Below are 133,584 nucleotides of genomic sequence, written 5' to 3' on the forward strand. Positions count from 1 at the left end.
TTGTAGGTCGAAAGGGCTAAAGGAGCAAAAAGATGCATTTTGGAGACTTTTGGAGCACTTTTGGGCTAAGGATGGAAAGCTTATGCTTGGAGCCAAAGTGTTGGACGAAATTGAAAACCTAATTGAAGACCAAAGTGTTGGAACCTTGTTCCCTTTAGTTTTAGGATATTTAAACCTTTCCTATATCCTTAGTCGTGCATAACATTCCAACATTCCACTCCTTCATTCACCACTTATCATATCATCACCACATATCATTCATTTATTACTTATCATATCATTCATTCATCTACATATCAATAACCACTTATCATTCATTTATTACTTATCATATCATTCATTCATCTACATATCAATAACCACTTATCTTATCACTCAACATATCATTCATTTATCACTCAACATATCACTCAACATATCATACACTTATCACTCATCACACTTCATCATTATACCACCATTCATTCTTTAAAACACATGCACATTCACACACACTTCACACAAACAACATTCACATGCAAACACAAGCTTTAACCAACAAACAAAACAGCCAACACATGCACCAAAACACCTTTGCCGTGGCCTTCACTCCCCTTTGCATTTTCAGCCATTCCACTTCATCATTACACCACCTTCTCCATCTTTAATCACATGCACCACCAATTCAACACATGCACTTGTTCCTCCATTAAATCAACACACATGCATCCTGAAATTCTTTGCCATGCAATCACATGCATTTCCCTTGACATTTTCAGCCATCACACTTCATCATTACACCACCATTCACTCTTTAACCCACACACACTTCACACAAACAACATTCACATGCATTCACATGCATTTCCAACACAAAACACACTCAAAACCGTGGCCACCTTTGCATTTCAGGATTCCCATTTGCATTTTCAGATTTCCAGCATCATTCCCTTCTATTTCCACCACTTCCCAACCCTCCAAACCACTCCTCTACCATTTCCATAATCCCCCAAACCTCACCTTAGACCTTGTGCTACAATAACGAGGAAGATAAGAGGGCCTAAACGTTCATACAATTCAAGTTTGAGTTGTTGGAATGTTTAGGTGTTTCTTTGATTTCGAAGTTTAAATTCAATTCTCTTTGTTTTGTACGTATGAGGAATGGAAGAGAAGAGTGCCTAAACGTTCATACAATTCAAGTTTGAGTTGTTGGAATGTTTAGGTGTTTCTTTAATTTCAAAGTTATGAGGAACTAAACCCCCCTTTAGCTAGGGGGTGATTCGAAACTATGTTTATATTTGCATTTTGAATTGATTACGTTTGGTTGGAATTTCATAAGTTGTGGATTCAATTCGTTTAACTGTTTGATTGATAACTTATTTATGTATGTTCATTGAGATTTCAAGCTTAATTTTCATGCATAAATATGACGCTAGAATATAAGTGAATTTCACCTAATCGTTATGAACTTATATTCACAAGTAGTAGAGGTTGCTTATAAACAATCTCGTTAAACGAATTCTTGGCATAAGTTTCATGCGTATTCCATAGTAACGAATGCCTCGTCGATGTTTATGATTTCCGTTGAACTTAATGATCTTGGTTAAATGTCTCTATCATGCGTATTCCATAGTTAGGGACTTTGATTAAGAATAATTTGGTTGTAATGCGTATTCCATTCAATCCAACGAATTTAGGGAAATCTGAAAGTTAATCTAAGCGGATCTAATTAACTTGGAGCATTGAGTTTCACAACTTATCGAAAGACCAACTGAGAATCAATTTTGTTTGCAAGTGTAACATGTGTGGAGAAGAACCCCTTGGCTATTCCATCATCCATATTTTCATCACATTCATATTTACATTTTGCCTTTAATTATATTCTGTCTTTTTAATTTAATATCGTCCAAACACAATTCCCCCCCCTCTATTTTGTTAAGTTTTAATCATTCGTATTTGTTTTATTTTTGTAACTTTAAGCTTTTGGAGTCATAAACATTTGCAAATTCGTCTAAATCAAGTTCTAGCTTCTATTTGAGTCAATTTGATTGTTTTAGACAATTTGAGTTTTTCAAAGCCATTCTGAGTCATAATAGTCTTGTTAAGAGTATTTTAATTTAGTTTTTATGTTTTTAAGTCAATTTAGAAGGTTTTAGCAAGCCCTCCTAATCCCCGGTCTAGAACGATCCCTCACTTATCCATTCTACTACAATTGTCAAACGAGGGTTTAATTTGAGTGTCAAGTAAATCTCGCATCAATATTCCGTCAAAGTTGACGGAATATTCCTGACGCCGTTAACGGCATCTGGTTAGATTTAACGGAATATTCCGTTAGTTGACGGAATATTCCTGACGGCGTCTGTTGACACCGTCAGTGTGCAGTGCACGTGGCCGCGCGTGGGGGGCGCGTAGGTCCGTGCCTGTTCAGGCGCGTGGGGGCGCGTGCGTGGTCCAAAAATTATTTTAAAAATATGGGTGTGATCCTGAGGTTGTGTAGATCACGTTGGTATATTCATTTGTCCAATTTGAGCAATGTATGAGAAGTTATTACGAGAAGTTGCTTAGGTGCTTTTAAATTAACGTTTTCGTAACTTTGTCGCGTTTAGGTGATTCGTATTCCGAGGACGAGCGTTCACACTCGAGGCAGGGGGGCTACGACCCTTCCAATTATCAGTGAGTGGGCTTTTGTTTTCCGTATATACCTATATACATATTAATTCCCAGAAATTAAATAGAAAAGGTTATATGTTTTATGCCATGCATCATATGAATATTATTTACGCATCATCGCATGTATTAGTAGTGGCATACATATATATATGTGTATTTGGTGCTGTGGACGTACAGGTAAGTGCCAGGTAAGCGGTATTCATGTTGTTATGCAATGGTAATTTGAGATGTTTAGAGAGCTCATAATCTGCACCCCCGGTGTTAGTGCTCCCGCCCAGGGCCAGGGCACAGCCTTCACGTGTATGTTCACCAGCACCGCATGCTCGCCTTGGATCCAAGATAGGTGCAAGCCTGTCGTACAGACCACAATAGGTGGTTCCGACTTGTAGGTGACCCGCGATTTATCGCACAGCTTCACGTGATCGTAGCACTAGAGCATACATATATATATTACACCCAGCCTGTCGTACAGACCACGTTAGGTGGTTCCGACTTGTGTGCAGATTCAGTTATTGAGTTGAGAGTGGAGCTCTAGATGCAACCGTACAGGTCACGTTAGGTGACTCCCGGCTGCTAGATTATATGTTGTTGATGTGATTTACGCTTGAGTATTTATATTTGATTATGAGATTCTGTTGTGGCATATTCTCAAGCATGAATGGCATATTGTGAGCATGAATGGCATATCATGGAGCATGATTGACATATCTATACATACGTATATATGTTCATTTTCTGGGAAGTATACAGGTTTTACGGCGAGGGGTTAGAATGTATTTTGCTAAAGAGTTTTCAAAGAACTTTGTTTTTGCCCACTCACGCTTTTGTTTTTGCGCCCCTCCAGGTTCTAGTGGTCTAGCAAGTTCGGTGGTTTATCCCAGAGGGCGTCCCGGCATTTCTGACAGACACTCACCATTGTAGGGTCACCTTCGGGTGTATATATGTCGTATCTTTTCCTTTTGGACTGTGTAGACTTGCTCTGAATTGTGTCTCACATACACTAGTACTTTGTATGCTATTAGGTTTTTAATTATTAGTACTTTTATATTACCTTCTTAATAGCTTCCGCACGCGCACATGGCTACGTCACCTTCGTGTGACGGCCAGCACGCCCTGATCTCGGTCGGGGTGTGTCAATTCATTTATTCCATCCTTAAAATTAGATTTTTGGACTAATTACATTTTACACTCTTAATGAATTTCTACTTTGTTAAATTTTATGGATCAGGGATTAGTTGCATGTTATAAGTACTTGAACTTGTGTACGTAGTGTCTGTATATGTGACTAAATCTAGAATTGGATACTTGCCTCTAAGATTTGAGTATGAAGCTTGGTGGTGGCATATGAAACCCTAGTGCTTATTGCTTATCTTTCCTTGTTTATTTAGTTTCGATTTTGTTCTTGTTGCCTTGTTAATTTTCAAAATTCATTTGCTAACTTTTCCATGTTCGTCACTCGACTATGTTGATGATTCTTACCGTCTATTGTCATGTTATTAATTTCTTACGTTTTATTTATTTATTTATTTATCTTTGTGTCTTTAATCGATTAGTATTAAGTTGTAATCATGATGTAGAATAAAATTGGTGCTTTAGATGAGGAAAAATTAAAAGAAGGAAGCAACTTTTAATCAAGAAAAGTGATTGGAGAATTGGTAATTTATGGGTTAAAAAGTTATTTGCTGCTAGCATATTCGGAAGTAAGTGTTTTGAACTTTTCAGGTTGTTCAGATTAACGTACCTTTTGTTTGGCTTGTCAGTTTTGGTACCATTATATATGGATTCGAAGAAAACGACGAGATCTACAAGTCTTGTGTTAGACAACAAGCCTAGTCAGAATTTGGTTGAATTTCAGTTTGACTAGCCTAAAACAAGATTTTAATATTTTAACATCTTTTTGGATATCTTGTTATTTGTTTATTTATTTTTTCTATCTGGTGCTAGGGTTTGTTAAGATTATTAAACAACTTTTAGAGTTGTATTTTGTTCATCTTATCATATTATTAATCAAAATTTGAAAGTTTTTCTCGATTCTATGGTGTTTGAAAAATCTATTCAAAGATAACCATTCGTACTTTCTTTTATCTATAACTTCCGTAGCGTTGCATCAATCCCTGAAGTAACAACCTATATTTACATAAACTATAATATAATGTGATTCATGCAGTTACAAGCTATTCAATTTAAATTTTAGTTAGCCTATTTAGGGTGTCCTAAAGCGACACAAGATTACCCAAGAAAATATAAAACTTAGATCTACCATATGTCAATATACTTACTATTAATGAGATGTCTCTCGATCCTATGAATGCATGCTAACATATAATAAACCTGATTTTGTGGTCATTTCTGATTAATCAAAGGTGTTGGTTGGGAACAGAAAATGACAAGGAAACATCCAACCTGACGAACAACCCAGGTAAGGTTAAGTTGCTAATGGTAAGGTTAAGTTGCTAATCATGATTAGCATAGAAAACAAACTAGTGAATGAAATGATCAAGTTGTCTTATGTCGAAAGTCAACAGATCCGTATCAACCAATGAACTTGTTTTTCTGATAAAGAAAAGAAGAAATAATACTAATTCTAATAATGTGACACGGAGCTATGCAATGTTTGCTTCAAGAACTTAGTGATCGTTTGATAACCATTTTATTTTCAATTTTTACTTTTTTGAAAGCTTAGTATTGAAATATTGTTTGGTAACTATTTTTTTTTTTAAAAAAAAACTAAAACCAAAATATGAAAAATTAGTGCCAAATTTTAAAAACTCGGTGCCAAAGTTGTTGTTACTAAATAAGATTTTAGTTTTCAAAAAAAGTGAAAAGATCCCTACTAATACTCATTTTAATCTGAGATCATTTAGTCATGTAAATGTATCAATTGAATCAACGTTGTATGTACCAAATAGCTATTAATAATGAGCAGTTGATTTATCTGATACATTTGGATGACTAAACAATCTCGATCTCGAAAGATTTTTTGTAAGGACGATCTTTAAATGAAGATTAAAAAGTTGAGCGGCTTCCAATTATAAATTTTCTAGGATGAAGTTACATTATTTTCAAGTGGGAAAATGAGCCCATACCCCAAAGGGGAAATTCAAGCATTATCCATACAAAAACATTAAAAGAGAAATTTACATACGTCCTTGTATTACTAGCACGGAAAGTTATTGTAGAGGTGTACCCATGCAATACAAATTATTTTTACACAACACTAGTACACCGTTAATATAGCGCCTAATAGTAATAAAATAAAGACGCGTGAATTTTTAACTACGTAACCTTATTTTACTAACATATGAAGTCACGTGACCGTCTATTTGTGACATTTGAGTTTTCGTTAATAATAAGCCAAGACAACATAAGCACAACCACACAAAGCACAGAGTGTCACACGTGCCCTAAATGCTGCACACTTTCCAATGAAACCAACATAGTTGGGATCGAATCAGCATAGGGAACTGAACTATTATGGGAAGTGCTGGCCAATAGGATGACGACGCGTGCGAATGTTGTTAGATTCCACGAATTGCAGTTGAGGACGTCTGCAGCAAACTGGCAATGAAGCCACCAGAAAACGCTCAATTAGATCTCATTCGTTTAACCAAATCGAGGGACAATTTTGTCAAAATACATTTACAGAGTGGAACCTATGGACGATTGTTGTGATTAGAATTAAAGTATTTGTGTGATTAGCCACTCAGTACTACAGTTTGATGATTCTTTTTTTTCACTTAGAAATAAAAGGTCTTATGTTCAAATCTCTGGATGACGAATTTGATATCAAGCTAGGCTGTCCATTTTGTGACATTTAGTGTAAAAATGTCAATGTACTAAAAAAAGTATTTGTGTGATTATATAAATTCAAATATACTGTATTTAAGTTTTTTATATAATCGATAAGATATTAGACTTTCTTACTTGTATGAGAAGTAAGTTCATTATGTTTACGATAAAGTATTTCCCCTATAACTCTCTTTTCTCTCTATGCCATAACACTCCACTCTCTCATTAGATTATTTTGTTACAAACTCGTTCACAATTTTCATCATTGCAATTGATGTCACTTCTAAGACATGAATTCAAGTTTTGATTTGTTTTCAGACTTGATTGCATGAAACATTTACCACGAGGCATGCCGCCAAGCTGAGCCAAGAAGCCAAGCCGCTCCAGTCCAAATCCTAAGTTGAAATGATGCCGCGTCATTCCTTCCGCAAACCTGGACTACTGCCTGAGCTTGCCTCCTATTGATCTAGCCGTCACCTTCACCATTAAGTCACACACTCCCATAATCCATTATATTTTTGTAAAATTTGCTCTTTTCATTTATATTATGATACTTACTGTAGTATTATACACTAGACGAAAAAAATCTCTCCAACTTTAGTAGGAACAGCGACATGGTTTTGCCCAAAACTACTGGCGAAAAGCCACACTACTTGGTTGTGGGCGAGGGGCGAGGGCAATGTTGACTTTTCAGGAGCCCTCGTTTTCAAGGAAAAGTATATGGGTCGTCCCAATCGGGCAATTAGGAAGCGCCACGCTCCCGAGTCCCGACGGTTGTGACCCTAAAGGCTATTTCTGGTATTTCACCAAGTAAATAAAATTACAAAATAAATTAAAATATAGGAAATGAAGAAAAATACAGAACTGGAGAGCCGTCTGAATAAATAAATAAATAAAATAAAATAATAGTGCCGACACTATTTGAAAATACCTAATTGCAATTGGCACTCTGGTTGTTTCATATTTTATTTTTTTAGTTGGAAGAAAAATTGGGATGCATCTTCTCCCGCAGCTGCCCAGATGCGCCATTTCTCTCCAAATTTCCTTTGAATTTGTCACCAAGGTAATTACATCTGCCTCCTACTGCTGAATTGCTCATGTATTTCTTCATCTCCCTGCGTTTCTTTCAATTTTTTTCACTGTAGAAAATTGGGTTTTGGTTTTGAGTAATTGATGGATGATCATATAGTTACCATCTGTTTTGTTTATTTGATGGTTTGGGAGATTATGGAGTTAATTTCTGTGTGTTTGACTTAATGGGTATTTTTCTAAATTAATTTTTGTTGTAGATCTTTTAATTTGTGTTAAGGATTTGCTAGTTTGTACATCTAGTTTTGTGAAGGAAGGAGAGTAATAAATCTGAATTAGGTAAGATATTTGGATGTTGAAATTATATTATGGATGTTGACTAAGATATTGAATGGAAGTGATTTCAAACAAGTAACAACTAGAGCCGGGAATTCAATTTAAAGAATTCAACTCGATCGGAATAGAGCCTGGAAAGTTTGAATGAAATGTACTAAAAGAAATATATTGCATCTAGAATTGATACTCGCTAGGCATAGTATTTGGAGCTAAAGGATGACTTGGCCCAAAACCAAATGCAGTAGCGTTCTAGGATTCATACAACCGAACTCACTTAGTGGGATAAGGCTTTGTTGTTGTTATCGTTGTTTGTTGCTGTTGCTGGAATTGGTGCTCGCTAACATGAGAAATTGGAGAAATACCAACGATTAATATGATACCAAATAAGTATCAGTTAAGAGTTATTAGAATTGAATTGAAGTCAATGTTTAGTTGTTCCAAAGGATGAATTCATAGTACAGATAAAAATTGAATAGAACTTGTATCCGTATGAAAATTTAATTATGTTTGAGGTTGCGTAACCACTGAGTATGGGGATTGTGTCTCTGGAGTGACAACGAGTAGGTACTGAGAAGATGCTCTGATTTTGTCGAAATCCTATGGTTGCCAGGGAACTCTAGAAAAACCTTGATCTGCTACTTGTTTAGTTTAAACTTTGGTGTTTTGGGTTTAAGATTATTGACATTGAGTTATTTTTCTGTTCTTTTTTGAAGGTTGCTGTCTTTCCTTAGGCAAATCAAAACAAACCCGATACAGTTGTCAGGGCTTGGAAGTGCTTTGTTCTTGTCAAACTCTGTTGCATCATGGCGAAAAATTTAACAACAGTTAACTCATCTATGCTTTATAAGTATTGGGTTATAAATGTCAAATTTATGTTATTGAGTTGTGCGATCTCCTGTTGCTGCTGCACCTTTGGATCATGGGTTCAGGGTTACAAGTTGTGAGTTTATATCGGGAATTTAGTTTCTTATTTTTTGGAAAATTTATTTGTATTGGCATTTTAGATTGGATGTTTCCAAATTTTTTATACTTAGTTTGCTGGTTTGCAGAAAACTTTTGTCGTTCAAATTCTTTCCAAGCTCAATGCATTTTCCAATTTTGAGTTTCTCCAAATTTTTCATTCTTTTGGCTAATACATGGAAAACTAGATACTGTTTGTCAAATTCTGCACTTCAGTTAGATTCATATTCTCTTGCTTCTACTTATTATCCTGTCACATATTATCAGAGTGTGTCATATTGGATTTTCTGAAAACTTTGTTTCTTCCTCTTGAATTGACGTTGGCCATAACCTATAATATTTTCCTTTGTTTTTTTTTTTCTTTTAGAACTAAATTCCTGCAGTGGATTTGCATGACATTGTTTTATCTTTCCAGTTTATATCATTACCATCAGTTGGGTTTATTCATTAATTCAGTTGTGTTTTCTGTTTCCTCTTACTTCAGGGTTAATGAAGCTAAATGATTTTACAGCAGGGAGCACAACAAGCTCCAACGATCTCTGCACGCCAATATTAACTATTCTTATAAAGGGGTTCTATCCAAGGAACGTAGTCAGATTTTTTCAAAGTGAGATTTTATTGATTGGGGTGCTGGGGGTTGCGCATTAGCTTCTACTTCATTTATTTCCATTGTGTCGACTTGGTAATTGTATGTGGTAAAGAGTGATCTGTTACTCGTGTCTCTTAGCGCCCAGTTTTGAGAAAATGGATTTGAACAAGAAGAGTATACTATTTTCTCATGATGGTCAGTTCACAAAAAATGACCACTTTGGTGATACTGCTCTATGCTTGAATAGCCCTGGCTCCGGTGGAAGCAACACACCCAGGTATAGGTGTAGACAAAGCAATTTTAGGGTCAACTGTTCCAGTGCTCCCGATGACGGCTGTAAGTTGGTACTTGGATTGGGCCCAACACCGAGTGCATACTGCGATGATTATTACAATTTTGGACCCCCAAAGAATGGAGGATCAACCACTGCATTATCTCAGGGATTTGCTTCTGACGGTGATTCAATCCTTCAACTTGGTCTTTCTGGTGGGACTCTTGAAGCTTCAACCGTGCTTGATTTTTCAATTTCGGGAGAGACTGATGTTAATATTACTCGTGTATCTTCTGAAGATAATCAACTGCCAATTCCACTTGTTGATGAGGGTTCTACGTCGTCCAGGAAATCAGGTGGTTATATGCCATCACTTCTTTTTGCTCCTAGGAGTGACAGTGTCAATCTTTCTCTGCACAGTAAAGAACTTTTAAACCTCAGGGACAAATGCCAGCTAACTGAGCTAAGGCATGAACCTTCTGTTACAACAGATTACTCAACAGAATCAATATCCGAGCAGACAACTACAGGGACATCTTCAGACAACCGAATTAGCAGTCTAAAAAAATGCAAATTTTTTGGCTGTAGAAAGGGAGCACGAGGGGCATCAGGTCTTTGTATTGGTCATGGGGGCGGACAGAGATGCCAAAAACCTGGGTGCAAGAACGGTGCTGAGAGCCGAACGGCGTACTGCAAGGCACATGGTGGAGGGAAGAGGTGTCAACACTTGGGGTGCACTAAAAGTGCTGAGGGGAAAACAGAGTACTGCATAGCTCATGGTGGTGGCAAAAGATGTGGCTATCCAGGTGGATGTACCAAGGCTGCACGAGGAAAATCAGGGCTTTGTATCAGACATGGGGGAGGGAAAAGGTGTAAGGTGGATGGCTGCCCTCGTAGTGCTGAAGGACAGGCTGGTTTGTGCATCTCGCATGGAGGTGGTCGCCGTTGCCAGCACGAGGCATGTGCAAAGGGGGCACAAGGGAGCACTATGTACTGCAAGGCACATGGTGGTGGAAAGCGTTGCATATTTCAAGGGTGCACCAAGGGTGCCGAAGGAAGCACACCACTCTGCAAGGGACATGGTGGGGGGAAGCGCTGTCTCTTTGATGGTGGTGGGATTTGCCCTAAGAGTGTACATGGAGGCACTAATTTCTGTGTTGCTCATGGCGGCGGAAAGAGGTGTTCTGTGCCAGGCTGCACAAGAAGTGCCCGTGGCCGCACTGATTGTTGTGTTAGGCATGGTGGAGGTAAGCGTTGTAAGTTTGATAACTGTGGAAAAAGTGCTCAAGGGAGCACAGACTTCTGCAAGGCCCATGGTGGGGGAAAGCGATGCACTTGGGGAGAGGGTAAATGTGAAAAATTCGCCAGGGGCAAGAGTGGTTTATGTGCCGCTCATAGCAGTATGGTTCAGGACGGGGGGATAGATAAGGCAGGTCTCATTGGACCAGGACTTTTCCATGGGCTTGTATCTGCGGCTTCAACTGCAGGGAGCAGCTTTGACAACAATCATTCTTCTTCAGGAACCAGTGCCATTTCTGACAGCATGGATTCGCTGGAAAAGCCTGAAAAAACACATCTCATACCATCACAGGTATTGGTTCCTCTATCGATGAAGTCTTCATCATCCTATTCACATTTCTCGAGTTCTGAGAAGCCTGAGGAGGGGAGAGATGGGTATGGTGTTGGTGTTGGCAGTTGTAGCGGGATAAAGAGCTTGGAGTTCAAAATCCCGGAAGGGAGAGTCCATGGAGGACCTCTCATGTCTCTATTTGGTGGAGATCTGAAAAATGCTATCGATGGTGTTTGAGTGGTAATTTTGTGTCTTAATGTCTAGATTTATTGGGACATTTTGGTGGATTTGTATATAGCTTTGCCTCCTGTTCAAAGACTTGTATATAATTTGTGTGTTTTACTGTAATGCTATGGATATTTGTTCTGGTTTGTTGTTATTCTGATGAGTGTTTAGATTAGTGTGGTGCATGTTTTAAATCTGTAGGCTTAAAACTCAGCTCAGTTTCTTTTCTTTCTTTATCCCGAGCTGACATACAATAACTGAAAGTCTTGTTTGGTGTCGAAGATTGAATTGGATTGGATTGAAGGAAAGAAGTAGATGCAATGTGATGTTGAAGGAAATAAGTTGATGCAACTTTCAATTTTGTATGGATTAGTTGCAAGGGAAGCTTTTTGGTTCCAATTTTGCCTGTTTTGTGGGGATTGAGAGGGAGGAGTCTTCTATTTATGACTAATTCATCTTTTAATTTCAACTTCACAAAATTTGAAAGTTGAAATTAATATCTTCATCTAGCTATACGTCAATCTAGTGAGTTATCTAATCCAATCCATTTCTAGACACCAAACGAGATATGTTGGAACCAAATTCGTGCACAACCGTTGGTATACGAACAATTGCTGGAATCCCATTAACATCAAAGAATAGGGGGATATTTTGGGTGGTGTGCTTGGATCCCGGGAATGATTGCCTACATATCTCCACGTTGAAGAGGAAGAATCAAATCACGTGTGGTTCCATGTATGAGCATGTAGAGATGCGTTGAATATGACGTGTGTTATCTCGATATATGAGATTTGTGTTAGATTAGCTATTTGATCCCCCTTTTGAGCCCTAGAGCGACGTATTTATAGTGTTCAATGAGAGTCCTTACAATGATGGAAATCCGCAACTCCATGCACTTCCCCGCAACTCCTTGCATTCGTCCTACAAGTAGCACAATTGAATTCCACAATACTCTTATGGACAGAAATTTCTGATCAAAATTATTATTACCACAGCAACAAACCGATCTGTGTATTTCCAGAATTGCGAATGACAAAATATTTATAGCTCAAATGTTGGTCACGACGAAAAGTTAACAGTATGCAATATCCAGACGAGCCTGGATGTTGCTAACAAACAATTACCTTCAAGTTGTAAAGGTTACGGAGAATTTGTTAGACGAAGCCTGGCGTCATTTTTCACTCTCGCAAAAGTCTCCGGTAGCTTGCTTTCGGAGTTTTCAGGCTGCTTCAAGAACTCCCCCACTAAACTCCTCCTTAAGTAGACAAGCTTCATATTCTCGGGAACTATGGATGCAAAACAACTTCTCTGGACGCGAGGACTCGCTTCCTTTTCAATAGACGCGATACCTGAGCTCACTTTTCGCTTCTTGCTTGCTGTCATTGTATCTTTCTTCTTGTCTTCCAGTTCACTATCATTTTCATCCGACATAACCAAGTTCTCGGTCATATGTTCCTCCGAAAGACCATAGATTTTTATCCTAATCAAATATGATCGTCTCCACATCAAACTGCGACAATTTTTTCGTTGTATCTGTACCAATTGATTGGAGGAACTCGATGAGAGCTTTGGATGCCCATCCGATATATTCTTGTGCCCTTCTTTCTCCCATCGGTCTCTGAAATTCTGTGTCCGAAGTGTCACTGTTAGATATAAGGTCACTAGCTTCTTCAGTCTCGCCAACTCTTGCTGAATCAAACCTGCATGTTTTATTTTCTCCCCTCTTTAACAGTAAATCTGCAGAATCTTTGAAGTCTATATTTTCCTTTACGATTTCCCAATGTTCTTTAAGTAGGCATTCAAATGTATCTCGATCCTCCAAGTTTATTTTTCTTGAAATTCAACAACCATACAACCGAAAAACAAAACATAGATAATTAAACCATGATGAACATGTATAATCAAGAGACTGAAACTGAAATAATAGATGAATTTTATGTTTTCTGTGGCTTTTAGTTCAAGGCTTTTGTCATTAATTTTATACAGAACATACACCAAGTACAACAAATCGTAAGGATTTCCTATTTGCATTAACAACTAAACAATCACAGATCTTAATCATAAGAAATTTTCCAAATGATGCTAAGGAAAAAAAAAAAATTTCAGATCAGGCGAAAATTTATACCTTTGGTTATTAAAAACTATGACGCGAGAAATTCTTCCAAATGAATTGTACACAAGCCTACACTCCCCTCTCACTCTCCAGGAACATTTCTGATGAAAGAAAATATACAATGCATTCAGATTGCACAAGAAAATGACAAAGGTTTTTGGGAGTCCTGAGAAGGTTTACTTTATGTATTATAACGCATGCACATCACTTTTATTGTCTGACTTCATTCCACATGTATTATATGTCATATAATTTGTGTTCTGCTCAATAGATACATATCAAAATGTGATTAACTCAATAATGCTTTCCCTTTTCATGTTTCTTTATTTTTAAATATTTACCAAGTATAAATCATGTATTGTGACATCCCACATCGCCCAGGGGAGTGATCCTTAAATGTATATTCCCATCCCTACCTAGCACGAGGCCTTTTGGGAGCTCACTGGCTTCGGGTTCCGTAGGAACTCCGAAGTTAAGCGAGAAGGGGGCTAGAGCAATCCCATGATGGGTGACCCACTGGGAAGTTGCTCGTGAGTTCCCAAAAACAAAACCGTGAGGGAATGGTAAGCCTAAAGCGGACAATATCGTGCTATGGTGGTGGAGCGGGCCCGGGAAGTGATTCACCCCGGGCCGGGATGTGACAATTTGGTATCAGAGCCTAACCCTGGTCGCGTGTGTGCTGACGAGGACGTCAGGCCCCTAAGGGGGGTGGATTGTGACATCCCACATCGCCCAGGGGAGTGATCCTTAAATGTATATTCCCATCCCTACCTAGCACGAGGCCTTTTGGGAGCTCACTGGCTTCGGGTTCCGTAGGAACTCCGAAGTTAAGCGAGAAGGGGCTAGAGCAATCCCATGATGGGTGACCCACTGGGAAGTTGCTCGTGAGTTCCCAAAAACAAAATCGTGAGGGAATGGTAAGCCCAAAGCGGACAATATCGTGCTATGGTGGTGGAGCGGGCCCGGGAAATGATCCTCCCCGGGCCGGGATGTGACATGTATGGTATACGATTTAAACTTGGTAAATAATAAAACAAGAAAAGGAAAAGTGAAAGCAGTATAAATAGAGTTAATCACATTTGGCATGTATCTATTAATCAGAACGCAAATTTTACAACATACAACACATGTGGGATGAAGTTAGACAATAAATGTGATGTGCACGCATTACAATATTAAAAGTAAACCTTCTCGGAACTCCAAAAACCTCTATCGTTTTCTTGTGCAAACTGAAAGCATTGTATATTTATCTAAAGTTGTTCCCGAAGAGTGGGAGGGGAGTATAGGCTTGTCTGCAATTCATCTGGAAGAATTTCTCTCATTGTAGCTTTTACCTAAGGTATAAATTTTTGCCTGATCTGGACATTTTTTCTTTCACACATTTGAAAATTTTCTTATGACATTTAGATATATGTGACAGTTCTGTTGTTAATGCAGATAGATGGAAAAGGAATTTCAAGAAAGCATCTATCCAGAACGAGCTCCAAACACTCCTTGGAAAATCCTTTGTTCCCTCTCCTCTAACCTGTGTAAACTTAGAACCGCTTACGCAATGTCGACATACTGAATTCGGAAAACAGAAGCAGTAAAACTTTGGGGTACCAAGGCACAATGCACAAGAATGCTTCCCTGAAACATACAACTGCATCATCTTTCGAACTTCAAGACATAAATTCTCCAGTTTTCTGCAAATATGAAGATAAAAGTCTTTTTTTGGAGGTGCTTAATCGTGTGCATTTCTGTGACGGGAAATTTTCCGACAAAAAAAATGAGTTTATACCTTTCAAAATGTTAAGAACTCTTTCAAGGATAAGGGACCAAATCAACCAACCATGATCAGATATCCGAATGAAGTAGATGAACAGCTAGAACATTCAAATTAAAAGACACTACAAGAATTTCTACCATACGGAGCCTCCTTATAGGGGATTTGGAAGATGAATGAAGAAAATTGAGGTTTCACCCTAAAACCAATTGGCAATATAGAGAGTAGCTCAATTACTTCTAGTACATGCAATGTCTCTTCCTTCCTCGAGGTGGGATTAAGACTCCCAACAACAAGCACTAATGAGTGCTCCGAATGGTGGCCGTTTGGCTAGTTAATTATGTTATTGCATGAAGTAAAGGCCACACAATTCCTTAGTTCTATTTATATTTGGGACATTAAATTCTTACAACGTTAACATGCTATGGCAATATTAAACCATGATGAACATGTATAATCAAGAGACTGAAGCTGAAATAAACCACATGAATTTTATGTTTTCTGTGGCTTTTAGCTCAAGGCCTATCATTAATTTTAAGGAAAACTAGTGAAAATGGCTTGAAAACTTTGAGTTTTAACAAAATAAAGAGTAAAGTAAATAGTATCAGGTTTGACTTTTTAATGTAAAAATGTGGTTTTTCGTTAAAGTGAACAGTATCACGAGCTTTTCGTTAAAACTCCCTTAATTTTATACAGAACATATATCAAGTACAACTAATCGTAAGGATTTCCTATTTGCATGAGTACAACAGAAACACTCACAGATCTTAATCATAAGAAAATTTTCAAATGATGAGAAGAAAATAAAAATTTCAGATTATACCATTGGTTTATTAAAAACTACATGGGCTAAATTCTTCCAGATGAATTGCAAACAAGCCTATACTCCCCTTTCACTCTTCGGGAAAACTCCGATGAAAGAAAAAATACAATGCATTCAAACTGCATAAGAAAATGACAGAGGTTTTTGGAGTTCTGAGAAAGTTAATGTTAGGTACGCCAAATTTTTAGACCAAAATCATGTCATCTGTGTCACAACCCGTCCCGGAATTTTAATTCCGAGGACGTGAAGTTATGAAAATGCCCTTAAACGGGACTAAGGGCCGTAAAATATGTTGTAACTTGATGATTTGGGGATTGGGTAGGATCCCACCTCCCTCAAATCTCTCCCTCATTCCCGCATCTTGTCTCTCTCTCTCCTCCCTCACAAACCTCTCATTCTCTCTGTAAGTTCTCTCTCTCTCCTTCGAACTCACACGGACCACCCACAAAACCACCCTAAAACTATACCAACGAAGGATCTAAGACCACCATCGTTCTCCTGAAGACCACACGAACACGATGGTACCAATTTCAGGTGAGTTTCACTTCGGAAAACATGGATTTCAATTTCACTGTGCGTGTGCACTGTTCATGCACACGTAAAACTTGATGTTTTCTGGGATTTTGAAGCTTGTAGGAAGCTTGGTGAGGTCCTAAGGAAGCTCGGAGTGCTTCGTTTGAAGGATTTGGACGTCGGGATCACGAACTGTAAGTTTGGCCGAATTTTCGTATTTTTGGAAAAGTTTGATTCCGTTGTTTTTAGGCCATAAAACTAGTCCAACGTGGTAGATTATGATTAGGGCTTCATTTTGGTATAGATTACGTGAAAAATGGACGTAGGAACAAGGAGAATGATAAGTTCAAAGTTTGGCCGGAGCTTTCGGGGCCTTTTCCGGCGAATCCACGGCGAGTTAGGGGTCAATGCAGGTATGGATCTGTTCATCTCGTCAATACCTTCATTTTGATATATAGTACGTCGAAAATGGTTAAGAAATGAAGAAGTTATGACACTTTGAAGTTTACCCAGATATTCCGGCAAAACACCCACCGCCGGCGAAACCAGTCCGGCGACGCGAGGAAGAAGACGCGCGCGTGGGCAGCGCGTGAACATGGCGCGTGGGGGCGCGTGAGAGCTCCAAATTGAGTTCTGAAAATTGTCACGCGTTCGTGACGTCGTGTAGATCACCGTGGTATATTCATACACCCAAATTGAGCAACGTATGAGAAAGTTATGGACGAATGTTTGGTGTATGTGCGTTAAATAACGTCAATTTGGTTACTTTTTGTATAGGTGAAAATTATACAGAGGAAGAATGTAACCAAGCTAGGGGAGGTTCAGGGACCTATGAGACGTCGATGTGATCAGTGAGTGGGCAGTTATTTTTCAGTATATATATATATACGTATGCTTGACGTATTTTAAAAGAAATACGAATTAAATATCCTATCATATATGCATCATATTTTAATATGTGCATTACCATAATTATGCATACTGTTGCATGGTGCTGAGGAGGCCCAGGTAAGCTACATTTCAAATACATTTGATATACGTATGAAATACGTTTGGGATACGATTGAAATACTATCATCACATGCATTGGTAGTGGCATACATTTATATATGTGTATTTGGTGCTGTGGACGCACAGGTAAGTGCCAGGTAAGTGGTATTCATGTTTGTATTTCAGTAGTAGTTTGAGATGCTTAGAGAGCTCATAATCTGCACCCCCGGTGTTAGTGCTCCCGCCTAGAGAGGGGCAGAGTCCTTCACGTGATGTTCACCCGCACCACACGCTCGCCTTGGATCCAAGTTAGGTGCAAGCCTTGTCGTGCAGACCACATTAGGTGGTTCCGACTCGTAGGTGACCCGCGATTATTCGCACAGTCTTCACGTGATCGTAGCACTAGAGCGTATATATTACACCCAGTCCTGTCGTACAGACCACGTTAGGTGGTTCCGACTCGTGTGCAGATTCAGATATTGAGTTGAGATTGGAGCTCTATCTGCAGCCGTACAGGTCACGTTAGGTGACTCCCGGCTGCCAGATTATATGTTATTGATGTGAATTATGCTTGAGCATTTACATTTATTATGAGATTCTAATGTGGCATATTCTCAAGCATGAATGGCATATTCTCAAGCATGAATGGCATATTTTGGAGCATGTTTGGCATATTTGTACATACGTATATATGTTTATTTTCTGGGAAATTATACTTGTTTTACGGCGAGGGGTTACAAAGTTTTGAGAAGTGTTTGGATTTGGAAAAGAATTGTTTTGCTGACCCACTCAACCTTGTTTTGCGCCCCTCCAGGTTCAAGAATTGCAAAGGTGTGGTGACTACGAGGAAATTCAACGGAGTTCTGACAGAATGGACCAAATGAGGACTCACCTTCGGGTGTTTCATTTTAGAAGTAGTATATTTTTAAAGCTTCCAAACTGTGCAAATGGTTACGTCACTCTCACGTGACGGCCAGCATGCCCTCCTTCGGGACGGGGTGTGTCAATCTGTCCCAATAAAAAATAAATACTTTAATCAACACTTAAGTTATTCAATCATCAACAACCACATTATATGATTTATAAAATATGATTTAAATAGATGGTTATTAAAAACTATAATGCGAGAAATTCTTCCAAATGAATTGTACACAAGCCTACACTCAAAGGTATAATTTTATAAAATATGATTTATAAAATATGATTTAAATATATGAGTTATAAAATATGATTTAAATATATGATCTCTTTAACATTATCAACGAATGCACATCATATTTATTGTCTTTCATTCCACATGTATTACAAGCTGTATAAATCATGTTCTGATTAATAGATACACACCAAAATGTGTTTTACTTTGTACTGCTTTCCCTTATCCTTTTTCTTTTGTTTTAATATATACCAAATATAAATCGTGTATCCTTATGAGCTACTCTGTTTCTTCTCCTAAAAAGGTACACGATTTAAACTTGGTAAATAATAAAACAAGAAAAATGAAAAGTGAAAGCAGTATACATAATGTTAATCACATTTTAACATGCATCTATTAATCAGATTGCAAATTTTATGGCATGTAATGTAATACACGTGGAATGAAGTCAAACAATAAATGTGATGTGCATGCATTACAATATGGAAAGTAAACCTTCTCATAACTCCAAAAATCTCTGTCATTTTCTTGTGCAATCTGAAAGCTTTGTATATTTTCTCTCATTTGTTTATGGACAATGAAAGAGGAGTATAGGGTTTCCTGCAGTTCATCTGAAAGAATTTCTCTCATCGTAGTTTTTAACTCTTTATAAACCAAAGTATAAATTTTCGCCTAATCTGAACTTTTTTTTTCTTCACATCATTTGAAAATTTTCTTATGGTATAAGATGTGTGACTGCTCTGTTGTTAATGCAAAACAAGGAGAAAGAAATGTTGGGAGATGTGGATGGATGATTGACTATCTATGCTTGTTATACTTTCTTTTAAGGCATATTCTTTGATAGTGACATTCAAGTCAACTGGATGGTACAACACAAAACCATCATCTTGTTTTGTTAGAATTTTTATTTATTTATTTACTTTTGTGTCTAATGGAACAATTTTAAACTATTCTAATTCTCAAACCTAGAGAATTTGAATTTGGATGGCCTAACCAACATCTAAATGCACGCGAACACATACGCATACGTATATATGTATTAAAATTACTCTGATTTTCAAACGAGGAAAATTTAAACTTGAGTGATCTAAGCTCATGTACACATGCGCGCGCACCTTAACTACACTAAAACATTTCTGATTTTTAAGCGAGAGAAATTTAAACTTAGATGGCCTAACCAAGCGTGCGAAAATACACACATATACTGAAACGCAATCAGGAAAAGTGAAAGGGAAGGGAGAGTGAGGAACTGACATGTAGTCGCATAACATGAGGTATCCACCATCTTTGCAGGCGCAGCACCAATCCTCGACTGCATCTTCCTCCTCGTTTATTATCTTCTCTTCTTCTTCTTCTTCGTCCTTGATCTTCTGCCTCTTCATCCTTGCCCTTCTATCTCTCTAGATCTCTAGTCTCTACACGCAAAATCCCCCAAAAAACACCATCAACACCAAATAAATAAACAAATTACTGCTTATAAAAGCTCACATATACAAAATCCAATCCTTCCTTTTACTTTAACATAAATAAAAAGCTCACACACACACACACACACACACATATATATATATAGATAGATAGATAGATAGATATATGCAGAAACAAAAAAGTGAGGACTGACAGGAAAATACCAAATTGTAGTAACTTTACCACTACCATGCATGTTCCAGAATCCCCAGTGAAGAAAGGAAGGAATCAACAAATAATAACACAGCTTGGGATTCTTTTTTTTTTTTTTTTGAAAAGAATTACAGCCTAGTTTCTTATGTGTTATCCACACACTCCTTTTACTTCTCACACACCTCTTGTTAATTTTTGTCCATTGAACTTCTTCATTTCTTCCGATCTAACGGTCAAAAATTAGAAAAGTGTGTGAGAAGTAAAAAATAGTACGTGGATATCACACCCCTTATTTTATTTTATTACCTAATGTCTCCCCTGCTTATTCGGATTGTCTTGTCCAGTCCTATCCAATCGATATTTCCTTTTCAATCCACCCACTAGGAAAATTTAGAGACATTTTTTTCTCAACATCCTATTTAGTATTTACCATCATTAAGTGAGTTTAAATTTTAAAATTTATGTAATGTATAAATACAAATTTCAAAATTTAAACTCATCTAACAATAATAAATAAGATAATAAGCATTACCACACATATATTGAATAAAATAACAAAGAAGAAAGAACCTGCTTAGTGAGTCAGTAATTTGCAACGCATGCATGTATTGGAATCCAGATATATATCCGGCCGTTTTGTTTGGCAATTCGAGGCTGCAGTTACATTCAAACTCTCTATGCGGTGGCACCAGCACACCCCCAGGGCATATCATTGTAGCTTTATGATGATTTCATTGAAGCAATATTGGATCTGATAACATCACAAAACTCTTATATTGTTATCATTTTTCAGCTTAGATAACACCAATGCATATACACTTGTCATATAAGATTTACCTAATCACTTTTAACATTCAAATAAAATAGTTGTTGCTACTTAGTACTACAGTCTAGTGGTATTCCTCTTCATTTGTAAGTGAGAGGTCTTAAGTTCGATTTTCGCCAAAGACGAATTTGAACCATATTATTGCTAGTTCATTGTGAGGCTAAACGCATCCCCTCCTTTAGTGTAGACTCACTTGATTTTAGGGTTTTCGTGTGATCACACTTCTCTAATTCCCTCCTCCCTCTTTTCTTACTTCCATTCTACAGTTGACTTACCTAAGCGCACTCCCTCTCCTTTAGTGTAGACTCATACTCGATTTTAGGGTTTTTGTGCGATCACGCTTTTCTAATTCCCTCCTCACTCTTTTCTTACTTCCATTCTACAGTTGACTTACCTAACAGTCTTGTTCCTTCTTAAACTCTTCTAGTTACCACGTTAGGTTGGGGTGTTACAAGGCGACTACCTTCTAGTGTGAGTCTAGTAAGTTGACGCTGCATCGATCCCTCTTTTGCATTTGTTCGACTCATACACAGTGGATTGTTTTCTAACTGAGAAAGAATACTTAACACTTCACACAATCGTCTCTGGCAGAAAGGAACCACAGATTTGATCTTTGTTTTAGCTTCTTGACAAGAAATTGAGAAACATAAAATACAAACATATCAATACGGTACCGACAGTCGATTTGCTGGCCATGTCTTAAACTGCAATGAAAGCAGTTTTATTCCAAGCTTAAAAGGACAAACGACATGCAGACTAGAAAACTAACAACGCACATTGCAGCCCCTTTAACACAGCAGTCTCATTTCAATATGCTGGTCGAGCCTAGTGAGGAAACACTTCATCGATTATCAGCTTTTACGGCATCCACAGGACCGGATTCAGCCTCTAAAACCTCCGCAGTGACCTTTGGCACCTCCTTTAGTAGACCAACTTGAACAGAGGGTTGCTTTAGCATCTCTCTCTTCTCCATAAGTTCCCACAGCGTTGAACATAAAGCAGGTTAAGGTCCTCCGTCGTTCAATGAGACAAAGTGGCACAACACAAATGTAGGTTGACAGATGCTCAAGCACTTGTGCGTGTTTGTGCTTGTGTTTGTGTGTGCATGGAGTAAAAGTGATGCATGAAGAACCAAAACCAGACATTTCCAAGAAAATATTATCAATATACTAGAAAATTTGGCATCTCGTTCGACCACTGCTTTTGACTAGATGCCATTCATGGTTGAAAACTGGGCTCTGAGGTGTAACTTTCCTTGACAGTAAAAAGTAAAAAACAAAAAATTGCAAACCAATGGAAGGACTTTCACCTATTAAAAAACAAACTTGGATTAATGCACTCAAAGCTACGAAAATTTAACTACGGAAGTTTTGTATAGACTATGGAAGGATATTCTCTTCTCCGTCCTTTCTCGTTTGCTCGATCAATGCAGTTCTGTAATCTGACCAACTCTCTCTCAATCCACTGATAACGATACATCAATTTAAATCAGAAAAATGACGAGCAAGCAATTTGCCTCCATGGCAGTGTACTAGTCCTATTCAGATAAACTCGATATGACAAAAGCCTTCACATTTTGTTATAGAGTGGGGGCATAGGGGGAATAGGAAACAGATATAAGAAATTAATGCCATAAAGTAGAACTACTTACATGCTTAGTTATATCCTCATGCAGAAGTCTTGCCTTCTGTTCAAGCTCGGCCTGTCGAACAATAAATTATGGTTAAAGGTTGAAAAACCATCGTTCACAAAAGATAGATATACATATGTATATAATGCACTAAACGAACTTTCATGACATTCGATTTTTAAATATATATAGTTGTCCATATGAATACAGATCTTCATGGTGAGCCACACAAACCTATTGCCACAAACCAGAAAGAATATAATTAAACTGAAAAACAAAGAAAACTTGTTATCCTAACTAGACAGATTCAAGAAGGGAACTTAAACTTACAACTGTAGGTTTCCTTAGCAGGCCATTTGCCACATCTTCCCGCAACTCCTTACATTCGTCCTGCAAGTAGCACATATTATTATCAAAGCAACAACCGATCTGTGTATTTACAGAATAACAATGTGGACAAGACAAAAAGTTTAGTTTCTCAGTTATCAAATGTGCATATGAAGTACCAAATGTTCAACACATTGATGCTTGAAATCTTAAATCTCTATATAACTGAAAGGGATTGATAGAAATTGGTCTTTGTATCCAAGTCGTACTCCTCCCCCTCAAAACATGTAAGGTTGAGGATTTGATTAATAGGAGTGGAGAGCTCTCCAATTACTAAACCTTCTGAGGAAATTATGTTATGTATACGGAAAACTGAATAGTTGTTATACTGGTCAATTACCTCAGTGAAGTCTGAATCTGCCAGCCTACAAATGGGAATATCTCTATTGGAAACTTGCAGGAGAATTTCACCATCCATTCCATCAGCCGTTGAGCCTTTCTTTATGCCTGTGAGGATATAAAAGAAAAAAAACTTGAATAAATCAAGGAATTTCAGCACCTTAAAAGCCTGTGGAGAAAATAAGAGCATTCCCGTCAACATAGCACCACCGTAACGTTTGAAGATCAATCGTACATTGTATGCCAAGGAGGGGCATATCCAATCATTGATGCATCAGCATGTTACATATATATTGAATTGAAACAAATCAGACTACAAGGCTAACATTTTTTCCAATCTGACATTATTAACACAATAACAGATTATATATTTCCAACAAACAATACCTTCAACTTGTAAAAGTTGGTGAGAATTTGTCAGACGAAGCCTGGCATCATTTTTAACTCTCACAAAACTTCCCAGTAGCTTGCTTTCAGAGTTTTCAGGCTGCTTCAAGAACTCCTCCACTAAACTCCTCCTTAAGTAGACAAGCTTGATATTTTCAGGAACTATGGATGCAAAACAACTTTTCTGGATGCTAGGACTCGCTTCCTTTTCAATAGATGCTACACCTGAGCTCTCTCTTCGCTTCTTGCTTGCTATCACTGTATCTTTCTTCTTGTCTTCCAGCTCACTATCATCTTCATCCGATATAACCAAGTTCTCGGTCATATGTTCCCCCAGAAGACCATATATTTTTATCCTATCCAGGGACTTCTTTCGAAAAATAGAATAAAGCTTCTCATCACATATAACCTTTTTCTTCTTTATTGGATCAAAAAGGTTTCTCTCTTTGATATAATCATAGATGATTGAATCCACATCATACTGCGATAACTTGTTGGTTGTATCTATACCAATAGATCGCAGGAACTCAATAAGAGCTTTGGATGCCCATCCGATATACTCTTGCGCCTTCCTTTTTCCCATTGGTCTCTGAAATTCCGTGTCTGAAGTGTCACTATCAGATATCAGGTCAAAAGCTTCTTCAGTCTCACCAGCTTTTACAGAACCAAACCTGCATGTTTTATTTTCTCCCCTCTTTAACAGTAAATCTGCGGAATAGACATCATCTAAAGTCAAACCTTCGTTTTCCTTTATGATTTCCCAATATTCTTTAAATAGGCACTCAAATGTATCTCGATCCTTGAAGTCTATTTTTTCCTGAAATTCAACAACCATACAACCAAAAACGGAAGCATTGATAATTAACTATATGATAGATGGACATATAATCAAGAGACTGAAACTTAAATAAAGGAGATGAATATATGTTTTCTGCGGTTTTTAGGCTTTTAGCTCAATGCCTGCCATTACTTCATACAGAACGTATATCATGTTCAAGTACAACAAATCATAAGGATCTACCATTTGAATTAACTACAGAACAGTCACAGATCGGAAGAAAAAATTCTAATGATGTGAAAGAAAAGTTCAGATCAGACAAAATCTATACCTTTGATGTGAAACAAGAAGTTCCGATCAGGCGAAATTGTACCTTGGTTTACAAAGAGGTAAAAACTCGATGAGCCTTCCAGATGAATTGCAGAGAAGCGTTCTCCCCTCTCACTCTGTGAACTCAGATAAGAGAAAAAAAATATACCATCCCTTCAGATTCCACAAGAAAAAGACAGGTTTTTGTAGTTCCGAGAATTTACCTTCATTATTGTAACGCATGAACATCACATTTATTGCCTGACTTCATGCCACATGTATTACATGCCGTATAGATACACGCCAAAATGTGATTAACTCTATACTGCTTTCCCTTTTCCTTTTTTAAATATTTACCAAGTGTAAACTGTGTATCAGAGCTTCAGATAAGAACAGCGAAAATAAAATCAATTCATATTCTGTTTCTTCCCCTTTTAGTTTAGCTGTTCTTATCTGAAGCTCATAAGGATACACAATGTATACTTGGTAAATAATAAAACAAGAAACAGGAAAAGTGAAAGCTATTAATCAGAATGTGAATTATACAGCAAGTAATACATGTGGAATGAGTTCGGACAATAAACATGATGTCCATGCGTTACAAATTATGATACTGAAAGTAAACCTTAGTGAGAGACCAAAAACCTCTATCATTTTCTTGTGCAATCTGAAACTGTTGTAAATTTTTTTCCCATCAGAGGTGTTCCCAGAGAGCGAGAGGAGAGTATTGGCTTGTCTGCAATTTCAAGAAAGCATCTATCTCGGTGGTAAATGACAATAATGTAATTTCTAAAACAATATAACCTTCCACATAAATCTTGACATAACCCAAACAAAGATGCAACATTATAGAACTGCATGCTAGAATTTCCTACAAATATAATAATTAATAACAGACAGAAACATAAACTTGGAGATTTTTGAACTAGTTAATTAACAAAGTGAGATTAATTATCTTACTCCATTTAAACCATATTCTGAGTTTTGCTCTGCCAGTAGAATAAGCTCCAAACACTCCTTGCAAAACCCTTTCTTCCCTCTAACCTGTGTAAACTTAGAACCGCTTATGCAATGTCGACATGCTGAATTCGGACAACAGAAGCAGTAAAACTTTGGGGTGCCAAGGCACAATGCACAAGAATGCATCCCTGAAACATAAAATTGCATCATCTTTCAAACTTCAAGACACAAATTCTCCCAAGTATTGCACAGATGAAGATAAAAATATTTTTATGGAAGTGCTTAATCATGTTCATATCTGTGACGAGAAATTTTCAGACATAAAAAATGCATTTATACCATTCTAAATGTTAGGAACTCTTTCAAAGATATAGTACCATGTATACCGATCATGATCAGATATCCAAATGAAAAGATCGTAAATACTATGGATATGTACACTTGTGAAGTAGATGAACAGCTAGAACATTCAAATTAAAAGATCCACAAGAATTTCTTGCATACAGGAGCCTTCTAATGGGGGACTTAGGAAGACAAGCACTAATGAGTGTATGGTGGCCGTTTGGCTAGTTAATTATGCTATTGTATGTTAATTACAGGCCACACAGAGGGCCTGAAATTTCAACTCTGAACACTAGTTTGAAGTTGGCGTCAGTGCCATTTTACTCTGCTTCAAGAAGCTTCTGTTCAATTCTACGGATTTGGGTAGGAATGACAAAATTTGGTTGATGAAGCCCTTTATGTGGTTCAAGTTCAACACTTGAACAGAAAAGCTTCATGGTTCTGCTTAATGAAGAGCATCCTAAAGAATTGAGTGCGCAATCGAATTCCTTTAGTTCTATCTATACATGTTACATCAAAATATGTCTTTTACCCACATCCCACTCTGCACCCCAAAACTGATAAGAGACAAAGAAAGGGACTCATGAATTTTATGAGTTGGTTTGGAATGAAACAAAATGAAAGACAAAACAGTCAGAAGCATCACACGAGCATTTTTTAACATGAAACCAGTGATGGTTCATCAGCCTTCATGCATGCATAATACTCCATGTGCAATGATTTCAATTGAAACACTCATGTATCCTCATAGATAAATGTGAAGTTTCTTACTACAAATCCAGCGCTTTCCAGCCCCAGCGAAGGATTTCTTTTTGCCCACGCATCGAGCATGATATACTTTTGAGCAGCCCCTGAAATGAGTCAGGTTGTTAATAATATAGAAGTGGAGAGACATCCTACGTCTAGGCAAAGAAATAAATCATTGAAGAAATGCGAGAAGGAACCAAAATGTACAGGTTGAGGATCGATAGAGGATGAAATGTCTTTTCTTTAGATAAACATAAAACTCAAGAAAAATGAAGAGAGTTTGTGAATTGACTTGTCATGAGAACATTCTGGTATCGAAAATCACACACACACAAGCAAATGCTCTATTCTTTCTTGATTATTGACACGTTATCAAATAATCAGCAAGACAATCGATTAAGTTAAAGCATGTTTGAATATAGTTTTTAATTCAAATTCTGACAACAATAAATGCTATGGAAACAGTATCTTCATCTCTCTGTGATGATCGTTTGCCAAATATTTGGCACGTAAATATCAGAACCGCACATTTGGACTTGATTTCACCTATCGATGTTTCATATTTGACAGTTTGGGACCAGAAAGAGAACATTTCCATACAAAAATACAAGTTTATTTTCCCTCATAAAGAACTCCGTTACATATGAAGAGGTTGTTGCTTAGGTCGTTTGGATGATCCTCTCTCAATATCTTCTTGAAAGGGAATGTTGTACTGTTAAGTTGAAAGTGATATTCAAGTCAATAGGATGGTACAACACAAACCCATCACTATGTTTTGTTGGATTTTTTTATCTATTTATTTATTTATTGTGTCTAACGGAACAATATTCTAAACTACTCTAATTCTCAAACGGGGAGAATTCGAATTGGATGGCCTAACCAACATCTACACGGTGTGCAAAGACCTATATATATATATATATGTATATATATATATATATATTGAAATTACTCTGATTTTCAAGCGAGGGATATTCAAACTTGGGTGGCCTAAGTACGTCTACACGCGGGCACGAAGGCACCTTTATCTAAATTGAAATGTCTCTGATTTTTAAGCGAGGGAAATTCAAATTGGGGTGGCCTAACCAAACGTGCGCGCAAACACACACACACACACACACACACATATATATATATATACACATTTTTGAAACTCAATGAGGAAAAGTAAAAGGGAAAGGAGAGTGAAGAACTAACGGGTAGTCGCATAACATGAGGTCTCCACCATCTTTGCAGACGAAGCACCAATCTTCTTCTGCATCTTCCTCCTCCTCCTCCTCCTCCTCCTCCTCCTCCTCCTTGTTTGTTATCTTCTCTTCTTCTTCCTCCTTGCTCTTCTGCCTCTTCATCCTTCCCTTCTATCTCTCTAATTCTCTAGTCTCTACACACAAAATCCCCCCAAAAAACACCATCAAAACCAAATAAATTAAGTAAATTACTGCTTAAAAAGCTCGCATAAATAAAATCCAATCCTACCTTTTGCTTTCAACGTTTGAAACCGAAAAATTAAAAGGCATATACATACATACATACAGCGAGAGATACATAGATACATGCAGAAACACAAAAGTGAGGAGAGAGAAACTGTATACCAGTACCATGCATTGAATCTATGTTCCTGCAGAATCCCCAGTGAAGGAAGTAATCAACAACAACACAGAGAGCTGCTTGGAGTTTTTTTTGGAAAAAAATCTGGGTACAACTCAAACTAGTTTTTATTTATTTTTTTAATTTTACTACCTATTATATCCCCATCTTACCAATAAAACAAACAAAAAAAGAAAAAGGAAAAAATTGATGCACTCTTGCTGGACACGAAACGGAGGTTGCGTATTCCAACAAAACGAAAAAAAGAAGAAATGGATATTGTTGAGAATCCCAAATAGTACCCTTGGTCTTTGGTTGGAGAAATTTTTCCAAAGTACTCGAGGTAGAAGTTGATTCTTTACATGGAAAATGGAAAAGGAATTTAAAATTTAAAATTAAATATAAATAGTATCTAATGAAAACTGATCGCACGATGTATGGAGAACGATTACCACGAAGAATCTCAGGAATTCTTAGAAAAAAAATTCGGCGATGATACTCTTTCGCTTTAAATGTCATAACATAAGTGTAAAGATGTACCAACTTGTATCAGATTAAACGAAAAATATCTCTTGTTGACTGAGATACAGGGTTTAATTTTTGTTTATTAATTTTCTCTAATTTAATCTGACGATTGAAAATTCAGAGTAATATATGAGATGTAAAAATAAGTATGTAGATAGCATCATCTTAATTACTATTTTGAGAGTTTGTGATTTGACATTGTTTGCTCTTCCCAAAGTGCATGTCTCTTCAATCTTCAACCTATTTTTTCTAAATCCAATCTCATTCGGATTGTCTGTCTTGTCCAGTCCCCTATCCATTCAATATTTCCTTTCCAATGCGCCCACTACACTACTACATCTGAGGACGTCTTTGATTTTGTCGGAAATGAGATATTCTGAGTGTTTTATATTTTAAATATTTTGATTATTATACTTCAGAAATCCGTATTTCGATTATAACTACAAAACGGAATTAATTTGCTCTTCAATGGTTGAGAAGGAATTCCTCTCCATTTCACTTTGAGGTTAATTTATGAAACTTCGAGTTTATGATTAGAAACATTGATATTATAAATCATTTTATCTTGATCATTTATACAAAAAAATCAATTTTAATTGTCAAACCACACAAAATCATATAAACATAATCGGTAAAAGCATTATGAACGGTCAATTTGTTTGCTATCGTTAATTAACTAAACAATATTTGTTTTAATTAATTTTTTATAAAAAATAATCTTACTATGTAATTTATAATATATATATATATATACACACACGATTCCTATTATAAATACAAAATTTTGTAAATTGAACACGAAATAAATTAAGAAATGAAGAGGATTCTCTTTGGATTCACTTAGTGGGAATCTTAGGAATCTTTATATCCTAACCGTTCATTATACATCGTGTGACCAGTTTTCATTAGATATTATTTATGTTTAATTTTAAATTAAAAAATCAAATAATTTTTTACCGTATAATACATGATGAATGATTAAAATATGCAAACACTAAGGATCCCCACAAAATGAATTCCCATGAAATTCAATTCCATTAAGAAAGAAATACTATAGTTATGACGCATGCATGTATTAGGAATCCAGTTGTCAGGGTCGTTTTCGAATTAAATTGTCTTTTTCCAGAGCATTAAATTATAAGTCTAAAAGGTTATAATTTTTCTTTCGGTAAAAGTAGGGATAGAATTTTTTGCCAAATTACTATACCAATCAAATTATCAACCCTACCATACTAAAGTTATGTTAAAAAATTTGTATCATATATTTTTGGTACGGTAATGGTATTCAAAATCATTACGAGTTGGATACTGTACCGTACCACTACTATTAATATTATATTATTTATTTATTCATTTATATATAATTAGATATTATTATCATTATATATGCACTTTATATTTTCTTCCTAGTCATTTATCCAATCATCTCACCCTCTAACCTCTACTTTTCCAATAAAAAAAATAAACATTTTTGCGCTACGACTCTTCATCTTTTCACTCATCTAGCCACCGACTTCATCTATTTTGCTCCAGTTCTGACGACTCTCTCTCTCCGGAGTCCATATCAACTTCTCCTTCATCAAAGTGGATGTTTTTCTCCTTGGCTACGTCTATCAAGCTAATTTTTTTACAATTTTAAAGAATGTAAAGATGGAATTTAGGAATATTTGTACTATTTTTTTAGGGATATTGGTTCTTTCAGCAATTCTTCCATCTATTTACTTCTTGCTTCTTAAATGAATCTTTATAAATTCTCATAATTAAATAAAAGAGTTTTAGAAATCCAAATGGAGTGGCCAAAACACGTTTGGGCTTTGAATTGGGTTGGAAAAAAAAATCAAATTTTGGCCCAAAACAAAATGGTAATTACCATTACCAAACCATAGCAACCAAACTATTTGGCATGTCAAAATTCGGTATACCAAAAGTTTGGCATGGTAATGGTAATAGATTTTGTTATACCAAAAGTTTAGTATGGTAATTGGTATATGGGTTTTGGTACGGTAATCGTACCAATACCACCCTTAAGTAAAAGTGTACAATTTTGGTTTCAAAGGATATAAAGCCTAATTTACTACAAAAAAGAGATATTAAGAATAAGTACCCCTATAAGTATTAACTGGAGTTGAAATTATTTTTCAGCATATTTAGGGATCATTTTTTTTTCTGAAATAGCTCAATGGGGACTTTACATAATTTAACACATCAACCAAATTTTGTCACTAATGCATGCACTGGTCACGTGAGTAAATTTTTTAACGAAACATAAATAATAGGATTAAGTACTTAAAACTTTCTAAAATTTTGGTGTGATTTCAAATTAGTCTCAACATTTCAAACATTTCAAAAGAGTATCCAACGTATAGGAAATATCACTTCCGTCAAGTTCCAAGTTAGGAGAACCGTTAGGTGCTTACGTGACATTTCAATCATTTTTTTTTTTGTCTTGAAATAGTTTTGTATATAGCTAAATTGATATTGTTTAACAAGGCATGGAGATGATGCCACCATAACATTAGACTAAAATTTGACAAGAATTTTCTCTTGTTTGGGAGAAAAGGGAAGGAGAGAGAGGAAATTTTGAATGTTGAGACTAATTTGACTAGGGCTGGGCACGGGCTGGGCCGTCCAAAATTTTGGAGGGACCAGACCGAACCGAATCCGGGTCGGGCCGGACCAGGGATAGCAGATTCTAATATAGGAACCAAACTTAACCCGGCCTGGTTGAAACAGGTCGGGTCCACGGGTCCTTGGTTTTTTTTTTTTTTTTGTTATATATATATAAACTAACATTTGCATATATTCAAATTCATTCCCAGAAGTTCACATTTGCACAAGATTCACAGTTCACTTCACTATCAGATATCAGTGCAGTGTAGATTTTGCACTACTCCCTACACAGATCACATCCAATCCAAATACAAAGTCCAACATCCAAGTTCATAGATTAACAACATTACATCGTCCAACATCGTTCGATAAATTAAATCCGAAACATTCAAAATAACATTCATATCCATTTGCCCCCTGAAAAGTCAAAAGAATGGAGTGAATACCTTGAACTCACAGCAACATCAAGAAACTTTTGTATTTCATCAATATCATTTGCTGTTAAGGTTGTGGCAAACTGAAAAAACCTAGAATAAGAAGAACGGTCAGAATCTCAATGTAATCAATATAGACTTATGGTACTATTAAGTAAGATGACACCTTGTTTTGTCTTTCTTGCACCTTTTTTTTTTTTTCTCATTAAAGTTGCAAACTTGTCTATGAAATAATATTGTTGATGCCCTAAGGCATCATCAACCAAGACTAATAAACTACCAGAAAAAAGGATGAAAAGAAACAACAGAGTTGGATTAATTAGTTTCATGTGTCTAATACAAAGACACATGAAACTAATACAAAGGCATTAAATAACAAGAAACAACACAACTTACATTTCTAACAAGAAGTTGAATAACAATGGTAACAGCTTACATTTCTAACAGCTTACATTCCTATTAAAACTTGTAATCAAGAATTCCACATATCCATCCACATTTCGCATGAACAAATACAGGTTTAATTCAATTGATTTTAAAACAAGATTTGATAAAGCAGAGAAGAAAATAGGGGTTTGGTTTTTACCTCTGAGACTGAGTATCAGATTCAGATCCTTAAAATGATGGCACTAATCACATAAAATTGACCTAATCTGGTAATTAGTTAGCACAATAAACACAATAAGTGATTCAGATTACAACGAAATGCCGACAAACAACTAAATCAAACTCGACCCACATAATATTTATGAATTTAATACTCGAAATAAAGCAGAGAACTCGAAATGCAAATCAATTATATACACAGAGGTTGGTTCTTACCTGTGAGACTGAGAGAGAGGTGACAAATCGAGAAAATGAGTGGTGGGGTGATTGGGTTCTGTAAGTCTAGGATGTTGTCAAAGTTGATGGGCTGTCATGATGTCAGGGTGGTGGAGGGGAAGGGACAATGCACTCGAGACGGTGAGAGAGAGGTTACAAATTGAGAAGATGGGTGATGGGGTGACTGGGTTCTGTAAGTTTGGGATGTCAAATCGAGATGGCGAGAGAGAGGTGACAAATCGAGAAGATGGTAGTTGCCAGGGCAGTCATGATGTCGGGGTGGTGGAGGGAAGGGGACGATGCACTTGAGACGGCGAGAGAGTCTTAAGTGACAGAGTTGAATTTGATGGGTTGAGGACGAGGAAACCTAAAATCAACAATTAAGATTGGATGGAGATCAATCTCGTCTGTCTATTCTAATTACAAACGGGCTGATCCGGGTACCCACGATTCCTATACTTCAGGAACCGGCTCGAACCAAAAATTTCAAAGGCCCGCCCCGCCCCGCCCTGTTTCTGTTTTTACAAAATTAGGAATTAGCCCATACCCGCCCTAAACCTTGATTACCAGCCTTGACCCGCAGTTCCTATACTTGTTTGCCCACCCCTAAATTTGACCATGAATGCCACGTCACGTCATAAAAAAAGGGGAAAACTAATAAAAAGGGCTTGAAAACTTTGAGTTTTAATGGTAATGACAAAATAAAGAGTAAAGTGAATAGTACCAGGATTGACTTTTTAGTGTAAAAATGTGGTTTTTCGTTAAACTAAACAGTACCGGGAGCTTTTCGTAAAAATTCCCTAAAAAAAATGATCAAGAATACCACGTAAACACTTAACGGTTCTCCTAACTTGGAATTTAACATACATGATATTTCCTATACGTTGGATACTCTTTTGGAATGTTTGAAAATGTTGGGACTAATTTGAAATCACCAAAAAATGTTGGAGGTTTTACATATTTAATCCTAAATAATATAATTAATTAAAATATTATAACGTATATAAAACTTTGAAAAATATAAAAGATTTTTTTTTTTTTGAAAAAGGGAGACAACTGGTGGTAAGTTACATTATCCACCCGTTCCGGATTCAGAGAGGCTATAGAGAATTTTACCTTGCATATGACCATATTCAAACAAACTCACCAACTAAGTATTTTTTTTTTAATAAAAAATATTTTAGTAGGTAAATTTAGTGCTCAAATGTCAAAGTGTCTCCTAAACGTTGACGCTAGGTGTTATTAGAGCATCTCCGGCAGTTTTCAATTGCCCTTGTAATTGAGTGAAATTGCTTTTTTGTCCAAAAAAATTTGCTCCATCGGTGAAAAAATGAGAGGGCAATTGTATAAAAGGCATATGCTCATCTAGCCAGTCACCTTACCAATTATTGAGGGTGCTTGCGCCCGAGTGGAGCAGCATATATCGTTGATCTTTAATTATTAGGAAACTAATGAAAAGAGTTTAAAAAGTTTACATTTTAACAAAAAACCAGGCCATAAATTTATTTAATAGTTAGTACAAAGTCCAACATTTAATGAGTCAAATCAACATGGCCCAACATAAACAACCTTGTTGTTTTTCCAAATTTACCCCTAACGACTTTTTATTTTATGTTTGTATTTTTCCGTTAGTGTTTTCAGTTTAAACAATATACGTCATTCTGTTTAAACTAGCTCAATTTAAAAAGAATGAAGAATGGTAAACTAGCTCAATTTACTTATAGTGGTGTATTCGTCGATACTTCTATTACTGCAGAGTCTACGTTCAACCAAATAAACTCTCGAGGTCGAATTTGCCCATTTTTGTTGTCTTCAATGATAGTGTATAAAAACAAAAGCTTGAAAAACCGATTTACATCAGTGTCAATGATCATATACCTTTGATAGGTGGCTTGTATTTTTGATCAGCCTCAAGATAAGGCTTGAAACACTGATTTATACACTACCGTCCATATAAAGCTTTATGAGACTTCAAAATGGAGTTGTTGCCGACTGTTGGCATATATCTTGGCGTTATTCAAGCATCGGCTTGTACAACTGCATCGAATCTGCAAAACAAGTCATGCTGCAGTGATATTGGAGATATACGATTGGCGCTCATTTCTTCTTGTTCTTGACTGGAATCCTGATACATTATGACCTGTAAATATTGTATAGATATGCTAACATATGTGTGGATTTAGAACAAGAAGCAGGTCTTAGTGATTACATACCTCTAAAAATATGTGATTCAAATCTTGTTAGATCATCCAGTTAGAAGAACCTAGCAGAGATCATTCTCCTCTTCATCGCCATGCTGTAATTTTGCTATCTTAGCCTGTGTTCTCTCCATAATCTGCCTCTTCTGCAGTTCCAAGTCCCTGCGGAAATCCATCCTCATCTTCTCCAAAACAAAATTAATCGATTTTGTAGCGTTTTTTTGAAGTAAAATTCATAGATTTATGGAATCACAAACATTCAAATATATACCTCTTCGTCGACAGTGTGCTCGGATGAAAATTCTGGCTTTTGTTCGACTTTTAGAGGTATTCAACTTGATTTTGTTCTTCCGATTACTGAATGTTGCTGGATTTCGAGCTTCAAATTTCAAATTTTACGGTTTTTGGTTGGTTTACAGTGGAAGAATAACCGTTTTCAAAATTTAGGTATTTTTAAGGGTTGAGTTTGGTGGGAATTGATTGTGCGAATTTAGAGAATGATAGTATTGTAAACATATGAAACTTTTAGCTGGCTCTGTAATTTTCCGTTAAGGATGTTTTTGTAAATTGACTTTTTAATGTTTTGGGCTTAGAGAATTCAGCCCGTGCTCAAATTTTAGGGTTTATCCTTATTGTTAATATTTAAGCCCTTTTGATTAAAGAAAATTTTAAAACGATTTTATAGTTATAATAAATTTATGCCAAATTCTTTTCATTAAAGTTTCGTAACGTTATTATTTAATTAATATGGTACGTGGCCAAAACCTCATAGATTTTACTGTCATTTATAAGGGAAGGGTAAAATCGCCTTTTCAGGTCCAAAAAACCCTTCAAAACCGTTTTATTTCTCCTGAAATTGCATCCCGGTCCTTTTTTTTGAACGAACGTATAAAGGGCGGGTAAGAGTCTAGGGTTTCACCAAGAAATAGAAAAGATGAGAACTTTAGTACGACTACTTGTTCGCCGGAGAAGACGAGCCAATTGAGAACGACGGCGATGCATTTCCAGCTCAAACCCTAACCCTAAGAATCGAACGAACGAAGCCCTAGCGCTGTTCAGCCTCTTCTATTCTCCGCCATTGCCACCTCTCTTCTCCATCTTCTTCCTCTGCGATTTTACGTCCATAACCCTAATTTTCCGATTGCAATTGGTGAGAATCGGAAACGATTTAGCGATTTTTATTACTTTAATTTCTTGCAATTTATCTTTCTTTTTTTCTTTCAAGATAATCGGAGATTTGGGGGGAATGGAAATTCGTATGAACTGCGTTGAATCTAATGTGTTGAGTGTGTGATTGTTTTTGCACAGAGTGTGAATTCGATGGAAAACCTTCACAACAGCTCGAAAATGGCGAAATTGGACACAAGATTGCTCAGAGGGAACTTGGAGAATGTGGACGTCAACACGCCGTTGTTCAGGTACTTGTGCGCTCAGTCTCACTCTCCGTCACTTTCTCCGACGGATACCTTGAAGCAACGTCGCCGCCACCACTCACCGCTTTTGCCTCTGGAGAATCTGATGCAGAGGTCGCCGCTCTCGCCTCTGGAGAATCTGATGCAGAGGCCGCCACCTCTGACAGTTTACAGAACGCCGATAGGAGCGGTGGAGAGGGAGGAGGTTTTGGTGATGGACGGTGTTTTGGTCACCGGAGGAGGAGGGAGGAGTTCGAGGTCCGCATCATCTTCGGATTATTTGGGGAAGACTCCGTGCAAGACTGATCTTTACAGGTCCTGGGAGGATTCTCGAAGTTACACTTCCAAATACCAGGTCTCTCTCTCTCTCTTCTTGTTCATCGATTCTTTCTTAATATTTAATTGCTTATTTGCTAATGAGGAATGTTTAATGCCTGGATTATTGTTTTAGCAGCATTATGATTGTTTCCTTAGAAGATTGGTGTGAAATTATTACTTTTTTTTTGGTTGTTTTTTCTTTGTTTTCGAGTAAAAGATTTCTGTTTTTGGAATTGAAATTCGACAAATCTTGTATGCTCGTACTGTATCCATGCCACACCTCTTTCTTCTTCGCGTATTGATTTCGGTAGTTTCCTCAAACTCTCGCCTCCATTTTTGTGCGTGTACTTATTAACTGGCAGAATAAATCTAAGGCCTCATTCGGTCTCTAGGATTGGATTAGATTGAGAAACTCTAAATTCTTACAAAAGCGATATTCGCTTGATTAATATGTTAGGACTAAAGCAAAAATGTTGTTACTTGCTTCCTCGAAATAGGTAAACATACACGAAAAATATCGTCCAACATTAACAATGCTTTGAGATTTCAGATAATGCTATGGTTAATCAAAATGATGGTCCATGCATTAAGAACTTCCGTTGATGCTGAAAGATGTGTACAAAAAAAGAACTTAAATTTTACCATCTGTTATAAATATTGAAGTAGCAGATGGTTCCAAAGTGGAGGTTAAAGTCTGAGACTTGATCGAAGATTTGTAATTGTCAAACTTAGCCGGTTTACTGTTCCACATTGACTGTTTGGGTGAATTTAAACTCTAAAGTTTACGTCTTTCTCGTTGGATTATGCAAATGAACAAAGGTTCAGTTGGGGTTGAGTTGCAGTCTCGTTAAATGAGGAAGTACTGTAAGTTTTGCATTCTTGGTTCTGCCTTTATAGGCCATAGTCAATTCTAGTGTTCAAATGTTTTCCTTGTACTCATATGAATGTTGCAGTAAAATTATATTTCATTAAGTAGAGCTGTGTCGGTTGCTGTCGACATGACTACCTTTTTTCATCATACAGTCTTGGAATTAACTAATCGAGCAAGTTTTTCGATAGTGAAAGGAAGCTGGTATCTTTGGCAGAAAAATGAAAGCTGTTAATTTCTACTTGGTTTGTTTTGATTTGTTGGCTGGTGCTTTATTTGAGATGTTGGTTTTTCGTACTTTGAGTTAATGTTACAAATTTGGGTTTGTGTTGCGGTACTTTTGGTGATTTGTGTGTTTTAATATGTTGGCTCCTGCTGCTTGTATGTTTTATGATAATGGCATTTGGTGTTTCAAGATGATTTGTGCAGAAATTTCTTTCCCGATGGTGAGTATGTAACCAGAATACAATTTGCTGCAGATTTGTATTGATAAATTACCATTTTTATCTTTCAGTATGCTCATGGAAAAGAAAAGCAGCGTCCAACTCGTTGCCCTGTCAAGAACAAACCTGAGGTGAACAGCTGTGCAGTGCATTTTTAGCTGTTGGCTATTGATATAGCTCACCTACTGAAAATGCCATTGTTTCTTGTGTGTTGGTTTGTCCAGGCACATATGTGCAAGTCATACACTGCCACAAGTTATCCATGCCCACCCAGCCCCAAGTCCCGATTTGTCCATCCTGTCATGCCATCTGCAGTTACAGAAGCAGCAGGAGCCACAACACAAGCGGCCTCATCGACTACCCCCAAAAACACCATATCAATCCCTGCTAGCCCCACCGTCTGCCTGGACTGGTCACCCCAAGATGATGGCATTGAGGTTGTATTGCCGCATTCATCAACTGGAACACCTCCATCAAGGGAAGATATAGATTCCTACATCAGCGGCGTTCTTTGTGGTCCCACTAAAGGAAGGAGATTACGAGTGTTTGCTGAGATTTATGCAGTGCAGTGAACTGATTTGTACGGAGAAGCTTCCACTTAAGACCAAAGGTATAACAATGTACATTCTTCCGATTTCTTCCTCAAACAAACTCGGTTCCTTTCAGTCCCAACTTTTTTTCGACTCGCTGCTCATATTGCAGTACGGAACAGTATTAGATTGAGCACGAATTCTTGTCAACGAAATACTTGTTGACGGGGCATTATCGATGCTGTTACCACAGTACACTGTACAACATTGGATGATATATTAGCTATAAAAACTTCAAATTCCCAGTGTAATTACGCTTTGTGAAAACTAATTGGTTTTCTAGGCCATATTCGTTAAATGAGGTCTTCTGCCTGTATCTTCTTCGTGACTCTTGCCTTATTTTTTGGCACTGGTGGTAGGAAAATATTTCTGCTCATCGCGGTTTGAGATACGGTGACTGGTGAGCATTACTGCAACATTGATTGCCATTGGATGGAATTAAATTTGATATTTTATGCCGCAATAAATTAATTGACACTTATCTAATTGCACTTAATGTGGTCATGCTCACCACCATACTACGATGGCGAGTCAAATCTCTACCGTCTACTTGCCAATTTGATGAGGAATACCAAGTATAATATTGTGCAGTCCAACTAAATGGACTCCACAACTTTGGCTCAAATCACCAAAGTTAACCTTGTCTAAAAATTCGAACGATAGTCACTAAAATGATCATATTTTATTGTAGGAATATCAGATTGACATGATTCCAACGCCACTGAAATTAAGACTTCTTTAGCTTTCCAGCCATATATGGTGTTCGATCTGGTTCCTCTAGATGAATAAATGACAGCCCACTAGTAATCATAAACTCTCACATTTCAGAGTATCTAAATCGCCAGGTTTAGGCATCGTTTTAATATCTTGGGATCTTACTTTGAATGTACACGGACCATCTTTAAGATCTCAAAACTCCACCTTGATGCATTAATAGTATATTAGTACTTTCATATCAATTTTTGGTTATAATTATCATAAACTTAAAAAGTTTGTTATAATTCTATATAAGCTCCAAATTTCCCCTTGAAAATCCTTTGTTTGCATTTAGTCCTACAAAATAAGAAAATTACAAATAAACTACTAGTAATGGATGAAAAATATACATAATCGGTAATAAAAATACTAGTTCGAACACTATAATTTAATGATATAATTTCTTCAAGAAATATCAAAGAGACTTTTTTAAAATGAAACTCTCTATAAACTTTTCGACCTCTTATATTTTTTATACTTAATATTTTATAATATTAACACGAAAATTATGCTAAAAATATAAAACAAAAAGTAGTCGATACTTGAGAGACAGAAACAAGACAAAAACAAAATCATTTCGAGTAGAAAGAGATAACGTTTGAAACGTCGACTCCGAGTTTCCATCTGAATAACCGTACGTACACTATCGACTGGCCTACGCCACTTCACTCTACCAGTAACAGAAGCAGCGGCGCAGCAATGTCGAGGGAGGAGGAGGAGCAGTGCCGTCTGTACGAAGCCTACAACGAACTCCACGGCCTTGCGCAGGCCTTCGACACTCCATTCGACGCGCCAGCGGTGCTTGTGGTGGGCCACCAGACCGACGGCAAGAGCGCCTTGGTGGAAGCACTCATGGGGTTCCAGTTTAACCACGTCGGCGGCGGCACCAAGACCCGCCGCCCCATCACCCTTCACATGAAGTACGATCCCCACGCCCACTCCCCCGTCTGCCGCCTCCTCCTCCCCTCGGATTCCAGTTCCGATTACGAAAAGCCTCTCTCGCTCCAAGAAATTCAAGACTACATTGAAGCTGAGAACATGAGGTTGGAGAAGGAGCCTTGTCTTTTCTCCTCCAAGGAGATCATAATTCGAGTGGAGTACAAGAATTGCCCAAATCTTACCATTATCGACACTCCTGGACTAATCGCTCCTGCTCCTGGTCCAAAGAATCGAGCTTTACAGGTTTCCCATTGTCAATAATGTTTGAATTTCGAGTCGAAAACGTGATGGTTTCATTGGTGACCGTATTCCACATTTCGATAGTGTTGCATCGTAAATTTGTAATTGATGATGATGACAGGGCCAAGCTCGTGCTGTCGAAGCACTTGTACGAGCGAAAATGCAGCATAAAGAGTTTATAATTTTGTGTCTTGAAGATTGCAGTGACTGGAGTAATGCAACTACAAGAAGGGTTGTAATGCAGGTATTGCTTCTTTTGTTCTGTTTATGCGGTATGTTGTGTTGTGTTGTATTTTACTCTTTCCGGTCAAGCTTTACCTTGGTCATTGTGTGCAGATTGATCCCGAGCTCTCAAGGACTGTGATTGTCTCAACAAAACTTGATACCAAAATACCCCAGTTTTCTCGTGCCTCGGATGTGGAAGTATTTCTCTCACCTCCCACTTGTATGCTCGATGGGTGTATCTTGGGAGACTCTCCCTTTTTCACTTCTGTGCCCTCTGGAAGAGTTGGTGTTGGCCAAGATTCGGTTTACAGATCTAATGACGAGTTCAAAAAGGTATTCATGCTCACCCTCTATTCATTTTCGGAGAGTTAAAAAAAAGAGAGGAAGGGTTGTGATGTTCATTCGGCAACCTAATTGATGGTTGCCAATATTCCGCTGCAGATTATTGTTTTTATCATTTAATGATATAAGCTTTAAAGTAGATCAGTATTCTTTAGTAACTATATTTCATTGAGCATGATAATTTAATCCACTGATCCTCAGAGCAACTTTTGAAGTCAGAGTTTGCTTCTTTATGGCTCTAAATGATGGCCGGTTTGCACCATTTTCTTATACAGGCAATATCATTAAGAGAGATGGAAGATGTTGCAGGCTTGGAGGAGAGAATGGGCCGGTCACTGTCAATGCAAGAAAGAAGTCGAATAGGTGTAAGCAAACTTAGATCATTTTTGGAAGAATTGTTACAGAAAAGGTTATTAATACTTCGGTCCTTCCTATTCTGATAATAATAATGACAACTTGCTAAGTTCCATGGCTAAAAGTTTGGGAATCAAATTTTGCAAGGTATATGGATAATGTGCCACTAATCATTCCACTTCTTGAGAAGGAGTTCCGCAGTGCAACAAGAAAGATGAATGAAATAAATCAAGAACTCAGGTCCACAGTTTTAACTTACAAAGCACATTCCTTTAGGGCAATATACAGACTGGATGAAATTTATGGCACTTTATTTGCTTAAACTTTGATCAGACCATTGACCAGGAAGGTTAAGCAAATTTTGTTTTCTCATTGATTTCTTTTATATTGGTTGGTTATATTGCGTTATTTTTTTTTATGCAGCACTTTGGATGAACTGAAACTAAAGGAGAAAGGAAGAATATTTCATGATCTGTTCTTGACAAAGGTTACTGTAGTTTAGACGTTGTCATTTTCGAGTAGTCATTTGTTATTGTTATTCATATCTTAGTATCTGAATCTTCTGTGGCTGGTGTTTTGTACTTTATCTATGGGCAGTAGAATAGCCTCACGCAATAGTTCTAAAGGTTAGGACCACATTGAGATCTCCCTCTAAGGACATCGGTCAAAAGTAGATTAGGGTCTTCCTTTTATTTCCCTTCAAATTGTTGGGGCGGAAAAATTCATGCGACTATTCTTAATGCTCAGCTGTGTTTGGTTTGTGCTTACAATAGAAGTCTCATAATTTTATGAAACTTTTTATGTTATCGTTTATTTTTTTTCATTAGTTTGGCTGTTTTAGATTTTAGTTTTTCATTTGAAATTTTATGTTTTAAAAACTATTGTTTGGTTTTATGTGTGTTTTTACTGACAAAAGTTTGCTTTGTTCCTCAGTTATCATTGCTACTAAAAGGAACTGTTGTTGCACCTCCAGATAAATTTGGTAAATAATGTTAATCACAAACTATTTAAGCATATGGTTACTAAAGGTGAAACAGTACAGGATGAGAGGACTGGTGATGGGAATTTATTTCATGTTGTGTTGCTGGAGTCTTTGCTATTTTACTTTCATTTACATACCGTTCCTTTCTCAAGGTGAAACGCTACAAGACGAGAGGACTAATGGAGGGGCATTTGTTAGCAGTGATGGCCTTCAGTTCCCTCACAAGCTTATACCGGTAAGTTATAGAATTCTCAGAGAGTAAATTTTCTTTTGCGTTTGCATGGCTTGTGGGAGAAACATTGTAAATTTTCTTTTGCGTTTGCATGGCTTGTGGGAGAAACATTGTCACACTGAAATCTCTCTCTCTCTCTCTCTTTCTCTCTCTCTCTCTCTCCCTCTTTTGTGGCTTGTTTTGTTTTTCTTTCTAAATGTAGGAGTCAGCCTGGCTTCTTGCTGTCCTTTCCAATATGAACACCAAACCGTGATATGCTACCTTTTCTGTCTCTCTCGTAAACATCTAGGTTAAGGTTTCTACTAGGCTGAAAACTGTAGACTTGTTTCTTGTCTTCTGGACCCAAACTGACTTGATTTTTATAGAGTTTCATATACATGCATGTAAGCACTGTTTATCCATTTGTGCAGAATGCAGGAATGCGTCTATATGGGGGTGCACAATACCATCGTGCCATGGCTGAGTTCCGTTTTGTAGTTGGAGGTATAAAATGCCCTCCAATTACGAGGGAAGAAATTGTAAATGCATGTGGAGTGGAAGATTTACATGATGGAACAAACTACTCAAGGTATCTATGATTTTATTATTTGTCATACTTTTGATTCTGATTTTTAAGCTGCAATATTTGTGGTCCAAATTTTTTCTTGAAGTTTTTGTTTTCCTTTCTATTACTAATCCCTTTTCCATTTCAAATTTACTTTTGATAAATCAGGACAGCTTGTGTAATAGCTGTTGCAAAGGCACGTGATACGTTTGAGCCTTTCCTTCATCAGGTGATGAATAATTTCTCTCAGTAATTTACTAATATCCCATTTTTCATTCCTTCCATATACACGAGGTTGTGTGTGCGATGTGCTGCTTCAAATTATATTTTTTTGTGGTGAATCAGACTACATATTATTTCGCAAGTAAATATCTTGTTATGACCATCATGTTCTTAGCCATCTATGGGAAAATTAATATTTCTACTCATGCAGTTAGGTTGTAGGCTCTTGCACATTCTGAAGAGATTACTTCCTATATCAGTCTATCTTCTTCAGGTATGGACTACACCGTTGTGTAGGTTAGTGGTTTCCAAATCTTGTGTGCATATAAACTCCTCAAGTTCTATGCAGTTAATTCTTGCAATTTCTATCTTGCTTTCTACAGAAAGATGGTGAGTATTTAAGTGGCCATGAGGTGTTTCTGAGGCGTGTTGCTTCTGCTTTCAATGACTTTGCAGAATCTACCGAAAGGGCTTGTCGTGAAAAGTAAGCCACTTTGTTACTTATATATATTACTATTTTAGTGAGTGAGTACCTGCTGTGTTTTTTTTATAATTTTCATTTTCAATACATAAAAACAAACATGTCATAACTAAATCAAAGAAATAAAAATTTATCAGTTTACAACCATAGACAGAAGATTTTATGTCAATCTTCTAGTTTGCATCAATAGTTATGGGGGGATCTATTGAAGCGCTGACTTCTCTAAATTTGTGTTAGCCACCACATGATCAATGTGTGCTAAAAGAATTAAATGTCTCAAATTATAGTTGCAAGGCATCCAACATGGTAGATTAACCAGTTAAATCAGCTACTAACTTACAAGGAACAAATATTACGTTACCTAAATCTTTTTATAGCAAATTCTAACTGTTCATCCAAACCATCTTTTAGAGGTCTCCATCTAGTCATTAAAACAGTATGTTACACCAAATTTCCTGTTCTTTAGAATCACAAATGATAAAACGTATAAAATTTTCGGTAATATGTTTTACTGATTCATCAAAATTTATTCGGGAAATGTAGGGCCTTTTGAGAGGTTTCCAAATGGAATGCCACTCATTGGTCCAAGAAATGCATACTGCCTCTCAAGAAAAACCTTTAGTCACTATGGAGCTAGGGAAATTTTAAGAGGAAAAAGTGCCCAAAAACAAACATCTGGACTCCCATTAAAATCTACCAAAAACCAGCTTCACCTAAAGATCTAATCTCAGTTCATGAAGGAAATGTCTTGCATTCATCCAACCTGCACGAGGAAGCCAAGAAACAAATGTGGAAATTTAGGAGGAATACCCAAGTACTGGTCTGCGTGGATGCATGGATGCAATGAACCACACCTAACCTAGATCGATTCCCTAGATGCTGCATTTGCTAAATTACATAAATTACAACTACGTTGGAACTGATGAGCTAGAATTTGTACATGGCTAATGCTATCCGCTAAGGTTATTTTCAGTCAATCTTTCAAACTGGACCCATAAAAACATTGTTCAGGTAATTAAATATGATATTCTTTCATTAAATGCAGCAGTAAAACATTAATGTGCAGTTTATCGATTGATTATACTTCAAGTGAAATTAAGAATTGATGCAATCCCCAAGAATGTGTATGTCTTGTATATCCTGCTTTTCTTCACCTGAACCATTTTCTGTTAAATATGTTTTTGGTGCAGATGCATGGAGGATTTAGTAAGCACCACCCGTTACGTGACCTGGTCTCTTCACAACAAGGTAATTATAGTTGACTATGAAGGCATTCTTACATGTCTTATGCTGTAATTTCAAATTGGTGTATTTACGAAATTTTGAATGAGTTTGATTGTGCAGTGATGAAATAGATTTAGAAGGAAGATAAAGCAGTGAAAACAGTTAACGAAGGCTCTTTTCTAGTTGAACTACCTGGAAACGAGGAGATAACTTCTTTCTCACGTTCTGGCTGAGAAAAAGATAAAAAAAAAAGAAGAAGATTACTGTTGTAGGCCTACTTGGATAAATAGATTAACATCTGAAATACTAAAAGTCCGTGGGGATTTAAAAAAAAATTGTCTTTTATGCCATATAAACGCTAGGTATGATCTCAACCCCCTAAAATAACTTATCAGAAGGCAAAGGACATATATTCCAATTAATATGCTGTTTATATAGCTAATAACCCACATACGAATGCTTTTTGTATATATTTTTTTTATATTGTGGAACCTGAAAAGGGAGCATTCAAACCTTATTATTTCTACAGGATTCATTATATTGCATGATTTTCCCTATCAAATCTACTTGCTTTAATAATTTGATGTCATTTGATGCCTAATTAGTAGAATCGAGCTGGGTTACGTCAATTTTTAGACTCTTTCACTGGAACAGAACATGCCACGACAGGTGGTAGTGGTGCATCTGCTGGTCTTTCTCAAGATTCATCCTTTGGGTCAGTCACCAGTGACAAGGATACAAAGTCACGGGGAGATGTGAAGCTCAGTCATGTGGCATCTGGCACGGATTTGACATCTTCTATTCATTCAACAGAAACAAGGCTGGCTGATCTTTTAGATAGTACACTTTGGAATAGGAGGCTTGCTCCTTCATCTGAAAGGATCGTTTATGCTTTGGTGCAGCAGATATTTCATGGCATAAAGGAATATTTCTTAGCCTCTGCAGAGTTGAAGGTTTGTAATATAAACTGCTTCTTTCCAAATGTAACTGAGTAAGTGGAAGTGGTAACTAGCATGCTATTTGGTCGATGTTTCAGGCGAAGTGAATAATGACTTGTTTCGTTAGTTTTAAATCAGACACACACACACATATAAACACTATCAACCCTCTAATGGGACTTTTTGTTCTGTATAATAACTTGTGCCTTTGTTTTGCAGTTCAACTGCTTTCTTCTGATGCCTGTTGTAGATAAGTTGCCTGCACTGCTTAGAGAAGACTTAAAATCTGCTTTTGAGGATGACTTGGATAATATTTTTGATATCACCAATCTGAGACGCTCATTAGGCCAGCGAAGGCGAGATGCAGAAATTGAGATTAAAAGGGTATTTCAATTATGCCTTGTGTTTCTATTTCACTTATAACCTCTCAAATTTCTCTCTTTCTTACCCACTTCACGCGTGCTTGCACACATTTGCCTGACATACTGTTGAATTTGCAGATCAAGAGGCTCAATGATAAGTTCAGATCACTACATAAGCAGCTTAGTTCGAATCAAGTGATTACTGCCTTTTCCTGACTACCATTGATGTCGGAGGTCAAATTCGTTGGATAAGTTCTTTTCTTTTTGATAGTTTGCTTATGATAATGACATGTGTGGTGGCTTAGAGAAGTTTATTGGAACAATCTTACATGTTTATCTGGACAAGAGGATTCTATTTCATTGCGTGGACCATGTTTTGTAAACTATAATTTCTCGTTTACACTTGAGTCATGCTTTCGTTGCTATCTAGGATGGATTGATGTCGACTTGTGTCATCTTCAATTCACATCAGTTGTTTGTTAGTTTAAGTTGACAGCTATAGTTTTTTCGATTTTTTTTTTTTTTTTTTTTTTTTTTTTCCGGAAGTTCATTGATATTGACATCGATTTTTTTTTCTTTTCTAATTGGAGACATCGAAATTTTACCTTGTCATTGCGTTTGAATTTTGTACTTGAACAGGCTTCAGGATTTTGAATTGGCAATGGCATCATCATACGTTTTTCTACTATAGGAGAAGGATTTTGATTAATTTCCTATTTCTTATTAGATTTTAGAGTAAATTGTAGCAATGATCCCTTAACTTTAATCAAATTGGAGGAATGGTTCATTAACTAAAAATCTATTATCATTGGTCCTTCAACTTATCAAAATGTGTAGCTATGATCCTTTTTGTCAAAATGAGTTATGTTGGAAGGAGCATTGCTACAATTGGAGTCCCTCTACTTATCAAAGTGTGCAGCTATGGTCATTTTCGTCAACTTCGTTAGAATTTTGTCAAAATAAGTTATGTTGGAATGACCATTGCTATAATTGAGTCAAAGTTGAGGGACTATTGCTCCAATTGGGTTAAAGTTGAAGGATCATTTTTCCAGTTGGATTAAAATTGAGGAACCAATGGTAATAGATTTTTAGTTAAGGGACTATAGCTGCACGTTTTTATGAGTTGAGGGATCAATAGTAATCAATTTTTAGTTGAGGGACTATTGTTTCAATTGAGTTGAAGTTAAAGAACTATTGCTACAATTTACTCTAGATTTTAAGATTTGCTCCCTTGGTTTTTTCAATATTAAATTTTTATAAACTCACTTCTTGTAACTACGTAGGAAATAAAAAATAGGGTAATTTTAGGAAGACCAAATTTTTAAAACCAAATTTGCAAACCAAATGATATGTTGTTGATGATTGAATGATTACTTAAGCATTAATCAACGTGCTTATTTTTTAAGGAAAACTAATGAAAAAGGCTTGAAAACTTTAAGTTTTAATCAAAATGACAAAAATGTGTTGTAAGTGAATAGTACCAAAAATGACTTTTTAAAGTAAAAATGTTATTTTTCGTTAAAGTGAACAGTATCATTTTTTGTTAAAGTGAACAGTATCATTTTTTGTTAAAGTGAACAGTACCAGGAGTGTTTTGTTCAAAACTCTTTTTTTTAATTTTTTTTTATTGGTAATACATTGTTTGGTTTGCAAAATTTGGTTTAAAAGTTTGGCCTCCCTAACATTACGCTAAAAATTAAATCTTGACAAGATGTGGCTCTTTGGTTATGTAGCCGTTTTGGTCACATACTACAAGGCAAGTGGTTAAGTCATGGCGTTTCCAACGGGAATAAGATGATCTCAAAACTGCACCACCCTATTAGAAGCTGGCATCCAAATATCCTCAATAATAAATCTGAGCTTCCAAATTACTACACATCTTCTAAGAACAACTTCAATCACCATTTCAAGTATGTTTAGACATAATATTTTTCGATGAGCTAGTTTTAGTGCATTTGAAAAATTACTAGTTCGAGTCTATTCTAGATGAGAGAGAGAGAGAGAGAGAGAGAGAGAGGAGAACATGTATAAAATAAAAGGAGGAAGAATCCATTAGGGTTAGCCCAATGATGAAGGCGGATAGAGTTATACGTGAAAGTAAGTTAGAGATAAAGAGCTGAAAACCATCATTCTTAACAAAAAAAAAAATCTGTAAAATTACTAATTCGAGTCTACTCTAGATGTGAGAGAGAGAGAGAGAGAGAGAGAGAGAGAGAGAGAGAGAGGAAGAGAGTATAAAATAAAAGGAGGAAGAACCCATTAGGGTTAGCCCAACGATGAAGGCGGATAGAGTTATACGTGAAAGTAAGTTAAAGATAAAGAGTTGAAAACCATCATTTTTAACAAAAAAAAAAAAAAAAAGGCTACATGATAGAAATTAAAGAGAATGTATAAGATAAACTTGAAAAATAAAAACTCCCAAAGTAAAGAAAAAGTTTTGCGTTGACTCTGAAGACTCTGATTTGTGAATTTAGGGTTGGGGACATTGATGACTAGTGTTCTTTAAGAGAAGCAAGGGAAAGCAAAAGCCACGAGTTAGTTAAAACACTTTTTAATAATTATTAATGATAATTATTGGTGTTTCGGCACACTCCAAAAGGAAGATGGCCCATCGAATTCGAACCTCAAATTGGTCCACGACCAAACCCACATTCGTGTGTGCCACGTGGACGAGGTGCATGATATCAGCATGAAGTGGGATGATGAAGACCCACAATATATTTTCCAAATTTTCTGATTTTATCAAATTCCAAATATACAACATGATTGAATATATAAACAAATAAAAATATTAGACTTTGCTCCTTATTTGTGAGGATGATTTTTTTTCAATGACAGTGTGACATTATTTTACTGTATAAATGTTATAATCAGAATTATTTATTCTCTTCAACCATCTAAAGATCATTTCAAGAAAATTCGTTCAATTCAGATATCTCTGATTCTTCTATGTGTCCAACAAATCGGCGTAACGTACAAGTAACATCTTTATACTGAAACGTAAATTTATTTTGATTCTTATAAATGATTAAAATTTTTTTAATCAAATAATTTTTCCTAAAAAATGAATGGTTTCAATTATAATATTTATTTGATACAATGATATTACATTGTCATTGAAAGAAGAATGACTCCTACATAAGTTAGTGTCCAAAAGAAGTGTATATGGCACATCCACTTACTCTTACAATCAAGTATTTTTGGTTTTTTCATTTTATTTTTTGTGGGGGGTGTTGCACGCAGACATGTCCCTCCAAACCCCCAATCCATTCGTTGGCCGCCGCCTTGCATATCATCAATCAAAGCACCTTTATCATCAATCAAACCATCTACTCAACTCTCATTTCTGATGAAAACCCACCTTCTTTTTCACGTCACGTCACTCGCTCACTCACTCACTTCTCTTTTATATTTATTTTTTTATCTTTTTTCTCTCTTCATCTCGATCTATTATTGCTTTCTTTATGGCTAGCTATAAGTATCACCTTCAGCTAAGACTTCGTTTACAAGAATTATATATCCATAGCTTAGATACTGTATCACATAACTTCGTCGTCTTCTTCTTCTTCTCTCTTCTTCTTGTTATTGTTTGATATTTGATCCTAATGGGAGATAACCAGTTTAAGCTCCCTCCTGGTTTTCGATTTGACCCGACGGACGAAGAACTTGTAGTCCATTTCCTTCAACGTAAGGCAACTCTCTTACCTTTCCATCCCGATGTCATTCCCGATCTCCATCTCTACCCATATGATCCGTGGGAACTAAATGGTATGCTTGTTTTTTGTACCATGCATAGTAATGAATAGTTGAATATATATAGGTGACAATGAATAGCTGATATACATACAACTAGCACACATTACATGACTCTCTTGCCAAACTTGTATACATACGTTGCTACGCAAGTATCCGATTGATTCACGTACATATTCAGACTAGCAATATAATTAGTGAATATTGTCAAATTTTCTGGTAAGAGAACAATTTTTGTACATTAATTAATGAGTTTTTTTCACTGTATATATGCACATATAGGTAAGGCTTTGAGCGAGGGCAAGCAGTGGTATTTCTACAGCAGGAGGGCACAGAATCGGGTCACGAGTAATGGGTACTGGAAAACATTAGGCATTGAAGAACCTATCTTTTCAAGCTCATCTTCTAATTCTACTAGCAAAGTTGGGATGAAAAGATATTTGACGTTTTATGTTGGAGAAGCTCCAAATTCAGGCATCAAAACTAATTGGATAATGCATGAGTATCGTCTATCTTCGTCAGCCTCAGATTGTGCTTCTTCTTCCACCACCACCACCACCCCCAGATCTTCCAAAAGAAGAGGGCAACCCAAAACAGTTAGTAATGCATGCGTGGCAACTCACGTACTATATTACGTCAAGAAGCAAAATAATTATATCATTTTGCGTACATATGAAAAAAAAAATTGTATTTTCGGTTATTCTTATTTCTATATATATTTTTCTTTTTAGGAATACAGTGGATATGTTCTATGTCGAGTCTTCGAGCGTGATGAAGAGGAGGATGATGATGATGATGGGACAGAGCTTTCATGCTTGGACGAAGTGTTCTTATCTTTGGACGATCTTGATGAAATAAGTTTGCCAAATTAATCATAATTAGAGTAATTAAGAGAACTCATCAAGAGAGAAACTAGAGAAGAGAGAGGGACCTAACTAGTGCTCCATTATTACTGATGAGCTTTATCCAATTGTATAATTTCATTACTTCAAGTTGTAGCTAGATTAACGTTGTAAACAATCTCCATAAGTTACACTCCGAGTGGGTAGACTTATATGTCGCATTGCAAACTGAAGCAAAAAAATTGTACGGAAGTTTCGAGTTTCGCCCCCTCACTATTCAACACATTGAATTTACCTTCATACATTCCTAAACAATGCTAATTAAACACACACCAACTATTCTAAATATCCCCACCTAACGCCGCTTAGGCGCTAGGCCTCAGTTCGCCGCCCAACTAGGGCCTAATATTTTTTTAAAACTTTGCACACAACAAATTTCATATCTAACATATTTTTAATAGAAATGGACCATATTATTGATTGTAGAACTCAAAGATATTAGAAAGTATGTCAACAATGAGATCGATCTGTTTTACTATTTTTCCAACACTGGCAGTCACATAGAGGGGAGTAAGCAATCCTACACGTTTTACAGATTTTGATCTATTCTCTTAAAGTAACCATATTCTTCTCGATGAGAAGTGGCATGCAGCCGCTTAAGCATTATTTGACCATGAATATGTGCGAATCCCACAATGAAGACCACATTCACTCATGGTCAGAAAATTTTAAGGCAAATACAGAACAGATACATATGTTTTGTGTCTTTAGATATGAATCTCACAGTGAAAGCCTCATGTAGCAGTGTTTGTCTTTGTTTTGTGTCTGGACCTACTCAACCTTGTTTACTCAAGGCAAATACATAATAGATACATTAATTTGTTTGTAACCAAAATTTGGCGTAATAAGTTGTTGTGTAATATTAAGTTATTTTGCAATAGTCCACGACTACTGAGTAGTTTGGAAAATGAACGGTAAAGATTAACTCTAAAAAAATTAAATTATAAAAATTGTTTAAAAAATCGGACTACTTAGTAGCTAGGCTGAACTTTTGAAGACAAACCTGATATAACGAATATCAAGAGGAGTTGACTTGTGCTTAATTTCACGCTGCATCGAGATTTTTGGGTAGTCTTGATCCTCGATCGATCGTCCTTTAGTGGGACTTGGAATGCTCACTTGTAGAAATTATTGTGAGGAGGAGAGACGTGAGGGAGGGAAGTGGAGCCCAGGGAGCACTGTAATGTAAAATGTAAGTTTGCAGCTAAAGGGCCATTGAGCATACCTCAAAACTTTCCTCTATCTTTTTCTGCTTTATAGCATTTGGGTAATATTTTGCACAATCCCAAGCAACAATTGAGTTTCCGGGTGGCTGCTTAGGGGAGCATGACACATGCATGATGCAAATATTCCATGCTTAGGAGTGATGCACACTTAGTTGGTAAATAATTTCGATCTCATATTATTAGGACATACAAAATTGATACACTAATTGATGTATTCTTTAATAAAAGTGAGGTTCACATATAATAGTATGATCTACTTGTATTAAAAATTATTAGCAAACGTATTAATTTTGTGTGTCAAATTAACCAGGTATCAACTGTAAGTAAAGATTTCAAGGAAATTAAATATACTCGTAAACTAAATTGATTAACATATATTAGTACAAATGAATTTTCTAGTAATATATATGTATATGATAATGAAAAAGTTAGATTGAAAAGGCTTTTTCTCTTTTACATTCATATCCTAAAATATTCTTGATCATAGGATTATCATCAATAAGAATCAACAATCTTCGAAAATCAGTATATATTATGCCTTCATATTTTAGAGAATGATTAGTCTCGAGTTAAATTGGTGTAAATTAGCTAAGATAAGTATGTTATTTGTAATGGAGGATGATTCTCTCCCCTTCCCTTCCCTCCTACTTGAACAGTTATGGTTATGCCATGTTAACATCTTATATTGATTTTTTTATAGAGCCAATAAGACAAAAAGTAATGTGTGAGAGGAGAGGATGGAAGGGGATGGGAATAGGAGGGGGAGAGAATCCTACTCCATTTTTAATAAAGTAAGTCTAGTAAACTCTATTAGACAAAATTTTCTTATATTCATGTTTTACTTACTTGTCGAATAAGAAACTCAAAAGTTGTAATAATATAGTTTTTAGACTTGTTGACACACCCCGACCGAGATCAGGGCATGCTGGCCGTCACGTGGAAGTGACGTAACCATGTACACAGTGCGGAAGCTAATAAAATAATAATAAAAGTACGAATAAATAAAAACCAGCTTTACACAAAGTAAGAACATACGAATAAATAAAAACCAGCTTTACACAAAGTAAGAACATACATGTGCAAGCGTAAGTGTGAAAAACAAAGTTCAGAGCTCGAAGACCTAATGCAGTCCGGGAGAAATAATACTACAAAAACACACCCAAAGGTGGTCCTACACTGGTGATAATCTGTCAGATATGCCGGGGAAATCCTCTGGGGAGCCACCAAAAGTGTTAGCCAACTAGAACCTGGAGGGGCACAAAACAAAAAGTGTGAGTGGGTAAAAACAAAGCTTTTCCAAAAACCATTTCATAAACAAAGTTCTAACCCCTCACCATAAAACCTGTATACCTCCCAGAAAAATAGAATATACATATATATAAGTCATGCTCAGAAATATGTCATGCCAAATGCCTCGAATAAATGCAAGTGCTCAGGAAAATGTCAAAATCAATGCCATGAATCTGTCAGCCGGAGTCACCTAACGTGACCTGTATGGCTGAATCTAGAGCTCAAATCTCCATCTCACTAACTGTACCTGCACACGAGTCAGAACCACCTAAAGTGGTCTGTACGACAAGACTGGGTGTATAATAAGTACGCTCGAGTGCTACGATCACGTGAAGGCTGGGCGAATAATCGCGGGTCACCTACGAGTCGGAACCACCTAAAGTGGTTTGTACGACAGGACTGTGCACCTAACTTGGATCCAAGATAAGCGTGTGGTGCGGGAGGTGAACATCACGTGAAGGACTGTGCCCAACTCTGGGCGGGATCACTAACACCGGGGGTGCAGGTTATGAGCTCTCTATGCATCTCAAATCACTACTGAACATGAATATAACCATAACTTACCTGGCACTTACCTGTGCGTTCGCAGCACCAACATATAGATATATATATATATATATATATATATATATATATATATATATATATATATGCTACTAATAATGCATAAACAAACAGCAAACATAATGCATGGCATATAAATGTATAAACGTTTCCAATCACTTTCTGGGAAAAACGTAAGTATATAGGTATATATGGAAAACCAAAAGCCCATTCACTGGTATGTAGAAGGGTCGTAACCCCCTTGCCTCGAGTGACCGCGCTCGTCCTCGGGATAGGTCTCACCTATATGCGAAACAACTATAAAAACGTTAATTTTAAAACACATAACCAACATTACGGAATAACTTCTCATACATTGCTCAAATGGGGTGTATGAATACACCAACGTAATCTACTCAACCTCAGGAACAACCCCATATTTTTAGAAAAAATTTCCACTGCCGCACGCGCCCCCACGCGCTGGCCAAGGCACGGCCACACGCGCCGCCCACGCGCAGGCACGTGTCTAGCACACTGACTGCGTCAGTTAACGCCGTCAGGAATATTCCGTTAACGCCGTTAGGAATATTCCGTCCAAACTGACGGAATATTCCGTCATCTTCTCCGGTGAAGCTCCGACGCTGGAAAATCGGGAAAACTTTAAAACCTTGTATCTCACTCGTTTTTCAACCAAATTTCGCAAAATTGGTACCAAAATGAAGCTTACAACAAGAGGAACAAATCCATACCACTTTCAAGCACTAAAACCCACAGAATCTCGTCGGGAAAACACCACCAACTCCGGCCAAGCTTGAAACTCACAATCCCAACGTCCAAAACCTTCAAACGAACCACCCCGAGCCTCCTAAGGACCTCACCAAGCTTCCTACAAGCTTGAAATTCCCAAAAACACAAGAAGTAACGTGTGCATGAACAGTGACCAAATCGGGGTATCCCGAGTTCGACGTGAAAACGAAGGTATCCTTACTTGAAATGGGTATGGTTGAACTCCCAAGGACCTCACGAGCACGAATATGTAATTTGTTTCCTCGATCTGTGAAGGTATGGATGGGTTATGTCCGTCCGTACATGTGGGGATAGAAATGGGAGAGAGAGAGAGAGAGAGAGAGAGAGAGAGAGAGAGGGTACGGGATAGGGAAAGGGGTGAAGGGATGTGGGAAGGTGTGTGTGGTCCAAAACCAGCCAAACAAAACCCAAAACAACCACACAACGAAACCAACATGCTAGGGGCAAAATCGTCATTTCACCCCTACGGTTCGAAAATCCGGAACGAGCTGTCACACTTGTGGCATCTTATTTGTCTTGTGAATACGTCATAATTGTACACTGATTAACTTGAGTTTTGGAAGGAAACAAAAAATGAACAAAGTAATTGAGGATGTAACTTGGGATCAAGAGATTTAATATCACATGAATTAATAATAAGTTAATCAATTAAGCGAGAAAAAGATTGGGGTTTTGGGGGGGGGGGGGGAGTTCTGTATAGGAATGAAAATTTTTAATTAAAGGAGAGGAACAGAGATACAAAATATAAAGATAGTCATTTCATAAGCACCGACATTTTTACCAGTTTTGCTACAAAAAACAATAATTATTATGGCTTAAAACTGCAATTGTGAGATTTTTCCTTGAAGATAAATTCTTTTAACAACACTCTATACATACAAAATGGTGAATTAACCATGGAGTACTCAACCAAAAGCACACAAATTTAACAACACTCTATACATACAAAATAATGAATTAACTATGGAGTACTCAACCAAAAGCACACAAACTGAAGTTAAATCTAACAAATACAAGCAAAAGCTTACAAAATAAAGAAAATGCAAGAAAGGTCCAGGCCTATCAGGTCCTCATGTGGCTTCACCACTGTATGTTAGTGCAAAATTGGCAATTCTTGACAAAATGCCTAAGTCTGTAATAGCTTAGATTTGTTATATATTTTCAATTGTAATTGTTTAAGTCTAAGGATGTCTCTCACACTTTCAATCACAAAGATGTTACATAAACAAGATACTTATTCAGGTACATTTGCACGCACGCATCCAACTACATTCATTAGGTATCCCATGTTACTGTATGGGATAATACTCTTACCCATCATGTGTTTTATCTCTTTAAGATGAGTTATCCTTTCTACATTTATTATTAAAACACATCTTTTGTTAATTGGTGGGATTTATCTGATTGCATGCTTTCAAAATAAACTTATTGTTTATCTGGATGTTGAAAAGGTTTTGCCATTCGGTGATTTTTGTCTATAAATTAGAAGTCAGGTCTTTGGAGAAAGGGTGCATGAACATTGGTTTTTTTTTTTTTACAAAAGAATCAAAAAGTAGCAGCTTTGTATTTTGAGCAAGAAAAATAATTTTTATACTACTGCTATCTTATGTTTTCGGCAACATGTGTTTTTAAGAGAAAATATTATTTTTCATGCTGCTTTCATTTGAGTTTTTAATTGAATGTCAATTATGAAAATGTGCCTTGTGATTTTCATAATTGATTGTTTTTCAACAAACACTTCATCATATATACATTATGCATGATTGAGTTAGTATCTTGCAAAGTTCGAGGGAAAGGTGATTGACGACCGCATTAGTATCGTGCCACTTCAACTCGAAGGCTGAAGAAAAATCGAGTAGCAAAGCTCGAAGACAAAGCTGCCAGCTAGTACGGGTGTCTAGTTGATGAGTTTTTGTAAGTCTTTATGTATTAGTGCTTCCTGGCTTGGTAGCCCAAGGATTTTCCCAGTGATGGGTTTTGCCTTGTTAAATCCTACATCATATGCGCACTCTTTATATTTATGCTCAATATTTGTGCAGAATTTAGTTTGCATAACTAGTTAATTTAAATGATAATTTGAATTAGTTTTAAGTTGGAACCTATCTACACCTCTAAGCTAAATTAGTACTCATCCTAGGACTGTCACTGCATTCGAACACAGTTGAGAGAGCTTATACCAAGCTCCTTCACAAGTTGAAAGAAGGCATCAAAGGAGCTTTGAACTAGATTCCGCGAATTTTTCCCATTTAGTAGGGCTTTAACTTGTTAAATAAATAATCATGTACTCCTCGTAAGATTGAAATTGATCTAAAGATATTAACTAATTTCTCAACAGTTTCGTCTCTCGTCATAGTTTGTGTTCATCCACGTTTTAAGTTGAAAAATTCCGGACATAGTAGATCAATTCGAAAAAGGAAAATTTTGCCAAAGACCCCCCGTTCCCCATCATACTGTTGGTGTATGATTGAATAAATAGATCTACTCAATATTTATGTTTATCAGTACTTCTTATAAAAGGCAAGAAACTCTTATCCACTAAAACCTTCGAGTTTGACAATTTCAGTCCCTAGTTGACAAAACTCAACCAGCAACAATCAACCGTTGAATCTGTTTAATTGGGTAGGGTATGGTCCTATAGGTCGGAATGAGATCCCCTCTAAATTTTAGTGTTCGAAGCCTGCGAATCGAGATATTCGGACCGTTCAAAAAAAAGAAAGAGATCTGGGCCATTTAAATTTTTGAGTTTTTGTAAAGTGGACCGGTGAGATAAGCTAATAGCGGTTGTATGATTGAAATTGAATGGTCTAGATCTCTCGGTTCGCAGCTCCAGACACAGATCTGAAGTAGATCTCAATCCCTGTCCTCAAACTTTCAAGCAATTTTTCTTTTAGGTAGCTGATCACCGTTGGATCTCTCGACCCCTATCGTTTTCGTTACTGAGAAATTTTTTTTTTTTTTTTCGTTCCCAGGGATTTTTTGAATGTAAATCGAGAATATTTGTGGAAATTGAGAGAAAAATAGGAGAAGAAAATTTGGAAGATCCAGCTGCTTTTTCAACACCACCTTTGACGCACCAATCATTTCTTGGTCCCAAGACCGTTTAAATGGTAAAATTGCCATGACAGGCTAAGAATGTCCTCTGACCCCCCAACAAAAGACAGGTAAATAAAAATTATGGTTATAAACTCAAGCAGTAGTAACAATAAACTGGCAATCATCATGTGACACGTGGCTCTTTCACTGCCATTGAATTTCCACATTTTGATGCTACAATATCGCACAAGAATGCATGGTTACATTGAAAGGCGTAAAAACTTAGGTTTTGAGCAATAAGGGAGGAAATAGGGACCGAGAAAGGAGAAGAACAAAGAAAACAAAAAACAAACAACAAAAGAGGAGAAGAGAGGGCAATCTTCTCTTCTTTTCTTAATTTTTATCAAATAATCTTGCTTTTCCACGATCTTTTTAATACTGCAAATAAGGTTCTTTTAATTTGTGACACCTGCTGCTAGGTGTGTATACATAGGAAAACTATATAGAATATTCATGGCTTCAAGCAAATTTAGAAGAGCTTTGGGGGCCGTGAAGGACCAAACCAGCATAGGCCTCGCCAAAGTTGGTAGCAGCGCCTCTTTGGCGGACCTAGACATAGCCATTGTGAAAGCAACAAGACATGAAGAATACCCGACCGAGGAGAAATACATACGAGAAATTCTCAGCTTAACATGCTACTCACGCGAATTCATCAGCGCTTGCATCAACACCATCTCCCGGCGCCTAAACAAGACCAAAAACTGGATCGTCGCCCTCAAGACCCTCATGTTAGTCCAACGGCTGCTGTCCGAAGGCGACCCTGCTTACGAACAAGAAATATTTTTCTCCACAAGGCGCGGCACTCGCTTTCTCAACATGTCTGATTTTCGCGACACCTCACGCTCCAATTCGTGGGACTATTCTGCGTTTGTGCGGACGTATGCATTGTATCTGGACGAACGGCTTGAGTTCCGAATGCAAAGCCGGCGCGGGAAACGTAGTGCATTCGGGTTTGATGAAGATGAATTCGAAGATCCTCAGGAGGCGGCCAATAATTTTACCAACCAGCAATCATGTCCGAAAGCGACGCCGGTGCATGAAATGAAAGCCGACAAGTTGTTTTCTAGGATGCAGCATTTGCAGCAGCTCCTTGAGCGCTTTTTAGCATGTCGCCCAACAGGTTCGATCAATTTTATTTTTCCTCACCCAACTCTAACATACGTGCATGCAAATATTTCATCCCTGCATGCATGGCCACGTATGATATATTCAATTCTTTCATTCTATTGTATAATTTCTACAAGAAAATCATCGCCACATTATATGATCGACTTATTAAATACATGCACGGTTAGAAGATAGGAAAGCTTATTTTGGTATCATGTTTTATAAACTACATTATATTTGGTATTATTGATATATGATGATCTTTTGTTGATACTTTATTGAATACACTGTAGATTATCATTCGATACCCGCCAATCACTCTCTATTCTAGAATTATGTCTTTTGAACTTTTGTTTTCTTTTTCTTCTTTTTTCACAGAGAATTACACATTCCTTGTAGAAAAATTAATATATTAATTAAGCATTTCTAACATTTTTGTTTTTGTTATGTGCATGAATTTTAATCACAGGCGTAGCAAAGAACAATAGAATTGTAATAATGGCCTTATACCCGATAGTCAAAGAGAGTTTCCAGGTATATTATGACATAACAGAAATAATGGGCATCTTAATCGACCGCTTCATGGAGCTGGAGATCCCCGACTGTGCCAAGGTGTACGAGATCTTCTGTCGCATCGGAAAGCAATTCGATGAGCTGGACATGCTCTATGGGTGGTGCAAACAAATCGGGATTTCACGCTCCTCAGAGTACCCAGAGGTTGAGAGGATCACACCCAAGAAGCTGGAGGTGATGGACGAGTACATACGCGACAAGTCGGCTTTGGCACAAGGCAAGAGATCGGTAAAGGAACTACTAGACCAGCAGAAGATTGATGAGGCAAACAAAGATGAAGAATCAAATCATGGCGAAGACGAAGAAGAAGACATGAATGCAATGAAGGCCCTGCCACCTCCCGAGGGTTTCGTTGAGGAAAACAATAACAAAGAGATAGAACCAGTAAAGGAAGAGGAAATTAAGAAACCACAACAAGAAGAAGGCGATCTGTTGAACTTGGGAGAACACGCTGTGTCGAGCAACGAACACGCTGACAAATTAGCATTGGCTTTGTTCAACGGCGCCACTGAACAAGCACCAGCAGGTCCACCGGCATGGGAAGCGTTTGCTAACGAAGCTGATTGGGAAACCGCGTTAGTCCAGTCGGCAAGCCACTTGTCAAATCAAAAGGCGTCCCTCGGGGGAGGTTTTGACTTGTTGTTGCTGGACGGATTGTACCAGCAAGCGGAGGTATCAGCCACGATGGCAGGCCCAGGGTACGGAGTGAGTGGGAGTGCAAGCAGTGTTGCATTAGGGTCTGCAGGACGGCCTGCAATGCTAGCATTGCCTGCACCACCATCATCATCATCATCGTCATCGTTAGATCATCCAAGCAAGTCGAGTGTACACGTGGACCCGTTTGCTGCATCGTTAGTAGTGCCGCCGCCATCATACGTGCAAATGTCAGACCTGGAGAGGAAGCAGAAGCTGTTGATGGACGAGCAGTTGATGTGGCATCAGTATGCAAGGGATGGGATGCAAGGACAGATTGGATTGACAAAACTACAACATAATCCTCATCATAACATAAACATGGGAGGTTACACACACACCTACTAATCATCACTTAATTAACACTTAATTATAAGCAGACTTATGCAGTTTCAGTTGTTAAAGATCATTAAGTAGGGGTTGCATGCATGTGTATTAATTTGAACATTTTGTTTAATTTTTTCCTTTTTAATTGTATAGGTGAGGTTCGTTTAGTAGCATTTATCTGGTACATATAAACACACATTTTCACTTAATCGATGTATCCTCAATGTATGAAACGTTTATATTTACAGATATGCATGTAGCTAACCCCCTCGGCAACCATTGTCTTGAATCACACTAGAATCATTGTTGTTGCCTGGGACCTAAAACTATCAACAATCACTGTTGTTGCTTGGGACCCAAGAATTCCCACACTGTTTCTTCATGGGCAATTTGGAAAAATAACCATAATATGGACCCCATATAGAATTATAACCACCCTTTTAAGTTTATGATAATTATAACCAAAGTTTGATATGAAAGTACTAATATACCCCTAATGGGTGAAAAGTTGTAAACTTCCTCATGTTCTTAACCGTGAAAAAACTAGAACATCCAATAGCTCTTTGCACTAGCTCGTCCCTTCCCCAAAAGCTGGTTACCAACAAGAGATCAATGAACACCTTAAATGCTAATAACTGGAGTTGGATCTCAACCGATTGAGCTATTGTTAACTCTAACCTTTTTGCCTAGGGAACGAGAATGAACCTTAGCAGCAGCTTCTACCTTCAAGACCTCATCTCCATTGCTGGAGGCACTATGCAACTTATCAAAAATAAAAATGGTAACCAATAAAGCAAATGGCACATCAATTCTAGGATTAAAAGGAAATAGATGGCAAGGTGCTCAGCAGACACAATAAACAATACCGCACTACACTTGTAGTTCAAAGAAAATAAATAAAAGGAGGGGGACATCCAGGGACTTCAAGGAATAAAATTTGTTGCATTAATGGTATATTAGTACTTTCATATCAACTTTTGGTTATAATTATTATAAACTTCAAAGGGTGGTTATAATTCTATGTAGGCTCTAAGTTTTGGTTACTTTTCCAAATCTCCCGTTTCTTCCAAGTCCTCTAATTGATAAAATGACTTATATGACATAGATTCATCGCTACTATGGCGTTCCAATCCTAAGGTGGTAACTATGCCAATGGAAAGGATATTATCTAATACGCCCACTCCCCCACGGGTGGGTAGCAAATCACCTTGAAAGCACAAAATATAATTAAAGGAAAACTAATGAAAATAATTTGAAAACTTTGAGTTTTATCAATAAGAACAAAATAATAGATAAAGTGAATGGTACCATAATTAACTTTTTAGTGTAAAAATGTAGTTTTTCGTTAAAATGAACAGTACCGAGAGCTTTTTGTTAAAGTTCCCTGTAATTAAACATAGAAGTAACAAGATTGCTGACTTTTGAGATCAAAGGCTGCCCTGCCCAGAACACAACCAACCAAATTGAACAACAATTTAGTTCCCACAACATTCCAACAACTTTAAAATGCAACACTAAATATATGATTTTGTTCCATTGAGGTCAAAAATGGTACCTAAAAACCTCACTTTTTGAGCATGAAAACCTAGTATTATTTGAAGTTGACATCAAATGACAAACAATTATAAATTAGAACTAGCTTTTGAAATTCCAGATCGAATTCGGGCTACATGATTTATAGTTTTTGACATGTAATTTCAACTACAAGGGAGATGAAGGGTTAAACAATGTGTAAAAGCAACTAATTAGGAATACAGTTTGTTTAAAGATCACAGGTCCCAAAAATAATCCTCCTAGAATTTGACCTTGATCAAAATTTCCTATCAAAGAGGGGGATGGAACTTCCAGGTTCATGCTGTCATTTGAGCTGTGGCATGATAGAACTCCATCTGCTGTATATAACTCTGCACGGCCCATTGGCCAAAAATGTCAATGTGGTTTTCCCCGGCATCAAGCTTGTACTCGCTCACAGTTGTTTCTTCTTTTCAAGACTGGAAGCAGCAATGCGTTGTCGCTTCTTCCATGCTGGAATCTTGCCCGGGAAAGCCCACCGTAAAAATTTCTCCCATGAGTAGCAGCTTACAAACATGAGAAGCGCCCATAACAGTAACTTGTTTCTCAATCCCACTGGCAAGGGCACCAGCCTAAGCCAGTCATTCAAGTCCCTAAATAGGTCAGAAGTGATAACTGTGAAGAAACCAGCAGCAGCCACGATGGCATACAAGAATGGCTTGTTTTCTGTGACGCTCTGATTGAACGGATGACCCATGTAGTTCACAGCAAAGGTGGCCACCTGAAGCATCATGCTTACCATGTAAGAGACTGTATTTACAAGGTTGGGATGAAAAGCAGAGTCTGGTTCAATGCATTCGTCCGGCATGTATCTCTCAGCTTCGTTCACAGAAGATATCAAGAAAAAAATGTGGATTGCAAACTGTCCTAACAGAGAAAGCAAGACATAGGAGCAAAAGACATTCGGATGAGGCCGTTCAGCTGAAAGAGTCGGAAGAGGACGCGCATGTGAGATGAACAGGAAAAAGGCTGCTGTAAACACACCGCTGATTGTAGCCTGCACATCACCAAGCTTGACACCATCCAAATACATAACACTCAACACATAAGCTGTCGCAAGGCAATTAAGGCCAAGTATTTTAAACATCTGGAGGGTAGTCACCAGAGTACTGCGACCTTGACGAATTATGTCAGTGGTTGGAGCAACGGATGCATGCTTTGCCGTGAATGGTGATGCCATGGAAGCGTCTCCAAGCTTTACAATTGGAGCTGAGCGACCATCTCCCTCCTCATTCATCTCATCCATTAGTCTCTTTTGCAATGAAACTAGCTTCTGTCGTTTCAACTCAGCAGCCGACAGATTCCGGTTACCAGCTGGGTTGCTAGTGGGATCCAATTTTGCAGTGGCTTTTCCCTTTGAAGAGACTTCTCCATTTACACTAGTAGATTTACCTGCAACATCTAATGCAGACTTGGACTTCTTTGGCTCTTTAGATGTTTCACTGGGCGACTTTCCACTCTGAGTTGGAGGCACCACATTCAATAGAGCAACTCCCACATGGGCCTGACAGGAGAGAAACAAAACACATACTTTATTATTTCACAGCTTAATTATGAAAAAGAAATACACAATTCCAGCCATAACTTGATTTTCTTATATTAAATCCATATATTAAAATAACAAAAAAGAGTACTAATAAATATCTAAAAAGCTATCAAGGGAAAAAGTGAGAACTCATCTTTAATCTGCATTTTGTAGAGTGTAAGCGAGTACACTATGAAGAGTGAAACATATTGCTACCCCAAGAACTTTAATTAGTCTTATGTAGCTTGAAGCCATGATAACTAACTTCAAAGTTTGATGGAAACCCAACAGTTCTGGAGTGAATACAGAGGAAAACATCCTGAAGCCTTGTCTGGTGCCCAGGCTTTAAGTGGATTGTTGTCAAGGGAATAGACTAGATTGGATTGCACTAGATTGGATAGGATAACTTTAATTTTTCTTATAAGGATAGGATAATTTACATGCAACTTTTGAGTATAAGAATAGGATAGTTTTAGTAACCCCCGAGTTCATGGACCCAGGTCTTTGGTCTTGGGTTCAGGGTTGGTGGGAATAATTATAAAACAAGAACAAAACTGATGAGTTTGGTTTCTATCCAATCCCTATTACTTTTGAGTACAAAACATAGGACTGAAATAAACTAATCCAATTCTACTATCCTTACTAATTGCCATTATGTCCATAACTGACTTTTAATACTTATGCTTAAGGATTTATTATTTCAAATAAGTCAGTTGTCTTGCCGAGAAAAAACAACACAATAAATAGTTGAATATCCATAAAATATATTACCTGCTTCAACGCTCCAACGTCATTGGTTCCATCTCCACACATCAATGTTATCCTCCCCACTGTTTTGAAAGTAGTCAAAATCAGCTCCTTCTGCTCAGGAGCAACTCTGGCATAAACCTAATAAGATACTCTGGTCAGCAACGTCAAGTTAAAGCCACTACTCAAAGATAAGCTTCACAATTGGTTATTAACATGCACCTTGACGTATGGAATGACTTGTATAACAGCAGAGGTTTGTTGCAACATTTCAAAGCAGTCACCACCAATACAGAGATCATGAGTCTCAGACAAAGCTTCCACCTCGTTTTCACTAAAATAAATTTCAACAATTCCAGTCAGAGCAAAGAAGGAAAAAGAAATACGCAGGTGAATCAGCAAAGAGTGCAGACAGGAAAAAAAAATTGCAAAAACATAAATAAAAACCGAAATGGGGAGCAACCTCCAAATCTTGAACAAGTTTAGTAGGTTTTAAAGCCAAGCAAAACATCGAGAGTTCCAAACTAAATGAATCCATTAACACGAAAAGCTTTACTTGTAAGGAATCATCTCAGTCTCATCAGGGGATATCCACTCATATCCTTCCCTGCCCCTCTTTGGACCAAGAATTAATGCTGGTTTTGATATAATATGAACTTGGCTAGCAACATGGCAAGCTGTCAGGGCCTGATCACCAGTAATCATCACCTAACAAAAGAAAAACTCCAAATAAATATATATACTTAAATTTTAAATCTGTCCACACAGCAGCTCTGTTCATTACAAAATTGAATGAGACTGATTGTACCATACAAAGGAAGACAATAAAATACGGGGGAAAGGAACACCAAACCACAGATCCGTGGGCAAAGACAAAACAGACAAACTACACTAATGCTGTAAACAATCGGGAAATCCAAAAGCAAGCAGCTCGTCAAATATCCTTACGAAGATATACAAGAATGGTTCTCTATAAAAGGGTAATAATGGCCCTTATACAGCAAAAACATGGTTTGAGTTTATCAAATAAAATAAGATATGCGTGAGTGTTCAATCGTAAACATGATTTCAATTTATCAAATAAAAATATTTAAGAATGGCTACACCAAACTCCAATCTAGAAGGCCAAAGTGCTTATACAGACATCACAAAAGAATCAACACCCCAAAAGCAAGCAGTTGGTCAAAAATCCTTAAGAAGATATGCAGAATGGTTTTCTGTAAAAGGGTCACAATGACCCTTGTACAGTAAAACGTGGTTTGAATTAATCAAATGAGAGTATTCAAGAATAGCTACACACAGAACCTAGAAGTCCATAGTGCTGAATTCTGCAGCTATCAGCATACAAAGGCTCTTACAGTCTGCAATATTTCTTCATTGGAATAGTTCCATGAAATGAAACGTGATCCATGATATTCCTATAGACTCGCTTCTAATTGTTTATGGCCAAATATAACTATTAAATTAAGAAAATGATTTCTACACCTCAATAAATGGTTTACAAGCATAGTTTCTTTTTGTCTAGCATATACTTCTTAAGTGATGGTAGTTAAGGCCAAGTTACAAGTTACTATTCCTTTATACAGATAGACCACATACTATTTTAGTCAGGAAAACCACATACCAAGTCATGTGAGGATCCTTTTAGCTCAGATAAAATAGTGGCTGAATCTGCTCTAATAGGACAGTTAAAAACCTGAAATTCAAACGATGAGAATTTAGTGACGTGAAGCAGGAAGAAACCAAAACCTACACCAGACACTAATAGAAACGATTAATTTACCGCAAAACCAGCAAAGGTAAGGCCGCTCTCCACCACATCCCTATCCAAGCTTCTGGCTTCACCAACCTTCAAGCAATAAAAAGATAACAAAACACCTCAAATACAATATAGAAAACAAAGCCTATAAAACTTCTTCAGAGAGAGAGAGAAGGAACACACTATTTGCTTCTCGGACCAAAACCTTTCGAGTATAAGAAGTGTCATTGAATTTAATTTCAGTTACTCAGATATTATACATATGTACGTAACAATAATGTAGAAAAGTATAGACAAGCTATGTTTAATTCATGTTTTTACTTGAGATCATTATGCATGTCAAATTACAAAACTAATTCTATATTTTAAACCATTTCATCATTAAGGTTAAATTTCTAAAGTAAGGAAAATGTTAAAGGAAAATACTGATTCTAGTCTGTTCTTGACTTGATCATATGCCAAATAAGGTTTGCTTGAAATTTAACATGCATTTTGTAGAAGATCAAAGCATCAAATCCAAAAGCTGGATTTTGGCTAAGGAAGAAAAAGAGTGTCCTAAAAACTCTCTAGTTATGATTAATAGCTTCAAGAGTCAAGACATAAACTCAAAAGTAAGACATGTGAAAAAGGACCATAAGATGGGCAACATTTTTTTACAGTTTAAGTACTGTACTTAATGGCTCAAAAAACTCTTCCTTATCCAACCCAGTTTAATACCATGTTGTGTGGCTACCTATCAACACTTAATCATACCGCATGGTATGCCAAGCATACGTAAGTTATTTTCTTTTAACATAAACCACCAGGACCTATAATAACAAAAACAAAAAGAGAGTATCATTGACACTAACTTGTGTCCTCAATGCAAAGATACTCCCTCATACATGACCTCTCTAAGAGATCTCAAAACTATGATACCTTCAACACTAAACAAAAAGTAAGCTCGCTACATAAACATTATGCATTAAGAAAATGCTATTCAAAGTAATTGAGAAATAACAAATCCAGAAACCTTACTGTCATGTCAGGAAGAGATTTATAGGCAAGGGCCAGAACGCGAGATCCTTGTCGAGTAAATTTCTTGTACGTTTCAACATAAAATGATGGCACCTCAGTGAGTCTACCCTGAATAGTTTCAGGGGCACCCTGAAAAGAAGACAAAATCATTGTTTACAGCTATTAATAATGGAGTGAACATCTTTCCTACTGCAAAGATACAGCAAAGGGAGTAATTTGATTGTGTCCTATTAGTATTACATAGGAAATAGCCGCTGAAATTGGAAAAAATGGAAATAGTACAAAACGGTGAACCAGAAGGAGGCTCAAAGAAACAAGACTGTAAAATATATATCAAACAGACAAATGGCAACACCAAGGACAGGCTAAAACCAAAAAAGGAGCCTAAGAAATTACTTTCCAAGTTCACATTCAACAAGAACAGTCACCAAACTCATTTTAAACTGAGGCTCCCATATTTACCTAGCAGATCTTCCACCCACACCCCTCCATAATCTTCAAAAGTTTCCCTGTTACTCTGCATCAAAACAACTTATATTGCAGACAACAACTGCAACCCCAAAAGAACCTTAGCCTTCAACCCACACTCAAAGCCCGTATTATTTCACTTGATAATCAAAACATTTGGGATTACCCAGATTGAAATTGCTTCCCAAAATAGTTTCAGCCACAAACTTAAAGCTAGAAGACAATAAATATCAGTTACTACTTTCCCCCTATTCCCTACACTTTAACACCAACATATTTGTCTCCTCTTCTGTGTCAAATAACATGCATTGAGCTCTACAAGTGCAGAAATCCAAATCACATCTGACTTTAAGAGTAGACATAACAAGATATGACAAGAATAAAAATGACACAATTTCTTCATACAATTGATTGTGGAAGTTACAAGATTGATGCTTATGGTAGTCAGGTATCATAAATTGCACTGCAGTACTGATGAATGATTGACGAACCTTCACAAAAGCTAAAAAATTATCTTCAATGCGCACTACAACTGCCATTCTTTTCAAGTAGGAAGCAAAGTGATGTCTCTGAACAATCAGCACAGCCTGACCACTTCCCCTGAGTTTGTGAAGAGTACAAAAGTACGATGTAAAAAGAATTATCACTCATACATATTGACAGAAGGGGAATGACTGCCTCAGAAAAGAAGAATGAACAGTGACATAATCGAACTTTAGATTAACAAATTATTGATCATCTATTAATAAGAAACTAATATGTCGGCCCATTTTTCATTTTTTGAAGTATCAAATTTATATCTTATAGCCGAGCTCAGTGGCATTCCAGGATTCATATAGCTGAGCTAATGGATGACTTGGTGCAAAACCGAGCACAGTGGCATTCTAGGATTCATACAGCCGACCCCACCTAGTGGGATAAGGCTTTGTTGTTGTATATCTTAGCACATCACAGACTGAGTTTTCACTAGACCAACCTGGTAAATCTAATTTCTCCACAACCTCTCATACTGTACCTGGCTTAAGGATAAGCATAGTTTGATGTTCTTTTGTACAAAAAAAAATTGACTAAAAAATTTAGGGCAAACGACGATAACAAAGTATTAGGGAAAATGACAAGTCACCCATTTCAGTTACTGTTAAATAGTTGGTTATCTCTAAATTTAATTAGTCGTGCTAATGTTTGTGATTAGTTAGAACTGTTATAAGGTTAGGCACTTAAGGGGTATCTTTGTAAATAGCCAAAGGCTATATATATATGTCTTCTGCTCACCCGACTCGATCGATCGATTCTTGATCGATTTTTCTGTTCTTCTCCTCTGATTCTTCAGTTTCTCTTCTCCAATCTTTCTTGCATCATCATCTCTGCAAGATATGGCGGCGCAATCATCTTCGCCACCGCCTGAATCGTCTTCTCCATCGGTTCAAAACCCTAATTCCTCTGGAAATCCAAGTCCTCTGAGTTCCTACACCTCTCTTACAATCCACAACAACGGCAGCATGGTACCAATCAAGCTGAAAAGATCGAACTATCTGCCATGGCATGCGCTGTTTGGCCCAATCCTCCGACGCTACAAGCTTCTTGGAATCATTGATGGAACTGAAGCATGTCCATCGCCATTCCTACCTGATCGCAGCATTAATCCTACCTTTGAGGAATGGTAGGAAAAAGATCAAAATCTTTTGATCTGGTTCAATTCCACACTTTTTGAGAAAATCATCCCTTTCATGGTTGGGGTTTCTTCGCCTCGCGAACTTTGGTTGAAGCTTGAACAGAGGTTTGGTGGAATTTCAGAGGCTCATATTCATCAATTGAGGTCGCGTCTCCAATCTGTTCAGAAAGGATCTCGCTCCATCTCTGAGTATCTTCAAGAAATAAAGGAAATCTCAAACTCCTTGCAAGCTACTGGTGCCTCCGTCTTTGATCGCGACTTCATTGCAACCACACTTCATGGCTTGCCTGATGATTTTGAGTCCTTCATTGACTCAATCATGCTTCGATTGTCCTCTACATCTACTGATGAACTCCATGGTCTTCTTCTCACTAAAGAATTGTCCATGGCTCGATGCAAAACTATCAGTTCATCCTCTGTAGCTGAACCTTTTCAAGCCTTCTCGGTGCACTCTCAGCCCCCTCTCTTACCCACTCCTTCTGTGTTTGCTGCTCAGTACCAACTTCCATCTTGGCACCAACCAAAATCTGCCAATCGTGGAAAGAATAACAGAGGCCATTCCTTCTCTCACAGAGGCAATCGCAGTTTCCAAACCAACCGTGGTAATTATTCCAACATTCGTGGAAATCGTAACTATCAAGGACCTCATCATGCTCAAGGCTCTTCCAATTTCAAAGTTCCCTGTCAAATTTGTGGATCTATCAGTCATGAGGCTCTTGACTGTTTTGATCGCATGAATCCTGACATCTGTGGTCGGATTCCTACAGCTAAACTAGCTGCTATGTATGTCAATCAATCTGCCAAACCATCTCAGTCTTGGTTGATTGACTCGGGTGCCACTTCTCACATTACTAATGATGTTGCAAACATCTCTTCTCCCACTCCTTATACTGGTGAAGATAAAGTGTATATTGGTGATGGTAAAGGTCTTTCTATTCATCATATTGGTTCATCAGCCTTGCATCCTCATACTTCTTTTAAGCTACAGAATGTTTTACAAGTTCCCTACATAAAACATAATCTTTTGTCTACTTATCAGTTTCTTAAGGATAATAATTGTTCATTGACTCTTGACCCTATTGGATCCACTGTCAAGGATCGTATTTCGGGGAAGATGCTATTGCAGGGACTCGTTAGAGATGGATTCTACCCTCTTCAAGGTTCCAGCAATTCTTCACTTTCATCTCCTTTAGCTCTGCTCAGTGTCAAAGCTCCTGTCAAAGTTTGGCACCGACGATTGGGTCATCCATCCTCCTCTATTTTCAGACGGGTAATTTCTACTAACAAACTGGCATTACAAGGCAAGTCCACTATTGATTTCTTCTGCTCATATTGTGCACTGGCCAAGAATCATAAGCTTCCTTTTGGAGTTTCTTCTTCAACAAGTCACAGTCTTCAACCTATGCACCGTGATCTGTGGGGTCCAGCATCTGTTATCTCCAATAGTGGTTTCAAGTACTATTTGCTTATTGTTGATGACTTTAGCAAATATAGCTGGTTCTTTCCTTTGAAGTCCAAGTCAGATGTATTTTCTACATTTGTTGTCTTCAAATCTTATGTAGAAAATTTGCTTGGAAATAAAATCAAAGTTCTGCGTTCAGACTCAGGGGGTGAATTTACCAATAGCTCTTTTGCTTCATTTCTCAGTAAACATGGCATTTTTCACCAATTTAGTTGTCCACATACTCCTGAACAGAATAGTTGTAATAGGGCAAATGACAAGTCATCTACTGTAGTTACTGTTAAGTAGTATGATAAAGCTAAATGTAATCAGTTATGTTAGTTACTGTAATTAGTTAAGATAGTTGAGGGTATTCTTGTAATTAGACTAAGGCAGCTAAGACTATATATATTCACATCTGTGTAACTGATTATTCTATTCAATACAATCAGAAAACTTACAGAGGAAGTTTTCTGTTTCTATATGGTATCACGCCATTCTGCTTCCCAGCACTGATCTTCTCTTCCGCTCGACAAATCGATCGTTTCTTGATCGTTTCTCTCTGATTCTTTGCTTTTTTGTCTTCGATCTCTCTTGAATCTTGATCTCTTCAAGATATGGCTGCTCAATTTGACTCACCACCCACTGGATCGTCTTCTCCGATCATCTCTCCTTTGATCCAAAACCCTAATTCTTCCTCTAATCCCAGTCCTTTGAACTCGTATACCTCTCTTACGATTCACAACATTGGCAGTATGGTGTCGATCAAGCTGAAACGATCTAACTATCTGCCATGGCGAGCACTGTTTGCTCCCATTTTCCGCCGCTACAAACTTCTTGGTATCATTGATGGCATTGAGATCTGTCCTTCGCCCTTCCTGCCAGATCGCTCGATGAACCCTGCCTTTGAGGATTGGTATGAAAAGGATCAAAATCTTTTGATTTGGCTTAATTCTACCCTCTCCGAAGAAATCATTCCGTTCACAGTTGGTGTTTCTTCTTCTCGCGAGCTCTGGGTAAAGCTTGAACAGCGCTTTGGTGGTGTTTCGGAGGCTCATATTCACCAATTGCGATCGCGGCTCCAGTCAATTCAGAAAGGCTCTCAATCCATCTCTGATTATCTGCAACAAATCAAGGAAATTGCTGATTCCTTGCAAGCTGCTGGTGCCTCAGTGTCCGATCGTGACCTAATTGCTGCTACACTTCATGGATTGCCTGATGATTTCGAATCCTTTATTGATTCCATTATGTTGCGGTTATCTTCTACCTCCCTTGATGAGCTCCATGGTCTTTTACTCACCAAAGAGTTATCTATGGCTCGTCGCCGGCCTATTATTCCTTCTTCTGCTACTGAGCCGTTTCAAGCTTTTTCTGTCCACTCTCAACCTCCCCTGCTTCCTACTCCATCTGCCTTTGCTGCTCAACATCAACCTCTTCACTCTGCTTCTAGGTTTAACTCCAACCGTGGTAAGCCATCTCGAGGTTACTTCTCTTCTAATCGCAACAGTCGCAGTTTTCACAATTCTCGTGGTACTTTTTCTCCAAATCGTGGCAATCGCAATTATCAAGGATCTCGCCAATTTCAAGGTTCTTCCACCTTCAAAGTTCCGTGTCAGATATGTGGTTCTACAAGTCATGAGGCACTTGACTGTTTTGATCGTATGAATCCGGACATCTGTGGTCGAATCCCTCCAGCCAAACTAGCTGCTATGTGTGCGCACAATTCAGTCAAACCATCTCAGCCTTGGTTAATTGACTCTGGTGCCACTTCCCACATCACCAATGATGTAGCCAATATTTCTTCTCCTACTCCCTACACTGGAGAGGACAAAGTCTACATTGGCGATGGTAAAGGATTGTCTATTCATCACATTGGTTCATCATCTCTGCATACTCCCCATAATTCCTTTAAACTGAGCAATGTTTTGCATGTTCCTTTTATGAAACACAATCTCCTATCTGCATATCAGTTTCTTAAGGATAATAACTGTTCATTGACTCTTGACCCTTATGGATCCACTGTCAAGGATCGCATTTCGGGGAAGATGCTTTTGCACGGCCCTGTTAGGGATGGTTTCTATCCTCTCCAAGGTTCCACCAGTCTTCATCCATCTCCCTCAGCTCTTCTCAGCATCAAAGCACCTGTCACACTATGGCACAAGCGCCTTGGCCATCCTTCCTCCTCCATTTTTCAAAGGGTTATATCTACTAATAATCTTGCCCTACAAGGCAAGAAGAGTGTTGATTTTTTCTGCTCAGACTGTGCACTTGCCAAGAACCACAAGCTTCCTTTTGGAGTGGCTTCTTCATCAACAACTCAAAGTCTCCAACTTCTGCATTGTGATCTATGGGGCCCTGCCTCTGTTACATCTAATAGTGGTTTCAAGTATTACCTACTTCTTGTTGATGACTTTAGCAAATATAGTTGGTTTTTTCCATTGAAGTCCAAATCTGATGTATTTTCTACATTTGTTACTTTCAAAAGCTATGTAGAAAATTTCAGTGGCAATAAAATCAAGATTCTGCGCTCAGATTCAGGGGGTGAATTCACCAGTCACTCCCGTACTTCTTTTCTTCGAACACATGGCATCTTACATCAATTTAGTTGTCCACATACTCCTGAACAAAATGGTTGTGCAGAGAGGAAGCATCGCCATCTTGTTGAGACAGCTCGAACATTACTTGTTGCCTCTCATGTTCCTCAAGTGTTTTGGGTTGAAGCCTTCTCCACTGCCATCTATCTTATTAATAGGCTTCCTATTTCTGGTCTTACACAATCTCCTTGGGAACTTCTCTTCAAGCAACATCTAGATTACTCTAAACTGAAAGTTTTTGGCTGTCAATGTTATCCTTGGCTTAAGCCTTACATTCCTAGCAAACTGGATGCTAAAAGCAAAAGTTGTGTGTTTTTGGGGTATAGTCTACAACATAAAGGCTATAGGTGTCTTGATCCCGTGACCAACAGGATCTACATCTCTCGACATGTTGTGTTTGATGAACACTCTTATCCATTCAAGTCCCTGCTGAGTAACAGTTCAACTTCAGAGACTTCTTCTTCAGCCTATTCTCCATCCTTGGATCTTCACTTCCGCAACTATGTCTCAAGTTCTCCTACACCTAGTACCTCTTCAGACTCATCATGTCCTTCTGCCCCTCCACCTCCACCTCCACCTGCAGTTCCTTCATGCACTCAGTCAGTGGATCCTTCTTCTAGTTCATCCAGTTCTGTCTCTCTCAGTAATTCCTCTCTTGTGCCTCTTCAGACAAGTCATCCACCACTTTCTGCGAATACACATCCTATGATTACAAGATCTAAGGCTGGACTAAACATGTCTCGCGCTTATTCAGCAACCAAACATCCACTCCCTGTTGATCTTGACCTTGTTCCTAGTACCTATCTGCAAGCATCAAAGCATGCTCACTGGAGAGCTGCCATGCAAGCTGAATATAATGCTTTAATCTCCACAGGAACATGGTCTCTTGTTCCTCCTCATCCTTCTCAAAATGTAGTTGGTTGTAAATGGGTTTTCCGGGTTAAGAAAAATCCTGATGGCACTCTTGACAAACACAAAGCCCGATTGGTGGCAAAAGGATTTCATCAGCAAGAAGGGGTTGATTTTCAAGAAACCTTCAGTCCTGTTGCAAAACCAGTTACCATTCGAATTCTTCTTGCACTTGCTGTCCAATTTAATTGGTTCTTGAATTAGTTAGACATTAGCAATGCCTTTCTTCATGGTGACTTAAAGGATGATGTTTACATGCAACAGCCCCCAGGTTTTATTGATTCCAATTCTTCCCATTTTGTTTGCAAGCTGAAGAAATCCTTATATGGTCTTAAAGAAGCTCCTCGAGCTTGGTTTGATAAGTTGTTTCACGCCCTTCATACTCTTAGGTTTCACCAATCCCAATCTGATGCTTCCTTGTTTGTCCTTCCTGGTCCTCAACAAGTCATTGTTCTTGTTTATGTGGATGATATCCTAGTCACTGGCCCTGATTCTCAACTCTGTCAACATTTTATCCAGCAACTTAGTAATCTGTTTCCAGTGAAAGATCTTGGCCCTTTACACTATTTCTTGGGATTGGAAGTTCACAGGTCTTCCAATGGCCTCCTTCTTCATCAAACTAAGTACTTACTTGACCTCCTCAAGAAAACAAATATGGAAGGTGCCAAACCTTGTTGCACTCCTCTCGGGTCTCAAAAGCTGGACCACAGTGGGCCTCTCTTATCCAATCCCACTGAATATCGTTCCATAGTTGGTGGACTACAATATCTCACTTGGACTCGCCCGGATCTTGCATTTGCTGTTAATCAGATCTGTCAGTTTATGCATGCTCCACGAGAACAACACCTTCAAGCAGCAAAAAGGGTTCCCAGATTTCTTAAAGGTTCTCTGTCTCATGGGTTATGGTTTACTAAAGGTACCCTCGCCCTTTCAGCTTACTCTGATGCTGATTGGGCTGGCTGCACTTTTGACAGGCGGTCTACCAGTGGATATTGTGTTTTTCTTGGCTCTAATCTCATCAGCTGGAGTGCAAAGAAACAAAGCACTGTTGCTCGTTCCTCTACAGAAGCTGAATATCGTTCTTTAGCTTATACTGCAGCAGAACTCACTTGGGTTTGCAAAATTCTCAAAGATCTTCATTTCCCTCTTCCTACTCTACCTACCCTATGGTGTGATAATATTTCTGCAATCTCTTTAGCCTCTAATCCTATTTTTCATGCTCGAACCAAGCATGTTGAGATTGACTATCACTATATCCGAGAGTTGGTTCTTGCAAATCTCATCAAAGTTCAATATGTTTGTAGTGAAGACCAATTGGCTGATCTTCACACCAAATCTTTGTCCAAGAACAGGTTCTCTTTTCTCTGTTCCAAGCTTCCAATTGGAATCCTCACTGATTCCTCTTTTAGCTTGAGGGGGTGTAATAGGGCAAATGACAAGTCATCTACTGTAGTTACTGTTAAGTAGTATGATAAAGCTAAATGTAATCAGTTATGTTAGTTACTGTAATTAGTTAAGATAGTTGAGGGTATTCTTGTAATTAGACTAAGGCAGCTAAGGCTATATATATTCACATCTGTGTAACTGATTATTCTATTCAATACAATCAGAAAACTTACAGAGGAAGTTTTCTGTTTCTATAAGTTGTGCTGAGAGAAAGCACAGGCATCTTGTTGAGACAGCTCATTCTTTGCTAGTTGCTTCTCATGTTCCTCATATATTTTGGGTTGAAGCTTTCTCCACTGCCATCTATCTCATTAATCGGCTTCCAATCTCTGGTATTTCCACATCACCATGGGAATTATTATTCAAGCAACCCCCAGATTACTCTAAACTCAAAGTGTTTGGTTGCCAATGCTTCCCTTGGCTCCAACCCTATGTTCAAAGCAAATTAGATGCCAAGAGCAAAAGTTGCACATTTCTCGAATATAGTCTTCAACACAAAGGCTATAGGTGTCTTGATCCACTTACAAATAGAATTTACATCTCCAGACATGTTGTCTTTGATGAAAGTACTTATCCATTTGAGTTACTGCAGCCTCCCTGTTTCTGTCCCAATAGATCATCACCAGCAAGCTCTTCGTCTCTGAATCTTTATTTTGATAAATATATTCCCCATCTCTCCACTAGCAGTGCAACATCCATTCCAAATGCTTCTGCTTCTGGCTCCGATTCTCCATATCCTTCTTCTTCTCAACCCATTTCAGTTCTTACTACTTCCGATTCTGATTTTGTTTCAGAATCCTCCACCTTACCCTTAAGTCAGTCAAATCATCCTCCTATTCCTATTAATTCTCATCCAATGATCACAAGATCCAAGGCTGGCATTTATAAATCTAAACCTCAAGCTTATGCAGCAACTAAGCATCCTCTTCCTATTGACATTGATTATGTTCCCAGTACATACCTGCAAGCTTCTAAGCATGCTCACTGGCGAGCTGCAATGCAAGATGAGTATAATGCATTGATCTCTACTGGTACTTGATCAATTGTCCCCCCTCATCCTTCACAAAATGTAGTTGGATGTAAATGGGTGTTTCGAGTTAAGAAAAAGGTTGATGGCACTATTGACAGATATAAAGCCCGTCTAGTGGCAAAGGGCTTTCATCAACAAGAAGGTATTGACTTCCAAGAGACCTTTAGTCCAGTTGCCAAGCCAGTTACAATTCGGATCTTACTCACTCTTGCTGTCCAATATAATTGGTTTCTCAATCAATTGGATAGAAGCAATGCCTTTCTTCATGGTGACTTAAAGGAGGATATCTACATGCAACAACCTCCCAGGTTTGTTGATCCAAATTCTCCTAATTTTGTTTGCCAGTTGAAGAAATCCCTATATGGACTAAAACAAGCTCCTCGAGCTTGGTTTGATAAACTATTTCAAGCTCTTCATTCTCTTGGGTTCCAACAATCTTCATCTGATGCCTCCTTGTTTGTTCTCAATGGTCCTCATTTGGTTATTGTTCTTGTGTATGTTGATGACATTCTAGTAACCGGTCCTAACTCTCAACTCTGTCAACAGTTTATCACACAACTCAGTTCTCAGTTTCCAGTGAAGGATCTTGGTCCTTTACACTACTTCTTGGGCTTAGAAGTACACAGATCCTCACAAGGAATTTTTGTTCATCAAACCAAGTACTTACTTGATCTTCTTAAGAAAAGAAACATGGAGGGTGCCAAACCGTACTGCACACCACTTAGTTCCAAGAAATTAGATAACAGTGGACCTCTCTTGTCCAACCCCATTGAATATCGTTCTATTGTTGGAGGGTTACAATACCTAACTTGGACTAGACCAGATCTTGCCTTTGCTGTCAACCAGATCTGCCAATTCATGCATGCTCCCAGGGGACAACATCTTCAGGCATCTAAAAGAGTTCTCCGATTTCTTAAAGGTTCTCTTTCCCACGGTTTTTGGTTCACAAAGGGTCCAATCCATCTTTCAGCATACTCTGATGCTGACTGGGCTGGCTGCACTTTTGATAGAAGATCTACAAGTGGCTATTGTGTGTTCTTAGTCTCCAATCTCATTAGCTGGAGTGCTAAGAAACAAAGTAATGTTGCACGGTCATCTACAGAAGCTGAATATCGCTCATTAGCTCATACAGCTGCAGAACTTACTTGGGTTTGCAAAATCGTCAGAGATCTTCACTTCCCTATCCCTACACTACCTACACTTTGGTGTGACAACATCTTAGCAATCTCCCTAGCATCTAATCCTGTCTTTCATGCTTGTACAAAGCATGTTGAGATTGATTACCACTATATTCGGGAATTGGTTCTAGCTAATCTTCTCAAAGTACAATATGTTTGCAGTGAAGACCAATTAGCTGATCTTCACACAAAGTCCCTATCCAAAAGTCAATTTTAGTTTCTGTGCTCCAAGCTTCCAATTGGAATCTGTTCTGATTCCCCTTCTAGCTTGAGGGGGTGTATTAGGGAAAATGACAAGTCACCCATTTCAGTTACTGTTAAATAGTTTGTTATCTCTAAATGTAATTAGATGTGCTAATGTTTGTGATTAGTTAGAACTGTTATAAGGTTAGGCGGTTAAGGGGTATCTTTGTAAATAGCCAAAGGCTGTATATATATGTCTTCACAGTGTACAAATCAATTATTCAGAAATATAATTGAAAGCTTACAAAGGAAGTTTCCAGTTTCTATACAAAGTTTCCCTAAGAAACTAAATGGCTTAAGGATTAACGATTGGGTTGGACATTCTACTAAAAATACCATATAAATGGCAAATTCATATCAAGATGGATCCTGGATTGTACTTTAATCAATGTCCTGCTGAAGGTTTTCTTTGGTTAAACAATTTTCTAAAAGGATTAGCTCGCTTTCAGTCTATTTAGAACATTATCATTCCCATTGAATTCAACTATTCAATCAACGGAGTCAGGATGACCGTTTAACAACCAGCCTATGGGAAAATATGAGAAAAAACGTTGAAAAATATATATGACATCAAATGAATCACAGGATATTCTGGATAAATCCAGGAGTGCAAATATAACTGCTGACATATAGATATAAACAAAAAAACAAAAGATTGCAGCTTCAGCTTACTTTTTTGGCATGGCCTTCTCATCAGATTTGAAGATCCAATCTATTCCTTTAAGTGCAGCCTTTTCAAGAGGATCACCAACCTACATGGAGTTGTGCAGTATCACTCAAAAATTTCCAAACAAAATTGAGAAAACAATACCACCTGTCACCAGATCCTGATAGAAAACATAACACCATCCTGAACCAATTCAATATTACGGATAAAATTTCTCTACACTGAAATATCTCTTGTTTCATCTTTCAGTAAATGCAGCCATTAATTTTCTAACAAGCATGATAAATTGATCTTGACTGACTTGAAAGTTACAAAATCCAGTTAAATAAAGAAGGCACTTTCAAGAAATTAAATTCATACACGGGATTGGAAAACCAACTCAAAAGGGAGACTGGATGATGCAGTTAGCAAAACAAAAATAGACAAAATTCCTAAAAGAAATATGTTCACTAGATTTTTTGGATAATTCTAGAAACACAAACCCAAAACAAAAAAGGAAGAGCCTAGATCCCTTTTATCCTTCCTTTTTGTTCACATAAAAAACTAACTGATTCAGTAGAGAAGAAAATCTAGGAAAGGCATTATAGCAAAAAAAAAAAAAAAACTATTTTATTATAAGAAACAGACTTCAATTAAAATAAACAAACAGAATTAGGGAAACGGATGCAGGATATCCATAACAGACCAAGAATCCTGAACAAGAGAAAAAACATAAGACAGATACTTTTCTGACCATTCATTAACAAACTACAAAAATGCTCGATTACTGAAGTTCCTATATTTTTTGCAATCCCAGGAGCAAACATTTCATTATGATTGCGAAGGAGAAGATATCTAGTGGTTATAGATAGGTAGAGTTTTTTTTTTTTTTGTAATTTTACCTTTGTGATTAGCATGCCTTTAACAATATAAGCAATCAAATACTATAAGAGCTCGCATCATCAACAATCATACTGCATCCGACATGCTACATAAAACAGAATACAACCTAAAACAGACTGCTTGTTTAGATGATAACACTAGCATACCAGCTTATTATCCACAAACACCAAGGCATGGCAAGAAGCCAAGATCTCTGCTGTGCGCACAGGCAAGTTACTTGTGTCAGCTTCTAAATCTGTACTGCTAGTCGACCCAACAACTCCACAAAACTCCTGGAGAAGAGCAAGAGAAAAGCAATAAATTGTGTAAATCCAAGGCAATTAATGAGCAGCATATACTAAATTAAGATGGACTACCATGTCATCTGATGTAAGTGTTCCAGTTTTGTCAAAACAGCAGATATCAACCTGCACGGAAAACAGTAAATAAATGTATCAAAATATACTTTGTACAGCACAATGAGACTGTACGGTATGTCATATTGGGCAACAGCTTCGTCAGTACAAACAAACAGTGAAAATATGGTAGTAGAAGTCAGTTACAAGTATCAAATAAGTATGGTTGATGTGTAACCGAAGAGTAAAGTATGGTTGATGACTCTACTAATTTTAAAGATACTATCACATTATGTAGATCTCTAGAACACATTTTCTGCTTGAAAAGGAGGAAGATGTCAGAATGATGCAGGCTAAGCAGTCAAAACTTGTATTTGTCGTCTAGCACACTAGAGAAATGAATTCATCATGAATAAAGAAACTCTATCCAGTTTTATGGTGTTAGATGTGTAAAAACTGCTGCTTCATTGTCCCATTGTTTTGACCTTGGGGCAAACTGTTCAGGGAGAGAACAATGTGAGCTGGGTAATTTTCATGCAATGCCTTATTGTATGAGAGTTACAAATTCATTGGAGGGATAAAATGGGGCCCGGTGCTGGTCTCACAATTTTCAGGGTGGTGTAGTTGGAAATGAATGGGATGAGGAGGTTGCTCACTTTGGGCGTCAGTATTCTCTTCAGAGCTGAAGGATAGTTCATTTTGCAATACTTTCAATGACTGGAGAGTTCTGTGTTACAAACTATTACTTTATAAAGTTTCATTGTAATATAAGATCATCTTTATTAGTTGTAGATCAGATAGCTAGATAGCTTCGTGGATGGTATTTTTTGTTGTGCTTTTCATCTTTATAACTAGATACATAGTTACAAACCGAGAAAAAGATTACAGTGGCATCGTCAAAAGAGCATCCTTTAAACAAGTGAAGAGAAATTAAAAAAAAGAAGACATTATTATGCAGTCGCAACATACCTTTCCAGCAAAAGGAATTCGGAAAGGTTCGGTACAAAATATTCCACGGCGTGCGAGAGCAATCAGAGATGTATTAACAGCTATAGATAATTCCATTGGCAGCTCAGGAGGAATCACAGAAGTAATAATGAGTGAACAACTAAGGAAAAGCTTGTACTTGCTCCTAGTGGGATCCTCAAGCCCCTACATCATAGACGTACTGGTTGTCAGAAAATAACACTACACAAGCATCAAGCCTCACATCTACTTATCAAGGGACCACTTTTACCTTCTTTAGTACATAACCAGCAGCTATCACTGCAAATATGACCAAGAACAAAATGAACAACCCACTTTCCCAGCTGTTAGCTGTCACCTACAGTAAATCGTACGTAAATACACTATATAAAGTAAAAGTGAAGTAAACAGTAATGTATATAGAGTTGAGTAGTCATTGCAAAAATACCCTCTCTGTAGAAAACAAAATTGTACGCATAAGTTTCCCCTGACTTGTTTCAAACCCAGTTCTCAGAACAACAGCCACACAGCCACCATCAGGGGTTTTTAAAGGAAAGCCCTGACTCCATTGAAATAAGGAAAGCATAAATACAGAACCCATGAGATTATGAAACATTAATGATATTCGATAAGAAAACATTAATGATAAAGTTTGTTGGCTTAAACATATTTTTAACATAAACTACCTTATCCGGAGTATGCTGCAATATCTTAGTCCCACCAAATAAGACATGACTTTTATCTCGCTTAGCTGATAATTTCTCCTCAGTTCCTCGGGCCATGATTGATACCTGAAAATAATCCTATACTTATTTTCCTCCAGCAAAGCTACAACGTTTCATCAAATAACAGTCTCCACAATAAGCCATACGTGCTGATGCACGCTTGCGTTGAAGAATAGCCCCATTTTCTAAGTGCAACAGGGAAATGGATATAAATTATCAATATTTTATGCTACCTTTTGTGGATAAAATACACGAGAGGATAACAGACATGTATTAGGTTTCCTTGGGTTGGATAGTACTCATCCCTACATATGAGCAATTATCCAAGCAAGACCTTGTACCATACAAGGTACTGCAGCTTTCCATATTATCCAAGAAGGATTGGGTAAAAAAGGACATAGATCAATAAATGCTGCAAAAAAAGTTGAGGTTCCACCACAAAACCAATTGGCAATGGGGAAGTACCCCAACTCCTTACAAACCCTTGCAATGTTTCTTAACTTTCCTATGTTGGACGATTCGTCACAACCTCACAATGACCACCAAAGCAATCATAAAAATTACAAACTTTGCTGCTACCCATAAATCCTATATCCAGATTTTACAGACAGAAAGTCCAGATTACTACCTTTTTCTTCCAAAACTGTATCCCATTCCAGCCCACAGAATCTCCAAACTTTCCTAAACCAAATTTCCTCGAATATAGGGTTTAAGATCACAGTGAACTTAAAACTCATTATTTTCAGACAGTGAATGAAGTTTCATTCAGTTCAGGACCAGTTTACTATGAGTCGTGGCTTCCTAATATTGTCCCTCTTCTTCTTTCTTCCTCTGCCTCTCAATTCACCTACCTTTACTTCTATTTGCAGTCTTAGGCTCTTAGCTCTAATTTCCTTGTCCAACTCATGCCAAGAATGATTCATCAACCCACACCCTAATTATCCTCACAAACTTTGAATCAACCCTACATCTTCAAATTTATACAAGAACATTAAGCTTTTGTAACTGCATCAAGCCTCAAGGAAAAAGGAGAAGGTGTAGACAAAGATAAGACTAAGAGTAATATTAAATAAAACGAGAAAACTATACCAAAGCAATTTAGCCAAGCAATCACCGCCAGGAAGAATGTACACACATTGAGATGCATAAAACTATGCGTGTGTGCACATGCATAAATTAAGAAACCAAAGTGCTGCAATGACAGACATTTAATACTTTATAAGTTGACAAGCGGTGACCACCTTCCACTGGGGAGTAGACTCGCCTGTGAGAATAGCTTCGTTGACAATAGCGTTTCCAGCTAATAGAAGCATATCTGCTGGCACAGCCCTATCTTCTCCATTTGGACCAGTAGCTCGCCCAACAGAAACAACATCTCCGGGCAAAAGATCAGTTCCAGCAAGCTTTATCCACCTAAAATTTACAGCAGTCAATGCATAAAGCATAAACAGCTTAAATATTATGACAAATAAATAATTGCCGCGTAGACAACGTACTTTCCACAGCGATGCACCATGAGGGTCTGGTTATCCACTCTGACACGTCTTAGCTCAGTAAGAGTCTTTAACTGACTTTTAGCCATTGTTGACTCGAACATAAACAGCATAAAAAGCGTGAACAAACTATAATACCAATATTCATCCAAACACCAGAGACCCACACAGAAAACCTACATGCAGGGAGCACAAAAGAATGTAGTTAAGGAAAGGGAGCATGCACAAAAAGGAACTCTCACATTGGAGAGAGAGAGAAAGAGAGAGAGAGAGAGAGAAAGAGAGAGAGAGAGAGAGAGAGAGAGAGAGAGAGAGAGAGAGAGAGAGAACCTGGAAGACAAAGAAGGGCTCCATGCAATTTTCCTTCATTAATTTCTGGAATGTAGGTTGTGGATATTCAAATCTGCAAAACCAAGAAAAGTGTACAACAAGGACCAGTTAAAAATGATAAATGAACTGGATCATGCTCAATGTACTGCATGCTCCACCAAGGAAAAAATGGGAAAAAATGGGAAAAAATGACAAAAACAGAATCATTCCCAAACAATAGCAGCTATTCTATCTAAAAGTGGGCCAAAGAACATATCCAGGAAGGAGCCTATCCCGCAGCACCACCTCCTCCTCAACTGTAAAGCTTCAAAGACCCTTACCCTTAAGTCAAATTTTATCATTCTAGACTTAGAATTCAAATACTGAACATTTAAGTTTTTTTCTGAAAATTGCTGAGACCATTCCATCTAACTTATCAAGGGCAGTAAGAATCATCTCAACGGACCATGCTTTATCATCCGCTCATCTCATAATTTTTGTCAAAACATTTAAAGTATTTGAAGCAGCCATGGAATTTGAGTTCTTAAATATATTAACTTAGTTCAATTTACAGGGAACCAAATGAGGTTTCCTATGTTTGCAAGCATGCACATTGACAGGTTAGAGTGAAACAGACAACAATGTTTCCCAGTACTGAATCAGCATTTTTGCTAATGTTATAAAAATTGGATAAGGGATGGTCAAGACTAACATTACTGCATTCCAAAGTATGAGCAAGAAAAATCGAAACAAAGATGATGATTCAACAAATACGTTTTCAAGAAGGAAAAGGGGAAATAAGAAAGGTAACTAACGCATTCCGTCCCCATTTTTCAATAGCAGCAACAACTTTAGCTTCAGAGCCATGGCCAGTACTTTTTAAATAGTAACCGAATGATTCCTTTGTAGGGTAAGGAAGCTTGCAAAAGTTATCGTTCTCTTTTGAAAAGATATAACGTTGCTTTCTGAAGTCAAAGTAAATCTCTTCAACATCCACTGAGGATGAGGAGCCTCCCTGAAAATTTCATGCATTACATCACCAGACAAATCAAGGGCTAGCTCCCATAGTGGGGAAAAGTAATTAATAATAGATATAGTTCTTAGTAACCAGGAACTGTAGAACAATATTATCTATTGAATATCTATGATGAAATTAAAAGAATGCGTAGTTGAAGTATTCAAACTGTATAATTGACTTACAAGCTTACGGAAACGAAGTGATACTATTTCTTTAGAACCAGAAAATTTTGCTGGCGTTATTTTGCATGCACCTGCCTGGTGAATATCATTTACCTGAAGACCAAAAGAATCACCAATTACAACAAATCATCAAAAGAATGCCATCAAGTTAGGTTCCAATTCATGTCTTCCCATACCAGTTAGGATATACATATATATTAAAGAGTAACGCTATTTTACTAGTCTCTATTATTGAGGCCCAGAAAAAAGCTTTCTTTCCAGACTCTCTCCTATTGCCATCAAAATTGTTGATGATTATGTATACGGTCCTCACTGACATGCCAAATCCTCACTCAGAATAAAGCGTCGCTATATACTTGTATATAAATACATATATATACGACATAATTTAAACACACATGAGAAGTGGCAGCATGAGACGCCCACTCTAAGGAGAGTGGCATTTTCGTATACACGCAACAGAGTGGTTGTTTCATGCCAAACCATCAACCTACACTATGCAATGGAGCAACTATATAGTTGTACAGTAAAGCGCGCGCACATATATGAGTAGTATACATACACAGATTGAGATGCGTACATGAAAAGTATATACATACCTTGCTATAATGAACAAAGCATTTGAAATCGACGGACCAAACAGTAAAAAGCCAAACGAGAATGTGAAGCGCTACGAGGGCACCGAAAACAATCCCAGAATCCACAATGTCAACGCTGGGCACAATGGTAGTAAGCCAGATAGCGTAAAGGATAGCGAAAGGCCAGACATCGAATCGCCACAGCAAGCCCTTAGTCCTCAACAAACCAACTTTATCCACCACCTTCCCTCCCACATGGAGCCTCGACATTCCTCCCTATCACTACTACATTAACCATTCGATTCAAATCAAACCCTCTTCAACAAAACTACAAACTAACAAACCCTCTTCAACAAAAATTAAAAATTTGACAAATTAAATTAACAAATTACGAAAATTATATCCGAAATCAATTTCTTTGATTGTTTCCATCGGTTTGGGCAAAAATCAAATCTTTCCGCGACCCCAAATCGCAATTACGATTACCTGATGAGTCCTTTGGATTTCAATGGCGATCGCAAGCAACAAGTTCCTGTACGCTGTGGGATTTAAAGGTGTCGAGGAGGATGAGGGTGATGCGTATCAAAGCAGCGATTGAAAACGGATTCTTAAGTCATTTAGCCCTAATTCACTTCAGTTTCTGAGTTAAACCTTGTTAACTACCGGCCCAAATATTACACTTTGTTCTTCCTCATATCTCCTTTTCTTTTTTCTTCTTTTTTCTTCTTCTCTTTTCTCATTAGAGAATCACAATTCGATTGTGTTTGTCGTTTTCATGTTAACATGTTAATTACCGAAACCAAACCGAATATATACCTAAGCGAATATACTAAACTATTTGGTACCCTAAGGACTGGTTTAGTATTGCTCTGCTTTGAAAAAAAATTGTTTCTGCTGTGCTGTGAGAATAAGCAGCTGTGAAATAAAGCAGCAAAGTGTTTGGTAAACTTTTTTGTAAAAGTGCTTTTGAAAAAAAAAAAGCAGTATTATAGTGTTTGGTAAACTTTTATGTAGAATAGATGTGAAAAAAACCAGTTTTTCAAAGCTGGGTTTTGCAGTTTCTTGTTTTTGGCTTTTTTTCACCCAAAACTGTGAAAAAAAAAAACTGAAGCTGAATGTTTACCAAACACAAAAACAGCTCCCAGCTTTTTTTTATACCAGCTTTTTTTCAGAATCACCTCAGTACTAAACCAGGCCTAAAACAAACCAATAACGAAACTTTTGGTACGGAAATGGGTATAGAATTCGTGTTTGTTCGGTAATATTGTACCGAACTGGTATAAATATGTGTGTGTATATATATATATATATAAGTTTAATTATAAATAATATATAAAATTAAAGAAAAACTAACAAAAAAATTCAAAAAAACTATAGTTTTAATGAAAAATGGCAAATCAATGTGTAGTGAATAGTACATGGAAAGGTAAAAATGTAAGTTTTCGTTAAAAGTGAACAGTATCGAAAGTGTTTTATTAAAACTCCCTAAAATTAAAAATTATTAAAGTCACCGAATTGGTTAAGATTTAATCTCAACCATTGATTTGATATCATCTCATCTCACTCGACACCTCTTCAACTTCACTTCAGTCTCGACTCTCTCAACTTCCGTTTTCTCCTCTACTCCGCCCAACACAACCTTTTCTCCCCCCTTAATGGCTAATTCTTTGTCCATTGAGTCTCGACTTTGACCTCACCTATACCACACCACACTTGACCACACATTAACTTTCTCTCCCCTCAGAAGCTAGTTTTTAAAATGACGAGAGTTGGTTTTGGGGTTTTTCTGAACGGCAAGAAATCTGAGATGGGAGGGGCTAAGCGTGAGGCAGAAATAGCAAAGCGGAGCAAAGAATCAGAGGGTCATAGCAAGTCCCATGGTTTAGGGAGGGTCTCACTAAGAACTTCTAGCGAGGCTTCTAGTCCACGTGAGTCCCATTTGGTCTCATTTAACTTAGTATCAACACGAACAAAACATGGGACTACATTAGTAAGTAGTCCAGGCCAGTCAAATCCCAGTTGATGAGGCCAAACAAACGCACACTTAATGGAATTAAAATGAGTAAGTATGAGTTACACTAAACTAACCCGTTAATTAACGGACCACCAATAATGAAAGTTTTTTTTGTTTTAGTACATTGATATATTTTTACACTAAGGGGAGGAGGAGTTTGGCTAAGCCACACAATGGGCAACCTAATTTGGTATCAAATTTGCCATTCACGAGATTTGAACCTAAGACCTCTCACTTTTAAGTGAAGAGGAATACCACCAGACCGTAGTACTTATTTACCCACATTCCACACTTATCTTAATTTGTGCCTTCAACCAAACCCAAATAATAGGGGCATTAAACTGTGTTGATTTCCTTATGGATTTTTAGTTTGTTCACGTAGTAGTGGCGAAGCTACACGAGGCCGAGGAGTGGTGGCCGCCCCTCCCCTCGTTGGAAAACATGACTTTGAGCGCTGGTTCAGCCCCTCCGCTCTCGTCGGAATTCATGGCACCTGTAAATTGGTTTTGGCCGGTGCACTGTCTTGGTCGAATTTGTTGAGGAAGGGCGATAGATTGGTTGGATTTGCAAATGAATGACGAAGACGAAGGAGAGAGGTTGAAGGGATGAGGTTGGGATTGACGATGGAGTGGCTAGCATAAGGAATGGAGGAAGTAGATAGGTGTTTGGTTTTTATTAATGTTGCAAAGGAAGGGTGAAGATGGAGGAGAGATATCAGAGGTCTAGGGTTGGCTCGACCATTGGAGGATGGATTGCGGTATGAGGGTGTGATCAACGGAGGACAGAGGTTGGAGCAGAGATGAGAGTGGGTAATGGGTGGTGACTGGTGAGGCTCCTTGAAAATGTGTGGAACATGGAAGGTTTGCATCTAGGAAGAAGAAGATGAGTGTTTGATTTATGGTTTAAGGTGAAATGGTGTTTGGTTACCAATATAACAAGTGTGTGGTGGAAGACAGGTATTGTATTTTTATTGGGCCACTTAAGATGGTGAATAAATTGGGTACTGGTCAGTACCCAATTATTGTCATTTGGGTGTGAGTTTTAAAGACAGGTGTTGGACAATTATTGGGCTGCCTAAGTCAGTAAAAATTGGGTACTAACACCTTACCTAAGTATTATCATGCTGACCATTATGCTGGTCCACCACTTCTCTTATAGTCTTTATCTTTTTGCCCCACTTGTTTGTTTACCCATTCCCCACCCCCCCCCCCTTTTTTTTTTCTCTTCTGACCCCACCTTTTTTTTTTTGTGGTTTATTAACCCATTTCTCTCCTTTTTTTTTAAAAAAAAAAAAAAAAAAAATTCTTGTATGTACTTTTATTTTCTCTTTCAAGACTCCCACCGTATTTATCTTAAACTCTCACATTATTTATAAATATTGTATTACTTTTTAATTTAAAAAACAATGTAACTATTGTTTAATGCGTATTTTACGATAATTTAAATCCATCTAAGCTCTTACCTAGATCTTGCCTAGGCACCTAGCTGTTAGGTCCCAGTCCGCTGTTTGACTAGCACCTAACAATTTTTAGGATCTAATCCTTGCAAATTTAAGCTTCTTACATTGGCTTTGATATTATTTGCTTACAACCGCTTTGGTGGAGAAACTATTTTCTACTATGAATATTTACTCAAAACTTTACACTCTCCAATGTGAAAGCAACCACTTCGATTGAACGTTGCACTCTTTTGAATTTCGCCCCTCCTCTCGGCAAATCCTAGCTTCGCGATTGCTGATGAGGTTGATCAATAGAAACTCTTTTCCTTGGTAAGTTGACTAAGTCGGCTAGAGCATGGATGCTCAATTGACATTTACATTTTTGGTTGATCGAAATGCTTTTTAGTAGACAAGATGTAAAATACTCATCTTGGTCGGAAAATGTAAATAAATTGGAGTTGAGCGTGGCCAGTCAAAGAGAAATTAAAAAAAAAAAAAAAAAAAAGGGATCCCAATTTACATCTCCCCATTGAAGTAGAAATCACACTAGCGAAAATTAAAAAAAAAAAATTAGAATTTAAACCTGAAACGCAATGAGTTGAAAAAATAACCAAGGCTGGGTTGTAATTATACAAAGTTATGACTATTCATTATAAATAAGAAACCAAAAACGAAAAATTGATTAGCAAGGTGACAAATGCTCATGCATTCTATTTGACACATTGCATGCGGTCCTATCCTCAAAAAACTTGTCAAGCAGAATATGCATGTTAGGCTTTTAGCTTGGTGCATGCGTTTTGACTAATATAAATTACCTTGCTTCTCTTCTGACTCAGTCAGTAGCCTTTCCGACTGCACCTGCTCGATCTGTCAGCCCCGTTAATTAAGTTATGGCATTGGTTTTGGCTTTGGCTTTTGTCTTTCTGGTTGGTCTATCTCAGGCTGACGGGCAGCTTATGGTGGGTTTCTACGGCGAAACATGCCCCGAAGCCGAGTCCATTGTTCGTACCGTTGTTAGAGATGCCTTTCTCTCCGATGCCAATACTGCAGCAGTCTTGCTCCGACTCCATTTTCACGACTGCTTCGTCCAGGTGATTCATCCATCTCTCACCATCTCTTATGATAATTAAGTTAACATATTGTTAATTAAGTTGTGCACTTGTGTTACGTATATATATATATATATATATATGATATACCATGATGAGATCAGGGGTGTGATGGTTCAATTCTTATTGAGGATGGTGCAAACGCGGAGAGACATGCATTTGGTCACCAAGGCGTTGGGGGATTCGAAGTCATAGAGAAAGCCAAGTCACAGTTGGAGGCTGCATGCCAAGGCGTTGTTTCTTGTGCAGACATTGTGGCCTTGGCAGCTAGAGATGCTATAGCCTTGGTCGGTAGTTTCACTTTCGCAGACTTGAGTTTAATTCAGTTGGTTAGATTAGTGTGCTGCACACTTAGCGCCCAAGATTATCTCTTGTTTTTTAATTTTGTTCGTATGATGAATATACATGTAGGCTGGTGGCCCTGCTTATGAAGTGGGTACAGGTCGAAGAGATGGTGTGGTATCAAATATGTCTCTGGCTGACGATATGCCGGATGTCAGTGATTCAATCCAACAACTCAAGGCTAAGTTTATGCGGAAGGGTCTCACAGAAAAAGACCTTGTCCTTCTCACTGGTACTACTCTCTCTCTCTCTCTCTCTCTCTCTCTCTCTCTCTCTCTCATGAAAGTTGGATGATAGCCAAGGTTGGTGAAAAACCAAGTTAACGTGTGGTTAACTTGACATGCATGACCAGTTCGACCAAGTGAACAGTCATCACTGCAAGTACATAGTATAATCCTACATCTAATTAATTAGACTCAAGGACAGGTTGTGACCGGTTTGGATAGGTTGTGACCAAGTAAAATGGATTTACTTTCAATTTTGTTTGTTTTGTTAAAATGTGAGATGGTCAATACTAAACATGATGTGTTATGAATCGAATCTACTTTATAACCTATCATTAGACACGCGTTACAAATCTTATCTTACATAGCCCTACTAATCTCTGCAGTCTAATCATATCCCTAAAATCCAATCCAATCCCATTCAGTCCACCAAACAGGTTATTATAATATATAGACTTGTCTCTCATAATACGAGTTATTCGTAAATGTGTCATATCAAAAAAATAAAAGGTTCAATATATAAGACATATTAATCATGTTTTTTTGCCATTCAGTAATACAGTCTAATGATGTTAGGTACCTTTTCACTGAGAGGTTTTACTAGTAATGTTACTTGTTTCAGCTGCTCATACAATTGGGACGACAGCATGCTTCTTTTTAACAAGAAGGCTCTACAACTTCTTCCCAGGAGGGGGATCTGATCCAAGCATCAACCCTAACCTCCTCCCTCAACTGAAACAAAGGTGCCCTCAAAACGGCGATGTCAACGTCCGGCTGCCGATCGACGAAGGAAGCGAGCAAACATTCGACCTTCATATTTTGCAGAACATAAGAAATGGGTTCGCCGTGTTAGAATCTGATGCCAAGCTTAACGAGGACGCAATGACCAGGAGCATAATGGACTCCTACTTTCCTTTGTTCAATATTCCCTTTGGACCATCTTTTGAGGCTGATTTCATCGAATCAATTCTAAAAATGGGTCAGATTAGTGTCAAGACAGGATTCCAAGGTGTAATTAGGAGAAATTGTGGTAGGTTTTAGTACAAGGATATTCGTGTATAATATATAGAAAGATTTAACCATATGCTTTTGTGATGCTTTTATCAATGTAGCTAATGTCCTTATTCAAAAGGGCTCTATATGTAAGTCATATAAATAGTGAATGAAAATTTAATCTAAGGGTGATTTTCTGCTTTAAAACAAGTATTAGGTTTGGTTGTGTTGATTCTGAGTGAATTCATGATTAGCGAATGTCGAGCAAGTTCTCCTAGGCTAAGTGAATCTCAATTCAACTATATCCCATTCTTTCGATACACCCCTGCCCGTCCTGCATCATTTTTTGCATGGGCAAAGGGATGAAAGGACTAGACCCATCCTTGCTTTTTTTTTACAAGCCTCCCCTTATAAGCCTCTTTTTTTTTTTCTTTTTTATTTGGTGGAACCAACTATGCTGCTTGGAGCAAGAAGTTTGAAATATTTTTTTGATGCCCATGATGAGTCGCCTGCCCCTAAGACCATCTCCAATGATGACCTAAAACCTAAAAATATTTAGCCCATAAAATTTAGGTTTTAGCCCAGAAATAGTTTTTCTACTCCAACCATTCTGACCTAAAATTTTAGCCCCAGATTATCAAAGAATGAATTAAGGCTATTTTTTTTAAATTAACTTTAAAAAAAAATTATGTAGACTATCTTTAATTAATTTTATGAACATTTTAACCTAAAAATATTTAAATTTCGATAAATTTTGAAAAATCACTAAATCAATACATGAAAATCATGATAAACCACATAAACTTAAAAAAAAGAAAAAAAAAAGACAATTAATAAACCACATAAACTTAATACAATCGAAAACTCATAGACTACATAAATTTAATAATGATATCCATCATCTTGACTTGGTGATGGACTTGGGTGCTAGTCTTGAGATGAATCATCATCTTGAAATATACTCCTTGTGGCATTCCATCGTAAAATTTCCTTTTGTTTACCATGTAAGTATTTCTTCCTCTCTGAAGTGTATTTGTCGAGGTCCTCCATTATCAAATTAGTTTCGTACCTTTCTTTCTCCCTATCCCCTTCTTCCTTCATGGCCAAAAACATTTGGGCCGATTCTTCTTGTTGACGGCACTGGTTTTCGTTCATTCTTGCCATTTCGCTAGCAAATTGTGCACGTATCGGATCTTGGGACTTCCCTTTTCTCTTTGCTTCTTTTTGCTTATCTCTACTTGGGGGCCTTGGAAAAGAAGAAGTTGGGCTCATTTGGTTGACACCTTCATTGTCGGCAAAATTCACACCTTCATTGACATCATTTGGGGGTGGGGTTTCATTATGAAATAATCTTCCACATTGTTGATTCGCATTGGTTCCCCACCTCGGACAATCCTTGAGGATGTTCCAAGCATGATGCAACTTAAAAGCTTGATTTTTTGGTGTAGTTCTTGTCTTGTAAATTGTCATTGCTTTGTCACCCTATGCAACAAATACATAAAAACAATTAGTTGCAAAATACTATTATGTACATGACAACTAAAATATCAACAAAGAAACTCACAATTTCTGAGGCATCCCTTCCACTAGGCATGTCAACCATGGCTCTCTCCAAGCTTCCCTTCCACAAAGTGCACACTTTGTTGATAATCTTCCACCGATCATAAATACCACCAACTTCCCTTCGACCGGCGTTGGAGTTTTCATGGAACTTATCAACGATTTTACCCCACAAAACCTTTCTATTTTGATTGGTGCCGATGACACCATCTTCGCTAACAGAAATCCATGCCAAACATAAAGCAATATCTTCGTCAAAGGTCCAATTACGACCTCTAACATGCTCTTTTGCCATCTCAAAAATTTTGGAAATGAGAAGAAATGGTAGAAAGAAAAATTGGAAGAATTGTAGGAGAAAAGTGAGTTTTGTGTGGATGTTTGAACAAATACATAGGTATTTATAGAGTTTTTGGTTGAATTTTAAGTTAAATATTTTTTTTAAATTATTTTAGCCGTTGGATTTAAATTTGGACCGTTAGATTTTTTTTTTTTACCGTTAGATTTGATTATATTCGATCTAAGCCGTTGGATTCAATAAATATATAAATATAAAACTTAAAAAAATAATTTGAACCTAGACCGTTGGATTAACCAACGGCCCATTTAAATGGAGCCGTTGGATGAAGAAAAGTAGCCGTTGGGCTACAGTGAAACTGACAGCATATGGGACAGCCCACGTGGGTGGGCTTCAGCTGCACTGTTCATCCGTGTGTGGCAGATTGGGTTTTGGGTTTTGGGGTTTTGGGGTTTTGGGGTGTGGATCCCACTTCAATTTGTGGGCTAAATTTGTGACTGGTATTTGGGTTCATTTTAAGTTTTAGGTTTTAAGTTTGGTTTAGGTTTTGGGTTGAAGTGGATTTTGGGGGGGGGGGGGGGGAAGGAAAATTTAGGTTATAAGCCACCATTGGAGATGGTCTAATAGTGCTTAAGGGATAACTTTGGGAAATTTGCAAAATTAACCAAATTTTGGACCTTATATTGAATTATAGCCACCATTTTAAGTTATGATAATTATAACTGAAATTTTACATGAAATCACTAACGTACCCTTAAAATGTGTTTTCCCATAAAACCAAAAAGAATTTTTTTTAAATTTAGGTTCGAGAAATGTTCATTCAGATCGAATCTGCCATGTTGGTCGAATCTAGCCAGAAAACTGTCATTCTCCGACCACATAGCAAGGAATTCGAAACCCATTTAGTCAAATCTTCGATAGAGTTGATTATTTGAGAAAAAAAGAAGAGGAATTTAGCTCCAAAAGCAAAGCAACGAGCTTTATCGGATCACACAAAGCAATCACGGACAGCAGCGTTGATACAATCAACTCCGCAGCCACCGTCATCTCCACCGAAGCTAGCGCACAGCCCACCATTGTCTTTGTAACTCTCTCTCTCTCTCTCTCTCTCTCTCTCTCTCTCTCTCTCTATTGCATACATATCTTTATGCATGTGTGCTTTTTTTTTTTCTCTTCTCATTTGCACCAAAAAAGTAGAATTGTTGCATTTGCAGAAGCTTGAGAAAGGCTTATCATCCCTCGACGCACTGCATTAGGGACTTACATGTGAACAAACAAGTAAGAGCAAGAAAACTATCAGACAAAAAATCTACGTAACACAAATTGAGAGAAGAGATATCAACTAATATGACTTTTGGGTGCTTGTTATACTCTGTTTGGTTGCAGAGAAACTCTGGGAATCTAAAACACACATATATAGACAGTTAGATTTTGCGTTCTTACACGTATTTTCAATCCTAAGAATGAAAACTATCAACGTTTGAGTGTTTTTGTAGGATTTTGTTTTTTGGTTGTTATGGAAAACTCATTTTAAGCGTATATCAGTCATTTCATATCAACTTTTGATTATAATTATCATAAACTTAAAAGAGTGACTATAATTCTATATAAAGTCTAAAGTTTGGATTTTTCCAAATTTCCCAATAACTTTCCCTTAATTGTCAAACAATTATTAAAACTATCAAAATCACTTATAATAAAAAGTTTTACAAACAATTACAATCAATTTTGTCCAAAAGTTGATTTCAATTTCTTTTAGTAGAGTGATAACATTATGAGTTAAATAATTAGTTGTTAGAGATAATAAAAACTGGAGGAGATCAAACTTGCACTAGAATGCATAAATATGATTGATTTTTGGCACTGCCATGAAGCACTATCTCCCCAATTTCAAAACTAGTTTACAAAACATTGTTCTAACTTTGTCCCAAGCTGATTTCTCTCTTATTTGATTTTTCTCAAAACTGATTCCTCTCAAAACCTTACCAAATTAGGTCATCTCTAGTCATAGAGCCTTTGACTTTGTTTTAGTCATTAAAAAATTAATATTTTAAAGTACACTATCGGGCTAAACTATTTTTAAAGTATACTATAAGGCTAAAATATTTTTCATCTCTAGCCATGCATGGCTAAATTTTTCCCTTAACTTGGGATGCATATTAGGGGTGCAGATAGAGTGTAATGACCCGTTCCGGATTTTAAGAAACGTTGAGGGAAATTTTGTAATTTCACTTTAATTTGGATACTTATTTTAAATGTTTGCTTTTTGATCTTGTTTGGTGTGCCAATGGGGCCCACCCCTTTGTTTTGGTCTCCTACCCACCTTCTTTTTTTCTCTTTTTCACTTTTCCCTCCTTCTTCCCGTGGATCTCATCTTTCTCTATCTCATTTTTTCTCTCCCTCTCACCTCTACTCTCTCTCTTTGAGCTTAACATACACAAACACAACGACAACACTCCCACCATCGCCCAAACCTAGAGCACCACGAGCTTCATCTCGTCCTCATGAGCCCGGAACACCTAACCTTAACTCGAACTTCCTTCCGGATTGTTGGGATTAAAACTCAAGTTGGGCCGTGATCTTTCAGGTCAAACCACGGCGAGTTAGTTGTCGAAAAAGGTACCATTCTCTTCGTCTTGTTGAGAAGTGTGATTTTCGTTTTTAAATCACTCAATTTCATTGAGTTGTAAACTGTGAAATTCATCGTCCTTTTAAGGTATCTCATAAGCTTCTCTATAGCATGACAATGCTCCAAAATAGGTCTGCTAGTAAATCTGCATAAAACTCCTATAACATAAGATATATTAGGTCTAGTGCAATCAGTAGCATAACGAAGGCTACCAATAATACTTGCATACTCAAATTGTTTAACACTGTCATCAGTGTTCTTAAACAGTTTTACACTAGGATCATAAGTAGTACATGCTGGTTTACAATCAAAATAATTATACTTTCTTAAAACTTTTTCGATGTAATGGGATTGATCTAAAGAAAACCCATTTTCGAACCTAGTTATTTTCAAACCAAGTATTACACTAGCTTCACCCAAGTCTTTCATATCAAAATTAGCACATAACAAAGTTTTGACATTATTCACAACATGAATGTTCAAGCCAAAAATAAGCAAATCATCCTCATATAGGCATAGTATAGTGCACATATTATTTTCATACTTATAATAGATGCATTTGTCACTTTCGTTTATTTTAAAACCATTCAAAGTAACCAAACTATCAAATTTTGCATGTCATTGTTTAGGAGCCTGTTTCAATCCATAAAGAGACTTATCTAACTTGCAAACTTTATTTTCTTGTCTTGGAATAATAAAACCCTTTGGTTGATCCGTATATATTTCTTCCTCTAATTCACCATTTAAGAAAGATGTTTGAATATCCATTTGGCGCACAACGAGATCATGAATAGAAGCTAAAGCAAACAATACACGAATAGATGTTATTCTAGTCACAAGTGAATAAGTATCAAAGAAATCAATATTTTCTCTTTGCCTATAGCCTTTTGCAACAAGCTGGGCTTTAAATTTTTCAACAGAACCATCAGGTCTTAATTTTCTTTTAAGAATCCATTTGCAACCTATTGTTTTGCAACCAAGTGGAAGATCCACCAAGCCAAGTTTGATTTGACTCCAGGGAGTCCATTTCATCATTTATAGCTTCTTGCCACAAATCTGCATCTAAAGAAGTTAAAGCTTCTTGAATTATATTAGGATCTTCTTGTAAGTTATATACATGAAAATCAGGCCTAAAATCTTTAGCTATTCGAGCTCTTTTATTTTTCCTAGGTTCTAATGTAGATTCACTATGTTCTACAATAGTAGGTTTATAAATTATAGAAGACTTAGAACCCTCACTATTTCAAAGATTAAAAGGAAATTTATTGTCATAAAAATCAACATCAAGTGACCCAATTATGACATGGTTTTTCAAATCATAAATTCTATATGCTTTGCTATTACATGCATAACCAATAAAAACACATTCATATGCTCTACTAGCCAATTTCGATCTTTTTGGATCAGGTTTACGAAGATAAGCTAAACAACCCCAAGTTTTGAAATACAACACATTTGATGTCTTATTTTTTCAAATTTCATAAGGAGAAATATTCGTTTTTGAGTTAGAAATTCTATTTAACACATAACATACAGTTAACACAATTTCACCCACCAATAAGAAGCAGCTCCAGAACTAAGTAAAGTAGCAACAGTCAATTCACAAAGTGTTCGATTTTTTCTTTCCGCTTTACCATTCATTTCAAGAGAATAAGGAGCAATAGTTTCATGAATAATTCCATGAGACTTAAACAAATTAACACATTTAGTGGATTCATATTCTTGTCCTCTATCACTACGAAATCTTTTAATCTTACGATTAAATTGATTTTCAACTTCAGTCAAGAAAGTTTTGAACATGTTAATAGCTTCACTTTTATTTTTCATAAGATAGACAAAGCAGTAATTTGAACAATCATCAATAAAGGTAATAAAATAACGTTTTCCATTTCTAGTTAACATTCTATCAAATTCGCATATATCGGAATGAATTAAGTCAAGTGGTTCAGATTCTCTATTGACATATTTATGCGAAGTTCTAGCGATTTTAGTTTGACTATGATATTCACATTTTTCAAAATCATTCAATGATAAGTTGGGTAAAAAGCCTAAGTTACTCATGTTCTTAACCAAGCGTTTGTTAACATGACAAAGTCTAGCATGCCAAGTATTAAAAGAAGACAACATGTAAGTAAAAGTAGACTTTTTATTAGCATCAACATTCAATTTAAACATTCTATCAGTAGCATATCCCTTTCCCACAAATATCCCATTTTTAGTAATAGTATATGTATCTGCTCCAATGGTTTGAGTGAATCTAACCTTGTTGAGAAGAAAGCCCGAGACCAAATTCTTCCTTATCGCTAGAGCATGCATCACATCTTTCAGTATCATGGTTTTTCCAAGGGTGAACTTCAACTCCACCTCTCAAGTACCAGCAACATCAGTTGAGTGCAAATCACCCAACAACACCTTCCTTCCCTCAGCCACATAATAGGTCTTGAAAAGAGAACGATTATAGCAAGCGTGGTGAGAAACGCCAGTGTTCACCCACCACACCTCGGATCCATCAACTAGGTTGATTTCTGATATCATTGCAATCAATTGCTCTTCAACAAGATTTTCCTGTAGAGCATGGCTTTTCTTATTTCTGCAAATTCTGGGCAAGATGGGCCAGCTTATGACAGTTATAACATTCAAACTGTCTCAAATCAAAAGCAGCACTTGAGGGGGGCTGGTACCTATTTTGAGGATGAATGGGATTTTGATTCTGAACCTTCTTGTTGTTGTTGTTGTCGAGGCGCTTGTTGTGATTCTTATTATGAATCTTCAAGTTCTTCCCATTTTGCTTCAGCACAGCTAGAGTCTGGTTCTGGTTGAAGTTGGTAGTCTTCTTGTTATTTGACACGACCAGAATTTCTATCTTCAATTCTTGTGTCATGGCCTCTTCCTCAATACGAAGTCGAGTGATAAAGCTTTCCAGAGCAAACTCTTTTGTCATGTGGCGGAGTGAGTTCTTGAAATTTTTTCAAGTTGGTGGCAACTTATCAATGATGATGGCAACCTAAAATTGATAATCTAAAACCATGCCTTTAGAAATAATATCATGAGCAATTTTCTGTAATTCATGAGATTGTGCTTCAACAGATTTATCATCAACCATCTGATATTTCAAATAACGACTAACATCAAATTTCTTAGCCCTAACTTCCTCAGTCTCATATTTTTTCTGAAGTGCCTCCCATAAATCTTTAGCAGTGCCATAATCAGAGTAGTAGTCATAAAGATCATCAAACAATCCATTAAGAATATAATTCTTGGCAAGAAAATCATTTCCAATCCAAGTTTGTGAAGGTTTGGTTTGTGTAATAGTGGGCTCGTCAGGGAAAGTTGGTTTGACAGTGGTGCAAAAGGAAGCCAATTTTTTTTGTGGTGAGAAATAATAACATCTTCTGTCTCCAACACTTAAAGTGGAGACCTTTAAACTTGGAAGGCTTGTTAAGGTCGGGTGTGGTATTGTTTTCAGAATCCATGGCAGACTGAATACGTCTTAAAATTATTGTAAACTAAAATAGAAAGGAACGAAGTTACCCGAAAAAATGTAAAAGCCTTGAGTGATGAATGATTTTTGGGATGAGTCGCTGACTAAGTCGCTCTTTTTAAGACGTTTCGCTGCTCTACCCAATATGTGCAAGCAATTCACAAATACCACGTCATCCCTAGGATAAAACAGCTCAGAACCTTCTTCTTCTGATAAGGTTCTTCCTTGCACAATAGAAGAACCTTCGAACTCACACCCTTTTAATATGTTGCTATTAACTCAATATATGTAAAACTTGTAGTTTGTTTTTTTTTTTCGACTCTCGAGACTAATATCTATAAATAAATATATATATATATATATATATATATATATATATTACAAAGAAAGAGACGTTAAGGGTTGAGTTATTTGGGACTTGAAAACCGTAAGAAATCAAAAGGAAAAACAAAACAAAACGGAAGAGATCAAAATAGAAAAAGAATCAACACGAAATGATTATGGATAAAGATTTGTTCTTCTTCTCTATACAGTGAAGGAATCTCAAAACATATTTATGTGGTGCCAATTACTCCTTATTAATTGATAACGTTAATAGCAATTAGCAATTATATACTTAATATTTCTAATAAAACAAAGCATAAATATATATATATATATATATATGAATATTTAAATAAAAACATAACTGCTCCAACAGTTAAGTATTGAAGAAGTTATGAACGTTTAAGGTTTACCCAGTTTCCGGCGAGTTCTCCAGTTTTTCCGTGCACCAGTCACCTTTCAAGCCATTTTTCCGACCATCTCCAGTAACCATTGGGCTTCCAAATAGGTATAATCTTGTTCTATATTTTCCTAACTTCGTTTTGATATATTATAGATTGAATTTGGTTAAGAAACAAAGAAGTTACGAAGTTTTGAAAATTACCCAAACTTCTGGCCAAAAACCTCAATTTTCGGTGATCTCCGGTGGCTCGGCTCGGCTTGGCTGAGTAGGGATGACAATTCTAACTGTTAAACCCGTTAATCGTGGATAATCGTCCGAACGGATTGGATTTGGATATGAAAATTTGGGTATGGTTTGGATATGGGGAAAAACTGTTAACTTTATTCGGTTATGGTTTTGGATATGGTTATAGGGGTACCCAATCCATATCTGTACCCGAATCCAATCTGAATATTATATATATATATATATATATTATATTTTATTCAATTATGCCTTTTGAAGTATTGGAATCATGCCCATAACGTATTCAATTATTCCTATCCCTATAGTACCAATTCATTATGCATGCATTAAACTCTATGCTATCTTTATTATGCACCAAACATCATACATGGGGCATACCAACAACCTCATCAATTCAATACTCTTATTGTTATACTCAACCAAATTAATTCATTGAATCATTTTATATATCAATTATCAAATGTTCCAAGTTTATCAGATTCATCTCTCTTCAAGAGTCTCACTATCAAGAATTTGGTGCATGTTGTAAGCTCAATAGGTAATCTTTCATTTTTTTCTTCATGTTATTTGATTCATGCAAATTATCAATTAGCGTCTGTTTTTCAGTTTATTACATATGTTATGAGCCCATAGAATTGTGCAAAATTAAATCAATAATTGTCTTCTTGTTTGTTGTCATATATTTAGTTTACATGTTTTATCTTCCCTTCGTATTTGTTTTTGTCCTCTTTTTCTTTTTTATTAGACCAATTTATCATATTGGCTTATCATGAACAACTTCAAATATATATTGTTATGTTTTTTGTAATTGGATGTGGCTATTTAATGGCAAAATTAGTATCTACTAAAATTTATAGTGCGTCAATTGGATGAATATAATTTTTTTTTTTTTTTGACGAAGATGGATATAACCGATTGAAAATCCATTACCTGATGGATATGATTATGGATAATCCCCGATGATTATTTTGCGGTTATGGGTATGGTTAATTTTCATGGTTATGGGGATGGATATAGCATTTCCGTCCCCAAACCGAACCATTGCCATTCCTATGGCTGAGTTAGCCGTTGACCTTCCAGTCAACGTTGACTTTTCAGGTTTCGCCCGGGACTCCTCTTAGACTAATTTTGATGTCCTGATTCCAAATCCACGCTTCGTTTTTCCAAATTCAATTGTTTTGGTAGAGTTTTATTAATTGGTCCCTTTACGTGCTTAGGTGCTTTTGTTAGTGGCGTTTCTGTCCTACCTAGTTTGAACGACTCTTCGGTGACAGAGTATTTGTGAATGGACCCCTTCCAAAATGCATGATTTAATTACTAGAAATGCATACAAGAAAATCATGGTTTTATGACTATGTTTATAAGTAAACCGGATTTACGCTTTTATGAATTATCATGCTTTATTGAATTTATGAATATGATTTATGATATGATGTTTGAGCTATTGAGCTTCGATGAGATATATTTTGGAAATATTATGTTCATGATTTTTTTGCTTACTTAGTGGTTATTTATACTATTTGCCTATTGGCGAATGATATTTATATATGACTTCGGCCGGGAGATGTAGTGCCTATTGGCAGAAGATATTTATGTGTGACTTCGGTCGGGAGATGTAGTGCCTACGGGAGGAAGATATTTATATATGGCTTCAATCGAGAGATGTAGTGCTTACAGGCGACTGTGATACTACTACTAAGCACACTATATACGATATATGTTTTATGAAGGTGTTATGGCATGCTAGGGTTTTCTGAAAACCTATTACTTATTATGATATATGAGTTTTCTAAAACTGGGGGTTAGTACGTTGAAGATTAATTGTTTTAGTATTATATATATATAAGCTTGGTCCACTCATGTTTTGTTTTGCGCCCCCTCAGGACTTAGAATCAAGGTGTACAATCCGGGTGTCAAGGCATTCCCACATTAGTATCTTCGAGCCTTCTCAGCGTAGGACCCATTCCTTTGTTCGCACAGTTTTATAATATTCTGTTTACAATGTTCTGGATTAGTTGTATGCTCTGAACATGTTTCACAATTGCATATTCATTATAGTTAAATTTATGAGTTTTATTTATGTTCGTTCTTTCTTCATAGTTCTCATGCATGTTAGTATGGCTTCGTCACCTTCGGGTGTCGCCTAGCATGTGCCTACCCTGGTGTTTGGAGGATATCGGGGTTGGGCGTGTCATAGAGGAACCGCAGGTTAGGGCGGGTAGATAAGGTTCGGAGCGGGTATGGGGCGGGTCCATTTTTTTTAGAGGATAAGCGGGACGGGGCGGGGAATGTGTATTTTATGGGTGGACAAAGTCTTATTATTTAGAATAACGGGACCTTGGATTGGCCCGTTCTAAATATAATGGATGGACTCTTCGGTTGCGCTCTCTCTCAAAATCCAGAGTCTCCAGACCATCCACTCCTATCATATCCTCCTTGACGACATCAACCTTTGCGACTCTGTACTTGCTCTTCTCACCGCCGTCTCGACCACCACGACGGCACCATGCACCTATCTCTCATCCTGGATGACATTCCAGAGAACCTAGGTCCCAAAACCACGACGACACCATCCTTCTCTCCTCCTCGACGACATCACCGCCGTTGCGACCACCAACAACACATCACCGCCATCGAGAACACTGATAGCAACCATCATCCTGCTAACATTTAGGAAATTATGAATTAGGGTTTTTTATTTATATGAATTTCTGGTTTAGGGATTTAGGGTTTTTTTTAGGATTTGTAGATTCTGTCATGGGTTCTCAATTTGGTGTTTACAATTTATTCTTTTAAATTTCTAGGCTAAATATTGCCTGATAGTGCTTCTCCAATTGAGTTGGCTGCTGAGACCAAATTGGAGCGGTGGCTCCTTGAGGAGGAATCTGGTAGAATTATGTTTGCGTGAATGTTCTTTCTTCAATTCTTTTATTTTATTTTATTTTAATTAATTATCTTTGCTTTCTTATATATTTTGTGTTGCTCAGTTTTAATAATTAGTTGATTTTCTCCATTTAATAAAGCTTGATCGCATTAAACTTAATGGGATAGTTGATATGTACATGGATTTTTAAAAATATTATTTTGTTTTTAGATTACTGTAATCGATGAGTTTGTAAATTGAATTTCTATATGATGTTCTTCAGAGATGAGTTTACATTCAAAGCTTTATATAAGATGTATCATGTATGAGTATATTATATTATATATATACATATATATATATATATATATATTATACATAGAAGAATATGTGTGTGTGTGTGTAAGAATATATATGAATTGATGTGCAGTGCACCCTCAAATTTTAAAAACAGCTCCTGTGTGCAGATGCATGTGAAACAGGTCTTGTAATTTTCTAAAACATGTTTGTGTTGCTGCAGTGCTGTCGTGCAGTGCAATTTAAAAATTACAAAAAAAAGAAGAGTTGGACCCGTGGACCCATCTCGAATCAGTCCATTTCAAACAGACTGAGTTAGGTCCGGTTTAAAAACTTAAAATCCTTCTACCTGGCCCATTCCGCTCTATTACTGTTTAAAAAGGATAAGGTCCGGTTCCTTCAAAATTAGGCCCGACCCGGCCCGGCCCGTGCCCCCTAATGCGTATGTTGGAGCCTGCAAGAGAAATAAATTTTTTAATGTGCTTGGAATACGTGATGGACGTCATATGTTGTTATACAAGTAGAATGAAGATTTCTTTTAAGTATTTATCCGCTTGTATAATGACACATATTTTTAATATTTACCCGTATTCAAAACACACCAAAAAAATCTCTAAGCGAGAGAACGAAAGGCTTGATGGCCTTCAATATGCAGTTTACTCGCGGCTAAATTTAGCACTGATTCAAAGTGGGCAAGTGGCTTTATAAAGAGTGGAGATTGGGCCCATTTAGAAAAGTGGAAGGCGCAGAAAGGATATTCCAATTGCAAAAGAAACTTTTGCTCGCGGGCAAGTGGATAGATTTAGAACCGATTCAAAGTGGGCAAGTGGCTTATTACCCTTGAGTGGAGATGGGGCCCACTTGGAAAAGTTCAAAAGAAAAGACTAATCAGAAGATATTCCCATTTCGGATTTGGATCCTCTCCCTCCCTTTGTGGGATCCCGAAGATCAAGATACAATGATCGTTCATCAAATATCGTGCGATCATAATTAAATATTTTTTACACAAACGAGATTGCTTTACTTTTAAAAATATAAAAAACATTTAATTATGGTCGCACGATCTTTAAATAACGGTCCTTGTGTCTTGATCTTCGGGATCCCCGGGAAGGGGATCCGGGAATCAAGGCACAATGATGGTTCATCAAAGATCGTACGACCACAATTAAATGTTTTTTACGCAAACAAGATTGCTTTACTTTTAAAAATATAAAAAAATTTAATTATGATCGTACGATCTTTGATGACGGTTGTTGTGCCTTGATTCCGGATCAGGGAGGGGTCCGGAGAGGATCCAAATCCTTCCAATTACAAAAGAAAGTTTTGCTCGCGGTCACTTATTATATCACTATCGCAATTTGACCTTCTTTACGTCGGTCACTTGTTATACCAGAACCCAAAATTTAGAGAGAGAAAGAGGGGGGAGAGAGAGAGAATGGGGCATGGAAGCTCGAAAGAAGAGAGTGAGAGCAGCCTTGCCGGGTCGGAGAAGTCTGCGAGGGGATCGCGTCCGTCTCGGCTGAAGCAGCGACTTCACCTTCACAGTCGTGCAAAGTCGTCGTCTCATCACAAACGCCTTGATGATGCCGGCGATTTCGCTGGAATTGCTCTGCTAACCCTCGTTCAGGTATATACATATCTATATCTATAGTATATATGCAGTGTTTAAAATATCGGTATATGTTGAAATATGGATATCCAAATTTGTAAAAATATCGGCAGATATTGATATCGGTCGCTTTTCATGAAAATGAAGGAAATTTAAAATGAAACTTTAGCCATTGTCAAACATTAGTTTGAACGAATTAACAGATGTGACAGAAATATTGACGATACCTGTCGATTTTAGCTTAAACTGAAAAGTTTCCGTGAAGTTTAGACTTCAATCCATTTCCATATTTTTCTCTGATTTTTTTATGGATATTTCCGTGGAAATATTTGATGTTTCCTCCTCCTTCTCTTCTTCTTCGTCTATTAACATTGATTAAAATTGGATTAACATTGATCTGGGCTGCTTAATTATCTGTGTTTCTTGCGCAGGCTGAAATGAAGTTCAAGGACAAGTGGCTTGCCTGTCTCTCTTTTGGGGAGCAAACCTTCCGTACCAACATCTCCCCTCAGTAATAATCCCATCTCCAACTTCTCTGTTTTTTCCTTTTATTTTATTTACTTGTGTATTTCAAATTACTTTATATATATATATATATATATATGTATATATATTTATTAGCGGGAGGGTTATTGAACTAGATTCATCTAAACTGTGGAGAGGGGAATTTGAACACGAGTTTAGTGCCCACATATATTTTATTTTCTTAAAACAACCAAAACAGCAGTAGTAGATGTATGGTCACGGACATTGGATACAAGGATACGACACGATATGGGGATGCGTCAAATTAACAAGAAAAAAATTGCTGTACGACCACTAGGGAATACGATATGACACAGGGATACGAGGGAATACCATTGTGTACATGCATTGTAACAGTACATAGATAAAAACTCCAACATGGAAAGTCATTAAAAAAAGGAAGGAAACAAACAAGTACAAGACAGCTTCTGGTTGCGGAGCATTCATTTCTCTATAATGTTACATTGTTATATTGTTCTTCAATAACGTTTCGGCTTAGTTCTGAACTTTGAGTATTAATTTGTTTTACTGGTGTTGGTGTTGCAGAACAGACAAGCCCGTCTGGAACTCTGTAAGTACCCGAAACCCAATACAGTATCTTATTACGGAAAAACACACGTGCTTTGATTTTTTTTCTTAATCTTAAATTCTTAATATGTTGACTTAGTGTCTGTGAAAAAAAGGCATGCTCATTGCTTAGGTGATGGTTGTTATACCGGTTTTGTCTAACTTTCCTTTTTGATGGAGTGTTTATGGATACAAGATGATTGTGTTTTTGATTGTTGTTCACTGAAGGCTGTTTATCTTTACTCTAGTAAAGCTATTGGGACATCTTTACACTTACGAGATTTAAACTAAAAGTCTTGCTACAAATACAGCTACACACAGCAGCCTTTGTCTTATATAGTTGTTTTTTACACAAACATTGCTCTCTCCAGGACGGTTTGTATATCTTTTGTAGGATTTTATAGAGCCTCATTCATGGTTTAGGAACAAATGTCATTGCTGTTAATTACTATAGCAACAGTTGAATTGAAACATGGTGTCTATTGCGCGCCCCTTCTTCCTGTTAATTCTAAACATGGAACAACAGTTCTTTTGGCACCTATGGTATGTTTTACCTGCATGCTTGAGAATTATTTCGTATTTTTATTTTTGTTTTCTTTTGCTGGATCTCCTTTCTATTTTTGTACAGTTTCCAATTATTCTTAATAGGGAAAATCATATATATATGTCCTGTTTCCGATTTAAAAATAAAAAAACTACATACAGTTTTAGATTCTCCCTGCATTTTGTCTCCTTGGTTCTCAGATCTCCATATATTTTTTATTGTTTAATTTGTGATGTACAAGATGTTCAGATTGATTTTTGAATGATATTTTTTATGATAGGCCTGACACCCTTGTTATTATTAAGTAGTCTTTGTTTCTTGGTATGAGCTCTTGAGCTGAAAATAAACCTCTGAAACCCCTTTGATTTTCAGGAAAAGAAACTTCTTTTGGAAAAAAATGGGCCTCATGTTGCAAGGATCTCCATTTTCGAGGTATGCAGTAAGTTTATCTATTTACCTTAAGTGTCCTGAAACACACAATTTCTTCCTTGGTAAGTTTGGTATCATGTGGCAAGGACAGATATGGCTTTGGTATCTGGGACTGCACTGTGTCATAGAATTTGGAATGCTTTTTCACCTTTTTTTTTAAGAAGAAACAATAGAATTTTATTAAAACAACAGAAGGAATTACAACAAGTGGATAAGAAATCCACCAACTAGCAAAACTGGCTAAGACCTCTCAACTAGGACTACTTTACAAGTAACTAAAGCTGAACCAAATTCATTTTACTGCTGCTAATACATCCATCACTAAAGGGCGACCCCAAGCCAATAAGGTTCCCCATTTTGCGAGGTTTTGCAAAGAGGCTGTTTCCATGATGAACCCGTGACCCTTCGGTCACAAAGGAGAACATTTCCGCTGCTAATACCATTTTGAGAATTTGGTTTGTGTACATGTCTGTGTTTTCATAAGGCGTGCCATGATTATTTCCTGCAGAATGCCATGGTGTTTTTTCTTGCTCTATTACAATTTGTGTATATTTTTCACTTATTCAAGTTATTATGTAATGCAGACGAATAAAATGTCCAGAAACAATCTGGTAGGATATTGTGAGATTGATCTACTTGAATTTCTAACCAGGGTGAGCTGCCTTCTTTGTTGAAATAACTCTCTCTCTCTCTCTCTCTCTCTCTCTCTCTCTCTCTCTCTCATTTCCACGATTAACTTCTTATGGTTTTATTTCTTACAATTGTTTTATTACATGGAATAATGAAGTAAGTATTCTGCAGATAGGTAAATCCCATAACAGTTACATTTTTTGCAATTTAACCCCAAAGCACCAGATTTCGATAACTAATGGAAGTTAATGGCAGTTGTACAAATCTGACATGCATTGTAGACTTCTGAGAAACATTATATCGGATACAAATCCGTTTCCAAGTGTCTTTTGTTTACAAGTTTCCTTGAGCTTGCTTAAGTCTACATCATATTTTCTCCGCTGTACATTCGTTATTTATGACTGAGCTTTGAAAATGGAATTAATTAGCTTTCCAACTGATTCTCATACTCTCTCTCTCTCTCTCTCTTTCTCTCGTCTGTACCAGACTACCTCTCTCTCTCCCTCCCTCCGCTGAGCATAAAATGTTGTTGTTGTTGCAGGATTCAGATTCCAATTCTGAGACGTTGGACTTGTTAGATCCATCAACATCAGACAAAATTGTCGGAAAAATTTGTGTTTCATGCTCTGTTGAGGTGTGCCATGTATAAATCTAGTTTCTTTGATTAGTCAATCTATTTAGGAGTAATAACACTTTGCTGGAAAATTTGACAGGACCCTATTGAAACAGAAAAGAGTTTTGCAAGGCGAATCTTATCTATAGTGGTATGTTCCAATTGCATATGTACTCATATATTAGAAAATGTTCTTAAATGTTTTATTAACATCATTTGATCTTCACATTGACACATCTATGTTGATCTTAACTGTTCTGCTATATTCTACTTCTTGTCCACTATGTCATTGCATGTAGTTAAGATATAGTTTCTACTGCACTGCATCACCTTGGGCTGAAGTTCTAATTATGCAGAAACTTTAGTGACATTAAAACTGTTTTTCTTATCTTCTTTCCTTGATTCGAAAAGTGCACTCTAAGGTTACATGGAAGAGAAACCTGATTCACTGGTAATTTCGTGTAAATATTACTTCAACCACCTCATTAACGACCCATAGTTCAAAAAGTTAAAAGAAGCTCAAAGATGCAATGACAAGGTTGGTTTATTGCTCATGAGAAAGTAATGCTTTTGCTATTGAAAGGAAAGGAATAACATGTAAAAGAAAAAATAGAAGGGAATAACAGATATTTAATTCGGGGTTACTAATGGAGAAGCAGTGGACTTCTAATGGGAAAGGGTTATCATTTTTGTGGGGCTTTATTTCTCATGATTTTAGAGACGGGCCTTTCTTGTTGGATGTTGGGTGAGAGTCAGTAGAATTAATCATGTATTTCAAGTTTGTTACATTGTTTGATATTATTTCCTAGCCTGAATGGAAATATTTGGTTTCTTGAGTCTATTTTCTTGCATGTCTGTTTTCACTATATTAATTGAGGATCATAATGTTTGTATATCAAGCTGATCCATCATTTAAAAGGCCAAATTTCTTGCAACATTCAATTTTGGCTTCAATAGTTTCTCATGGAAAGTCCTTTTGGATCCTCATATTATTCTCAGTTTTGGCCAAAGAATATCATGTTTTTCCAATTCTTTTCAAACATCTATTGTTTACAACCCATGCATATGGCCACATGAATGACGTTCATCTTTCTTTTGGAAGTTCAAGAGGAGAATATTTGGGCCTGTTTGATAATATGTATTATTTGTTTTTTCAATTAATGACTCAGAGAGGTAGAGGAAATAAATACCAAAGATGAGAGAGGTGAGGTAGAGAGATTTTAGATGGGTTTTAGTTTTTGTTGTATTTAAGTTCTGTTGTATACTTTACCATTGTCTGTATTATCTTTCTATAAATTTAGTCCATCAAGTGACAGAGAGGCATGGCCAAACTGAGCATACGGAGTACATTTGTTGAACTAGGCCTCACACTCGTATAAGTGACTGCCATCCAACCTAAAACTTGTAATGGGTGGAGTGATCTTATATATTATCAAGCAACACTTGGAATTTCAGATGCAAAACTTTATATTCTCAACATCTATTTTCTCCGATTTTTCCCCCAATTTTGATAATCCATCTCAACTCTTTAATTGGAATATAAAAACATAAAAGGCAATAAAACAGAAACGTCATAAAACGAGCCAGTTTATGTGGGTATATATATGATATAAGGGCTGCTGTAGTTTGGATTTCATTCATGAAATGGTAGGATGTTTAGTCTGTTTTTCTGTTGTTGGGCAGTCTAATTTATGTTGTTTCTTTTTATAATGAATCCATTTTTTTTTTCTATTGATTTTTAAGCTTTTATTGCCCTTGGTAATTGAAATATGATCTTGTCATATGTCATATTGATGCCTTGTATTCTTATGGCGTAAAGCTGAAGATTCTGAGATATTGTACTGTTCACAGGACTATAATGAAGATGGAAATCTTTCTTTCTCTGAATTTTCTGATTTAATTAATGCTTTCGGGAATCAAGTGGCAGCTAACAAGGTTTGGACTTACGTATTTATTTATATCTTTGTATCTATATTTCTATTTTCAAAATTTGTTTGAGATCTCTACTCATGGACCTTATGGAGTTTGCATGGATGATGTAATTTGTATTCAGCTAAACAAACACGTATATAACCATTTTTAATCCAATTGAGTTCATTTCAAGCTCACTGTAACACACTCAATACACATTTTTAATTTGTTCACAGGTCATGGCTCATCTGAGCCTAGCTCCTAAGTCTAAGTGCCTTTTGGTGTGTGCTTAAAAATTGGTTCTCAGTACATGAAACTAACATCCACAACTATACATTTGGCCTCCAATTTCAGATGTCTTTGTTACTTTGTGATACATTTTAAGGCCTGTCTGTCCTTTTCTTTTCCTTTGGTTCAATTGTCTCAGAAATGTCTTCCTTCCTTACTAGAAAGAGGAGATTTTTAAAGCTGCTGACAAGAACGGGGATGGTGTTGTTAGCATGGATGAATTGGCTGCCCTTCTTGCCATTCAACAGGAAAAGTAATGATACAAGTAGAAGTTAGAAGAGTTTTGAACCATGAATTGCCACTGTATATGTTACTATTTTGATCTCTTTGCATATAATCACACCTCAAAACAAGACAAAAAAATATCTCTAAGCCTATGCAGTGTTGAAAATGTGAATTTTATTATTTTTCAGCTTCCATAGCTGTAAACATATGTCCATTTGGGGTTATATGTCATACTCATAGTTGTTTTATGTTTTCAGACGAGAATAAAAAATCTGTAGGTTTTATACTGTTTTTAAGTTTTGGAGAAAATTCCCTTAGAAAAGTTTATTGAATTGTTTGATAGGTTTTAGAAAAATACTTCTTAGTTTTCCTTACATTTAAAAAAAATTATGCGTACTTCTGTTTGGAATGGCTTCAACTCAACATTAGATCTAGGAAGAAGAATTATTTGACAAAACTAGAGGCTTTGCTCATGTCTTGGAAAAGGTTAGCTCATAAGGGTAATTTCTGTTGACACAAACTTAGATTAATTAAAAGATTGAAAGAATTTCCAGCTTAGGAAACTATTCTCCGTTCAAAGAAAAAGAGCCTTACTTGTTTTGTTGCTAACTTCAATTGCTATTATGTTTATCACGAATACGACTTGAGACCATTGGTCAGCACATTCTTGTTGGGCTTGTGAGAAAAATTATGGCTAACTGCTCCAAAACTAGTTCGGCCCATCGATTATATACTTTGGAAACAGTTTTATAATTCTTACAATTTAGGTTCTTTCTTACTATGACCCTTTTTTATGCCAGACCTGAGTTTTCATTTTATTTATTTTATACCATGATTTTCAGTTTAATGTAAATGCAACTTGTTTGAATGTAGAATTTCCCTTTAGTTCTCATTCTTGAGAAGATGAATAAAACTATTTTGCTTTTCAGGGAACCACTAATGAATTGCTGTCCTGTTTGTGGTGAGACTCTTAAAGTCTCTGATAAGCTGAACTACATGATCCATTTGACCCTATGTTTCGATGAGGGGACTGGAAAACAGGTCATGACTGGAGGTTTTTTGACTGATAAACAGGCTTCTTATGGGTAATAATCTTGTCATATTAACAGGCTTCTTATTGTTGGTGATTCATTTCAGTTGAGTGGATATATCAATCTGTGCTATACTTGGTATACTAAGGTCATACATATCTGTAGGTGGATGTTTAAACTCAGTGAATGGGCCCATGTTTCATCTTATGACATTGGTTTAAACTCTGGATCGAGTGCTGCTCATATTGTGGTATACTTTCTTGGTTTAGCTTATTTTTAGATCTGCTAAAGGTTAGATAGATATTTATTGTTTTGTTCGTTTTAAATGTGAATCCCATTCCATAATGGTATTCAGGCTTGTGGTTTTTAGTTGCGACACCGTTCAGACTTTCTCCCTTGCATTGTATATCTGCCCTGCCCTGCCCTTCCCTTGATGTTGTATGTTTTGTAGACTGTTTTAACCATAACGACAAATTGAAAGTTTAAATGATGCACAAGTTACAAGAGAAGGTCATGTTCAAACCTTATAATTTGCATGAGTTGAATGAACTCATGTACGATTATGAAATGTTTTCATAAGATTATAACAGTACCACAAGAATGGTACCTCTAGTGGTGAGGTGTTGAATGTTAATGCTGTGTTTGCTATTGTTTTTTAATTATATGGATCACTTCCCGTGTTGGCAAGTTAAAATAATTAGAGCATCCAACCCAAAACCAGTTGCATGATATAATAAAACATTGATCATATTACCAGAGAGCTTAACTGGTATGCATCATAGTGGTTGTTAACCTGGTAAATTTGTTCATTTTTCTCCTCTAGCATGCCATTGAAGCATTGTAGATGTGAATCAATCTGCTATGTTCCAAAATGTAATTCTTTCGTACTTTATTTTTCAATTAACAGTTTATTGCTTCAGGTATTTGATCGGAGGACAAAGAGACTTGTGGAAGAACTGATAGATGAAAAGATTGTTTTGTCTATGAGAGCTATTTACCAGTCAAAACTAGGGCTTGGCCTTTTGGATACAGGTCTGAATTAATTTGAAAATGTAAAGACATGTTGAATCTAACGAAGATGCAGAGCATGTGTTGTGATTCACGAGCACCTTCCTCTTATCTCAATTGACATCTTGTATTACTCAATAAATTGCTTATGACCATTGACCTTATTTACCTTCCATCTTTTCTATCAACAATGTCACCTTCCTTATCCTCTAATAAGTGCAATTTGTTTTTTAAGTGCTTTCGATTTAAGTTCAATAATCTTATATTAACAACTATAGTTTCAGTTTGCTCATGGTCTTTACACATGGCCGTGGGGACAGGTTTGGTTGTAACTTGTAGCTACGAACTCTATCATTAAATCTACCCACTCTAAATCTACTTTCAGAGGAGACTTGTGGCTTTGAACTGACTGTCAATTGCCTATCCGAATAATAATAATAATAGTTCCTAATTTTTAGAGTTCTTTTGCTAGCTAGAAGCAGGTTCTAGTTTCTCTGAATTCTTTGGTCGCTTTTTATTAACCTTGTTTTTATTAATATGGTTCACCAATTTAATGCAGGGGCAAAGGAGCTCCTGCAGAGCATCTCTGAAAAGCAAGGGAGGAAAATGAACTCAGTTGAATCTGCTAAAGATATACCAAAATTCGTCGAATTTTTTAAGGCATGACACTTTTGTTAGAATAACATTCTTATTAATCTGTTATGAGCTTTTTTGAATATGCTGCAATACATGGAAAAGACTGGGTTGTGTGTGTGATGCAGTAGCTACAACATTCTCATCTCTGGAAACCCAAAATTAAGCTCTTTATTTGACCAGATGTTCTTTCCTTTTGAACTGTTTTTTATCAGTAATGCTCAAGTTCGAATAATGTTATTGTACATTCACGCTAAGCTGAAGCGACATCCATTTGATGAAGTTTAACTATTTTGTAGGATCAAATCAATTTGGCTGATGTTAAGCACCCTCTGGAACATTTTAAGGTAGGCTGGGGCTTTGGAGTTGGATAAAATTGATCATGTTTACCTATGTATTAAAACAGTTCATTCTTGTTTGGCTAATTGATGCATTCTTCACTTTGATTTAATATGTTTGACCAAATGTATCAAGGGGGTGTTCATGTTTTTCCGCTAAGCTGAAGTTGCATAAAGATGCGTTAGCAGCCCTAACACAAGGCAACAGGATGCCTATATGAATAACTCTTACATATTAGTTGATTTGCAACCTCTTTTTCATTACTATTTCGTACTTTATAAATTACCTTATGTTTTATTTCTGCATATTCAGTTCCCCACATGCATGTGCTTTCCTACCTTTATATGTGCAGAGTCAGTGAAAAAATAACGTACCCTGTTTCGAGTCTACTTTAGTGTTCCCAGTTCCCCATGAATGGCCTTTCTTCACCCTGCTAGTTTCGCCAGTTGGCGTGCAGGTAAATGCTGGTCTGTTGGGTGTCCTCTGTTGTTTTTATAAATCCTGGACTCAAAGGCTGAAGTTTTTGTACTTTGTAATTTTTATGTATTTTACTTTCTCTTTAACAGATTGGCTGTTTGATCTAGTTTAGTTTCTTTTGCGTGTGAAATATTCTTGCTTTTGCTGGAACGTTTGACATTTGACATTTTCCTTTACATTGTCAAGATGATAAACATCCCTAATTTCTGAATTTTGGCATGTAGACATTTAACGAATTTTTTGTGAGAGAGTTAAAGCCTGGAGCAAGACCAATTGCCCGTATGGATCGAGATGATGTTGCCGTATGTGCTGCGGATAGCCGTCTTATGGCATTTAAATCTGTTGATGAAAGTCTGAGATTTTGGATTAAGGTTATTTTTATCATTTTTACTTGAATTCTTGTTGATGACTTCATTATTTTCTCAAGATTTGTTGGTGCTTGTCTCTTCTTAGTTCCGGGGATTGAATTGCATAATTAATTAATTTGAAAGCACGAAAGATGGAAGTTAAATGATAAATGTGAACACTTATTCAACTCGACCCTTATTCACTACCTTCTCAGAGACATAAGATTATAAGGAGCTTGTCTAGAAATATTAATATACCAACGCAAATTATGCAATAAAGATATAGATTCTAGTCATATATCTTTGTTCTGCCACTTTGCCTTCAATTGGTTAAAATAATGATTATTCATGTATTCATACTGTTAGAGTACCCAAGTATTGACTGTTTGAGTACCCAAGATGTTACTGTATCATGCACTGAAACCATCACCTCAAGTTGTTCAAATTGATTGTTGTGTTTTGTCCAGTCTGGTCATTAAGTGTTTGAGTACAGTATTGAACTTGTCACTTGATGAAAGCATCAATTTGTGGGAGCACAAATCTTATGTAGGTTAGAATTCTCATCTAACCTCTGAAAATAACTTACATTAACTAATCTTGAAGGTTACAACGATTCTGGTGTAGCCTCTGTATTGACATCTCTTCAGAAAGCAAGAAAGTTGAAATTTGAGAGGCTAGGTCTTTGGAATTACGATTGATGCGAAAACGATAATTATATTCCCCTTAGAGTATCCCAGAAGATTGGAATCCTTTAGGAAGGAAATGCTAATGGAAGTCGAATTGTTTGTCAAGATTTGTAGATATTATTTTGTTTTATTTGGGGACGAGTCAACTTTATTGCTAACAAATAATAGAACTACAAAGAGTATAGCAAATGTGTTAAAATTAATAGGTCTGTTGGGTAATATTTCTTCTATATTTGGAGCTGTAATCCACTTCTTAGGCTTCTTAATGTTGTTCTTTTTATATTTCTGATTCTATGTTCTTGGTTTTTTTTAAAATATTTTTAGGGTCGAAAATTTTCAATTCTTGGGCTTTTGGGGAAGGATCAATGTTCCAGTGGTTTTATTGATGGATCATTGGTAATATTTCGTCTGGCACCGCAGGTATTTGTTATAATGTGCTTTGATTGCCGTGTACTATGAAATTTAACTTTGCATTATCTGATTTATATTTTGATATTAATCGTCTCTTATGGTTTCAGGATTATCATCGCTTCCATTTTCCCGTTTCTGGAACTATTCAGAAGATTGTAAATATACCTGGATGCTTATATACAGTATGTGATTGTAGATGATAGATATGACATGTTGGAAATCCTTGATTCGTATTTTCTACAGATTTCCTTTTTCCTTTTCCCTTATGTTTTTCCTTTTTCCTTTTTCAGGTTAACCCCATAGCTGTCAATAGCAAGTATTGTAATGTATTCACCGAGAATAAGCGAGTAGTATCAATTATATCAACTGCAGAATTTGGAAAGGTTTGTTTCTACAATCATTTATATTTCCAAAACGTCAATTTCATTTCAGCTCACATAAGTGTTCTCTTGGACATTAAGTAGTGATACATGCTCAGTCTATTCTGCTTATAAAAATGAGTTATATTGGTGCCTTAGGATGAAAAACTTTGACCGAAACTTTGAAATATCAGTCAATGTTTTTCGGCAGTGATGACACAAACATAGATGGAAGGTGGACCATTGCATCCTGTTGCCAGTCTTGGTGGAAATCTGAAAATTCCAATTTTTCCACATGGTGGAATGTATTGTATCTAGGAAGATTTTCGAGCTGTTTAAATAAGCAGGGTGCGTTACGCCGGATTCATCATGTGGGTGTGTGGTGCACGCCATGTTTAGAAAGTAGTTCACAGATAAAAAATAAAAAAAAAATGGAAAACAAGGGACAATGCGAAAGCAACCACTTTCTTGTGAACCAGCTGGAGAGAGCAATTTTTGGACTATAGATCCAGGAGACAATTTTCAATTTACTCGGCAAAAATTCGCCCATAAAATGTGGCTTGGGTTGGACTATATATAGCTTAATTAAAATGTGGATCCACAAAAGTGTTGGCCTTAATGAAGATGTGAGTCCATCAAATTGTTAGCTTACAAATATTACTTAGAGTAGGTTAAGCTTAAATAAGTATTATCAAAGATAGCATTTAATTCCAAAAATTGCTTTCACAATGATAGTTAAGATTCAATGCCATATTGTATCTTTGGGATTCCATTTTAAAGATTTTTACATGTATAATTGATGGATTATGAATTGGTTTAGCATTTTCTAAAGGGTTCGTTCAAGATTTTCATCTTTTTAAGTTTTTCTGTCTCTTGAATTTTTTCATTACTACCAATATTTTCTGTAAAATCTGACTACTAAGTCTTTCACTGACATTGACATTCTCAACCTCTAGCTAACATCTACTAAAAATATCTGACTACCTAGTGTTGCAATGCTGTTTGAATTCTAGAAAAGTAGAAGCATTCAGACTTGTTTCTTCAATGGCCAATTTCACTTGGAAATTGGGCTGTGCTATTATAATTTAAATATTTATTTCCTGTCACAGTGAAGTGTGTTCATTTGTATTGGACAAAATCAGCGCTTTTTTGCTTTCCTGATTAAGAAGAGATGTATTTTTCTTGAGTATTACTATTATTAGTGACTCAGTAATATTAACGGTTGTATCTTTTTGCGTTACAATATGGATGTTTAATAAGTTTTCTGTACTTACTATTGGAGTGCCAATAGCAGTAGTGTAATTGTTTTGATCATCATTTTTTTTTTTCTGCAGGTGGCTTTTGTTGCAATTGGTGCGACTATGGTTGGCAGCGTTACCTTTTCAAAGAAGGAGGGGGACCATATTAAAAAAGGAGAAGAGGTTAAGATTCAATTTTTGAATTTTTTTTCTTTTAATTTAGACTTTGGAGTAGATGTTAACTATAGTCCTTGAAAACTTACCTGATTCTTCCGTCACAGCCTGTTAGTTTTTCTGTAATTTCAAGGGTTCAAAAATGTCTACTTGCTTCATATATACTTGCCCAGCCTATCACCATCCGCATTCCTTCTCCTATTTCCCCAAAATTGGAGATTAACTTCAATTTGAGATGAAAAAGTGGTTTACAACTTCAAACGGGAGAAGAAAATGAGAGGTGAGAGGTTAGAGAATGTATATAACATGAGTGGATATTTGTAACCCTAAGTTTTGACGCAAAGAAAAAACACTGACAGAAGGACCAAAGTGACAATTTAATGTTGGATGACTATGGAAGGAACTTGTAGTGGTTTAGAGCGTTTACCTCTGCACGCAAGGTCCCTATGTTCAAATCGCCAATAAAAATAAAAACTGTTGGATGACTATGGAATTCAAAAATGTTGGACCAATGTTAGAATCGGGTAATGGTTGAGAGAATATAGCTACCGTTTAACTCTATTTGATACATGTATATGATTGTACTTCACACATACTACTCTACACTGATAATGTGCTGATGTACAGTGTCTTTGTTTCTTATTGACATTCATGTTCATTCAATTTGCAGTTTGGCTATTTCTCATTTGGTGGAAGCACTGTAATTTGCGTTTTCGAAAAGGTTGGTATAATGATTGAAAAGGTGTTGGATGTGGATATAAACATTGTCGCATCACCATTCTTCTGTTTTGGCCTATTTTCAGATAATTGACATGCCTAGCTTTTCTTCTTGTTCCGGTTGCTTTTGAGTCTTTGACACAGATGGGGAGTAGTTTTGGGATTGTGCGAAGAGTTGAGAGAAATAGATTTTGGTTTTTGAAAATTTTCCGGGTAGATGTGTTAGGTAGGTTTGCGGGTGAGATGGGTATTTTCTAGGGCGGAACAGAAACTCTCCTAATCTAAAATTTAGGTGGTAAATCGTCGTAAGTTTGCTGTTTATGATTTATGGTGTCATGCAAGCGTATATCGGACTTTTAACTGCTAGAAATGATTATTTCCATCTGGCTTATTTTGTGGGATGTTAACCATATGCAGGATGCCATTGAGATAGACGAGGACCTCCTAGCAAACAGTGCGAGATCACTGGAGACGTTGGTTTCGGTTGGGATGAAGTTAGGCGTGTCCAAGAAACAAGCCAAGACTGGGTTGCCGAACTTGGAAAAATGTGTGCTGCAAGATTGAGAGGGCTAATTCTTGTATGCTATGTTTCCATATTCAAGGTGCTGGACTAGGATTTCAACGTACTCGACCGGTATTTGTAGTCTTGTAATAAGGATGGTGTTAAGGAACTGGTTGATGTGAATTCGATTCATCGTAATAAAGCTGTGTATCTTATCAATTCGAGTTGCTTATTTTTGTGAATACAAATTGATACTCAACGAAAATGAAAGCATATGAATGCAAGTTGTAAACCATTGCGAGGGTTACTAAACCAAATCAAATCGTAGTTAATCACTTGTATCAGCCGAGGCATTCTCGTCTGATTGTCGATTAAACTAAAACATGCTCCATTCACTGTGAACCTTGTATGATTCAGTGCAAAATATTTTACATGCGCATACAATAACAACAAAGTCTTATCTTATTAATTCTGGATGCACGCGCACAATTTCAGCAAGAATATGGAATACCTACGGCTTTAAGAGGATATTTTCAATGGACGGTTGCACCCATGGGTTCAGTCATGTCCAGGTCCTCTCCTCTTGCACCACCAGGCAATGCCCAATCAAACTTGTGCACTAAATTTGCCAAGGCAATCTCTTTAACAGCCACGGCAAACTGAATTCCGGAGCAACCCCGTCTGCCAGCTCCGAACGGAATCAATTCAATGCGAGTCCCCTTATAATCTATGTCACTACTCAAGAACCTTTCGGGCTCGTATTCCTCTGGGTTGTTGTATGACTTGGAATCTCTTCCAATCTGGCATGCATTCACAATAACTTGTGTGTTGGCCTTGATGTCGTTACCACTTATATTAACATCTTGGCTTGACATCCTGGGCAACAGTAGCGGAGCTGGAGGATGCAAGCAAAGAGTCTCCTTAATCACCGCCTTCAAGTAGTGCATTCTGACTAAATCATCCTCTGTTACGTCTGTTTTGTTGCCGACTATTCCCCGTATCTCGTTCTGCAATTTTTTCATGGGAGTTTTAACGAAAAGCTCATGATACTGTTCACTTTAACGAAAAACCACATTTTTACACTAAAAAGTCAAACCTGGTACTATTCACTTTACCTTTTATTTTGTCCTTATCGTTAAAACTCAAAGTGTTCAAGCCATTTTCATTAGTTTTCCTTTTTTTCATCACTCAAGGGCTGTAGATATCGTATTAGCGCCAGCCACAAACATATCCTGCAGAGTATCATTAACTTAATTTTATTAAATCCTAAACATATACTGCATTGCTTAGTCGTTATCATTTGGTAGAAATAGTTCAAATAATTTTCATCCATAAAATCAGTTTTTAGAGCTTTATGTCACAGACGCCCAGCAGTAGAGAGAATGTTCATTACCAAGGTAATAGCTTTGATACAAACTCGATCGACAGGAACAGCAAGCATGTTTTCCTTTTGAAGGGAAAGCAAAACGTCGACAAGATCCTTTCGTCCTTGTTCTTGGCATGACCATCGTCATCCATTTTCTCTTGAACAACTGTCTCTAAGAAGTCATCAAATCGTTTAGCGGGATCATCTTGTTTAGCATCCAAACCATTGAGACGTACGTGAGAACCAAGAAAGCCCTGGGATACAGTCACCAACATTGATGCGTGACATTATCTCCGTCAAATCCTCGGTAAGCCCCTTAAAAATTTTCCCATCTTTGTCACCATCGCGGTACTTGGTCCCGAGAGCAACTCTAGAGATAACATCATTAGTAAGCGTCAGAAGGATTTCGCTTAAATTAAAAACTGACGACTTAGTTGGCGTCCATTGCTTCATGATATTGTCGATCATGGATTTGACTTCCTCTTCTCTAACAGCACGAAAAGAGCGAACCCTTTTGCTGCTCAGAAGATGTGACATACATATGCACCAAGAAGTTTAGCTAGAATTGGTGATTTTTGTTGTTTAAAATTGACAAGGAGGTCTTGGGTTAACTATATGTGCGTTTATTTATTTTTCATTTTTTATAAATTTCTTTTCATAAGAGTATAAAATTATAAAATTTGGTTAAGTGATCAAGAAGTTTAATTATAAGTGGTGGTCTATAATGTTTAAAATTAAAGGAAAACTAATGAAAAAAGCTTGAAAACTTTGAGTTTTAACGATAAGAACAAAATAAAGGGTAAAGTGAATAGTACCAGGTTTGACTTTTTAGTGTAAAAATGTGATTTTTTGTTAAAGTGAACAGTACCGTGGGTTTTTCGTTAAAACTCCCTAAAATTAATGAGGCGGTCCTAGGTTTGAAACTCCGTGCGTTTTTTTTTCTTTCACTTTCCAATTTTTACGAATTTCTTTTATAAGAGTAGAAATTGATAAAACTTGGTTAAATGATCAAGAAGTTTAGTTATAAGCAGTGATTTTTGTTGTTTAAATTAATGAGTGGTCATGAGTTTGAAATGTTATGTGCATCTTTATTCTTTTCAATTTTTATGACTTTCTGTTTGGTTGTTAATTTCTTTTAAATTACTAACGAGTGGTCCTTAAGTAATAATCCAATTATCAACAATGACATCATATGGCTTACAAAATTTGGTTTAAAAATTTGATATCCCTACCATTAACCTTCAAGAAGTTAATGTATGTATGCCCTTACCAATATTAGGTTTAATTTAGTGCCCACTCATTACTTTTACATATCAATTAAAGACTTGAAAATATGATTATTTTTTTAGTCCCATATTGACAAGGTTAGTAAATAAGAAAAAACACATCACAATTTATATAAAAACACTTTAAAAGTTTAGATAGAAGAGAAACAAAACTCATCATCTATCTACTTGTAAGCCCGGAGTTTGAAGTACCTTTTTAAGTATAGTTTTATCGAAATCTTATGTGTGAAACAAATAACTTTTCTTATATGAAGTTAAGGCACTTTTTTTGGGTGTTTCCCCGGGCCTCAAAAATCTCAAGACCGGCCCTGGCGATTCCCTTCAAAACGACATATTATACGTCCAATTTTGAGACTAGAATATTAATTTTTGCTACCTTTTTTGTCGCCATATCGATTTAACCCAATATTTTTTAACTTAAAATTTTCTTTTTCAAAATCTAAAACATTTTATTTTCTTTATCTTTATTCGTCTGAATTGACCAATATCTTGTCCTACATCAATATGATAGAGTGCAAAATACTTTACACTTGCACACAAACACATATTTCAGCAAGAATATGGAATAGCTACTGCTTTTAGAGGATACTTTCTATGGACAGTCGCACCCGTGGATTCGGTCATGTCTAGGTCCTCCCCTCTTGCACCACCAGGCAATGCCCATTCAAACTTGTGGACTAAATTTGCCAAAGCAATCTCTTTAACAGCCACAGCAAACTGAATTCCGGGGCAACCCCGTCTGCCAGCCCCAAACGGAATTAATTCGAAGTCCTTACCTTTATAATCTATGTCACTACTCAAAAACCTTTCCGGCTCGAACTCCTCTGGGTTGTTGTATGACTTGGGATCTCTTCCAATCTGCCAAGCATTCACTATAACTTGTGTGTTGGCCTTAATGTCGTAACCGTTGATTTTAACATCTTGGATTGACATCCTGGGCAACAGTAGCGGAAATGGAGGATGTAAGCGAAGAGACTCCTTAATCACTGCCTTCAAGTAGTACATTCCGACTAAATCATCCTCCGTTATGTCTGTTTTGTTTCCGACTATTCCCCGTACCTCGTTCTGCAATTTTTTCATTACTCTGGGATGCCTTAAAAGCTCAGACATTGTCCACTCTAGGGCTGTAGATGTCGTATCAGTGCCAGCCGAAAACATATCCTGCAAGAGTATTCATTGAACTATAAAATCAAGTTTTAATGCTTTATGTCACACATACAGCAGTAAGAGAGAATGTTCATTACCAAGGTGATAGCTTTGATGCAAACTCGATCGAGAGGAATAGGAAGCACGTTTTCTTTCTGAAGTGAAAGCAAAACGTCCACAAGATCCTTTTCGTCATCGTTCTTGACATGATCATCGCCATCCATATGCTTTTGAACAACTGTCTCTAAGAAGTCATCATATCGTTTAGCAAGATCGTCTTGCTTAGCATCCAAACCATTGAGACGTGAGCACCAAGAAAGCCATGGGATGTAGTCACCAATATTGATGCGTGACATTATCTCCGTCAACTCCACGGTAAGCCCCTTAAACATCTTCCCATCTTCGTCACCATCGCTGTACTTGGTCCCAAGTGTAATTCTAGAGATAACATCATTAGTAAGCGTCAGAAAGATTTCGCTTAAATTAAAAACTGACGATGTAGTTGACGTCGATCGCTTCATGATGTTTTTGATCATGGAGTTAGCTTCCTCTTCTCTCACAGTGCGGAAAGAGCGAACCTTTTTTCTGCTCAGAAGATTTAACACACATATGCCCTTGATCTGCCTCCAATACTCGCCATAAGGCGCCGATGCCACGTCTTTGAAGTCGTAGAGAAATTTCTTAAAGAAGGTGATCTTGGGTCTGCTGGAGAATGCGATGTCATGGGTCTTCATGACCTCAGAGGCAGCCTCAGCCGACGAGACCACCAGGACTGGCATGCTTCCGAAATGGAGCATCATGAGAGGCCCGTGGCGTTGAGCTAAAGCTCCAAGTGAGCGATGAGGGTACAACCCTAGCTGGTGAAGGTTCCCGATGACAGGCAGCTTTCGCGGAGAAGGTGGCGATGAGTTTGGGGTGGAGGTGAAGGACCATTTGTATATGAGGATGAGGAAAATGGCCACTAGTAAGAAATATTTGAAGGAAAATGGTTGCAATAAGCATGATAGGGTTTCAGTTATTATTTTCATCAGCTCCACCATTTTCTTTTCTGTTAATCTCTTCTCCGTCTTCCCTAACCTACAGACAATATATATAAGATCGATCGGGCTCCGGCTTTCGACGTAAGAGGTTGGACAGCACTTATCAAAGGAAAAAGAATAAAGTAACAAAATAATAATAATCTGTCTAGTAGAAATAAAGACTGAATAAACAAACAAATTACCAGATCAATTTTAATCAAGGACGCCATAAAATGCGGGAAACCTGGTCGAAATTATTTATTTATGCATTTTGCATTTGTTTTCTGAGAATGACGGTTCACGGACCAATAATTATTCTTTCCAATATAAATTAGACAGGTTTATTTATTTATTTATTTATTTATTTTTAAAGTACATCGATTACACTAAGGAGAGGGGAAGTTCGGCTAAGCCACACAATGGGCAGCCTAATATGGTATCTAATTCATCATTTACGAGATTCGAACCTAAAACCTCTCACTTACAAGTGAAGAGAAATACCACTAGACCGTAGTACTAAATGGCAATATTAATTAGACAGGTTGAATCTCTTTAAAGTTAAGTTATTTTGAAGGTAAAGGAGAATGGCAAAGTGGTGATCTGACTTGGGAAATATAGGGTCTGTCTCTTCAACCGATGCGTCTTGAGATCAGACAATTATCTTCTTATAAATTAGATCAAATTAGTGTAGAATATCCATCTTTTTTGATAAACTTCTAAAAAAGTAGAGGAGAATGATTTTTCATTTTAAGGGGATTAAACCAAATTTTTCATTTTTTTTTTCTTTCATCATAACTTGAAAATAAGTACTCATCTATTCCAATCCAATATCCTTCAAATCAAACGGAGGGATTTTATGTATTATTCTTCTACAAAGCAATTCTCATGAGTTCTTTCAAGTTGGCGGTCAATCTACGTGAATCTCACGTCAAGGAATGAATAATAGACCTCTCATACGCTTCATTATAAAGAGTAATCCAACTTTAAATTGCAACTTGGTTTATGGTGGAACCTCACTTTCTTTTTAGTAACTGAGCACGCTAATCAACATGTTGAGCCTCACAGTACACATGCTCTCACGTTGGTCTCTGATGAGTTGATTTTATACTATATATTTATTTTACCCTATTCTTAGTATTAATTTATTGGTTATTTTGTGAGAATTTTTATAATTTGAATTATATTTCTAATGTAGGACATTCGACTTCCTCTTGAGCAAAAAGTGATCAAACGGATGAATTTTAGAGTGAGTTCAGTTGGAGGATGTTCATGAGTCTCTCAGCTTATTTGTATCAAAGTTTCAAGTTTTTCTACCAAACGGATAATTTATGGTGATGAAATAAAGGAGTAGCGTGCAGTGATGTCAAAGTGACATTTTTGTGCTTATTTGGGCTTTTTGGCGTTCAAGATGATGTCTTTTGGGTTCGAGGCATTCTGCAATTATGTTCGATCCCCGGCAACAATGCCAATTTCTTGATAGGATTTTTACCACACACGCAAAAGGGTTAAGAACACCTATAATACTTGCAAGAATGACAAGATTATTGTAGTATAAATGGCTCCAACAAGATCGTTTTCCCCAAAAATTATTAAATAATTCGTATCAGTCTAGCCTTATCTTACTTAATAGCATTGTTTATTAGTTCATGTGTTAGGTTTAGATGGCTATATATTATTTTGAAAAGTTAGGTTGTCAATCAATTTTATGTACTTCAAGCTGCCAATAAAAAATTGCTTGGACCAACATCTGATCAATTTTTTTTTTTTTTACCTTAATTAATTAATCTAGATGAGTGGGGTAATAGTATTAAGTTATTTTTATTCGGGTTTCTTGCTGCTGACATATCATATTATATAGCATGGAAGAGGATCATCTACGGATTTACTTTGGAGGGATTTTAAGGATCTCCACATCTTAGCTGTTTATTGTATATCGTAAGGTCAGTTTTCATCATGTATTATTTGTATATAATTTTAAATAAAAAAGTCAAATGATTTCTGACCGCATGATGCACGATGAATGACTAAGATGTGAGGATCCCCACAATTTAGATTCGGATGGAATCCAAATCCATATAGCATGAAGCATTGTCGTTGCATACATGATATGAACAATTCAATGGCGGGAAGAAGATGCCTAAACGTTGACATTGATGAGAGTAATGGATGCTGTTTGTCCTGATTGCCAGATTTAATCAAATCTTTTTTTTAACATTTTTATTTATTTATTTTACGAAGAATCAATCTGCATTTCTGCAGCATGCTCACGCATTTTTTTATGCATCCAAGTTTTTTAGATGTATCTACTATGACTGAAAGGCTTGGATTTAAACAGAAAAACATATTAATGCATTAAACAGAAAAACATATTACACTACAAAAAAAATGAGCACTGCACACAATAAATTATCTGTGCCCTTTGAGATCAAAAAGCACCAACAATTGTGCTCATAGACCAATAGCAACAGTGCAGCTACCATCTTTATGTCTGTGCCCTCTATGGGCGTCACCATTGCTGATAGCACACAATATCGCTATTTGTGCTCAAAGAGTTCAGCACAAATAACAGCCTATTTGTGTCTTAATTCTGACAACCATGTCAGATTGTCAGGTGACAGGATCATACGCGCACAATTTTCAAATCGTGCCCAATAGGTTCTATTTAAAAAAAAAAATTATTAATGTAGAAAAATTGAAATTTCTTTTAAATCAACAAATCCCACAATATACACGTATTTCAGTTATTTACAACCAAGTCCTTCAGAATCCTATCCTCCCCCACAACACTGCAGCCGATGGACCCAAGTTCTTCGTGCAATGAAGCTCACTTAAACCACATTCTCTTGCTTAAACTGAGAGTCCCACAACTTTTTCTGAATTGAAAATAAATCGTAGTTGAATAAGAATCTTAGTAAAAAGCATAGACTAGGAAATATTTATACCTTACAAATAGCATCCATTTCATCAAAGATTATCGCATGCAAACCACTTTGGTCTCCAGGGGAATTAAGGACATAATGAGATTAGAAATTATTGAAAAAACAGCCTAAGTGCACTTGACATTTATATATTTCCCTTACCGCGAGCCCTTTGATCATTCTCAGCATCAGCAAATAGATTCCTAACATTTTTCTTAGTTTCACCAACTTGCTCAAAACTTCAGGGCCATTAACAATCTAACACAGTTCACAAAAACAGAAATCTCATCAATCACCAATGCAGATAATAGCTAACTTATCTGTAAGGATAAGTTGCATATCCAAAATCATTCAGACATGCTCAAATAGCTTTGTTAAAATAATGTACTAGCATCAAAATGATGTGTTAAATCATGATTCGACATGGTTCAATGTCTTTCCAAAAAGGAGTGTGGTATAAAGTTATACCAAAAAGATATCAGCGCAACTAGAAGAATCAGTTATCTTACTTATTTGTCACGTGAGGAGGGAAAACATGGGATACAAAAGCTCTTCGAAATATATCTGCAAACTCAGCACCTAAGCCACCAATTCCAAGTGTTTGAAGATTAAACTCCTTGTGCCTGACAATGTTGCTACTTGTAGCTTCATGCTGATTTACAATCTGACGAATTCAGTTCAGAATATCAAATTTCAATACATTATTTGGTATTGTATACTATCTAAAATAATACTGAAAATGCACATCATATCATGACTCTGATATATGTAGCTAAATAATTGATCAAAGGAGCAAGTGCAAAAAATAAATTAAGAAACAATTGAAGAGATATGATATCCACACCCTTAGCAAGAGCAAGGCCAATCCTTTCCAAGAGAAAGAGAGATATTACCTAACACCAACATCATCGACAATGCTGATAGCCATACCGGTAGAGAGACCAGCAAGACCACAAGCTAGATAGCCATATAGGTACTGATGATCACGACAATGATAAGTCCTTAAATACCCAACAATATAAAGTTGTGTTAATAACTGATTAGCAGCTCCTGATCAAAGAATGTAAACAAACAACTTTATAGATTAGATTATGTCTTTGTTGTACTGTAATACAAAAGAAAGAAAAAATCACAACCAATTTTAATACAATCAATTCAAACATTACACACAAACTAAAAATTCTAGAACACTAGAAATATGGAAAGGAAATTAATGCAGATACTATTTGATTAAAAAGAATTAATTAACAAAAACTTTAAAGTCATAATAAGATAATGTTTTAAAATTGCAGAAGTATAGAGGTAGGGTTACATCCCACGTGAAAAACCACAGGGTAATGAACTCTGTTTCTCTCAGGTTTTCAAAACTTAAAAAATTATAGGACATAATTGTATAAATTTAACTGAGATGAGCTCAAATACCTCCAAGCTTATCATACAACTCTACAGCTAGCTAACAAAAATACAGACTATCCAATTTTGAAATTCCAGTTGATCGATCACAAGGTATCAAAGGTCAAAAACGAACCCCTAAACCATCTAAACCCCTTTGCCTCCAAATACTGTGGAATCCCAAAAAATTACCATAAATTTGAAAAAGTAAACAAAAAAAAGGAAAACTTGATTGTAAATTAGGAAAAATATAAAACAACTACCTCCTCATGGCATTGATCTGAGGAATAGTGAAGACGATTGTGCTTCCTCAGAATCTTAGCTCCGATCTCAGACTTAACCGACTCGACGAGTTTGAAGTCCTGCAGCTTCTTCAACTCCATCTGAAGCTTGTCTTGCTCTTGGCCCTTTGTTTGGAGCTCTTCCTTCTTGAACTTCAAGATCTCCTCCTTCTTAAGGAGCTTCTCGGTTTCTCCTTCTAAAGCCTCGTTGCCTGAAGCTTCTCTTGCATTTCTTCAAGTTCTTTCTCAAACGACAGACAGTTGGGATCTGAGCGTGAGATGCAACGAGAGGGAGAGACGGATCGATTGAGATAGAGAGAGATGCGGAGGCGTTGGTGTTTCTCAAATCTGATGTACAGGTGTTTTTCCAAGAAAAAAACGAAAGAAAATCTCAGATCTGAGAGAAGTGAGAGTGGTAGAGAGAGATGCATAGATTTTGTTTGGTTGAGATAGAGAGAATTTGGGTAGAGAGACAGAGGGAGGGGTTAAAGGGAGAGAGAGGGAAGTGAGGTGTGGCGTGTGGGTGGGTTAAGGAGGAAAGTGGGGTGTGGGTGGGTTAACTGAGAGAGACAGAAATGCAGAGAAAGTGGGGTATGTGTGGGCCTTAAGTATTTGAAAAATAATAAAAAATAAATAATTGTGTCTTTAGAAGTAAAATGTTGGCACAAATGATAATTTGAGTCCATTATTTTTATAATGATGTCTTGAAAATATATTTGTGCCAAATTTGTAGAAGAATGGGCACATTAATTAGTGCCTTTATACAAAGGAAACAAATACAATTTTTTTGTGTGTAAAATTGGTTAGTTACCCACAAAATAATTAATTGTGTCCTCAATTTTGTATCCATAGGCCATTTTTCTTGTAGTGTTAACGGGTCGACCAATTAAAAAACACTCGACCTGTTAAACTTCAATTTGGAATTTGAATTTGAATTTTTCGTGTTATTTATAAACCTGCCAAATCTAGAACTAGAGTCTAACTGTATTCTTTTGTACTTGTAATAGATAATTTATAAGCACAACTTCTATAATGACGACTTCGATATCAAATATGTACCTATGTATTTTCATAAATAGTTTCAAATTCAACCTGAACCGTCTATTTATTAAAGAATGTTGTGTGATGTTTTTAATCTGTGTACTCCAGGTCTCCAACTCCAAGGGGTTTTAAGTTCCACAACAGCGTCAGCAAATATACAAGCCAAATTAAAAAAAAAATCTACAAGTAATCGACATGCTAGCTAGATAACTCCAATGCGTTTTAACTCGTGTTTACAAGACTATCAAGTTCAGGGAATGAAAACAAAACAAGAGAAAATTAGAATCTCCCGCTCTTTTTTTACATAATTTTTATTAAACATTTGTTTCTTCTAAAAATTTGATTAATTAAGACGCTTTAACTAGTGTCCACCTAATTATTTTTAAATTTATTTTATTTACATGTCATTAGTTTATTTTTTAAAATAAAAATGCTATATGTTGATTTCCTACTTTATCCTTTTAGTTGATAAGGGGAATTTTTTTAGCTTGTCAGGATTTATACCTTTTTTTTAGGGATATTATTAATGGCTATTAACTAAATCACCAATATTATCTATAAACTTTGAATTTTGAAATTTTTTTTGGCGTCAGGGTTTATACCCCTTTTGTTGGCTCATTCGCATCATAAACTTATTATTGAAATATAAAAGTTGTTGATAAAAAGGATGAGTTTGAAGTCTTTGGACTGAGATTAGTGCTATTCGGCATGAAATATATGATGTGAATTTTAAATGGAAATCAATTTGAAACATATTTAGGTCAATTTGAAACATACCAATAACAACTTGAGACATACCGATGCTAAATTGAAACGTACCCATTTCACCTGAAACGTTCAATAACAACTTGAAAAATACCGATGCTAAATTGAAACGTACCCATATATAAATGTGAATTTTAAATTGAAATCAATTTGAAACGTATTCAGGTCAATTTGAAACATACCAATAACAACTTGAAACGTACTGATGCTAAATTGAAACGTACACATTTCACCTTGAAACGTTCAATAACAACTTGAAACATACCGATGCTAAATTGAAATGTACCCATTCTAACTTAAAACGTACCAATATATCGGTTTGAAACTGTGACATCCCACATCGTCCAGGGGAGTGATCCTTATATGTATATTCTCATCCCTACCTAGCACGAGGCCTTTTGGGAGCTCACTGGCTTCGGGTTCCGTAGGAACTCCGAAGTTAAGCAAGAAGGGGGCTAGAGCAATCCCATGATGGGTGACCCATTGGGAAGTTGCTCGTGAGTTCCCAAAAACAAAACCGTGAGGGAATGGTAAGCCCAAAACGGACAATATGGTGCTACGGTGGTGGAGCGGGCCCGGGAAGTGATCCACCCCGGGCCGGGATGTGACAATTGGTATCAGAGCCTAACATTGGCCGCGTGTGTGTCGACGAGGACGTCGGGCCCCTAAAGGGGGTAGATTGTGACATCCTACATCGTCCAGGGGAGTGATCCTTATATGTATATTCTCATCCCTACCTAGCACGAGGCCTTTTGGGAGCTCACTGGCTTCGGGTTCCGTAGGAACTCCGAAGTTAAGCGAGAAGGGGGCTAGAGCAATCCCATGATGGGGGACCCATTGGGAAGTTGCTCGTGAGTTCCCAAAAACAAAACCGTGAGGGAATGGTAAGCCCAAAGTGGACAATATCGTGCTACGGTGGTGGAGCGGGCCCGGGAAGTGATCCACCCCGGGTCGGGATGTGACAGAAACGTACCAAATTATCCTTTAAAAGAAAACGTACCACTAAATTATAGTTCCCAAATGTACCATGGTACGTGAAAAAAATGGAAAGATGGGTAAAAAGTGTGTTAAAACAAAAACATTCCCTTTGATATGGATACTCAGATCAAGAGGTGTGCAAAAATGAAATATGAAGGAAATGAATATGACCAACAAGGGAGAACGAAAGAGGGTTTGATCGGCCAATCGAGGAAAGCAATGACATGAAAAAATTGCTAATGGTTGTAGAAGAAGATAGCACGTTAATTACTTGTATGGTGCGAAGTTAGGTATAAAATGCACGTTAGAAGCATAATTAGATCAGGTTTGATGTGTTAAGATTTTTAAAACTAATCTACTACATTTTAGGAGATTTGGGATATTAACATGATAATTATTAATTAATTAAAGGTCTATCATAATGGCAAATCGTGTAATATGGCATTAAAAGATGTTACTTATAAAATAAGTGGCACCTTAATTGTAGGAAGAATGTTTAATTAAATTCTTAAAAGGAGCAGATGTTTAATCCAAGAAATTAAAAATAGAAGCGGCTATATCAAAACTACCCTAAAAACAACCTAAGCCAAAACCCAAGTTAAGTCTTAGGCCCAAACCCATAACAAACCTAACCCCAAACCCATAACTGGCCCATCCCAGAACCCAGGCTGCGCGTGAGCGCAGGTCTTGGCTGGCGCGTGGAGCACACATACCTCCACCAAAGGTATTGTGCTCTGCCGCCGTCCACAGCGGCGTCGGTGACTTTTCTGGCAACCCAAATCGGCATATGGTGGTGCATGACCGTCCCGGCTGCCTCCCCATGGCAGCATGTGGGGGTACTCTAGGTCCCTCTTTTTGTTTTTCAACATCCTGAATCCGTTTATGATGTCCGTTTCCTGAAATTCAACCGTTTTAGTATAGTTTTGTTAATTGGTACCTTTATGTGCTTAGGTACAATTGTGTATGGCATTTCCGTCCACCTTTGTTTGCACGGCTCTTCGCCAACGGTGTAAGGTGAGTAGACCTCTTCTAAAATGGCGATTTTACTATTAGAAATGCATACATGAAAAACATGGTTTAATGGTTACGTTTCATGAAACATTTATGAGTAAATTGAATTTACGATTTATGATATTCATGCTTTATCGATTTTACGTTCTTCATAGTATATATGATTGATGACTATATACTATGAATAGGTTTTACGATATGACGTTTTAGCTACTGAACGCCAATTAAGATAGATATATATATAGATATTAGAAATATTATGTTAATGTCTTTAAGTACTTACTTAGTGGTTATTCGAATGTTACTGCCTATGGGCAAATGATACTTCTATATATGCCTTCAGGTGGGTGCTTTAGGAGCCTACGAGCGATTGATACTTATATGCCTTCGGGTGGGTGCTGTAGGAACCTACGGGCGAATGAAGGGTTCTATGCCTACGGCAAGGTTCTAAAAAATGCTAGGCGCTAGTCAGGCGGCGGGTTGGCGCCTAGCGCCTAGGCGGTTAGGCGGAGTCTAGGCGGGTGCCTAGGCGGATTTAGGTAAATTTCTTGTATATCTTGTAAATAAGTACATATTAACACTTACAAAAAATTATACTTGTATGAAATTCATGGATAAGATAATAAAAGAATGATAAAATGCAAAAAGAAGTATCCAACAAGTCTAAAATTTAAAAACACATTAAACATATATACCATATAACCATAGTGAGGAGTATTGTAGGAACCACATAAAATGCAAAATAGGAGGAAACTAAAGAAATAGATTAATGTAAGATACTTAACTGTTAAAAGCCCATGGTAAACATTATTTAGTGTGCAATTAATTTTGTAACAAAGCAAATTGCTTTGGTACATTAAAGGACCTTTACAAATTCTAAAACCAAAAAGCCCACGATACTAACCCCCAAAAAGGCTGACCAATTGTAATAAAGGCGCCCAAATTACAAATTGCTTTTATATCCAATTAAATTACGATACTAACCCCCAAAAAAGCTTGCTAAGTTATTAACTTCGCACAGGTCTTCCATGCAATCCTAGGCCTGCACCTAGCACTGGCAGCAACAGTGAAATACAATAAAA

The 133,584-nt window shown here is 36.9% G+C and overlaps 10 protein-coding genes, 1 long non-coding RNA gene and 2 pseudogenes across 15 annotated transcripts; 7 read left to right on the forward strand and 6 right to left on the reverse strand.

Annotated features, from left to right (window-relative positions):
- Window positions 1-7,352: 7,352 nt before the first annotated feature.
- On the forward strand, window positions 7,353-11,572 carry LOC137717907 (uncharacterized). Of its 3 annotated transcripts, none has more exons than XM_068457411.1 (3): window positions 7,353-7,501; window positions 8,517-8,743; window positions 9,248-11,572. In XM_068457411.1, exon 3 carries the CDS (start codon window positions 9,508-9,510, stop codon window positions 11,428-11,430), a length of 1,923 nt encoding a protein of 640 aa, XP_068313512.1. In that variant the 5' UTR covers window positions 7,353-7,501; window positions 8,517-8,743; window positions 9,248-9,507; the 3' UTR covers window positions 11,431-11,572. The 3 variants fall into 3 exon arrangements, with proteins under 3 accessions (XP_068313512.1, XP_068313513.1, XP_068313514.1); XM_068457412.1 differs by having other exon boundaries at window positions 8,517-8,627; XM_068457413.1 differs by lacking the exon at window positions 8,517-8,743 and having other exon boundaries at window positions 7,358-7,501.
- A 905-nt stretch (window positions 11,573-12,477) lies between these two features.
- On the reverse strand, window positions 12,478-13,269 carry LOC137717202 (uncharacterized protein At5g08430-like; annotated as a pseudogene).
- A 9,311-nt stretch (window positions 13,270-22,580) lies between these two features.
- LOC137717204 (zinc finger CCCH domain-containing protein 19-like) lies at window positions 22,581-28,853 on the reverse strand. The gene is made up of 9 exons (XM_068456499.1): window positions 28,699-28,853; window positions 28,298-28,481; window positions 27,125-27,204; window positions 26,012-26,199; window positions 23,965-24,781; window positions 23,579-23,685; window positions 23,182-23,241; window positions 22,873-22,923; window positions 22,581-22,685 (listed from the first exon to the last, which is right to left on the reverse strand). The coding sequence occupies exons 2-9, from the start codon at window positions 28,447-28,449 to the stop codon at window positions 22,581-22,583; spliced, it is 1,560 nt and encodes a 519-aa protein (XP_068312600.1). The 5' UTR covers window positions 28,450-28,481; window positions 28,699-28,853.
- A 7,329-nt stretch (window positions 28,854-36,182) lies between these two features.
- LOC137718632 (uncharacterized) lies at window positions 36,183-39,146 on the forward strand. The gene is made up of 4 exons (XM_068458180.1): window positions 36,183-36,426; window positions 36,585-37,043; window positions 38,389-38,448; window positions 38,542-39,146. Exons 2-4 carry the CDS (start codon window positions 36,597-36,599, stop codon window positions 38,887-38,889), a joined length of 855 nt encoding a protein of 284 aa, XP_068314281.1. The 5' UTR covers window positions 36,183-36,426; window positions 36,585-36,596; the 3' UTR covers window positions 38,890-39,146.
- A 1,078-nt stretch (window positions 39,147-40,224) lies between these two features.
- LOC137717846 (dynamin-like protein ARC5) lies at window positions 40,225-47,210 on the forward strand. Its single transcript, XM_068457333.1, is given in 17 exon segments — window positions 40,225-40,845; window positions 40,964-41,086; window positions 41,179-41,400; window positions 41,685-41,818; window positions 41,911-42,003; window positions 42,187-42,250; window positions 42,697-42,745; window positions 42,898-42,980; window positions 43,388-43,545; window positions 43,690-43,750; window positions 43,955-44,017; window positions 44,127-44,227; window positions 45,415-45,472; window positions 46,057-46,401; window positions 46,606-46,770; window positions 46,887-46,954; window positions 46,956-47,210. Coding segments are annotated over 17 exon segments (2,289 nt in total). The 5' UTR covers window positions 40,225-40,362; the 3' UTR covers window positions 46,975-47,210.
- A 3,065-nt stretch (window positions 47,211-50,275) lies between these two features.
- LOC137716763 (NAC domain-containing protein 104-like) lies at window positions 50,276-51,560 on the forward strand. Its single transcript, XM_068456145.1, has 3 exons — window positions 50,276-50,516; window positions 50,784-51,097; window positions 51,233-51,560. Exons 1-3 carry the CDS (start codon window positions 50,354-50,356, stop codon window positions 51,371-51,373), a joined length of 618 nt encoding a protein of 205 aa, XP_068312246.1. The 5' UTR covers window positions 50,276-50,353; the 3' UTR covers window positions 51,374-51,560.
- A 7,056-nt stretch (window positions 51,561-58,616) lies between these two features.
- LOC137718705 (putative clathrin assembly protein At1g03050) lies at window positions 58,617-61,326 on the forward strand. Its single transcript, XM_068458250.1, has 2 exons — window positions 58,617-59,482; window positions 59,939-61,326. The coding sequence occupies exons 1-2, from the start codon at window positions 58,816-58,818 to the stop codon at window positions 61,081-61,083; spliced, it is 1,812 nt and encodes a 603-aa protein (XP_068314351.1). The 5' UTR covers window positions 58,617-58,815; the 3' UTR covers window positions 61,084-61,326.
- Window positions 61,327-62,674: 1,348 nt separating this feature from the next.
- Window positions 62,675-86,510, reverse strand: LOC137717409 (probable manganese-transporting ATPase PDR2). 2 transcript variants are annotated; one of them, XM_068456774.1, is made up of 22 exons: window positions 86,305-86,510; window positions 85,840-86,100; window positions 85,241-85,333; window positions 84,856-85,055; window positions 84,062-84,134; window positions 83,735-83,907; window positions 83,480-83,651; window positions 82,200-82,304; window positions 81,962-82,072; window positions 81,785-81,871; window positions 81,517-81,699; window positions 80,569-80,619; window positions 80,359-80,484; window positions 79,336-79,415; window positions 68,642-68,750; window positions 67,683-67,811; window positions 66,690-66,755; window positions 66,531-66,602; window positions 65,463-65,614; window positions 65,129-65,240; window positions 64,931-65,047; window positions 62,675-64,138 (listed from the first exon to the last, which is right to left on the reverse strand). In XM_068456774.1, the coding sequence occupies exons 2-22, from the start codon at window positions 86,086-86,088 to the stop codon at window positions 63,029-63,031; spliced, it is 3,570 nt and encodes a 1,189-aa protein (XP_068312875.1). In that variant the 5' UTR covers window positions 86,089-86,100; window positions 86,305-86,510; the 3' UTR covers window positions 62,675-63,028. The 2 variants fall into 2 exon arrangements, with proteins under 2 accessions (XP_068312875.1, XP_068312874.1); XM_068456773.1 differs by having other exon boundaries at window positions 85,840-86,103.
- A 3,650-nt stretch (window positions 86,511-90,160) lies between these two features.
- On the forward strand, window positions 90,161-91,986 carry LOC137717205 (peroxidase 43). Its single transcript, XM_068456500.1, has 4 exons — window positions 90,161-90,361; window positions 90,484-90,666; window positions 90,791-90,953; window positions 91,568-91,986. Exons 1-4 carry the CDS (start codon window positions 90,161-90,163, stop codon window positions 91,984-91,986), a joined length of 966 nt encoding a protein of 321 aa, XP_068312601.1.
- A 13,408-nt stretch (window positions 91,987-105,394) lies between these two features.
- Window positions 105,395-119,514, forward strand: LOC137718768 (phosphatidylserine decarboxylase proenzyme 3-like). Its single transcript, XM_068458305.1, has 21 exons — window positions 105,395-105,663; window positions 106,077-106,156; window positions 106,717-106,741; window positions 107,654-107,713; window positions 108,295-108,363; window positions 108,882-108,974; window positions 109,054-109,104; window positions 110,805-110,888; window positions 111,314-111,405; window positions 112,307-112,462; window positions 112,574-112,658; window positions 113,329-113,440; window positions 113,976-114,076; window positions 114,349-114,396; window positions 115,090-115,236; window positions 116,223-116,318; window positions 116,417-116,491; window positions 116,600-116,692; window positions 118,003-118,089; window positions 118,751-118,801; window positions 119,215-119,514. Exons 1-21 carry the CDS (start codon window positions 105,472-105,474, stop codon window positions 119,359-119,361), a joined length of 1,944 nt encoding a protein of 647 aa, XP_068314406.1. The 5' UTR covers window positions 105,395-105,471; the 3' UTR covers window positions 119,362-119,514.
- A 276-nt stretch (window positions 119,515-119,790) lies between these two features.
- Window positions 119,791-121,202, reverse strand: LOC137716866 (cytochrome P450 736A117-like; annotated as a pseudogene).
- A 1,298-nt stretch (window positions 121,203-122,500) lies between these two features.
- Window positions 122,501-124,137, reverse strand: LOC137716790 (cytochrome P450 736A117-like). The gene is made up of 2 exons (XM_068456169.1): window positions 123,196-124,137; window positions 122,501-123,112 (listed from the first exon to the last, which is right to left on the reverse strand). Exons 1-2 carry the CDS (start codon window positions 124,135-124,137, stop codon window positions 122,501-122,503), a joined length of 1,554 nt encoding a protein of 517 aa, XP_068312270.1.
- A 2,607-nt stretch (window positions 124,138-126,744) lies between these two features.
- On the reverse strand, window positions 126,745-128,647 carry LOC137718821 (uncharacterized). Of its 2 annotated transcripts, XR_011065934.1 has the most exons (4): window positions 127,928-128,647; window positions 127,544-127,698; window positions 127,197-127,292; window positions 126,754-126,989 (listed from the first exon to the last, which is right to left on the reverse strand). It is a non-coding gene; the product is annotated as an uncharacterized lncRNA (long non-coding RNA). The 2 variants fall into 2 exon arrangements; XR_011065933.1 differs by lacking the exon at window positions 127,928-128,647 and having other exon boundaries at window positions 126,745-126,989; window positions 127,544-127,769.
- Between the last annotated feature and the right edge of the window lie 4,937 nt (window positions 128,648-133,584).

The sequence above is a fragment of the Pyrus communis genome, chromosome 15 (genome assembly GCF_963583255.1).
Source record: "Pyrus communis chromosome 15, drPyrComm1.1, whole genome shotgun sequence".
In the NCBI taxonomy this organism is placed as follows: Eukaryota; Viridiplantae; Streptophyta; class Magnoliopsida; order Rosales; family Rosaceae; genus Pyrus; species Pyrus communis.

Excerpts from the sequence above, each read along its gene's own strand:
- LOC137717907 (XM_068457411.1), top strand. The coding sequence starts at position 9,508 with ATGGATTTGAACAAGAAGAGTATACTATTTTCTCATGATGGTCAGTTC.
- LOC137717204 (XM_068456499.1), bottom strand. The coding sequence starts at position 28,449 with ATGAAGAGGCAGAAGAGCAAGGAGGAAGAAGAAGAGAAGATAACAAAC. Across the intron at positions 27,205-28,297 it reads CTCATGTTATGCGACTACCC|GGGCTGCTCAAAAGTATATC; the intron begins GTTAGTTCTTCA and ends GACTCATTTCAG. Across the intron at positions 22,924-23,181 it reads TGCTAAGGAAACCTACAGTT|GCCGAGCTTGAACAGAAGGC; the intron begins GTAAGTTTAAGT and ends ATTGTTCGACAG.
- LOC137718632 (XM_068458180.1), top strand. The coding sequence starts at position 36,597 with ATGGAAAACCTTCACAACAGCTCGAAAATGGCGAAATTGGACACAAGA. Across the intron at positions 37,044-38,388 it reads GTTACACTTCCAAATACCAG|TATGCTCATGGAAAAGAAAA; the intron begins GTCTCTCTCTCT and ends TTTATCTTTCAG. Across the intron at positions 38,449-38,541 it reads CTGTCAAGAACAAACCTGAG|GCACATATGTGCAAGTCATA; the intron begins GTGAACAGCTGT and ends TGGTTTGTCCAG.
- LOC137716763 (XM_068456145.1), top strand. The coding sequence starts at position 50,354 with ATGGGAGATAACCAGTTTAAGCTCCCTCCTGGTTTTCGATTTGACCCG. Across the intron at positions 50,517-50,783 it reads TGATCCGTGGGAACTAAATG|GTAAGGCTTTGAGCGAGGGC; the intron begins GTATGCTTGTTT and ends ATGCACATATAG. Across the intron at positions 51,098-51,232 it reads GAAGAGGGCAACCCAAAACA|GAATACAGTGGATATGTTCT; the intron begins GTTAGTAATGCA and ends TTTTCTTTTTAG.
- LOC137718705 (XM_068458250.1), top strand. The coding sequence starts at position 58,816 with ATGGCTTCAAGCAAATTTAGAAGAGCTTTGGGGGCCGTGAAGGACCAA. Across the intron at positions 59,483-59,938 it reads TTTAGCATGTCGCCCAACAG|GCGTAGCAAAGAACAATAGA; the intron begins GTTCGATCAATT and ends TTTTAATCACAG.
- LOC137717409 (XM_068456774.1), bottom strand. The coding sequence starts at position 86,088 with ATGTCGAGGCTCCATGTGGGAGGGAAGGTGGTGGATAAAGTTGGTTTG. Across the intron at positions 85,056-85,240 it reads CACTTCGTTTCCGTAAGCTT|GGAGGCTCCTCATCCTCAGT; the intron begins GTAAGTCAATTA and ends TGAAATTTTCAG. Across the intron at positions 68,751-79,335 it reads GAGAAGGCCATGCCAAAAAA|GGGAAGTGGTCAGGCTGTGC; the intron begins GTAAGCTGAAGC and ends TCACAAACTCAG.
- LOC137717205 (XM_068456500.1), top strand. The coding sequence starts at position 90,161 with ATGGCATTGGTTTTGGCTTTGGCTTTTGTCTTTCTGGTTGGTCTATCT. Across the intron at positions 90,362-90,483 it reads TTCACGACTGCTTCGTCCAG|GGGTGTGATGGTTCAATTCT; the intron begins GTGATTCATCCA and ends TGATGAGATCAG. Across the intron at positions 90,667-90,790 it reads CTAGAGATGCTATAGCCTTG|GCTGGTGGCCCTGCTTATGA; the intron begins GTCGGTAGTTTC and ends ATATACATGTAG.
- LOC137718768 (XM_068458305.1), top strand. The coding sequence starts at position 105,472 with ATGGGGCATGGAAGCTCGAAAGAAGAGAGTGAGAGCAGCCTTGCCGGG. Across the intron at positions 106,157-106,716 it reads CGTACCAACATCTCCCCTCA|AACAGACAAGCCCGTCTGGA; the intron begins GTAATAATCCCA and ends TTGGTGTTGCAG. Across the intron at positions 116,693-118,002 it reads CAACTGCAGAATTTGGAAAG|GTGGCTTTTGTTGCAATTGG; the intron begins GTTTGTTTCTAC and ends TTTTTTCTGCAG.
- LOC137716790 (XM_068456169.1), bottom strand. The coding sequence starts at position 124,137 with ATGGTGGAGCTGATGAAAATAATAACTGAAACCCTATCATGCTTATTG. Across the intron at positions 123,113-123,195 it reads GCATCAAAGCTATCACCTTG|GATATGTTTTCGGCTGGCAC; the intron begins GTAATGAACATT and ends ATACTCTTGCAG.